Here is a 144,179-nt window from a genome sequence, read left to right as displayed (position 1 = left end):
CTCTGAGTGGGACTTGTTTAGAAACTCATAGGGCCCAGCAGTGCTTCCTGGCTTGGCAGAGAAGCTGAATTGAGCCCAGACCTTTGTATCCTTGGAATGTGAGAGTCCCTTTGCATAACCACTGTATTATCTCTCCCCAACCCTGCTTTATATCTTAGTCAGTAGTGAGTGATTAAGCTAAGAATCCTACTTATAGTTTGAAAACCCTCAGGCACCCATAGTCTACAGGGAAGAAAAAGAACAAAAGAGGTTTTAACAGCCACTGTACTCCATCTCAGAAACTGAAATAATATTGAAACAACTGTTAATTTCCACAACTGTGAACCCTTTAAGTACCTTACTTAGACACAAGTCAATCCAGGCAAGGGTGATCAGCAATTTGAAAAGTAGTGAGAGAGGGACCTCATAAAATACTATATAGAGGGAGTCCGGTGGTAGCACAGTGGGTTAAGCGCATGTGGCACAAAGTGCAAGCACCAGTTAGAATCCTGGTTTGAGCCCCGGGCTCCCCACCAGCAGAGGATTCGCTTCACAGGTAGTGAAGCAGGCCTGCAGGCATCTCTCTGTCTCTCTTCCTTTCTCTTCCCCTTCTCTCTCAATTTCACTCTGTCCCTATTCAATAATAAATTTAAAAAATTTAATAAAGACTATATAGTATCAGAAAGATAGGTAGTCTTTCAAACTGATTTAATAAAAATTAAGAAAAAATACTATATAGAATGGTTAAACTAACAAGAAGGAATATTTGAGAAATGAACAAGACAAGAGTCCAGCTAAAAGCCCCTCAAAGGTTGAAACACTAAATAATGCAGTCAACATCTAAACATTAATTAAGGAAATAATCACAAGAGTGAGTAAAGAGTTTGAAAGAATTGTCATCAGAAATGCAGAAACAACAAATGAGACTCTCAAAGAAAATACTAATTATCTCAGGGTTATCAGAGAGCTGAAATAGCTGAGCTAAGAACACAACTAGTTGAACAAGCTAAAACAGTATCAGAACAGGGTAACAAAATAGATGAACTCCAGAAAACAGTAGAGGGGAGAGATAATAGAATAAATGAGGCTGAAGACAAAATTAGCAAGATTGAGGATGAATTAGAGACAACTAATAAAAAAAGTAAGAGAGCTCAAAAAGAGATTAAGAGATACTGAAAACAACAGAGACCTATAAAAGAAATAATATATGCATTATTGGCTTACCAGAGGAAGAAAGAGAGGGAGGAAAAGAAATCATTCATCAGGAAGTAATAGTGAGAACTTCTCTAGTCTAGCAACATCAAAGATATAAAGATTCAGGAAGCCCAGAGGGTCCCAAATAGAATTAACAAGACTTAAAGACACCAAGAAACGTCCTATTTAGAATGGAAAGAAATAAGGATAAAGAAAGGATCCTGAAGGCTGCAAGAGAAAAACAAACAGTCAACTAGAGAGGAAAACCCATAAGATTAACAGCAGACATCTCCACACAAACACTACAGGCCAGAAGAGAATGGCAAAAGATCTATCGAACACTCAATGAGAAAGGCTTTCAACCAAGAATACTGTATCCTCCTAGACTGTCATTAAGACTAGATGGAAGCATAAAAACCTTCTCAGACAAGCAACAGTTGAAATAATCAACTATCACCAAGCCTGCCCTTAAAGAAGTTCTGAAAGTTCTCCTATACAGAATCAGACCAACATAAATATGCCATATATCAGAACACTCTAAAAGTCTACAATCATGGCATTAAAATATCTTCAATCTGGGAGTCAGGCAGTAGCGCAATGGGTTAAATGCATGTGGCACAACGCGCAAGGACTGGCATAAGGATCCAGGTTCGAGCCCTGGGCTCCCCACCTACACAGGAGTACTTCACAAGTGGTGAAGCAGGTCTGCAGGTGTCTATCTTTCTCTTCCCCTACTGTCTTACCCTCCTCTCTCCATTTCTCTCTGTCATATCCAACAACAGTGACAACAACAACAATAATAACTACAAAAAGGGCAACAAAAGAGAATGAATAAATAAATAAAATAAATTCAATCTTTGATATCAATAAATGTCAGTGGCCTTAATTCACCTATTAAAAGGCACAGAGTAGGAAGATGGATCAGAAAACACAACCCAACAATATGCTGTCTACAGGAAACCCACCTAACTCAACAAGACAAACACAGACTCAAAGAGAAAGGAAAACTGTCATACATGTTCCACAAATGAGGGCAAGAACAGCTATTCTCATATCTGACACGACAGACTTTAAAATAAATAAAATTTTAAAAGATAGGGATGGACATTACTTAATGCTCAGAGGATCATTCAGTGAAGAGGACTTAACAATTATTAACATTGATGCACCCAATGAGAGACCATCTAAATACATCAAACATCTAGTGAAAGAGCTACAGCAATATATTGACAGCAACACAATAATTGTAGGGGACTTCAACACCCCACTTTCTCAACTTGACAGATCATTCAGGCAAAAAATCAATAAAGAAAAGAGGGAGCTAAATGAGGAGACAGATAAACTAGAATTATTGGACATCTTCAGAATCGTTTGCCCCAAGAAAGTGCAATACACATTCTACTCAAGTCCACATGGGTCATTCTCAAGGACAGACCATCTGTTAGGCCACAAAGACATCATCAGTTAATTCATGAGCATTGAAATCTTCCCAAGCATCTTCTCAGATAAAAGTGAAAGTAAACTAACACTTAACAATCAACAAAAGATTAGTAGTAGTACACTACTTAACAACTACTGGGTCAAAGAGAAAATAAAGGAAAAAATCAAAATGTTTTGAGAGTTCAGTAAAAATGAAGAAAAAAGCTGTCAAATTATTTGGGACACAGCTAAGGCAGTACTGAAAGGGAAAATCATAGCCATACAAGCACACATTAGGAAACAAGAAAATGCACAGATCAACAACCTGATTGCTCATCTTAAAGACCTAGAAGAAGAAGAACAAAGAAACCCTAAAGGAACCAGAAGGACAGAAATAACTAAAGTTAGGGCAGAAATAAATAACATTTAAAATAAGAAAACCATACAAAAGATCAACGAAATTAAATGTTGGTTCTTTCAAAGAGTGAACAAAATTGATAAGCCTTTAGCCAGACTCACAAAACAAAAAAGGAAGAAGACCCAAATAAATCAGATTGTAAATGAAAGAGGAGATACCATAACAGACACCGCAGAAATTCAACGTATCATGTGAGGCTTCTATGAACAACTATATGCCACCAAGCTAGAGAACCTGGAAGAAATGGACAATTTCCTAGATACCTATGAATTTCCAAAATTAAATAAAGATGAACTAGATAATATAAACAGGCCTATCACAGCCAATGAAATTGAAATAGTTATCAAAAACCTTCCCAAGTATAAATGTCCTGGACCAGATGGTTTTAAAAATGAATTCTACAACACCTTAAATGAAGAGTTAATATCTCTACTTTTAAAAGTCTTACAGAATATTGAAGACACTGGAATACTCCCTTCCAGCTTCTATGAAGCCAGCATCACTCTGATACTAAAAGCAGAAAGGGACAAAACTGAAAAAGAAAACTACAGACCAATATCTCTGATGAACATAGATGCTAAAATAACAAGAGGTTTAGGGGGTTCCTCTTCTTCTAGCGTTTACCCTTCTTCCGTAGCCAGTCAACAGCATCAGGTTGAGCCTGATGTAAAGTTTCAAGACCTCCTTTGAATCTGGAGAGGTGGCAGTCGTTGACTATGTGGGTCATAGTCTGTCTGTAGCCGCAGGGGCAGTTCGGGTCGTCTCTGGCTCCCCAGCGGTGGAACATAGCGGCGCACCGGCCATGGCCTGTTCGATAGCAATTGAGGAGGGCCCAATCATAACGTGGTAGGTCAAAGCCGGGTTGACGCTTGCAGGGGTCTGTGAGGAGGTGTTTGTTCTTTACCTCAGCTGACTGCCAACTCTGTTTCCAAGAGACTGGAACAGAGAAGTTCAGTGTAGGCGTAGGGGACCAGATTGGGTGACGAGATGTCAAGCGTTGGACAGGGTGGGCAAAGATATCTGTGTATATTGGCAGGTCCAGTCGAGCATAGATGTGGGAAATGAACTTAGATGATGCTGCATCCTGACGAATATCTGGCGGGGTGATGTTGCTAAGAACTGGCAGCCATGGAACTGGGGTGGAACGGATGGTTCCAGAAATTATCCTCATGGAGGAATATAATTTGGAATCTACCAAGTGGACATGGGGGCTACGGAACCATACTGGGGCACAGTATTCTGCAGTGGAATAGCATAATGCCAGAGATGATGATCGTAGTGTGGAAGCGCTCGCATCCCATGAGGAGCTGGCCAGTCTTGCAATGATGTTATTCCTCGCACCCACCTTTGCTGCAGTTTTTATGGTGCGTGAAAGGATTCACAGTGGGGAGCTAGGAATTGGTTTAAACAATACAAGGTTTATTAGAGTGAAACAGGTAAAAGGCAAAATAAGCAATTATCATTAAGGGTTAAGAGTACACTAGGTCCATAAAGTCTGAGTATATTTATCAAAAGTTTAGTCCCATGATAAATAATTATCAGCTCTGGTAAAGTTTGCTCATGGTGTAGAGGGGTCTAAATGTCTACTGGCTACCAGAGTCACATGTGTTCATTTCCCTGGAGAAGTAGCCACAGCACACTTCAGCAGAGATGCTTCTGAGCAGGAGAAGAAGCAGCAACCAAACAGAGCAAAGTGCTAAAAGTTTCCTACTCTTATATATTCCCTTCTCTGAAGCACCTCCTCAGGATGATGTCATTTGTATGTTAATAGTACCAAACTTCTGTTGGAGTCACAATTCCCCACTTCTGATTATAGACATGGACAAGATGTATAGTCTGTATGAGCATAGGAGAAATAAGCAAATCTTCAGTGATTCTAGGATTAATCCTGCAAGCTATGCCTTCACCCCCCAGAGTGCAAGTGCAATAACTGGATATCAGATAAGGCCCTGTTAGCCTGAAGACCTGTGGTCTAGTATCTGTGTCTATCCCCAGAGACAGTCCATCAGTCAGAGAAGCTCAGAACAGAGACTTACAGAGATGTCCCCAAGGTCAAGTGGCTTCTGGGTAGCGATTGTGGTATATGCAGGGTGTTGGACTGCTGCAATCCATGCTACAGCTTGTGTTCTTATGAGGAGTTTGAAGATGAGAGGAACTTAAGTGCTCATCATGGGTCCAAACAGGACTAGTGAATGATGAACTAGAACAAACATACCCTATGCCTTAAGTTAGTAATTTTATTTCAATCACAAAGACTAGACAAATCAGGAGGCATCTGCTAGAGAAGGAATAGCTCTTTTGTGGAGTAAAGTAATGCTTAGCAGCTACCTAATTAGAATTATGCAGTACAAAATTTAAAATATATAAAGCTCCTTGAATTCTGTTCATGTCTGAGAAATAGCCCTTTAAGGGTACGTACGCATTCCACAATTACTCATCTAGTGGGGTAGTAAGGCATGCGAAAAGCATGTTTAGAAGAAATAAGCTTTAATCAAGAAACATATTTAGGGTCATAGGCAATCTAATAAGGAAAACCTCAGCAGCAAAGGCAGAGAAAGTGTTCACAAATATGGGTTGCTTTCTGTGTGACAGGTGGCATATATACAGCCTGTAACAGTGTCCTGAGATAGGAATAAATTTTTCAACTTAGCAAACTAAGGGATGTGTGAAACATCCACTTTTCAGAATCAACATTAAAAAAGTCTACTGAGATAAACACCTATAAAGGGAGGAGTCACACCAGTCTAGGCATAAAGAAACAATGGCTTGTGCTATATCAAAGAAATATCTAATCATTTAACTAGAATTTCACACTTTGGTAAGAAACAGACTGGGAATTAATAGCTGGTCAGTATATGTCCTGCATGGTTACTACCAATAATTCTAGAATGTGTTTGAACTAGAGAGGTTAAGTAGAGCACAGTAGCAAAACAACAGTAAAAGTTATGGGGAGAAGACACCAAAAAACTGGTGGATGCAGTTTCTATTCTTTCACTTGGTTAAAAGACACAAGTGCGTATAACAGCATACCATGACCAACAATGGCTTTACGATAAATTCAAGTCAATACATATCTCATATTCAAATAAATCACTTCTCCATAGAGAGACTAGAAGGTTAAAGACATAAGTTATACAGTTAAGCAATCTATTAAGATTCATGCCTGTAGTAAGTGACTATCTTTCAAAGTCATCCAACAGTCCTCATAGCTAGGTGGGCTGAAGAGCCAGGGCCCCTCTTATTGTTATCTGGCAGAAAATTATCTCCTGCACTTAGTTCTGGATGGACAGTGGATTGCCCAGTGAAAATCTCTTTTACAGAGTGGGCATTTAGTTAAGGGAGATTTAAAATATCTGTCATCTCTAGGTACCTTATAATCAAACTGTTAGTGATTAATTTTGCAATTCTTTCGTAATTGACTCTCATTATAACATTTAAAACAAACATTGTTTTGCATGGGCTGTACTGAGTCTACCACATATGTGACCTGATTAAATGCAGTCATAACATATACTTTATGGGTATGAGTCTGTACTTCAGTACATGCTTTAATCATCTGAGAAATATTTAAATCTAGATCCTTAAGTGGCCCAACAATTCCTTTACAATCTTGGTTTGCATTTTCATAGGCTAGTCACTTAATTAAAATTCTGGCTGCTTCTTTATTGTCTACTTGTCTACGGGTAGCTTCTTGTAACCTGTCCACAACTTCTCTGCTGGGCTAGCATCATGGATGGAAGAGAGACAACCAGGAACTCATGGCTGAGCGGGAACACAATATACCCTTGTTTATTAATCAGATACATCGTCTTTTATGTATCTCTTCACCATAAGTGGCAAGGAGAAAGGAAATGACTAGGAGAGGGGGCGGAGAAAAAAAAAGAGCACGAACAGAACATAGAATGCTTCCATCTAACCAGTGGGGGTTAAACCAATACCCTGCAGGCAGGGTGGGTCTCAGGCAAAACAGTGATTATGTAAATAGACCACAGCATTAAGCAATGCAGAGGAACAGAAGCAGAATTAGCCAAAGGAGAAATGATGACCAACATTCTCTGTAGGGTTCTGTGGCTTCCTAAATAACAGAGATGAAAGACTACATTAGTGCTAGATAACTTATCACTTATTCTGACTGCTGATTGCACAGCAAGGTGCTTGTCATTTTTTTTAATGTTCATATGTTCACTAGGAGAAGTAACAGCACTCTCACCCACTAACAGACTGGGTGAGATATCTCTGGGAACCTGACCTAGCCAAACTTTATATTCCATCTCAATTCCTTCTCCTGTTGGGAGCATGGGAAAAGCATCAAATTTAAGGCCTCCCTCAATAGGAATTTTTCTGTTTTGATCACAGATAGTAGGCAAACCTGGGTCTATTGTGGGTGAAGGTAAAGGAGGATGAGGAGTTAGTAAGGGGTTGAGTGAGTCACCTGGCACAATAGGAAGAGGTGGTAGTTGTAAGGAATCAGATGTGACATTAGAGGAAGGGGAGGAGCAAGGAGAAGAGAAAGGATTTCCATAAATTATAAGTGGCACCATGCTATTTCCCCCTTTTCTTTGTTAAAGCCATGGATAGCGAGGTATGGACAAGTCTGTAAGGTAGCTACAGGCCCAGCAGAAAAATGGGAGAACGTTTGAGTTTCAGGCACAACAGAAACAGTTTGTGTCTGGGGAGGAGAAAGGAGAAGTGGAATTGGAAGTTTGAGGAGAAGGATTTAGGGAAATGTCCTGCAAAGAAGTCTACAATTGATTTAGAGCAGAAAGGCAGAGCTTATAAGTCCAAAGTTGTTTTGTTGTGACTATACCAATATTTTTTTAATAAATAATCTCCAATTTGTGGCCATATCTCAATTGATATAACTATATTCTTGGGAAGAGGTCCAGAGACCACCTCTATTACATTTAACAACTTTCTTAACTGTTGGCTGGAACACTGAATTTTACATATCTTTAAAGTTTCTTTAAACTGTTTGAGGTGAAAACTATCTTTTTTAGAATGCAATATACCCATTGTGGCAGTTTAGAAAGGGTCAGAGTAAAAGAAAGCTTAAAATCAATTGTTGGTCACTTACGAAGAACTAGCATATGTTTGTTGGGTCCCTAATCAGCTTAAAGTAATGTTAAGTGGTAAAGGGCATGGGGGTAAAAAGAAAAAAATCAACACGTGTGGTAAATAAAAGTCAAGGAAAAACTGCTTTAAGTAGAAAAACAAATAAAAAGAAGAGGGGGTAATCATAGAAACTCATTGGAGCAGATTAAAGTCAGAGACACATGGAGGTGTGATTAAAACTTTGAAACACATTTGGGACCCTCAGCGGGAAAATCAAAGTGGACCATGCATAGTAACTCAACACTTGGGAGATACAGTTAAACCACATAGAGCAAAAAGTGGGTAGGGCGAAGTTAAAGTCAAACAACTAAAATAGGGGTGGGATAAATGAAATTGCAACACTTTGAGGTGCTGAACAAGATTCTAGCCAACCAGATGCAGCAGTATATTAAAAAAAATTGTTCTTCATGACCAAGTGGAGTTTATCTCCAGGGTGCAAGGTTGGTTTAATATATGTAAAACAATCAACGTGATCCACCACAACAATAAATGCAAAACCAAGACATGGTCATGTCAATAGATGAAGAGAAAGCCTTTGACAAAATCCAACATCCCTTTATGATCAAAACACTACAAAAAATAGGAATAGAAGGAAAATTCCTGAAGATAGTGGAGTCTATATATAGCAAACCTACAGCCATCATCATACTTAATGGTGACAAACTGGAAGCATTTCCCCTCAGATCAGGTACTAGAGAGGGCTTCCTACTATCACCATTACTATTCAACACAGTTTTGGAAGTTCTTGTCATAGCAATCAGGCAGGAGCAAGGAATTAAAGGGATACAGACTGGAAGAGAAGAAGTCAAACTCCTCTTTATTTGCAGATGACATGATAGTATACATAGAAAAACCTAAGGAATCCAGCAAGAAGCTTTTGGAAATCATCAGGCAGTACAGTAACAAGTCAGGCTACAAAATTAACATTCAAAAGTCAGTAGCATTCCTCTAGGCAAACACTAAGTTAGAAGAAGATGAAATCCATAAATCAATTCCTTTTACTATAGCAACAAAACAATAAAATATCTAGGAATAAACCTAACCAAAGAAGTGAAAGACTTGTATACTGAATATTATGAGTCACTACTCAAGGAGATTGAAAAAGGCACAAGGAAGTGGAAAGATATTCCATGTTCATGGGATAGAAGAATTAACAACATTAAATGAATATACTACCCAGAGCCCAATATAAATTTAATGCTATCCCAATCATGATCCCAACCACATTTTTTAAGAGAATAAAACAAATACTACAAATGTTTATCTGGAACCAGAAAAAAAAACTAGAATTTCCAAAACAATCTTGAGAAGAAAGAACAGAACTGGAAGCATCAAATTCCCAGATCTCAAATTGTATTATAGGGCCATTGTAATAAAAACTGCTTGGTACTGGAACATGAATAGACATAGTTACCAGTGGAATGGAATTGAGAGCCCAGAAGTAATCCCCCTTACTTATGGGCATCTAATCTTTGACAAAGATGCCCAGCAGAGTCTCTTCAACAAATGGTGTTGGAAAAAATGGATTGAAACATGCAGAAGAATGAAACTGAACCACTATATTCCCTACAGAAGAGATCCAAAGGGCCGAGGAACACATGAAAAAATGCTCCAAGTCTTTGTTAGAGAAATGCAAATAAAGACAACAGTGAGCTAGCACTTCACTCCTGTGAGAATGTCATACAACAGAAAAGGTAGTATCAACAAATGTTGGAGAGGTTGTGGGGTCAAAGGAACCCTCCTGCACTGCTGGTGGGAATGTAAATTGGTTCAGCCTCTGTGGAATTCAGTCTGGAGAAATCTCAGAAGGGTAGAAATGGACCTGCCCTATGGCCCAGCAATTCCTCTCCTGGGGATATATCCTAAGGAACCCAACACACCCATCCAAAAAGATTTGTGTATACCTATGTTCATAGCAGCATAGTTTGTAATAGCCAAAACCTGGAAGCAACCCAGGTGTCCCACAATAGATGAGTGGCTGAGCAAATTGTGGTATACATACACAATGGAATATTACCCAGTTATCAAAAATGGGACTTCACTGTTTTCAGTTGATCTTGGATGGAGCTTGATGAAATCATGTTAAGTGAAATAAGTCAGAAACAGAAGGATGAATATAGTATGATCTCACTCTCAGGCAGAAGTTGAAAAACAAGATCAGAAGAGAAAACAAAAGTAGAGCCTGAACTGGAGTTGATGTATTGCACCAAAGTAAAAGACTCGGGTGGTTGGGGGGAGAATACAGGTCCAAAAAGAATGACAGAGGGCCTAGTGGAGTTTGTATTATTTTTTTGAAAACTATGAAATGTTATGCATGTACAAACTATTGTATTTACTGTAGAATATAAAACATTAATCCCCCTATAAAAATTAAAATAAAAAGAAAAGAAAATGACATAATTATCTTAGAAAAAAGAATTTATATCAAAATGGGAAGAGAGACCATAAAGTCATAAGAAAATTGCATTCATAGAATTTAAGTTTATTTACACAGTTACAGTCATACTGGTTATTAAACAGGGAAATAATCCAACAGATTGTTAAACTATCAATGTTCCTGCTTTTTCTTCCAGACTTCAGACCTGCCCTAAATTCTATGGGCCACTAACTAAGATGCTAAAATTTTGTGCTGCATGTATCTTCCAGAACCATCATATTTCTGTCCATTGATATTGACAGATAAAGTATAAATTATCACATATTTATGCTATATTTTTAAAGTTTTATCTTTATGAGATAAAGAGGGACAGACACATACACACACATACACACACACACACACACAGAGAGAGAGAGAGAGAGAAAGAGGAGATCACTACTCCACTTGGGCAAATACACAACCAGGAACTGAACTCAGAACCTTACAAGTCAGACACCAATCACTGAGACATTCCTAAGCTACTTGAAGTGACTTCCTATTTGTTAAATGGGATTCTGTCTAATTCATGGAGTTTTCAAAAAACAAATCTTCAAAATTAACTTGTTTGTATTTTTATGATTTAACAATTGGAGCTAACAACTGTGCTCAGAGTTTTTGTGTCTTCAAAGAAAGAATTGAATTATACTGGTATTTGAACTCAAAGTGAATTTTCTGAGTCATTATTTCATTTGGTTATATATTAAAAGGAGATTATGACTTAACTGAAGCAGAGCATACCAAAGACAATAGTTTGAGCCATGAAGAGTCCAAGATTATACTCCACCTACAAGTTAAGCAAGTTTTCTGCCACACTTTTCTGGATACTTGCATCTGATATTGTATAGTGTATTTTTCATAGTAATACAAGCAACTAGAAAGTTATTGGTTCTCTTGGGTTGGTTCTCTGAGTTTCAGTTCCCAGTGGGTAATGTACAGATGGTCAGTTTAACCCTACACACTTGGGGGTTGCATTTCAACAGAGGAACATGACTGAGGAAACCTGAATTTTACAACTACAAGAGCTTGTTCTCTGCCTTGTAGGGAGACATTATCTTTATTGTACTGGAAAAATTTGCCTTTTGCTTCAGAATGAGACACTAATATTGAATGCTATCTACTAAGCAAATATCTTTGAAATGATTATCTGGAACAAAATCTATGAGTGCCTCTATTTTAAAGATAAGCAGATGTATCCTTAAGTTAGGGACAACTATAAGCCTCAAAGTAGAAGTGCCTAAAAGTCCACTAACATTAGGCTTAATAAGCTCAGCAAGCAAGTAGATATGCCAAAGACACCACAAACTGTCTAATAAAATACTTGTTTTTTAGTCTTAGACACCCTCCTATCATACCCCCTACTTCATTTTCCTCCATCCCTTTATCTGCTTAATTAACTCTACAAAAGAAAGTAAAAGGTATCTCCTAATCTCTTCTGACAACAATAGCATTTATGTTACCCCCTTGATACACTGTATACTGGCAAAAGTATATATATATATATATCAAAGGAGAATTATTGTTCCTATGACAACCTCTACCAGAATCACCAAATAAGTAAAATGCAGTAAAACTCAAATTAATTTAGATGACACTTAAACCATAGGTCATGGTGGTCATTTCCCATCCAGGGAAAGTTTTTTAAGATGATAGATAGATGTTATAGTTAGATAGGGATGTGGACTATATGAGTGTGTCATTTGTTAAAAACTCACACCATTTTACCCTAGATATGCAAATTATATGGCAGTTGAACAAAAAGCAGAGTTAACTCTCATTCAGAGGCTACAGGTAAACCAGATTTATTGTTTTGCAAGCTTATTATATTTCTCTATACCTTATGTACTTAATACCTACCTCTGCATCATATTGAATATATTAATATCTCTGCTGGAGAGATTGCAATGACTGCCAGAGAAGAATAAGCTCAAATTAGTTAAGTAAATAGCTTGTCAAAAAAAAAAAAAAAAAAAGCTGGCATCCAGCAGGTGCTCACTAAGTGTTTCCTGAAATGAATAACTTGAAAGTCAAGAGCTAAAATTGGTGGTTAAGGGTTTGAACACAGGATTACAACTATAGGTCAAGTGTGTTTGGATTCATTGGTACATTTACATTATCTGCTGCATTTCAAAGCCATTTGGTAGATAACACCAAATGCTCTAGATAAATGGATCTGAGCTTTCTATCTCATTTTCAATCAGGTGCAATATTGGTTCTAAATGCCAATGAGAGGCCTTTCTTCTTAAGTTTGATAGAACCTTTGCTCTAAATATAGAGGGTAGAAGAGCAAAGATGTAATTAACAAAGAATAGGACAATGGACTAAAAGTCAGGGTCACAGATACACAGACAAAGAAACATTTGTGAATCCCATGCCTGGGATAATGAAGTAAGCAACTACCACTGACTTCCTCCTTTTTGTTATCCTGTATTCATGGTCACAGCAAGTGCTCTATGTTAGATTTATTTCTAATATGGAAGTTGTAGGAGATATATATATACATATGTATATATATATATATGTATATATATATATATCACAAATATCTCTAGGATGTCAGCATTTCCAGGTTCAAAGTATGTTCAGTTTTGTTAAAAGAAAACCCTGACATGCTTTTTCTTTCTTTCTTTCTTTCTTTCTTTCTTTCTTTCTTTCTTTCTTTCTTTCTTTCTTTCTTTCTTTTTTTCTTTCTTCTTTCTTTCTTTCTTCCTTTCTTCCTTCCTTCCTTTCTTTCTTTCTTTCTTTTTTTTTTCAAGAAAGACAGACTGCCACATGCAGTGCCTCATTTGGATGGGTCTGGAGTCTTGGAAGCTTGACTATCCTACATTATCCTCCCAATGGACCTTGAGAGCTTGTTTGGAGGTTCTAACAGGGGAGCGCAGGTACTTATATACCCTCTACCAAAGAATGCTCTGTCTGTATTCGAAGAAGGCCATCCTCTTCCGACAGATTGAGCACACAGCTTCAGGAGGGACACACATTGGAGTGGTGAGGGAAGAAGGGGACATTCTCCTAGCCAGCCAGATCAAACAAATCAACCCTAGCCATCAATAGGGTGACAGATGTCGCAGCCAGATCACCCTCACATCCAAAACTCTGACATGCTTAAGCAAGAATATCTGCCCTTATGGGTTCTTACCTTGATTATTATATGGCCCTCTTGATTGTTATATAAAAGAGGTGAGAAACTCCCCCACAATCACCACCCTTTGAGATTCTTCGTGGGTTAATTAAACAAACAAGTTAGCATCAAACAGATTAGGAGGAAAAAATGAAATAAATTTAATTGCATACATGTAAAGAATTTACATGGCTGCAAAAATCTGGAGTAAATGATAGACTAAGGTTTTTTTGTTTGTTTTTCTTGTGTTTATGAATGGGATAGGGATTTGGAAAGTCAAAGAGTGAGGAAGGGAACTCACATGACAAAAGGAATGTCAATCATATGACATTACTCTGTATGCTTGCCCTGCCATAAGATAGGATTCTCTAATTAAAATGGTTAGTTTTGGATATGATTGTAAATTCAAGTTGACAGAACCTAAGAAAAATGATAGTGAAGGGAGTAATAACATTTACTCTTCAATTCCACAGAGTCTCAGTAGACCTTTTTTCTACATGACAAGGCGGCATATATTGGAGAAAGTCTGTTGTGGATCATTTGGGGAGATCTAGCTGCATAAGTTATGTAGGCCTAGGTACACATGTTACGGTAAGCAGAGCAGACAGACTGGTTCATAAAATTCTCCTGAGGAACCAGCCTATCTGCTCTGCTCACCTTTCACTCTATATAACTTTTCATCACCAAGCATCTTGCTGGGCTATTTCCAATCTCACCACACTGAGAAATCTCACTCACACTCACTCACCCATCATCAGAGGACTTGTGTCTCTGTCAAAGAATCAGTCTCCTCCCCTATTCATGGTTTCTGAGTCTGCTGCAATGTGGGGGTTTGATGGAAGTGTGGGCAGAAGAGGTTCCTTCCTATCTTTTGGTTGCTTCCAGATCTAAAATATTGAATCTTGCATGAAAATTGTTTCTTTGGTTTTGTTCCCCTCTCCTCAAATCTCCAAACTATTCCAAGTGCTTTGACAAAGAAGAAGTGTCATGCTTCTCTGTTGTTATCTTGCCCATAGGTTCATACAATTCCTCCTTTCTCATGTTGTCTCACCCTTTCCCATGAAGCCACTAGATAAAAACAGATTTCAAAGGCATCTTCAACTAGCCAATTCAACAAATAGCCAAAGGGGAAGAGAGAAATAAAGAAAGAAAGAAAGAAAGAAAGAAAGAAAGAAAGAAAGAAAGAGAAAAGAAGGGAAAAGAAAAGAGCAAGCAAGAAAAAAAAAAGTAAAATAACCTAGGTGAGTACAACTAGTAGGACCCCTGCTACACTTGGAGCTACTGGGTATTGATTAAAATCTTGGAAGAAGGTAATTGTCTGTTCTTATCTAAGAAAAGAGTTTCTTGACTGGCTTTGCTTAAAAGCAATGTAATAGAACTCAAAATTAGAGAAATGAGAGAGATCCATGATACCAGAAAAAAATTACTGCAGCCATTTTTTCCTTTTCCCTCTATTTTATTTAATAGGAGAGAATGGAAAAGAGGAGGGGGGAGAGGGAGAAAGAGAAGAAGATAGAGAGGGAGAGGAGAGGAGAGGAGAGGAGAGGAGAGGAGAGGAGAGGAGAGGAGAGGAGAGGAGAGGAGAGGAGGGGAAAGGAGAGGAGAGAGAGACTTACAGACCTAATCCAATACTTGTAAAGCATCCTCCCCATACCTGGAAAACTGGGGTTTGAACCTTAGTTCTTGCACATGCTAATGTGTGCTCAACTAGGTATGCCAGTGACAGGTCCCTTGATGCCAGAATATTATAACATTGCTTCTTTATGGGTGCCATCCTCAAGCATTTATATTTCATTTTACTGAAATTAAAAATACCTTGAAAATCAGCTGAGACTTAAGAGTTTCAAATGTTGGTGGTCCAGGAGGTGGTGCAATGGATAAAGTGTTGGACTCTCAAGCATGAGGTCCTGAGTTCAGTCCCCAGCAGCACATGTACCAGAGTGATAATCTGGTTCTTTCTCTCTCTCTTCCTATCCTTCTCACAAATAAATAAATATTTTAAAAAGAGTTTCAAATGTTGTTAAACATTTAAAAATAATAAAACAAGAACTCATAAGGACTCTTTATTTCTTCCAAGTATTGGTCTAGGTCTGTATATGAAATAGTTTCTCACTAGTTTCATTTTACAGACAGGTAACTGGAGTCCAAGGAGGTTGAATGAATAAATCAGTTCAACCAATTAGTAAGTGCAGAATCAGGTTTAAAAGCTAGGCCACCTGAAAGACAGACTAAGATGAGATTTTTTTTTTTTGTAGTCTACTGTTTTAAGCCATTTTACAGTCCTTTCTTATGAAAGAAACTAAGCTTCAAGGGAAAAGTGTGGGGGAAAGGGGCTTAAGTACATTATCATCAAAGGGTTTTCTGCATAAGTCCATTCACCCAAAAGAGAGAAGAACATCATATGTAAAAATTAAGTTCAAGCATTCCCTAGGACACTATGACATCAATACTCTGAGACAAATGAAATGGTTTAAGTCTGTCCAGCACAACATCTGACTGAAAGTATAGCAGACAACCAGACAAGCATGCTTAATTTGATTTAAAGCTTGTGTGGTTTTGGCTCTTTAAAGAGGTTGGAAGCAGAAGTGCTTTACTAAGACTCCTGGGAAGCTCTCTGCCCAGGGGATGGTGACTAAGCACACATAGCACAGCCCCTGTGCATGTATTTGCAGTGCAGAGACGCTTCCTCACCTCTTTCCACTCACCAAGTGAGTCATTTGTGACAAGGAGCAGAGAAAATGGACAGTGACAGGGGATCGGGCCTGAGCCAGCAGTTTCCAATGACTTGTATTTGTACTAGTACTATCTCTCCCAGTACACCAGTCAAAGGATGTTTATGAAAGTAATTTGTTCTCTTTTTTCTTTCCATGATACTTAGCTTAAAAAGGCAAAAAGGCATTTTCAGGAAGAGAGATTAACTCAGCCCCTGCAGAGGTGTGAAGGAAAAAATATAGAGTAATACCTTAGCTGAAGAATTATGGGGTGGGGCCTCTAGGAGGTTGATGGGGTTCATGCATGGATGTCCAGACAGAGAGACTAGGATCCTAAATTTATGTGTGAGTTCAAAATACATTAACCACTTTAGGTTAACCACTTCAGAAAAAAAATCTGAATACTGGGAGTCGGGCTGTAGCGCAGCGGGTTAAGCGCAGGTGGCGCAAAGCACAAGGACTGGCATAAGGATCCCGGTTCGAACCCCGGCTCCCCACCTGCAGGGGAGTTGCTTCACAAGCGGTGAAGCAGGTCTGCAGGTGTCTATCTTTCTCTCCCCCTCTCTGTCTTCCCCTCCTCTCTCCATTTCTCTCTGTCCTATCCAACAACAACGACATCATTCATAACTACAATAATAAAACAACAAGGGCAACAAAAGGGAATAAATAAATAAAATAAATATTTAAAAAAAAATCTGAATACTATCTTGATCAGATTAATGGTGTTCATGCAATAGAATCTTTTGCATCCAAATTTACATAATAGTCATAAGTACACTCCAATGTATACTTAATAAAATAAGAACACACAGGAATGCCACCTAGTGAAGACCTTTCCTGAGAAGGTTTTAGGTATTTATAAAGCTGAATTTGCCTCAAAGTTCTAAACGTCCTGGAGTGAAACAATTAAATTGGCCACTAACAAGTCAATCATATCAGTAGTCAAAACTACTAAGACATACTTTCATGAGCTAAGTATTTGTTGAAGTCTCTATATTCTGAAATAATCATTAAAGAAGTAGTTAAGTTATAAGGAAGTCAATAATGTGTGCCTAAATCTCTTATGAAAATATCCTCATATGAGAAAAAGATTTAAAAAAAGACAATGAGAGCTAGAAAACCAAATGAAGACACAAGGAGAAGATGGCCATCTATAAGGCAAAGTAAAGGCCTCAAAGGAAATCATCCGGAGCTATACCTTGATATCAAACTAGTTGTCTCCAGAACTAAGACAATAACTTTCTGTTGTTTAAGCCACTTAGTCTCTATTCTTTGTTATGGCAGCCCCAACAAACTACTACTGACAGGATTCCCCAACCATATATTAGGATCCCAAGAATCCATTCTCAGATGGGTTCTGCAATAGTAAGTCAACTTATTCACATACCAAAATGATTCTGTTTCCTGTCACTTGACATGACATATGAAAGTTGTGAGCTGTTCTTTTCTTATGGTCTTTAATTATATATATATATATATATATATATTTAAGAAGCTCTATAGAGACAACTAAAAAAGAAGTAAGAGATCTCAAAAAGAGATTAAGAGATACTGAAAACAACAACAGAGACCTATGGGATGACTCCAAAAGAAACAATATATGCATTATTGGCTTACCAGAGGAAAAAAGAGAGGGAGAGGAAGAAAGTATTCTTCAGGCCATAATAGCTGAAAACTTCTCTAGACAACATCAAAGACATAAAAGTTCAAGAAGCCCAGAGTGTCAGGCTGTGCCACGGAGAAGAGACAGAGGAGATCCGGAGCAAATGGGGTACACAAATCTTTATTACAGATCAAACAGGGTGGCTCAGGTCACGTGGAGTCTACCGAAAAAATGGCCGTCCCCAGCTACCTCACCACCGGGGGGAGAGAGAGAGAGTGTGGAAGTGGGAGGGCTTTATTGGGCAACAACCAGGAGTGACGTGTCGGGACAGAATTGGTTGAAAAGGGCACTGCGAGGATATTGCAGGGAGTGGCAAAACCTGAGGGCAAAGACTGCATCTGTATAATTCCTCAACATCTCCTCCTTTTCCTTTATATCTAAGTGGACACAGTAAGGAAATATAGAATGGAGCAGGCTTAAATGTTTTTAAGGAATGCCGTGCTCAGGTGGGAAGATGTAGGACGTTTCTGTGGGGGAGGGAAGGCTTAAATGGCCGCCAACCTTGTAAGATTTATGTGCTCAGCCCCTCTTTAGAGAGAGAGACTTACCTGGAGGGACTCATCTCATAGGTTAAGTTCTGCCTGCTCAACCATCTCCTCACAATATCTCTACATCTTTTTTTATCTTTCTATCTAGTCATTGCATAAGATGGTTCAATGTCTGTAAAAGACTATCTATGACAGAGGAATAGTAGTGTAGGGGTGAGCAGAAACCTTTAGGGCATAAACCTAAATGATATAACAAAACAGGAAAGGACAAGTTGGGGATCAGTAAAAGCAGTGTGATGCCAAGGAGAGGCTTGGTGTGCAAAGGGGCATTCTCTGTCTCTGAGGGCAGGGCCTACTAATGAGGTGGGGGGTTCTGCCTCTGGGGGCAGTATCTAGTAAGGTGGGGTTTCCTCACTCTGGGGGAAGGGCTTGTAGGCGGAAGGGTATGCCTGCCAAGCAAAGGGGCTGTCCGCAAAGCAACTGGCTGTAAACTCCATGAACTACTGCAGGTCAGTCTTTGAAAAACCAGCAGCATGAAGGGAAGGAAGCTGTTTTAAAATTGTGTTTTAAAAGTGTCCAAAGGGTATACCAGAAAGTCCAATAGAAGTCTCAGTCCAGTCTAGGGGAAGAAATGGCAGGGGATGAAACACTGCACTTCTATCTCCATGAGGAAGGTCAGCCACTGGAATTCCGCTTTTCTGTAGAGAGTGAGCTGGAACCACCAAAACGTGACAGGCAAAGCAGAAGCAGGAAAGGCAGACAGGCAGTAAAAAAGTTCTGTCCTTGGAGTCTGTGAATCAAGTTCTTCAGATCGTGTCAGGTGACATCTAGGGTTTTGGGGGGGGGGTGCCACTGTAGTCGTGCCATCTAGTGGGTGACGTCAGGGTGTGTAGGGGTTCAGATGGTTTTTCCTGGGATTCCTGTGAAAGAAACACAAACAATCTGCTTCTCGTGGTTAGCAGGGCATCTGATTTTATTTATTTATTTTTAATTTTTTTTAATAGAAAAAGAGGTTTGGTGTCTTAGCCAACTGAGTATTGGGGGACAAGATACATCAGTTAAGAGTAGAAGAATATGTGAATGTTGTTTATTCACATAAGTTGTATATGGAAGAACTTTTTATAGTTTAATATCTTACCATATGAACAGATGATTCTTCATATGAAGGCCTGATAGCTGTAATCACTTACTTGTGAAAAAAAGATAAACTTGTAACAAGTTAGAGGTTTACTATAGTTGATACCTCAATGATTATAATTGGTTTAAGTATCTTATAAACTTGGAAGGTCTTTCTCATTTCATTTTAAGGCTGCTTAACCAATTTAAGCTCAATAAAATGTGGTAAGGCAAAGAGCCATTGTTAGAGCCTCAGGCATGAGAATCATTAGCATAATCATTGTGCAATCTACTGTTCCTGATTGAGAAGGCATTTGAGAGGTTTACATATCAATACCATCTTTTTTAACCTTTTGTTACATCCATTCAAGATGGAGACACACCCTAGGTGTGCACAGGTTTTTTTTTTTAGACCAACTTAGTTAAAATATATTGATTTTTAACTAATTTTACCTCAGACTTTAAATGTAAGTTAATTTTACCTTTATGAGAACTATGTTGAAAACCTTTTTCATTTAATTTTGCCTGGTAAGAATGTAGCCTTAAAGTTACATTTTTAACCTTAAAGTTAATGTTTACCAAACTTTAAACACACACATACACATGGTCTTCAATACACAATACTTTTGTCTTCAATACACAATACACAATACACAATACACAATACTTTTGTTATGAAGACATGTCATTTTAAACATGAATTTAGATATGTACCATCTTAGTTGAACCATTTTTACTCACACGGTTTAAGACTACTGAAAGCAGAGAGGTTAGACAGAAGCAGGCTTAAGATATTTAGAGAGAGTGAGGGGGGGAGAAAGAAATGGTAGGGAAGTTTTGGTTTTGGGCTCTGTGAACTAATTTTTCAGATTCTGCTATTTTGTATCATGAGTCCCGGGAGGCATCCTGCCTCTGGCAAAAGTGGCAGAGGGAGGGGCCACAGAAGCTGTGGCAGCAGCCTAAGACATATCTGCCAAAATAGGAGTCTCTGGGCGACAGCCTCATGGTCAGCTAGACTAGGGCTGCTTCTCAGGCTAGAGTCAGTGCTCCTTAAAGGAGACATGGGAGGGGACCCTGCACATCTCCCAAGCACTGCGATCACTGTCAAGAGAATCCACAGTGCAGCCCCAAGTGAAATGCCTCTGAGATAGAAAGCCTGTCCCATGTCCACAGAGGGTCAAGTGGCTATATACTTATCTGACTCTGGGCAGGTCGAGCCCCACATTTGGGTGCCAGGTGTTGGGTTGCACCACGGAGAAGAGAGAGAGGAGATCCGGAGCAAATGGGGTACACAAATCTTTATTACAGATCAAACAGGGTGACTCAGACCATTTGGAGTCAGCCGAAAAAATGGCTGTCCCCCGCTACCTCACCACCAGGGGGAGAGAGAGAGAGAGAGAGAGCATGGAAGTGGGAGGGCTTTATTGGGCAACAACCAGGAGTAATGTGTCAGGACAGGATTGGTTGAAAAGAGCACTGCGAGGATATCGCAGGGAGTGGCAAAACCTGAGGGCAAAGACTGCATCTGTATAATTCCTCAACACCAGAGGGCCCCGAACAGAATTAACCCAGACTTAAAGACACCAAGTCACATCATATTTAGAACGGAAAGGAATAAGGATAACGAAAAGATTCTGAAAGCTGCAAGAGAAAAACGAAGAGTCACCTAAAGAGGAAAATCCATAAGATTAGCAGCAGACTTCTCCACACAAACACTAAAGGCCATAAGAGAATGACAAGACATCTATCGAGTCCTCAATGAGAAAGGCTTTCAACCAAGAATACTATATCCTGCTTGACTGTCATTCAGACTAGATGGAGGCATAAAAAACCTTCTCAGACAAGCAACAGTTGAAGGAATCAACTATCACCCAGCCTGCCCTTAAAGAAGTTCTGAAAGGTCTCCTATAAGCAGTCAGACCACCATAAATAGGGCATGTATCAGAACACTCTAAAACTCTACAAGAATGGCATTAAAATATCTTTAATCTTTGATATCAATAAATGTCCTGAATTCACCTATTAAAATTCACAGAGTAAGAAGATGGATCAGAAAACACAACCCAACAACATGCTGTCTACAGGAAACCCACCTAACTGAAGAAGACAAACACAGACTTAAAGTGAAAGGATGGAAAACTACCATACAGGCCAATAGCCCACAACAAAGGACAGGGACAGCTATTCTCATATCTGTCAAGACAGATTTTAAAATAGATAAGATTGAAAAAGATAGGAATGGACACTACTTAATGCCCAGAGGATCAGTCAATCAAGAGGACTCAACAACTATTAACATCTATGCACCCTATGAGAAGCCATCTAAAAACATCAAACGTCTACTGTAAGAGCTACAGCAATATATTAACAGCAATATAGTCATAGTAGGTGACTTCAACATCCCACTGCCAATGTGTGTCAAAGAAGAATTCCACAGGCCAGAACCAATTGTTTCCCAAACCCTTGGGTCTTGGATTTCTGAAATGATTTCCCTGGGAAGAGTACTAAGTAGACATACAACCCCAAAAGAAATCCAACAAGATAAATCACCTGGGTGGGCACCTCTTTGCTATGATAGGTTCAAAGCCCTGAATAACAAGGGAGTACTTACTATGTACTTCCCATACTTTGGTGTCTCTCCATCTGTCTCTATCTTTAATAAATTGACACAGAGTCATAAAGTTCAGCAATGACAACAAAAAAGAAGCCCTAGGAGAGTGCTTCTCAATCCCTACTAGCCATAATCCAGATGTGCTACCTTATAGAGTGACTTCACATAACAAGGTTCAATTTTTGTCTATAAAATCAGGATAACAATTGATAGCACTTCTGTCATCTGAATTCTTGAAATGATTAAAGAAGTTAGTAAACAAAAAGCCCTATTTCCCATGCCAGGTACACAGTAGGCTTAATGCATCCAAACTGCCTTTGCCTTCACCTTTTTTTTTTTTTCCTGCTTTCACCTTTATCTCACAAAGGAAAAGGTAGTGCTATATGTGGAACAAAACTAGTGAAGAGTGAACAATAGATTCCATCAGGCAGAGCTTGTGTTATGAATGGGTGGTTGTATTTCCTCCCAAGCATGATGTTCAGGCTTGGCACAATCCAACTCCTTTGTGAATCTCAAATAATCTCCCTTTGACCATGTGCATAGACCTGTTAGATCAAGAATGCCTTCAGAGTCCTCACAAAAAATAAAAGGTGTGGGCTTCTGTGCAGGTGTCTGCTGTCCGATAACTTGTCAGAAGAGGCTTTTCTGCCCCTGGCTCATCTGTTAGATGTACAGGTGTGCCTGGGCTCAGCTTACACAGTTGAGTCAGGGTCATGGTTGCCAGGATGAAGGAGTTTTCCCCCAGGAATGAAATCTTTTATCAACACAAATAACAGCTTGCTGCAGCCTGGAGCCTGTCGAAGTGGATGAATAGGTTTCTCAGTGCTCTGCATCTGAAAAACAGAGCCAGAGCGCTTGCATGGATTGCATTGCTGCACTCACTGGGGGGAGAGGTGGGAGAGGCTTTTGGTAAAACTTCAGGTCATATGACAAAAAGAACCAGGGAGGTAAACAGTAGCTACCCAGTAAGCCTCCATGTGACTAATTTAACAAAGCCTAGGTTCTGCCAGCATTGGGAATCCAATTTGGGGCATTTTTGTTTCCTTTCTCATACATGGATTTCCCGATTTCCAGAGAGAGAAGGGGGGGTGGTGGTGGAGGAAGAAATGAAGATGATAATCATATATGAGGATAATTTTAATATTTGAAATTTAAAAATCATTTAAATGGAAGAGGAAGTTTGCTTCTGCCATGGTCTGGAAAGCAAGAGCAGTGGAACATTCTCTCTAAGAGCTACAGAGGCAGAAACTCAGTGCCAACCAACTATATTCAGCTGGACTTAGAGAGGTCTTACTCTGGAAAACTTTGAAATTTACTTGATTCATACTTTTCCTTGCTTAATGAGGACAGACTTTTGGTGACCATTTGACAAAGTCAGTCTTACTTCAAAGAATAATACCTCTTGGGGGAAGTAAACGGTAAACTATATCAAATACATCAAAATCTGAAAGTGGAAAATGAAAGTGCTTATGTTCCTCAAGAAAGCAATGAAACTACCCTGAACCCAGCTGGCTGTCATTGAATAATTAAGAACCTCAATTTTGGAATTTATCCTGATTTCAAATCCCAGCTAGATTCTCAGCTGCATGAAAGCTGTGCCAGCAAGCTGACCTGTTCTGTGCCTTGTTTTCTACATCTGTCAAAATGGCACTTGTATAGTTCCCTGGGGGATGGTATAAGAAGTTACCACCAATGGAGTGACTGATGATTATAGAATTGTGTTTTCTCCTAATTCTGGAGGCTGGAAGTAGGGCCTTGCTCCTTCTGAAGGTTGTAGGTAAAGATTCTTCTTTGTCTCTTTCAGCTTCTCTTGTTTGTTCACAATGTTTGATGCATAGACACATTACTCCAGTCACTTCTGTCATTTCATGGATATCTCTCTGCGTTCTAATTTCTCCTTAAGAGGATACTTATCATGACTGGGAAGATAACATAATGGTTATGCAAAAGGATTTTATGCCTAAGGCTATGAAACCCCAGGTTCAGTCCCCACCACCACCATAAGTCAGAGCTGAGGAGTGCTCTCCTTAAAAAATATAAACAGTGGGGGTTGTATTGTTATATGGGAAACTGGGGAATGTTATGCATGTACAAACTATTGTATTTACTGTTGAATATAAAACATTAATTCCCCAATAAAGAAATAAAAAATAAAAATAAAAAAATAAAAAAATAAAAATAAGTAAGAGGATAATAACCAACATTGAGTTCACTTAATTATAGTATAACCTCATATTTACTAATTAAACCTGTAAAAAAAGAAATCTAAAACTATTTCCAAATAAGGTCACATTTTCACATTTACAGATTTACAGATTTCTGTGGTTAGGATTTTAACACATCATTTGGGGGAGACAATTCAACTGAACCCTATAACTTTGCTGGGAACATTAACTGAGAGCATATGAAAAGAAATTAGACTAGTGCCTGTTGCAAAGTATACAAACTATTTATTATTACTTCTAAACTCTATAGCAAGCTTACGAGGATGAATATGATTGGTCTTGATTAATGAAAGAGGAAACCTGTATTTGATATTAAGAAAATTGTTCAAAAGTCACCTGTGTTTTAGAGATGGATAGAGTTGATAACTTCAGATGTCTTATATCTTCCTTTTTAGTTCTCTACTCTCCTTCTAGGACACAAGTTTTCAATCATCGTCTAGTTCTTGTATAATGTTCTTGTAAAACATACTTTTCAAGTTTTGGATTGTTTTGCTTGACCCCCTCCAAGAGTATTCTCTACCGTAGAGCCCCAAATTAAAAATATTCAAGTTGAAGCATATTGACTCTTGTATCCCACACACAACTCTTAAGGGACTTGACTGTGCTAAATATCATGCTTGGTTTAGGGCATCAAAATAGACTCCAAAATTCCTTTACTTCAGGCGTGTGCAAATGAAACATGTCCAGATTTAGCCATTTGTAACTGAATTTACACCGTGCCTGGTTACTTTTCTAAAAGCCTAGACAAATTTAGCCAATGTGATCTAACAATTGTAAAGGTTATGTTAATCTAGCCCCATTTTGCAGACTAAAGCATGAAAGCACAGGGAGCCTAAATCATTGATCTGGTGTATATTAGAATTCCCAAACCTGGTACTTGATCTGAATAGTTTCCCTTTGACTATAGAATCTGTGCTGTGTCTTACATGGAAAGGATATATTTAAACCTCCCTAGATTATTTTTAATGTTTTAAAAAATATTTATTTATTCCTTTTTGTTGCCCTTGTTGTTTTATTGTTGTAGTTATTGTTGTTATTGATGTTGTTGTTGAATAGGACAGAGAGAAATGGAGAGAGAAGGGGAAGACAGAGAGGGGGAGAGAAAGATAGACACCTGCAGACCTGCTTCACCACCTGTGAAGCAACTCCCCTACAGGTGGGGAGCCTGGGGCTCCAACCAGGATCCTTAGGCAGGTCCTTGCGTTTAGCGCCACCTGCACTTAACCCCCTGAATTTCCACCCGACTCCCTTTTTTTAATGTTTTAACATTGGAGACAGTGTTACAGTAAACATCTTTCAGTTAAATCTTTGTATATATTTTGAATGACTTTTCTTGTAGGCGAGCAGCTGGTGTCAAAGAGCAGGAATGTTGCTAATGTGTTGGCACATATTATCAAATTGTAAGAATGAGGAAAAGGAGTTTTCAAGAAGCAAAAATCTGATCAGAAAAGGCATGACATGGAAGAGCATGGATGTATGTCTGGAAAAATGCAAACACTTCAATCTGAATGGAATGTACAGTGCTTGAAGATGAGAGATTGAAGAGCCGCCTCTAAAGTGGTCTGGAGCCAGCTTGTAGAAAGCTCTAAACACCATGCTGTGGAATTTAGACTTTGTTAAACAGCACTCAAAAGCCAGCATGAATTTGTGACATGAGGAGTGAAATGACCAAATTCTGTCTAAAATTATTTCAAGAAAAACTTCCTCTTGTCTTCTAAAATCTCAATTCATTCATCAGAATTACTTTAGTACAGATGGATTAGGGAAGGCTGTCGGGGGAAGTATGCATTTTCACTTATTTATTTAACATCATACATTATTTCTTTAAGTCAGAGCACTCAGGCAATGATTGAACCTGAAACCTCAGCCATGAAAGTCTGCTGCACAAACCATTGTGCTAACTCACCAGACCTAACAGTGCATTTAAAAAAAAAAATATCATCATTATTTATTAGAGAGAGACAGTCAGAAATCAGTCAGAAATCTAGAGGGAAGGGAGTGATAGAGAGAAAGAGAGCCAGAGAGACATCTGCAGCCTTGCTTCACCACTAGCAAAGCTTTACCCCCTGCAGGTGGGGACTGGAGGCTCAAAACATGTGAGCTCAACCAAGTATGCCATCACCCAGGCCCAATAGTGCATTCTTGATTGAAATAATCTATTTTGGTGTGCAGAGAATACTAGTATAATGCATTAAACTATAAAATAAATTATATTATGTCTGGTATTTTATATTTTATATAATTTATGCTAAGTACAATGTACAGTATATGATTTTATTTATAATTTTAATTGCTGACAGTGTTATAAAATAATGTTAACAGCAATCATCATATAAACAATATTAAAATGAACCTTTTCTCTCACCCTAGAATTTATCACTCCTATGCATTTTTTGGTTTATATTTGTGCTGTGCATATAAGTATAATGAATAATATATAAACACAATTTGTTGTATATATGTGTGCTGTTACTGTTTTATCATCACTGGAGCTTCACCATCCAAAATGACTATTCTTTCAGATATGCAGAAGAAGAGAGAGGGAGGCTGCACTATAATTTTTTCAGTGCTCAGAGTCTAGGCTCAAACCTGGGTAGTCCTCATGACAAACCAGGTACATATCCAGGTGAGCAATTTTGCCAGTCCATGCTGTGTGTTTTTAAATTCCACTGTGTGAGCTATATTGCATTTTAATTCTCCATTCACTATTATGTGTTCCTCACTTGCTCTATTTAGCACATACAATTCTAGGCCATCTATTGTTTTCCATTGCCAGATTATATCCCATTGCAGTAACATACCACGACTGGTTTGCTTTTTCCTTCCTGATAGGCATTTAGGTTGTATGAATTTTCTTTTCTACAGATAACCCTATCATGACATTATTTATGTTTTCTCAAGTACCTGATAACTGGGAAGACATTCTCAACCAGGGTTTAGCCTCTGAACCATAGAATACAAAATAATGGTTGAAGTGACTATTTTCTTAAGCAACCATGGATGATGTACTAATAGCATCATTCTAAATGCATAACTGGAAAATTAATTTCATACAATGATGACTTTGGACCTCAGGGCTTAATTCTCTATATAAATGGGTAAGATAGATATATCTCAGGAGCAGAATTACAGTTGATTTGTACAATTACAATTTTAATTGCAGTGGTACGTTGTTCTTTAAGGTAGTTGTATCAGTTTATAGCCATGCCAGAAAAGTCAGAGATCTACTCCTTCATGTCATTACCAGAAATAGTTCACTTGGCATTTTTAATTACTGTTTATCTTCTAAGTAAGTTTTTAGTGTTTTGAGCCTGTATTTCCATGATTACCTCTAAGATATGACTTTCTTTTTAGATATTTTCATGGGTTCTCCCATGTAAATTTCTTGCTCAGTCTATCTGTTCCTCAATTGAAAATTTTTGTCTTTTTTCTGTCAATTTTCAGACATGCTTTACATATTTAGATAGTAATCTTTTCTTATTGACATACACTATAACAAGTAATCATCCAACTAATGTATTATATGGAATTTTCAAAAGTTCTAAGTTCTGCTTTAAGACCAATGAAGGGAAAAAATATATATATATTTCAAAGGAAGCCCATAAGGTATACAGCAACACATGTGTTTACGGTTCATTCATTCAGTAGAAAAACACTGAATATATTCTGTGGATTAGAGTCTAGTAAGAAAGGTGTAAAGGTGTAGAAATAACTAAGGTGGGACCTCTGGCCCTAAGGAATTAAAATCAAAATGGAGAAGCACAAATAACCATTTAAGTGGTGTTACAATTCCATGAATATCACCATGACCTGCAAAATAACATTGTGTGTCTTACCATTGGGATGCAACTCTAAGGTCAAAAGATTTAAAAGTTCCTGCTGCTCATTACTGATGTGGTTGGTTGAAGAAGAACATTGGATCAGTTTCTTACCTGAGTGGCAGATGGCAATGACTTGTGATGACAATTTAGGAGTGTGGCCATATCTGACTTCCTCTAGTACTAACACACCTTGTAGAGCCACGGACCACCTTAAAATCACTTTCTCTGAAGTGTTTATGTGTTCTCTGACCTCTTATACCCCTCTAAACAAGACTTTTTACTCCTTTTTCTACCAAGCTGCTCCGTGCAACTGTGGAGATTGTCACAGCAGCACTTGTCAGACAAGCCATGACAGCTGGTGGCATGAGGAGTCCATGCATCTGCTTTCTCCCTCTGCCAGGCCTGCTTGAATAATGTGAGGTCTTGTGTACACAAGAACGATGCTATTGATCTGCCAACAGCAGGTCCCAAGCTCTGTGTTTTTTTTTTTAATAGCTGGGGGCTGCATTTACACTGACCCACTCATATGCTGCTACATAATGCTCCCTGGGATCCAGGGAACACATTTGCACTTAGTTATAATTGCCCTAGAGTCTTTATCAGGAAAACTGGTGTCTTGTGGCAGTCCTGTCACATACTACCTGGGTGGCCATGGGGAAGTTATTAGGCCTTTCTGAATTTCTTTTCTTATATGTAAAATAAGAAAATAATATCTTCCCTGTCTCTCTCAGTATGCACATATAAAATTACTCTGGAAATTGATTTGTGAACTATGCAGCATCAAGCACATATGAAGGATTGAAATCATGAAATTTGCAAAAATAAGGAAGCATCATGCTCAACTGTGGAAAGCACAGCTCTAAGTGGCCCATTAATTGCATTTTGTGGTTTCTGAGCCCACACATCTGTGGCTCTACACAAATGGTCACAAACCTCTTTCCTTGGACAGCTGGTGCACTCACTCAGCCCTAATGGGGGATCTATAGAAAACAACTGAGAAAGCTTCTCAAATACATAGAATGTGAAAAATTAGACTCAAAAGGACTTTGCCACCACCTTGTAAAGGACGAGGCTGTAACATCAGTATCATACAAACTTTTTGTTCACATGCTTCTTTCAGGAAATTGGTTTTCAGACTGCTATCCCTGTACATATATATATATATATATATATATATATATATATATATATATATATATATTCATCTGTGAACAATAAATGCTAGAGCATAATTTATAATGTACATTGAAAAAATATATGTAATTAAAAGAATCTAACACATAAAATATCTAACATTTCATTTTCCCCCCACTACATGGTATATCATTTTATTCACCCCTATGAGTGTGCACTCCCATAATTTTAGAGCCAACTGGGTAAATGAGGAAACCGAGTCCCAGAGAAATGAAGTGATTTGCTCATAGTCACTGAGCTTGATGATGGACCTGATACACTAGACTGGGATTGCTACTCATTGATTGATGATGTATGTGATCCTAGCGTTTACCCTACTTTGCACATTGCCTCAGTGGAATTATCATACTCCTCACATTTTATACTTAGTTTAACCCTTATGTATTAAAGTTTTTATTTCTCCTTAAAGCTCTTTTTCATCATCATCTTCTCCACCTCCTCCTCATCCTCCTCATCCTCCCTCTCCTCCTCTTCCTTCTTCGCCTTCTCCTTCCTCTTTCTTCTTCTCCTTCCTCTTTCTTCTTCTACTTCTTCTTCCTCTTCTCCTTCTTCCTCTTCTCCTTCTCCTTCTCCTTCTCCTTCTCCTTCTCCTTCTCCTTCTCCTTCTCCTTCTCCTTCTTCTTCTTCTTCTTCTTCTTCTTCTTCTTCTTCTTCTTCTACTTCTTCTTCTTCTTCCTCTTCTTCTTCTTCTTCCTCTTCTCCTCCTCCTCCTTCTTCTTCTGTAAATTTTAATTTCTGAGAACCGATCTGAGAAAGTGGTATGGATTTCCTTCACACAACAATGTAAGAAATAATGGAGTGGGATTGTATGTCACAGATGGAAATGCTACATTTATGCTTCATTGTAATCCATTCATTGCTTTATGGATCCAAAATCCCCCTGAGAGTGTCACAAATCCACAAAATGTTCCTGAGTGCCGGATTTGGCATTTGGATCTCTGATTTAGCTGTCAGATATGTAAAATCACATGTAGCCAGACATGTCCCCTAAGCCAGACAGTCCCCTAAGGACTCCACAGCTGTGAACACTGAAGAGTGCAAGTTATTCCAACAAGGTCGACATTAATTTACACACAGATACTGTTCCCCTTAAGCTACACTTTTGCTGCCCTATCTAATTTTAATTGTGGCTCAGATGGCTTGGGTAGAGTGACTTCAGTAAAATTTTCTTCTCAGATTTTTTTTTCCAAACTCAACAGAAGTTACAAGCCCTCAAGAAAAATAATAGTTATCCCACAGTGTCAAATATTCTGAGACCACTACATGGCTCTAGTCACTGCAAACACTGCTCTTTATCTTTGTTTCAGCTTCCTGATCTTCCTCTCTCCCCCACCTTTTCTCCACTCAAGAGACCTTGATTAAAGAACCCACACACAGGTTATTTAAATGGCTCTCCTTCAAGACCATGTAATATTAACTCAGTAGTCTCTCCTGTGTCCAGATTGGTTTTAATCAGCAGTTAACACAAAATCAAATGTATACTAAACATATTTGAAAAGGAAAACAAATGGGCAGGTAAGTTACCATTTCTTTAAACATGACAAATGCATCAAAAATAAATTAATTTACCAGGTGAAATTTGTAGTGAATTATGTCTCTATTCTCATTCCGATCCATAGTAGAGAGAATAAGGGACATTAAACCAGAAGATTTGAACGTAAAATTTCCCTCTGCTAGGTAGTAGCTGAAGGAAAACCTAGTACACAAAGACTTTAGAAATGTTGGTTAAATTGTGTGAACTATTTCATTTTTTTCTGCACTCAAATTTTATCAATGAAATGGAATGCAATAACAGCCTTACTAGAATGTTGCAAAGACTAATGCTTAATATTTATGTCCATAATCTGTACAATAAAACTTAGAAAGGAAGAAGAAATGTCTACATATTTTAACTCAGTAGTGCTTTGCCACCATTAATTGGAAAAATCTATGACTGAAATTTCCATGCAGCTTGGCATTATTTCCAAACATGACAAGTCCGAAAGTCAAGGCTTTCTTCTTAGATCACCCATGGGAAAAATGAGCTTAAGTACTGATTGACCTCAAGATAAGGGCATGGTCACTGAACCTGCTTGTCCACTGCTTCAAATCCTCTGACTTCTCTTAATCTAATCAATTATTCTATGACCCATCTCTGCAATATTCCTTCCAATGCAAACTCATCACAATTCACTGTAAACATGTACCTTGTGTCTTTTGCAACCATCATGAGCTTCTCTGACTCTAGGATGTTTAGAGTTCACTTTATATCCATAGGCACAATTTAGAAGTATAGAAGAGTTGAGAACTCCTGGGGAAAACTTTGTTCAATGGGAAATAAGAACTGTGATAATCAGATATCATTTGAGCAAGCAGATCTGAGACATATTCCATTAAGTTTATCAAACAGTCCTATGAAACAAATCTTCAGTTGCTCTAGTAGTGACCAATTTAATGATGCACCTTCATAAGGAATCTCAGAATCTCTTTACTTCCTGTGTAGTATCTGTCTCAATAATTCTTCCTTGGGTCTGTGGCAAAGTAAGCCATGGATTAGACACAACATATCTCCGGTCCTATTTTAGCAGTATCAAGGGCAAAGGAACTATAGTTGCTACTGTTGAGGTGGGCCTATGTGAATGTTGAAATATACTTGTACCATTTGATAGGCTTCCTTCCTTCCTTCCTTCCTTCTTTCCTTCCTTCCTTCCTTCTTTCCTTCCTTCCTTCCCCCCTTTCTTTCTTTCCTTCTTTCTCTCTCTCTCTCTCCTCTCCACCTCTCTCTCTCTCTTTCTTTCTTTCTTTCTTTCTTTCTTTCTTTCTTTCTATCTTTCTTTCCCTCCAGGGTTATCGTTGGGGCTCCGTGGCAGCACTATGAATCCACTGCTCCTGAAGGCTATTTTTTCCCTTTTGTTGCCTTTGTTGTTTATCATTGTTGTTATTATTGTTATTGGATAGGACAGTGAGAAATCGAGAGAGGAGGGAAAGACAGTGAAAGGGAGAGAAAGACAGACACCTGCAGACCTGCTTCACCGCCCTAGAAGCGAACCCCTGGATGTGGGGAACCCAGGGGGGGCTTGAACCCATATCGTTACACAATTTTTTTGTGCTTTGCACCATGTGCGTTTAACCCACTATACTACCACCATGCCCTCGACACTGTTTCTTTCTCTACCCTCAGTGCCCCTTCCCTCATAACCTATCTCGCCATGCCTCTCTCTTAACAGTTCTGAGTGTCTCCACAATCTATGTCATTTCCTCACTAGATGCAAGAAGCTTGAGGTACCTGCTTAAAGTGAGTCATAATGAGTTTGAGCTGGTAGGAAACCTACACAAATGCAGGAAACCTAAACATTGAGGAACTGGCTAGACTAAGAGGAGAGGCCAAAAGAATTTGAAGCGGTGGACAAGCAGATTCAGTGACCATGCTCCCCTCATCTTAAGGTCAATCAGTCTTTTTTTTTTTTTTGAGAGGATTAATGGTTTACAGTATAATCTTTAACACATATGCACAAGTTGTCTCTCATCTCCTCCTTGATTGGTGTCTAGGAAACACAACAAAATCCCAGTGCCTCTTCATACTGTCCCTCTCCTTTCTTCCCCAGAATGCTTTGCTTTGATGCAATGCACCAAACCCAGTTCTAGTTTTACCTTATGATTTTCTCTTATTGTTCTTTTTCTTCTCCTCTGTTCTTTTATTGGGAGGTTAATAGTTTATAGTGTAGTTGTTGGCACATGGGAACAATTTCTTTTCTCACTAAGATAGATATCTGCAAAACAGCCTCATGGGTAAGGAAGGAAATTTAGGTCCTGGTACACAATAATGGACCAATCAGTATTTTAGTTCATTATTCTCAGTTCATAGTCATGACTTCCAGGTTTGTAATGCTTGTAAATGGTTCAGTTTAAAGACCATCTGGACAGTAGGGACCTACTTTAAATCTACGGCTACTACCCCTTTGATTAGCTGGCATGTGTACCCTCCTGCTGAGTAAATATGTTTATGCCACCCCAAGGACAGGCACTGCAGTGTTTTTTTGTTTTCTTTTCTTTTGTTTATTTTTTGATAGCGGCAGAGAGAAATTGAGAGGAAATAGTGAGAGAGAGAGGTAGAAAGAGAGACACTTACAGCACTGCTTCATTGCTTGTGAAACCTCCCTCTGCAGGTGGGGACCCCAGGGTTGAACCTGGGTCCTTGTGCAAGGCAACACATATGTTCAACCGAGTGTGCTACTACCTGCCTCCTCTCCCAGCAGTGTTCTGTCTTGTACTTATGGTGAGAACTTTGAGCTTTTTCATTTTATCCTCAGATGAATGATTAGCTAAGGCTAACCTTATTATGAACACAGTTTACTTTAAATTGATCAAAACTACAGCATTTCTTCCTCTCTTTCCTTTAGAAATTCTGTTCTTTTCTTCCACTCTAAGACGCCATGTCCTCATACATGCTTCAAGTGAAATGGCTTCTGGGGCCAATAGTGTCATACATGACAGAAGGTATGCATTATCATATACAATGACCAGGGTTCAAGCCTGGACCTTCACCTGTGGTGGAAATGTTTTATTAGCAGTGTACCAATGCCACAACTTTCCCTCTTTCTCCCTCTTTATCTCCCCCATACCTCTCAAGTTCTGTCCCTATTAAAAAAAAAAAACAAAAGGAAAGAAGCACACACACACATACACACAAGGTGGGAGGAGGGAAATGATAGATAGATGGATATATAGATAGATAGATAGGGAGATGAAAAATAAAAAAATAGATCAATAGTTGTGGATTTGACACGCAAACACTAAGCCCTAGCAATAACCCTTGGTGACAATGAAAATAAGTGAAAGAATTAATAACTCTCCATATTCCTCCTTTGCCCTAAAGACTGAATGAACCTCAACTGTTATCATGTGACTGGGCTTACAACTAATCTGTTATTCTCACAAAGAATACAGTCAGGGTCCTGGCAGTGGCATAAGGAGTTAAGTACACATAGTATGAAGTGCAAGGATCCATACAATGATCCTGGGTCAAGTCCCCAGCTCCCCACCTGCAGGGGGGGCATCAATTCCAAAGTGGTGAAGCAGGTCTGCTGGTGTCTCCGTTTCTCTCTATCTATCTATCTTCCTCTCCCCTCTCAATTTCTTTCTGACCTATTCAATTAAAATGAAAAGTGGTCACCAGGAGCAGTGGATCAGTTGCATGGGCACTGAGCCCTAGCAATCACCCTGGAGGCAAGAAAGAACAAAAAGAAAAGAAAAGAATACAGGCTTGAAGAAATCACTTCTCCTTTCTGAACTCAGATTTTCATTTGTCAGTAAAGAATAATAGTACTTAATCCAGAGGACCTTCTGACACATGTGGATGAGGTCTATGATACACCTGTCACAGAGTAGGTATCCAGCATGTCACAAGCCTGTCTCATTCCTATATTCTACCTTTTGGTTCCTGTTTACTAAACATTTTCTCCTTTATATCTGCTTTATATCTTACTGACTGCCAGCCACCAAGTTTCAGATTCTACTATTATTCCATCTTGAACTCCTTGAGCAGATGACCTCACCAAATTGTCCCAGAACATCACCTCTACAGAGCCCTGCAGAACTAGGGGAAGATAGAGATAGGCTGGGAGTATGAATCAACTTGCTAATGTCCATGTCCAACAGAGAAGCAATTACAGAAGCCAGACCTTGCACCTTCTGCACCCCATAAAGAATTTTGTCCCATACTCCCAGAGGAATAAAAAATAAGGAAGTTTACATTGGAGGGGATGGGACATGGAACTCTGGTGGTGGGAACTGTGTGGAATTATACCCTGTTATCTTACAATGTTGTTGATCATTATTAAATCACTAATAAAAATTCAAATAAAAAAGAACTTATCAGTCTCTAGCCCCTCTACTCTAAAGGTCAAGGTAAGTAGAACTGAAATTTCTAACCCTCTAATCAGAGTTGGTTTCTTTATAATTAACCCAATACTCCAAAAGTTGACTCATTAACATAACAAAAGACACTCTGGCTACCTTCAACACTTAGGAAATTCCAAAGTCTAGACAACTCTGAACCAGGAAACCAAATGAAAGCCAAATATGTTATAGAAATATATTTTGTTCATATAAATGACCAAATAAATATTTTTCTTATATGTCACAATGCTTCAATCATTCTCATTCCTTTAGGGGCTGAATCTGATACTCAGGTCTTAATCACACTCCTGCCAAAGCTGTTCCTTTGGCCTGAGGCCCAGAAAGGACCAGCCCCTGCTCAAATTCTGCATTACTCAAGGTATTTGTCAATTACTGTCTTGAACTGTCTTTAACCTCTGGTGTCCCCAGGCCAATCTCAAGCATCAGAAAGTGCTTTAAGTGTATAGCCAAATGCTACCAGTAGTACTTCTCCATGCTAAGATTTTAGTTGTAAATGTTTCATGGAGATACATGTTTTATAATAATAAGAAGAATAAAAAGGTTTTCCTATTAAATGTTTCAACAGTGTTTTGAAATGTTTGTATCTCCAAGTCAAGGTTTATTGAAGCCCAGGAACTATTCTCTGTCCATTCCTTTCTATAACTAACACATTTTTATAGAATCAAAACAGTTCTTTAGTCTGATTGGTCACAGATTCCTAGAAGCCAGCTTCCCAGTGGATCTCATTACATTAGGACACCATGCTAATTTTTGTATTTACAACTGGGGACAGGATTTTTTTGTTTCAGGTTATTGTACAGGGCAGTGTTCTGCCTATTACTATCCTAAGATATGACCTTTAGTATGTTAATGAGACATAGAGACACAAAAACACAAAGGGAGGCATGACTCTCTCTCAGCATACTTCATAGTAGCGGAAGGGGAATACCCCCATCAACTCAGAAATGACTAGCATGTCAGGTACAAAGGCCAAGTTGCAAGTGGGTGGGAGAAGCAATAGCTATGGAGTGGTTCAGAGATATGAGTGCTGTTAAGGAAAATTTCACTCCTGTGATTGTTAATTACCAGACAGAGACTACGTTGCTATTGTACTATGTGTGCTTAACCCCAGCTACTGACTGCCCCCCACCCCCGTTGCTATTGCAGAGTCATTAATTGCCACAGCCCCTTCCCATCTCAAGCATAAATGTTAAATTTGAGTGTAACCTATGATCTTGTGAATGCCTGTGAACAATAAGCCTGAATTCTGCTTAGATATATTTCCCTTTTAGTATATTAATATAGTTATTATAATACTACTAGAAGTTTTTTTCTTTATATCTTAATTTTTATTTATAAAATGGAAATATTGACAAGACCATAGGATAAGAGGGGTACAATTCCACATAATTCCCACCACCAGAACTCTGTATCCCATCCCCTCCCTTGAAAGCTTTCCTAGTCTTTATTCCTCTGAGAATATGGACCCAGGATCATTATGGGATGCAGAAAGTGGAAGGTCTGGCTTCTGTAATTGCTTCTCCACTGGACATGGGTATTGGCAGGTCGATAACATACTCCCAGCCTGTTTCTGTCTTTCCCTAGTGAGGCAGGGCTCTGGAGAGGTGGGGTTCCAGGACACATTGGTGAGGTAATCTGCCCAGGGAAGTTAGGTTGGCACCATGACAGCATCTGCAACTTGATAGCAGAATAATGGAGCTGAAGGGTTGACATCCCATGCCTGGTGTCTCTGGACACGGCTAGCAGAGTCACATGTGTTCAGTTCCTGGGAGAAGTAGCCATGGTGGATACCTGGAAAACCTCTGTTGAGATGCATCTGACCAGGAGAAGAAGCAGCGGCCAAAGAGCAATACTAATAGAAGTCTTATTAAAAACTTGTCATCACCTCTCTATACCACAATTAATTGGATATATTCTATAATTCTCAGAGATACTAACAGTTTTCTTTTCTTTTTTTCTCATATTAACAATAATTTTTATCTTTTCCACCAGGGTTATCACTGGGACTTGTTCCTTATACAATGCTCTACTGCTCTTAGAGGCCATTCATTACTTCCATTTTTTCTTTTTCTTTCTCCTTTCTTTCATCTTTTTTTTTTCTGAAACAGAGAGAAATATAAAGGAAGTGGAGGGAGAAAGGAAGAAAGAAAGACACCTGTAGCTTTGCTCCATAGCTCATGAAGCTTCTTCCCTACAGATGGGGATATGGGGACTTGAGGCTCTTACCTTGGTCCTCATCTATGTGCACATTCGACTGGCTATACTGTTGTCCTGCCCCTTAATAATAGTTCTTACTGCAAAGTAATTATGCCTATACAAAAGAAGAAAAAAACAGCAAATTTCAGGATTGTGGCTCACTATATGGGAGAACCCAGATTCAAGCCCCCAGTCCTCACTTGCTAAGGGAACAGTATAGAACAGTGCTGCAAGTAACTGTTTGTCTCTTTCTCTATTTCTCTCTGCCTTTCAACCTCTAATAAAAATAGAGAAAATGGGAAAAATGGCCACTTAATAATGGTGAAGTTTTGTGGGTACAAGGCCCCCAATGATAACCCCAGTGGCAAAGAGAGAGAGGAGGAGAGAGAGGAGGAGAGAAAGAGGAGGAAAAATTAATTTATTCTAAGATCCTATTATCTGGACAGCCATTATTAACTTTTTAAATTTAAATTTGTGTTAAAGTGGTATTTCTTTATAATATTGTAGACATATGCCACATAATGATATTTTAGGCAATATCAGACCACATATATAACACTTAATTCTTTACATAATCTAAGTGGTTCTAAGTTATGCCATTTAGGTTGGTATAATCACACTCCATGATATTCACACAATGAAGAAACTGCTAGAAATGATAGACTTATCAAAATGTATTTATTGTTAAGAAACCCATAAGTATATACAGATTTCAGATGTAAAGCATTAAAACTTGACATCTATATATACTACATTATAATCATCACCAAAAATCAAATTCTTCTTCTTTAGATAAATATGTATAAAAAGAAGAACTGGATTATATCAACTTTCTGAGGTACCTTCATACTATTTTCCTTACCATAAGAGAGATTTGACACATAAAGGAGGGCTTCTAGGAGATTATTTGAAATCCAGATAGTTCTAGAAGACACTATGAAAAAGTCCTAGGGGTGCTAGAATGGAGCTAGGAGTGGTCCAGTGTTATGAGGCCACTCCAGAGGAAAATTGTGGACAGTGAAAGAGGTGTCCCAGATGGGGAGGAAACCATAATTTCTGAGTTCTGTTCTGGGACACTAAGCAGAAGAGAGTCCTTTTTGGTGAAATTAAAGTGTGTGCCCATTAAATGTCTCTATACCAACTTTAGGGTAACTTGACCCAGATCAATTATTAATAAATGGGCTTGGTAAAGTCTCAATAAAGTAGAGCTCTTTCCCTGACTGGAAATATTCAAATATCCCACAGACTAGGCAGATTAATAGAAATTCTGTCAAGACTCTTGTAGTAGAGCTTCCTGCATTACGTGACTAGGTGCCAACAGTATTTTTCATTACGTTAGAATTTGTCACTATTTGATCAGTCAATTCATCTCAATGATTAAATGAGAAAAAATAAAGTCAAACTGATAGTTTTACTTTTTTTCTAAGGAGTGATTGCTCAACTTGGACAAAAGTGTTGATCCCATTTTACATGTGGAGATAGACAATTTAGAAGAATTGTTCTTGCTGGCCTAAGCCCAGAGAGACAGAAATTAAATCTGACACTGCAAGCTGAGTCTGGCATGCCAGAAAAGGTGAATAAATCACTAAAATCCTTAGAGTTTTCCCTTCTGTTTTCTTGAAGTTTTACAACCTAGTGACTGTGACAGAGTGTTGTTAATTATTGATGATTCAATACACATGAAACAAATATTTATAATTGTTGGTAACTGAATGGTTCGGTCATTAAATGATTTTCTCTGACTGAAAAGTTGTTAGAGGTATTACATAATGTGATGGCTACAAAAAGAAACCTGAGTATAAGGTCTACCAAAGTGAAAGACTGGCATTACTAGCTGTGGGCTCAGCCTTGCTAAAAAAAAGTGGAAACCAGCAAGAACTATCCTTACACTGCATGAGAAATGTTAGCAAGGAGAAATATTCACTGCAGATGCACACAGCAGAGTCAGGTAAAGGGCATAAGAAATATCTCTTTATATCCTACATATCAGGGGATCTTTGTGATCCTTGGGCTATCAGGGTTAAAATGCATGGCTCATGACAAAGAAGACAGTGCAGCCATACTACAGAGCACTTGGATGTATAAGATCTCAGACTGGATTCCAGGCACCAGCAATAGCCAGAGCTCAGTGGTGCTCTGATAAGGAAAAAAAAAAAAAGTCTGCAAATAGTGCAACCAAAACACATGTACACACATTAGGACTTGTGTTATGTACTTTCTAGGAAACACATGAGTACGTTCACTTTAGTACTTTGAACTGCTAAGACAAAGGATCAGACAAGAAGTCACTACACTGGCACTAGTGATTGACCTTGATCAACAGAAGAAAACAGAATTGTCATTACACAATGGAAACAGAATGGAAGGGTTGTGAATCCAAGCAATCTGTCAGAGAATCCAACAGGGTATCTGAGAATTCAACCCAAATCTGCACCATAATCCAGAAACTACGGATTCACTCTCCCTAAGACCACATTATACTTGAAATACCAGCTTCAAGATTTAGGACTTACTAGTGCTTACCAATTGATGACAAATTAGAAATTCCCAAGACCTCCTCTTCAGGTTCAATTAATTTGCTAGATTGGCACATAGAACTTTTACTCTCTAGATCACTGAGTTATAATAAATGATTCAGAAACAGCCATATAAAGCAGATACATAGGGCAAAAACATTAATAGAAATGGCAGAGATCTTCCTTTGCCTCACTAAATGTATCATTCTCCCCCAAAAGTTTACATATTCACCAAACTAAAAGTCCTTTGAAAGCCCTTCCTTTTGGCCTTTTATGGAGGCTTAATAGCACAGCATAAATTATTGATTCTTTAACTATTGACAATTGAACACAATATTGAGCCCTTTTATTTTCCAAGGTGTCAGGATGGGATGAAAAATTCCAGATCTTTTTGTTTGTTTGTTTATTTTTCCCAGAGCATTACTTAGCAATAGTTTATGATGGTATGGGGGATCGAACCTGGGACTTTAGAGCCTCAGGCATAACAATCTCTTTGTGTAACCGTTATGCTATCAACCACAGAAAATTCCAGTTATTATTATTTTTAACCACATAGTTGGTGACAATTAACCTCCATCCATACATGCTTTCCAAAGAGTCATTTTATTAACTTAACAAGAAATACCTTATTATCCTCTAAAAGAGGACTACACAGTTCTGGCTCTGGCTTATGGTAGTGGTGGGGATGGTGAGTTATGTGATTAACTAGAGATCTTCAATACATAGAAGTCTGTTGCATAAAACTGCTGTGTTACCTACCCAATGCAAAATATACCTTTCTTGCTCTCATCTCAAATTCTAAGACTTTGCAGAGCTGTGAACCAGGAATGGGGGATACAGAATACATATGAGAAATATACTTTGTCTTCTGAATGTCCAAGTATATTTATTTCCTAAGGTGCACAAATATCATACTCACCTATTTATACAATTTCTTCCAAAGCAATCACTGATACACTATTGAAGTCAAGAAAGGTACATGAAGTTCCATTGCACTAGTTTATTTGGAGTATTTTATTTGCTTGCTTTTCCCTTAATTTTCACAATAAAATTGTTTTTTTAAGGAAAGAATTAAAAGGCAAAAAAAGAATATTTCTAACAATAAGCACAGATGAGGGGATATGAAAATGTACAGACAGATCTGTAAAATTAATTGCTGAGAAAATTAGAAAACAGACAGAAAAAATAAGTAAGAGCAACTCTCTGGCAATTTTTTAATAGAAAACAGTTGAGCTGAGGTGACAGAAAAAAATATTACAATGTTAGAAGTATTATTGTATGCCAGTCAGCAGAACATGAGTGGCAAATAAATTGGAGATAATTTGAAAGAAATTTCTACAAAATAGGACAGTAAATATGACTTTATTTCACTAAACCTGGGATAGAAGAGAGAAAATTGAAATATGTTGACCGGAATATATCCTTTATTCAAGACAAATAGGCCTGCCAGAAGAAGACTATGAACTAGAATGCTATGTAAAAAAGACAGACATCTATGGAGCAATCTCTGAACCTGTAGATATATGCATGCTGCTGAGGAAAAAAACAAACTAATAAGGAATATGTGTGTAATACGTTATTGTTGAACTGCAGATCTTAAATTCAGCTGAATTATTAAAAAAAAGTAGGGGGTTTAAATACAATTCCTTTCTCTCTCTCTCTCTCTCTCTCTTTTCATACTTAATTGGGAGGCTAATTGTTTACAGTAGAGTTGTGACACTTAAGTACCACCCTCATATCCCTGTGATAAGTGTCTGTCTGGAAGACACTCCACCAATTCTTCCCCGATCTTACACCAGGACCTCAGAGCCCCTTCATCCCACCCTTTCCCCATAGTCCTTTGCCTTAGTGCTATACAACCCGTTTCTACACTATTAAAAAAAAATGGAAAAAGGCAAAATGATTGTGTGTTCTTTTGAGTGACACTGCAACATTTTCTAATAGGTCCAATAAAAGAATCATCTGATTACCTAGAGTAGCTTTGTTTTGATTTTAGAGTATTTAGATTTTTTTTTCTTTTACTGATTTCTTTCTTCCTTTCCCTCTCTCCTTTTTTCTTCTTCTTCTTACTAGAACATTGCTCAATTCTGGTTTATGGTGGTATGAGGGGAGTGGGGGGTGAGGAGTATGGGAGTAGAATTAAATGTATGAAAGTCTTTTGCATATAAACTGCAATTTCTTTGGTGCATACATAACCATAAACTGTTGACCTTGGGTTCTAAAACTTGCAATTTTTATAATTCCCCAAGTAATTCTTAGAACTATTTAGGTTTATGAATCCCTCATCGAAAGACTGGGTTGCTGGGGTAGATGAACAACAAGTTCATTAGTTTCCTAATACATTTTTTATAATGTCATATAGGAATGATGTTGGCAATGGTAGGGAATTTCAACTTTACATATTCTTTTTTTTTATTTGTAAAAAGGAAACATTGACAAAACCATAGGATAAGAGGGGTTTCCATTTTGGAAAAACCTACTAGGTCTATTTTAGGTATATTCCAAGTGGTCCATGACTTTACTAATTTTTGCTTGAGTCCTACAGCTAACATGCAGGTGGACTAAAGGTATTGTCTGGGGAGACAGTATCTAGAAAGCTGGATCAGGGAAAAGAGTGGCTCCCTGCTGGGAAATAGTGCAGATGCAGTCATAGTTGTCCTCTTAGATTATTGCCAGTTCCCATGAGAGTTAATACAATATTCTTGGAGTGCCTTTCCCAACCAATCCTGTCCTGACTCGTCACTCCTGGTTTTTGCCCTATGAAGCCTTCCTACCTCCGCCTCTCTCTCTCAGCCCACTTTTCACCTCAGTGATTAGATGCAAGGAAGGGTGCTGCATGAGGCGGCCATTTTTACTAGCTCCACATGGCCTGAACCACTGCACTCTCACCCAACTCTGAGGTACCCATGCAAATAAAGATTTGTGTTCCCTATTTGCTCCTGATCTCCTCTATCTCTCCTCCACAGAGCATCCCAACAGCTCCCAAATTTGGGAAAACTGTATAAATACTATTAACTGTAAAAATTCCACTGATTTGATCTGGGGCCTATATTCAATGCAGGAGCCTGTGTAACCTCTGCATCCCTGTAGGTCTGAGCTCACATTCTGTGGTCACAGTTAGGAACATTCTAGGCTGTACTCATTGCTGGACCTATCTTCCTCCAATGGTAGAGTATGTTGGCACAACCTCCTTTTAGAGAATGGGGCAGTCCCTACCACTGTTGATCCATATTGAGGCCAAGGTCTTGTAGGGGCCCACAAAGGGCCCACAAAGGGGTCCATTATGTCGTTCCTGATGGAGATGACCAGTAACAATGGAAAGAGGGATTTGTTAGAGGTCTAGGCCCATCATTTTGGTGTGGGAATCCCAGGACTCCCTGACTAGGCTCTGGGGTGATGGGGTGGCCTGGTAGTAACCAAAAGTGCCATTACTAAAGTAAGCTGGTCACTTATGTAATGTTTTCTTACAAACAATTTCTGGGCAGTGACTATACTTAGTGAAGTAAATAAGACAGTGAAGGATAACTACAAGGTAACTTTACTCGGGAGTCAGGTGATAGCACAATAGGTTAAGTGCAGGTGGCACAAAGCACAAGGACCAGCATAAAGATCCCAGTTTGAGCCCCTGGCTCCCCACCTGCAGGGGAGTTGCTTCACAGGCGGTGAAGCAGGTCTGCAGGTGTATATCTTTCTCTTCCTCTCTCTGTCTTCCCCATCTCTCTCCATTTCTCTCTGTCCTATCCAACAATGATGACATCTTCTTCTAGCATTTGCCCTTCTTCCATAGCCAGTCAACAGAGTCAGGTTGAGCCTGATGTAAAGTTTCGAGACCTCCTTTGAATCTGGAGAGGTGGCAGTCGTTGACTATGTGGGTCATAGTCTGTCTGTAGCCACAGGGGCAGTTCGGGTCGTCTCTGGCTCCCCAGCGACGGAACATAGCGGCGCACCGGCCATGGCCTGTTCGATAGCGATTGAGGAGGGCCCAATCATAACGTGGTAGGTCAAAGCCGGGTTGACGCTTGCAGGGGTCTGTGATGAGGTGTTTGTTCTTTACCTCAGCTGACTGCCAACTCTGTTTCCAAGAGTCTGGAACAGAGAAGTTCAGTGTAGGCATAGGGGACCAGATTGGGTGATGAGACGTCAAGCGTTGGACAGGGTGGGCGAAGACATCCGCGTATATTGGCAGGTCCGGTCGAGCGCTTCCACACTATGATCATCATCTCTGGCATTATGCTAATGTACTCCCTATTACTTAATAATCTTGGAAGTCACTATTAAATTAATATATATATATATATATATATATATATATATATCCCCATAGATTTATATTTGCCTTAGTCTTCTTTGTAATTGGATTCATTTCATTTCATTAAAGATGTCTTTAAAATTTATGCGGAAAAGAGTTTTGCCAATATTTTCCTCTAAGTATCTGATAGTTTCTGGTATAACACCGAAGTCTTTGATTAAGTGAATCTTTATAGTAAGGGCAAGGAACTGCTCTTTCAGGTTTCAAAGTTTTTCTGTTTGTTTTTTCCCTGAGCCTGAATCTGATATGCAGGTGCAAAGTTATTGTCTGGAAGATACATTAGTACATTAGTGGTAATTAGTGGTAATTAGTGGTACAGTAGATGGGTACCACTCCCATCACAAAAGTTCTATGCCCCTACCTTCTCCAGCAGTAACAACTATAATTCTTCCAAGGACATAGATATAGGTTGACTTTTTTTTTTTCTTCTTTCAAGTTCATGTGTTTCAATTTTCTATATTCTACTTATGAGTAAAGTTATATTTTTAATTTTTTAAAATATTTATTTATTCCCTTTTGTTGCCCTTATTGTTTTATTGTTGTAGTTATTATTGTTGTTGATGTCATCATTGTCTCTGATATCTGATTACTGTAAAAAATGGTGACTAATCCCTAGCACTGCAAAAACGGTATCATCTGTTTTCCATCTACACCATGCCTCGGCCTCGCGTGAGCTTAATGTGCAGCTTGGCGATACGAGAATCTGGCATGAAGCCCAGCCAGTCTATCTTGGTGTTACTCTCGATCGCACTCTGTCATTTCACGAACATCTCATAAAAACTGCAGCAAAGGTGGGTTCGAGGAATAACATCGTTGCAAGACTGGCCAGCTCCTCATGGGGCGCGAGCGTAGATGTGGGAAATGAACTTAGATGATGCCGCATCCCGACGAATATCTGGCGGGGCGATGTTGCTAAGAACTGGCAGCCATGGAACCGGGGTGGAACGGATGGTTCCAGAAATTATCCTCATGATGTCATGGCTGGGAAAAGGTCCAGAAAGCTGGAGCAGGGAATAGAGTAGCTCCCAAATATGGAAAAGGTATATAAGTGTTGTAGACTGTAAGCCCCATCGATTTCATGTGATCTGGGACCATATTCGTCTTAGGCACATAGTTGACCACTGCATTCCTGTAGATACGAACTCACATTCTGTGGTCATGAGTAGGAATGTTCCAAGCTGCCCCAATATCAGGAGCCATCTTCCTCAGATGGAACATAGAGTATGTTGTCTAGCCTCCCTTCTCAGCATAGAACATTCTCTACTGTTGTTGATCCAAGTTGGGGGCAAAGTCCTATGGGGGCCCACAAAGTGGTTATTGTGTTGTTCTTGATAGAGATGACTGGTAACATTGGAGAGAGGAATTTATTTGAGTTCTAGGCCCATAATGTCTATTTGGGAATCTGAGGACTCCCTGACTAGGGCCACAGCTGAGAGGGTAGCCTGATAGTGACTAAAGACTCATCATTAAAGTATACCAGTCTCTCACCCTTATTCAGCTTTTGCAGTCCTTGCTTTCATAGAGTGAGCTTTGGAGTGATTGAGGTAAGTGTAACAGAAAGTAGGTGAGGAAAGTGTCTAAGTCTAAGTAGACATTATTTCATTAAGAACTTTATACTGACTCACTGCAGACTATTGTGTACTTTTGCTTTCAGGTAAATATTTTGCCCTAATTCATAGTTACAAGTGAACATATGCTCTATCTCACGGGAACTGGTCCATATCTAGGTTGTGGGACTTTGATAGGAAGTGATACACTTACAGTGGAATTAGAGAATCCTATGAAAGGAAAGGTCTCATCTGAGTAGTGAGGCTGAAGGCTTGAAATTCCATGCCTGACATCTCTGAACACAGTCTAAAGTGAAGCATGCTGAGGTGGTACTTGTTGAATTGATTAGGTTGGGATTGGCAGATGCAATATTATTTCGTATGAATTGATAGAAACATGCAGGAAAGTGAGCCCCACCTCAGTGAGCCCCAGAGGTTCCAGGACTGGGGGAAATAAAGGGTCTATAGAGGAAATGGGAAGTTCCTACTGTCTTAGGGTTTAAGAAAGCAATAGATAGTTATTGCTATAATCATATTATTTGGCAATTGGGTTAACTTTGAAATATCCCTTTGTTAGTATTTGCTGTATCATACACAACATCAGCATAATCTATGTCTTTTGACATTATTTGTATAGAGCTGTGCCACCAGTTGCTTCTGTTCTCCCTAGTCCAAGCTTTTAAGAGCATCAACATATCAAAGACTCAGCCTATGGTCTGTGCATTAAAAAGATTCAATCAGTTTTTCCCCTCTCATATTAATTAAATAGTGATTTATATGACTATAACTTAATAGGAGTGTACATAAACAACATTCCCATCACCAAAAGACTGTCCCAATTCATCCACCCCCCCCCAACCCTTTAGTGAAATCAAACTTCCTCCCTCAGCCTCAACCAAGAGACTTTTACTTTTGTATCTTACTCCAAATTCAGTCAAATCCTGCTTTGAGTTTACCTTTCTGTTCTTCTTTCTCAACTTCTGTTTATGAGTGTGATCATCCTATAGTCCTCTTTGTCTTTCTTACATAGGTCACTTAACATAATTCCTTCTAGCCCCTTCCATGATGGGTCAGAGAAGGTAGGTTCATTGTTCTTAATAGCCACATAGTATTCCATTGTGTATATATACCACAGCTTTCTCAGCCACTAATCTGTTATTGGGCACCTGGGTTGCTTCCAGGTTTTAGCTATTATGAATTGTGCTGCTATGAACATAGACGTACACATATCTTTTTGGTTGCATGTTATGGAGTCCTGGGAGTATATCCCTAGGAGAGGAATTACTGGGTCATATGGAAGGTCCATGTCTAGCCTTGTGAGAGTACTCCAGACTGCTCTCCACAGAGGCTGGACCAAATTACATTCCCACTAGCAGTGCAGAAGGCTTCCTATGTCCCCACAGCCTCTCCAGCATTTGTCTGAAGTGAAGCATGCTGAGGTGGTACTCGTGTTGAGTAGGTTGGGATTGGCAGATGCAATATCTGCTGTCCTTTTTGATTTATGCCATTCTCACAGGGATGAGGTGGTATCTCAATATTGTCTTTATTTGAATTTCTCTGACAGTCAGAGACCTGGAGCAATTTTTCAAGTGTTTGCTAGCTTTTGGATCTCTTCTGTAGTGAATGTTCTGTTTATATCCTCTGTTCATTTTTTGATGGGGTCATTTTCTTTTTTATTGCTAAGTTTGCTGAGCTATTTGTATATTTTGGTTATCAGTTTCTTGTCTGATGTATGGCATGTGAAAAGCTTCTCTCATTCTATGGGGGGTCTCTTTGTTTGTGTGATGGTTTCTTGGGTTGTGCAGAAGCTTTTCAATTTGATGTAGTCCCATTGCTTTCTTTCTGTTTTAGTCTTCATTGCACTTGGGTTTGTATCATCAGTGATGTCCTTGAGGTTTAGGTGAGAAAGTGCTCCACCAATGTTTTCCTCTAAGTATTTGATAGTTTCTGGTCTAACATCTAGGTACTTGATCCATTGTGAGTTGAGTTTTATTTCTGGTGAGATAAAGTGGTTCGGTTTCATTCTTCTGCATGCTTCAACCCAATTTCCCTGCACCATTTATTGAAGAGAGCTTCCTTTCTCCATTCTTCCTTTCTTTTCTTTCTTTGGGCCCCCTTATCAAAGATTCTATGTCCATGGATGTGGAGGTGTCCTTTCTGTTGTTTATGTCTGGGAAGTTTTATTTTATTATTTCCTCTAGAATGTTCACTTCCCCTTCTTCTCTTTCTTCTTCTGGCAGGACAATTATATGAATGTTACTTCTTTTGAGATAATCCTATATGTCTCTGTTATTGTTTTCAGTCTCTCTCAATCTCTTTTTGAGCTCTTTTGTCTCTTTCTTTGTTTTCTCTAGCTCATCCTCTGTCTGACTAATTCTGTTTTCTGCTTCTGTTAGCCTGCTTTCACTTCCCTTGGCTTCTTTCTACAGTTCAGTTATAGTATTATCTTGTTCTGCTAATTGATCTTTTAGTTCAGCTATTTCAACTTTCAGTTCTCTAATTACCTTGAGGTAGCTAGTATTTTCTTTGATGGTTTCATCTGTTGTTTCCCTAATTCTGACAGCCCTTTCCTCCATAGTTGTCTTCATTTCTGTGATTATTAGGTTTACTATTGCTTGTACTTTTCTTATCTATGGTTACTTCTGACTGATTTGGAATTTATTCTGGGCTCCTGTCCTGAGTCAATGTGGTAGAAGTTTTATTTGACCTTGATTTAGCCATTTTTTTAAATTGATGTGGTTTGTATTCTTTTGTTCTGTCATTCTTCAGTTGTTGTGTTTTGAGTATAAGCCAAGCTATACTACAGACATTTCACAAATGCAGTCACAAAAATCAGAAATTACAACAATAGTAACTGAAGCAAGGATTGATACAGTTCAACCAATACCAGTTAGCCAAACATCACCTCTAGTCCAAGAAAAAATAGCAACCAAATCCAAAGGAAAAAGAAAGACATAGGAAAAAAGGGAAAGCAAGAATAGACAATTATGCAAATATACTGTCAACTATAAATTCTAGGGGTAGCAAGAGGAGAAAAAAAGTAGAAAATAGGGATACACACACACACACACACACACACACACACACACACACACTAGAGTTTACTCCAAGACAGATTTTTTCCACAAAATAATTCACAAATGAGTGTCAGTGAATTTAGAAAGCAAAAGAAGGGAGAAAAGAAGAAGAAGAAGAAAAAAAAGAGCAGTGAAAGGAAAGAGTTTATTTATTTTGTTGGGATGTTGTACAGATGTGGTTGAGTTAGGCAGGACCCACAAACTACCATATTTCTATGCAAGTATTTTTATTTACATATGAATCTTCTGCCTTGTTTTAAAGTGACTCCTCCACCACCATGTTATCCCCTCAGGTTACTGCTACAGTTGCTAGGATGCTTCCATCTTCCCTGCATGCCTTTTGCCTCTCTCCACCCCCTTTCCTGGCCAATCCTGTTCTGACTTGCCACTTCCAGAATTTCTCCCATAAAAGCCCTCCTGCTTCTGCCTTTCTCTCTCTTGCTTTTTCCCATCTTCGGAGACCCAGAGAAGGGTTGCTGCACATAATGAGGTGGCCATTTTGCTAGCTCCACTTGGCCCAAACCGTTGTGCTCTCACCCAACTCTGAGGCACCCACATGGATAAATATCTGCATTCCCAAACCACCACAAATTCCTAGTCTATTCTCTCTCCCCCATGATGCAATCCGACATTATTTTATTTATATTTTTTAGTTAGCTAGGAGGAGAGGAAAAGGAGGGTGGAGGGAATAGGGACAGAGAAACAAGTTCCTCTCACAGTCACCTATCAGTGTAAAAAGCAACAGCAGTTGATTTTGGTCAACCTGAAGAAGAGGGAAAAGGGAAACACATATATAATAATAGTAATAATAAAATAAAATTAAATAAAAAACTGTAACAGTCAGTCTGAAACTTGGACCACTCCAGATTTGCTGTGCAACTTTACATATTCTACAAGAAGCCTTATTTGGTTTAAAGGTAAACAGCAAAAACATTTGCCTCTCTTAATGTCTAACAAGATCAAGAAGACAACTAGAAAAATAACTATCATAGAGTTAATTCTGACTTAGTAGGATAAAGTAATGTTTGGTAAAGAGGATGAAAAGGAAGTTTTAGGGAAAAGATCACTGAGTTCACCTAGAGGGACCCTGGAGACACACAGATAGCATGATTCAGAGATATAGTTAAGTACAGAAAGTATAATTCTACACAGTGAGAAGGTAGGTTCACTATACTTGACCTATTTAAGACATTTAAATCTCACAATACAGATGAGGGTGATAGAGCCCTAGTCAGGGAATCTTTGGATTGTCCCATACATAGAGTGGGTCTAGACCTCTAATAGTTCCCTCTCTCCACCATCACTAGTCCTTCCATCAGAAATGTCATCATCAATAACTTAGATTCACCTGCATATCAGATGTCAGGCTTGGGCAAAAACTAATAAAGTAATGGGCCCTTTGGAATATACCTAAAATAGACCTACTAGCTATTTCCAAAACAGAGACCCCAAATCTTCTTCTGCAATATTCCATCCTTTAGGTTCATAATTAATCAACAATTTGTTTGGCTTTATATGTTAACCCTTTATCAGCCACCAGGTTCCAGATGTTACTATGATGTCAACTGGACTTCCCTGGGCAGATGACCCCACCAATGTGTCCTGGAGCTCTGCTTCCTCAGAGCCCTGCCCCACCAGGGAAAGAGAGAGACAGGCTGGGAGCATGGATTGACCTGTCAACACCCATGTTCAGCTGGAAAGCAATTACAGAAGCCAGACTTTCCACCTTCTGCACCCCATAATGACACTGGCTCCATAATCCCAGAGGGATAAAGAATAGGAAAGCTGTCAGGGGAGGGGATGGGATATGGAGTTCTGGTGGTATGAATTTTACCTCTCATATCCTATGGTATTGTCAGTGTTTCCATTTTATAAATAGTTAAATTAAAACAAAATAAATGTCATCATAAGCCCTTTTGTGGACCTCTCTAGGACTTTGCCTTCACTGGTAAGGACTGCCCCACTCTCCAAGAGGAGGCTGGGTCAGCCTATTTTGCCACCTGAGAAAGACTGGTCCTGAAATAAGTGCAGTCTAGAATGTTCCCAGGTGTCACCAAGGACTACAAACTCATATTGACAGAGAGAGGCACTTGTGTAAATATGAATATATATGGATCTTTGTTCAGATCAGTGTGTCTAACTAATTGTTAGTCTAACTAACTGTTAGACTAATCAGTGTGTCTAGTTAATTGTTCTTACATGTTTTCTTCAAGTTTAGGAGCTACTCCCTACACTGATACAGCTTTCTAATCCTAGTCTCAACTCTAGTACCATCTTCCAAGATAATATTTTTACTCTACCTTCGTGTTAGCTATCAAGATCAAGAAGAAATTACTAAAGTAATGGCCCCTAGGAACGTACCTAAAATAGATTTCCTAGCTAGTTTCTATCCCAAGATCCCTATTCCCATCTGCTCTAATCCTACTTTTAAGTTCCTGTTTATTAAACATTTTGTCTTGCTTTATATCTTACTGTCTGTCAGCCACTAAGTTTCAGACGCTACCATGATTCCATTTTGAACTTCCTCAGCAGAGGACCTCAGCAATATGTCCCAGAACCTCACCTCTTCAGAGACCTACCAGCTAGTGAAGATAAAAGCAGACTGGGGTAATGGATCAAACTGCCGATTCCTATGTCCAGAGGAGAAGCAATTACAGAAACCAGAACTCCTACCTTCTGCACCCCATAAACATTTTTGGTCCTTAATCCTAGAGGGGGAGAACTGTTAGGAAAGATGACTAGAGGACTCTGAACCCCAATTCCATCAGGATCCAGAGAGAGAAGAGGAAAGAAAAGAAGGACAGGTAGTAAGAAAGGTAGTAAGGTAGTAAGATGTGGGGCCAGATGGCGGCTCACTTGGCTCAGGACACATTACAGTGAGTAAGGACCTGGATTCAAGCCCCTGCTCCCCACCTGCAGGAGGAAAGGTTTACAAGTGGTGAAGCAAGACTGCAGTTATCTCTCTGTCTCCCTCCCTCTCTATCTCCTCCTTCCTTCTTGATTTCTGGCTGTCTCTATCCAATAAACAAATAAAGATAATTTTTTTTTAAAAAGTAGTAAGATGTGTAGGTGTGACTTAGAAAGGAAAAGAAAGCAGAACCATATAAAAATGGGGATATATATATATATATATATATATATATATATATATATATATATATTCAACCCATATCTGTGATTCTGGGAGAGCTACTACAGTTTCCAGTGGAGGGAATGGTGATACAGAACTCTGGTTGTTGGAAATTATAACCCTCTTGTCTTATAATTTTGTAAATCAATATTAAATCACTAATAAAAAAGATGCAGGTGAGGCCAATGATAAAGAGAAAGAAATCTAAAATGAATTGTAAAGTCTAGGAAAAAAAAAGCAGAAACTAACAAAACTAATGTATCAGCACATTATAGTTTCAAATTTGTCTGTCCATTGAGTGATCTAAAAAATTATAGATGCTTCCATCACTCCTTGAAGTTTTGATTCAATTTGTCTAGGATGAGAAACCAGCATAAGTAATTTTTAAAATCTCCCCAGGTGATCTCATTATTCAATTATAGTCACCAACCATTGCTCTGAAAGCTGATTTGAAAGAACAGGATGGGAAGGATACAAACCAAAGACATGTAAGAAAAGGACAAGAATGCAAACAAAATTTTATCAAAAAAACCTACAGACTGGTGAGCAAACACAAAGTCAAAAACAAAATATCTTTTAGCTATACTTGGAGTTAGTCGGAGATCAGAGACAGGATAGGCATGCTGTTTGGAAAGAAGTCAAGAGACCTTAAAAGGCTGGAAATGAGTAAATATCTTTCCAATTTTCTAAAGTGGATAGAAAATGGATTCTGTAAACTACGGATGATTGAATTCGATATGGATCTCCGACAAGATTCCAGAATGTATTACTAAGGCAATGTTATAATAGGCACCCAAATGACAAAGAAGTGATTATAGGACCCAGCATGGGTTCACAAGAACTGGTCCTGTTAGTCCAGCCCATTTCCATTCCTCAGTGGGGGGCTGGCGGATAAAGATAATGTACACACATTTCCATTCAGACATCTGGACTTTGGCAAAACAATCAGAAATGTCTCTAATGATACACTTGTGAATAAGTTAAATAAAAATGGGTCAATTGCTAGAATGTTTTAGTAGGTTATTAACTGTTCAGAAGTCATACTCAGAGAATACTCATTAGTGGACCAATGTCAAACCTGGTAAGGGCTTCCTGGTGCCTTGGTGTTCTGCCAGAGAAATAGTTCACAGCTCTGTGCATGCCTTGTACTTTTATCAGTGATTTAAGTGAACATTCAAAAGATATGTTCATCATTTCTACAGGAACTATAGATTGATGTGACAAAGTAGATGTTTCATTTTTTTTAAAGCCTAAAAAAGATTTTTGATGCATTGGAATGATAAAGAAAAGTTAAAATAAAAATTAAGTTTAGTGAAGTTAAGAGTATAGAAGTGAGTCCTAAAATCTGAAATACAATTATTTTAAAAGCCTGAGAGTTTTAGTCAACAGTAACCTAATATTAGTAAAAAATAGTATTGATGAGTGGAGGTAGATAGCATAATAGTCATGCAAAGAAACTTTTATGCTTGAGGCTCCAATGTCCTAGGCAAAATCCCCAGCACCACCATAAGCCAGAGCTGAGCAATACATTGGTTAAGTAAAAAAAAAAAGTTTTGATGTGAAAAGTGGGAAGTGACCAATTATGAGCTGAAAAAAAAACTAGGGAATCTATAATAAAGCAATGACACTCTATGCTGCTTAGATTTTACCCATAATTTTGCACTCACTTCTAAATTTTTCATTAAAAAAAAAAAAGATAAAGTATGCAGTACAGAATATATTTCTGGGAAAAGTCCAGGCTATGCAAAGAACAAAAGAAGACCTGTTATACTTATTTAAAAAATGCAGAGGATAATATGCCTGTCTTCAAATAACTAAAAGACTGTTTCATTTAAGAAAATAAATTAATATTATATTGCGTGTCCCATAGTGATTAAACTAGAACAAACGTGGAAATTTGGGGAGACTAACCAGATGTTGGACATGAACATCTGAAAATAGAAACTTTCCCAGGAATTTGAGTTCTCCACACCGCTTGTGTTTGGGTTGGATATTTAGTACAAGAGATGGCATACTGGAAAATATGGCATCAGATAAAACCTGTGACCCTGGGAGTCAGGCGGTAGCGCAGTGGGTTAAACACACGTGGCACAAAGTGCAAGGACCGGCGGAAGGATCCTGGTTCGAGCCCTGAGCTCCCCACCTGCAGGGGAGTCGCTTCACAGGCGGTGAAGCAGGTCTGCAGGTGTCTATCTTTCTCTCCCCTCTCTGTATTCCTTTCCTCTCTCCATTTCCCTCTATCCTATCCAACAACAATGACATCAATAATCAATACAACTATAAAAAACAACAAGGGCAACAGAAGGGGAATAAATAAATAAAATAAATATAAAAAACCCTGTGACCTTGGTAAACATTTATGTTCTGATATCCTAAGATTATAAAAATAATGCATATATTTTTTTACAAATACTGCACTTACATTGCATGTTAAGCACATTTCTGTTCCTGGAGAATGGTTGGAAGTATTTCTATCTACAATAAGGGTGAAGGGACAGGTAGGAATTCATAATAGAATCTGAACCATCTCTTTGGATGGGTGATTGATCATCTATGTTGTATTCCTGTTTGGTCAGTAGCTCGGTATAGAATAGTCCATTGCCTAACAGGTCCTTTTGATGTAGGGGACAGCTCATTCTCATTTGCACCATGCCAGTGGGACCTAGAAGAAAATAAGATTGAATTTCAATGGAAATTTAAACTAATCTTTGACCAAAAAGTTCAAGTATGTATCCCAGAATTGGGAACTGAGTATAGATGAGAACTTTCCTATACTACACAGTGGAAAAACTCATTCTCTAGGTCAAGTTATAATGCTCATTATGGGGAATTTCAGAGGCATGGCTATGGAGTAGCAGCAAACTCCTTTCGTTCTTCCTGATAAACTAGGAAAAACAACAAAAATCACCTGAAAACTCAACAAAATATGACTTCCTTTCGTTTTATTTATTTATTTATTTATTATTTAATAATGCAGAGAAATTGAGAGGGGGTGAAGGAGACAGAAATTGAGAGAGGAAGAGACCCATAACCCTGCTTTACTACTTGTGAAGTTTTCTCCCTGCTCCCTGGGGGCTTGAACAGAAGTCCTTGTGTATAGAAAGGTGTACTTACCCTGGTGTACTAGCCTCCAGTTCCTCTACACTGTATTTTTTTTTGCAGCCCTCTTTCCTGGTGTTTCTTCACCTTTGGACTAGCATATTAATAGAATCCAGTTTCTTCTTGTGAGTAGAAATTCAGCTGCAGGGCTGGGTGGTGGTGCAACTGGTTGAGCGCACATGTTACAATGCACAAGGACCTGGGTTTGAACGCTAACCCCAACCTGCAGGGGGAAAGCTTTGCAAGTGGTGAAGCAGGGTTGCAGGTATTTCTGTCTCTCTCCCTCTCTATCTCCTCCTTCCCTTTCAATTTCTCAATATCTCTATCCAATAAATAAATAAAAGAAGAAAAAAAAAAGAAAATTCAGCTGCTGTAAGACCCATCTGAATATCAGGAGAATCTGTCATTGAGAATTTAGGTGTCTGCTGACCTTATGATAGATTAGAAACAGTTAAGGAATGAAATAGAAGCTCGTAGGGGGCACAAGGTAAAGGGACGAAGAGTTGGCTGGACCAACTCTCCACCAACAAAATGATGGAAAATTTTCCTACAAAATATTTTTACAAAATTGGTAAGTAATTTTTTTTCACTGCACAAATAAAGTATTTTCCAAGACCATATACCAGGATCTAACAGTACACTTTTCGTATGTTCTATGTATGTTCAATTCTTTGCAAACTAACAGTGCTAGTCTTATTATTCTGAATTATTATCCATTTGCCTTTTTCCTGGCAAGTTTTTATCAGCCATCACTGAGTCAAGAGGGTGACTTAGATAGAGGACACCCTTTGCATGAGTAAGATCCTGCATTTGACCCATGGTACTTCATATAGTAGAGAGCTGTTCTAGCCTCTCTGTCATAAAAAAGCAAGTACATAAATATTTTTAAATACTTAATTGAAATCAGCTTTTAAAAACCAACAACAACCATTATCTCTTATTGTATTTACCATGTTTTTATTTCCTGTGTTATGATGCTTGGACTCTGGGGCCATGATGTTTGCTCCTTGGACAAGTCAGTTTCTAGAGGTAATGAATAATGCAGGTAATGAATAATACACAGTTTATATGGTCAGCCAATCAATCCAGAACCCAGATCCATAATTAGTCTATGGTTCTTGCACTCTAGTCCATTATCTCGTATCCCAGACTCATCGCCAAAGGGCCTAATCCCAAATATCTAAGGCAGTATTTCTGTGTCACAGCCCCCAAAATTATTCAAGTTAGACAACCCTAAATCTATGTACCTGACCCATTTCTTCATGCATAAAACATATTTAAGGCTATGTCCATGCTTTGCCCAATCTTTCCCTTTTTTTCTTACCTTGATGCATCTCCATGAAGCTCTGTATGGCACACTGTCTCTTGTTTCTAGAGAATTGTGAGTATGAGGGCGAGGCAGTGAAACACCTGGTTGAACACACACATTACCATGTGCAAGGACCTGGATTTGAGCATAGCTCCCCACCCTCAGTGGGAACACTTCATGGGTATAAAGCATGTCTGCAAGTGTCTAATCTTTCTCTTCCTCCCCCAATTTCCCTCCCTCTCTTAATTTCTCTCTGTCTTATCAAATAAAATAGAAAGAAAAAAAAAACTGGAAAAAGTGGCTGCCAGGATTGGTGAATTCACTGTGCTGGCACTAAACCCCAGTGATTAACCTGGTGGCAATAAAATAAACAACAACAAGAAGAAGTCTGTGAAGATTAACTTCTTCCTTTAAGGAGGCTTTGCCTGTGTTTTAAAGCAAATCCTACTTAACTTAAGTTAGCTTTAACTAACCAATTAATTTACCTACCTGATTCTGCTTTGTCCTTTTCTAGTCTTAGTCTCTACATAGTAAAGGGTGTGTCCAGGAAATATATATATATATATATATATATATATATTTTATTTTTTCTCTAAACCTTCAATCATGAGCCAGCAAAATAGTTCACTTGCATAGTGTGCTGCTTTGCCATATGTGTGACTCAGGTTGGAGCCTGACCTTCACTACATTGAAGGAAGATTGGATGCTGTGGTCTCCTTTACTCTTTGCTTCTCTGCCTTCTCTATTTCCATATACAGAAACTAAAACTAAACTTTCAGTCATACTTAACATAAAAGTCCACTCTGTCCCATGTCCACAGGCTGTGCCTGTGACTATGCCTGTGCCTGTTTTGGACCTTGCCTATTACTGTAGCCCCTCTGGAATCCTGGAGGAAACTTCTGTTCTCCTCATAGTCTCTTCTCATTCACATATATTTTTATTTTTATGTTTGAATAAATCCATGTGACTGGGGAAATGACAAAATGCTTTTCTTCCTTTTATAAATTCCTTTTTTATTTTTTTATTATCTTTATTTATTTATTGGGTAGAGATAATCAGAAATCAAGAGGGAAGGGAGGGATAGAGAGAGAGGGTGAGAGACAGATACCTGCAACACTGCTTCACCACTTGTGAAGCTTTCCCCCTGCAGGTGGAAACTGGGGGCTCGAACCAGGGTTCTTGTGCATTGTAACCTGTGAGCTCAACCAGGTGCACCACCACCGAGCCCCACTGCTTTTGTTCTGTTAGTAGAGCAGACCATACATAAATATAGGAATGAATGAATTAATGAAAAACTTAATTAATTTATTTATTTTTAAAAGGAGACATTAAAAAAACCATAGGATAGGAGGGGTAATACTCCACACAATTTCCACCACCAGTTCTCTATATCCCACCCCCTCCCCTGATAGCTTTCCTATTATTTATCCCTCTGGGAGTATGGACCCAAGGTCATTGTGGGTTGCAGAAGGTGGAAGGTCTGGTTTCTGTAATTGCTTTCCTGATGAACATGGGTATTGACTGGTCGACCCATACTCCCAGTCTGCCTCTCTCTTTCCCTAGTAGGGTGGGTCTCTGGGGAAGCGGAGATCCAGGACACACTGGTGGGGTCATCTGTCCAGGGAAGTCTGGTCTTCATCCTGTTAGCATCTGGAACCTGGTGGCTGAAAAGAGAGTTAACATACAAAGTCAACAAATTGTTGAACAATTATGGACCTAAAGGCTGAAATAGTGCAGATGAAGTGTTGTGGGGTACTCACTGCAGACTATTGTGTACTTTTGCTTTCAGGTATATATTTTGCCCTAGTTTATGGATACGTGTGAACATATGCTCTATCTCAGAAAACCTGGTCTATATCTAGGTTTTGGGCCTTTGTCAGGAAGTGAACCACCTGGAATGGAATTAGAGAATACTATGAAAGGAAAGGTCTCACCCGAGTAATGAGGCTGAAGGGTTGACATTCCATACCTGAAGTCTCTGGACACAGTCTGAAGTGAAGCATGCTGAGGTGGCACTCATTTCATTGATTAGCTTGTGATCTGTGGATGCAATATTATTTGATATGAATTGAGAGAAGCATGCAGGAAAGTGGGCCCCACCCTAAGGTTCCAGGACTGGGGGAAATATAGGCTCTATAGTGGAGATGTGAGGTTCCTGCTGTCTTAAGGTTCAAGAAGACAATGGATATTTATTGTTATCATCACATTATTTGGTAACTGGGTTAACTCTGAAAAATCCCTTTGTTAGGATTTGCTGTACAATACCCAGTATCTTGTATATAGCTGTGCCACCAGTTGCTTCTGTTCTCCCTGTTCTAGGCTTTTTAAGTAGTAAGAGGCACATGAAAGCTGAAGAAGATACAGTCGAGTAAAGAAATAGAGGGCAAACAGAGGTAGCTAGTTGAGGGTATCTATTTTAGATTTTAGGATTACTCCCAAGGAAAGGGGTCCATATAGCTATTAAGATAAGAGACTGTTGATGGGCTTCCAGCCCTATGCCTTCTGCATGTGTTTGGGTCAGACCTATGGGTAGAAATGAAAGCATGAGGCAGATTGGCAATTACTCTCAAAGACTTTGGCTCCAGGAAATATGAGCTTTTTGTACAATTCCCTTCTTTTAGCTCCATGCCTCTATGTCTCTAGCTGGTCTACTCTCCTAGTAGCCCTTAGTAGTCTCCTGAGAAGATATTTCACCATTGTCCTTTAACCTTCCACTGGACTTTGTCACACTCTCTAGTCATCTGAGGGGATAAGTAAACTAGGTGATAGCTACAGTGTACCAGTGCTAAGTCCAGTCCTGTCACTTTAACTAAGACATTCACACTAGGCCTTCTTCACCAGCACATGAATTCTAAGGAGTCCTTTAGTTCTGTGCCTACAATGGCACTGGGGAAATTGATCTGGGCTAAGAATATTGGAAAATGGGGCTGACTGATGGAACACCTGTTTGAGCAGACATGTTACAATGAGCAAGGACCTGGGTTTGAGTGCCCATTCCCCACCTGCTGGGGGAAAGCTTTTCTAGTGGTAAAGCAGTGCTACAGATTTCTCTATCCCTCTCTATATACCCCTTTACTCTTGATTTCTGGCTATCTATATCCAATAAATAAAGAAAGACAAAATTTTTAAAGTAAAAAGACTTAAAAAAAAGACACTGGAAAGTGCATGAATGCAGGAAAGTATATGTCCCTACATTTACATATTAAACACTGCCATTACATTACCACAGAAATAGGAAATGGAGTTTTTTTTTTTACAAGATAAAGAAGGTGGGAATGTTGGGGGGGGGTAATATTGCCCTTTGAGTGACCCAGGGGTCTCCAGGAGAATAAAAATGTTGAAGTTTAATTGCAACTGGAAGGATCAACAGATTTCATATGGCATGTAGCATCTGAATAGGGTTTTGAAGGACACGTAAGACTTTAATCAGTAGTGAAGAGCCATCCCTCCAGAGTCAAGGAGCAATGTGAGCAGCATCAAGGAGGTAGGTTCGTGGGTGGTGCATATGGTGTTTATATTATCCCTGGCAAGGACAGGCAGTAGGCAAGTGCTAAAATATTGAGCATTGCTTGTAGGATGTGTATAATAATAGCAATCTCTCCTTTCATGCCAGGGACTGCTATGTGCCTTGTATATTTTAAAAGTTTGTCAGATCAATTACTGACAATAGAATACAGCTATAATTCCCATTTTGCAGATGATAAAACTGAGCCTAAAGAGATTTGCTACATCAGCGAAGCTGGACTCAAGTACAAGTCTCACTATAATTATAATTGATTCCAGGAGTAGAGAATTAAGCAGGGCTGGGAAGAATGAAAGCACAAAGGTGCCCACTGGGACTTTGGAGAGAGAATCAGCAGATGTGAAGAAAGACTAGGTCTGTGTATGATGTGACCAGAGAAGTCTGGAGTTGACTGACTTTGGTGGTTTAGTACCTCTTTGAGTGAGAATGTTCATAATGAAAGTTCTGCTTGACAGATGATAATGGCTCTGGAGGGAATCATGAGGAAAGACAAGTGTGTATTCTGCATTATACTAAATGCAGTTACCAGCAAGAACAGAATGGTGCAAGGCTTGTCACTCTGTCCCTTGGGGAAGCAGCCTATGGTATGTGCAGTAGTAAGCTGACAGGTCACATACACACACATACACACACATATCATGATTTGTAACATATGCTAATTTTATAGTGTAAATAGAAACTCCTGCCATGGCTCATTTCAAGGCACCAACTTGATTTCACAGAACACAGACTTGGAAAGTGATGCATACAATCACCTTACTATCTGAGCAGGTAGGTATCAGACCAACACTCAGTATGTTTCTGGGAATGGATGTTTGGTCTGAGAAGAGATGCCAGAAGAAAGGTGAGGTCTTCAGTGTACTTTCTGACTTCACTCATATATCTTCCTAACTTATGGGATAGATCTCTTTTATTCTGTGGAGAAGATTTCTATGGTCCTAAAAGAAGAGGAGCTGCAAAACTGAAAACAGGGGAACCATTTTTTAAAAATTACATATGTGGTACCAGGTGGTGGTGCACTTAGTTAAATGTCCACATTACAATGTGCAAGGACCCAGGTTCAAGTCACTAGTCCCCAACTGCAGGGGATAATAGGGTGGCAGGCGTCTCCCTATCTCTTTCTCTCTCAATCTCTCCCTCACTTCTCAATTTCTGTGTCAATCTAATAAACAAATAAAAAAATTTTAAAATAAACTGCATGAAGTTGAAAAACAAGATCAGAAAAGAAAACACAAGTAGAACCTGAAATGGAATTGGTGTATTGCACCAAAGTAAAAGACTCTGGGGTGGGTGGGTGGGGAGAATACAGGTCCATGAAGGATGATAAATGACATAGTGGGGGTTGTATTGTTAAATGGGAAACTGGGGAATGTTATGCATGTATAAACTATTGTATTTACTGTTGAATGTAAAACATTAATTCCCCAATAAAGAAATAAATTTAAAAAATAAAAAATAAAATAAACTGCATGTGTAAGTTCTAAATATAAATCTTGGTATATATGGAAGAATGAAAGTGTAATTCTTCTTCTGAGAGGTCAGCTGTTCCCTCAAAGAATAGTTGTGTCCAATCCCTTGTTTCCAAAGGTTACCGATGTTTTCCCTGTATGTGAAAGTGGCAGAAATCACTAGTGGCTGAGAGTACAGTTCTGGAGGGAAACTGCCTGGGTCTAGAGAAAAGATTTATCTCTTATTAGCTGTTTGCCTATAGACCAAATGACTCAATCATTCTCTACCTCAATTTCCTCTACTATAAAAAGGGATATTTAAAGTACCTATTTCACAGGGCCAACTTATTTGTACAGTTCTTAGAGTAATGCCAGATACTCTAGAAAGTGTCAAATGAGTGTCATTATCATCACCCTTATCATTATCTTATTATTTCTATATGCCATTTTTCTCATTTCTTGTAAATGGAAGATACCATTGATATATACAAGATGCGATATGTTTTCAACAATACCTTGGGTTGGATTGCAAGATAATTTGCTTGGTCTTCATGCATGCCACCCAGATTTGAATCTAGCCCCCACTGCACTAGATGAGGTTTTGGTGTTATGGTCTGATTCTTCATCTCTCTCTTCCCTCTCTCTCTCTCTCTCTTTCTCTCTCTCTCCCCTCACCCCCCACTCCTCATGTGTGTGGTGTTGTGTGTGTTTCTTTATTTCAATTTGAAAAAGTTAGCCGAGAGTGGTAAGGCCTGAGTGGGTTGCAATTATACTTTGGCTTCTTTGCTTTCCTGAATACCACAGGGTCACTCAATTGGCAATATAACCTTCCCCTTCCCATCCTCTTCATCTTATGATAGGCTGGTATAGTAAGGCAGTGTTTAACATGTAAATAAAATGGAAGGGATATATACTTTCCTGCATTCATGTACTTGCCATTTTCTCCAGTGTCATTGTGGATTCACAGAGCTAAAGGACTTCTTTTTTATTTTTTTTATATTTATTTTTATTTATTTATTCCCTTTTGTTGCCCTTGTTGTTTTATTGTTGTAGTTATTATTGTTGTCATTGTTGTTGGATAGGACAGAGAGAAATGGAGAGGGGAGGGGGAAGACAGAGAGAGGGAGAGAAAGATAGACACCTGCAGACCTGTTTCACTGCTTGTGAAGCGACACCCCTGCAGGTGGGGAGCCAGGGCTTGAACCAGGATCCTTATGCGGGTCCTTGTGCTTAGCGCCACCTGCACTTAACCCGCTGCACTACAGCCCGACTCCCGAGCTAAAGGACTTCTTAAGAGATCAAGTGCTGATTCACACATTTCACAGATGAAGAAGGCCTAGAGTGAGTGACACAGCTGTACTTAGCACTGGTTCTCTGTAAATACCACCTTGTTTGCCTGTCCCCTCAGAATACCAGAAAGAAATTGTTCACATGTCAGTGGCAGTAAAACAGTGTGGGATGGAGTGGGAAGGTAGATGGTTATCATTGCATACTGCCTCAACCTCTAGTCAGCATTTGAAACTTGAGTTTACTTGTAAAACAAGATATTCACTGCAGACCCAACTGCAGGTGCTGAGAATAGTGATGAATGACAGTCCCTGGCAGGAGGTCACATTCTAAAGGGAAACCATAAAGAGGTAACATACATACAATTTCAGATGGCAGATCGAGAAAGGAAAATAAAGCAGAACAAAGAACCAAGAAAAATGGATATGAGAAAGTGGATGCGGTGGGGGAATGGAGGCAGAGAGAAGATCTGTAGCCTGGACAGTGAGACATATTGATAGTGAGGAAGCAAGTCACATGACGACCTGGAAGAGCATATGCAGATGCCCTGTGGGCAAAGGAGCTAGGCAAGCTAAAGAAAAAGCAAGTATGTGTCTCATGGCAAAGTATACCACACTTGCTCAGAACAAAATTAAAAAAAAGAAAAAGAAAAAAAAGAAAGAAATATTGAAATGCAGATTTTCAAAATGTTCTTATAAAAAAGAAAAGGGTTCACTGTAGAAAACTGAAAGTTCTAAGTATAGTAGTTTCTCATTTTCTGGGCTATAGGATTCTTTCATTGACTGAGTCATTACTGAGCTGGAAGGGACCTACTTCTTCCTCCCCTGGTGCATAAAGGCAGCATCATTTTGCCTCCAGATGAAAAGTATGTCTTGTCTACCTGGATTTTGAAATGTGTGCTCAGTGTGTACCTGTGAGAGTTCTCTTCTAGCATCTCAGCTTCATTTTAACAAGTTTTCTTCATATTTTTCACAAGAGTTAGAGACATCTTTTCCTTGCATGTATGAAATATTCAATAAACATTGGTTGAGAACTGAAAGACTGCATAATGTTTATGCAAGCAGAATTTCATGTCTGAGTTTTCAACATACCACATTCAAACCCTTCACACCAAAAGCCAGAGATGAGCAGTGCTTTGATAAAATAAATAATTTAATTAAATTGAAACAAACAAATAAATATTGATTAATGTTTAAAAACATCAACAAATGGTGTTACTATTAATAGCCATGTATCTTATTAATAGCTACCTATTAGTAACATAGTAATTATTAATTTTATATTAATAGCTATTTTTCCCTCTTAGTTTTTTAAATGATTATTTTAGTATGTATTTATTTATTTCTTTTTTTGTTGCCCTTGTTGTTTTATTGTTGTTGTAGATGTCGTTAGTTGTGGGATAGGACAGAGAAAAATCAAGAGAGGAGGGGAAGACAGAGGGGGAGAGAAAGATAGACAACTGCACATCTGTCCCCCGCCTGTGAAGGGACTCCCCTGAAGGTGGGGCAGGCGACTTCCCTGCAGGTGGGGAGCCAGAGGCTCTAGCCAGTATCCTTCCACTGGTCCTTGCACTTTATGCCACATGTGCTTAACTTGCTGCACTACCGCCAGACTCCCTCCCTTTTAGTTTTTGGGTACTCATCCTACTGTCTTTTTCCTTACTTCTTTAGTTTGATGCCTAGTTCATTGATTTCATCTCTTCCTACTCTCTTATTTTTAACATTTTATATGAGAGAGAGAAATAGAGAAAGAGAGAGAGCTAGACCAGAGCACTGGTCAGCTCTGGCTTATTGAACCTAGGATCTCAGGCATGAGGTCATTATGTTATCTCCCCAGCCCCCTCCTTACTTTTTTTTTCTTTTTTTTATTTAAGAAAGGATTAATTAACAAAACCATAAGGTAGGAGGGGTACAACTCCACACAATTCCCACCACCCAATCTCCATAACCCACCCCCTCCCTTGATAGCTTTCCCATTCTCTATCCCTCTGGGAGCATGGACCCATGGTCATTGAGGGTTGCAGAAGGTAGAAGGTCTGGCTTCTGTAATTGCTTCCCCGCTGAACATGGGCGTTGACTGGTCGGTCCATACTCCCAGTCTGCCTCTCTCTTTCCCTAGTAGGGTGGGTCTCTGGGAAGCTGAGCTCTAGGACACATTGGTGGGGTCTTCAATCCAGGGAAGCCTGGTCGGCATCCTGGTGGCATCTGGAACCTAGTGATTGAAAAGAGAGTTAACATACGAGGCCAGACAAATTGTTGAGCAATCATGGGCCCAAAGCTTGGAATAGTGGAGAGGAAGTGTTAGGGAGGTACTCACTGCAAACTCTAGTGTACTTCTGCTTTCAGGTATATATTTTGCAGTAGTTTATGGATACGTGTGAACATAAGCTCTCTCTCACAGAAACTGGTGGATATCTAGGTTATGGGACTTCCTTAGAAAGTGAACCACCTGAGATGAAATTAGAGTGTACTATAAAAGGAAAGGTCTCACCCGAGTAATGAAGCTGAAGGGTTGTCATTCCACACGTGAAGTCTCTGGACACAGTCTGAGGTGAAGCATGTTGAGGTGGCAATCATTGTATTGGTTAGGTTGTGATCAGTGGATGCAATATTATTTGGTATGGATTGGGAGAGGCATACGGGAAAGTGGGCCCTATCCAAGGGTTCCAGGACTGGGGGAAGTAGGGGCTCTATAGTGGAGATGTGAGGTTCCTGCTGTCTTAGGGTTCAAAAAGACAATCGATAGTTAATGTTATCATCACATTATTTGGTAATTGGGTTAACTTTGAAAAGTCCTTTTGTTATGGTTTGCTGTACAGTATCCAGTATCTTGTATATAGCTGTGCTATTGGATGCTTCTAATCTACTTGGTCTAGGCTTTTGAGAGAGTCCACATATCAAATACACAGCCTACATATTAAAAAGATTCAGTTTGTGTTTTGAAAAACTTTGAGACATACAATTGATTTTCCCCCTCTCATATTAATTAACTACTGATTTATATGTCTACGTTTTGCTAGGAGTGTACATAAACACCATTCCCACCACCAAAAGACTGTGACCCATCCCTCCCACCCATTCCCACCCCCCACTGGCCCAGGAAGCTGCATGTCTACCCCTCACCACAGGGTTTTTACTTTGGTGCCCTACTTACAATTTGATCAGGTCCTGCTTTTAGTTTCCCTTTTAGATCTTCTTACTCAACTTCTGTTGATGAGTGGGATCATCCCATACTCATCTTTATCTTTCTGACTTAGTTCACTTAACATAATTCCTTCTAGCTCTGTCCAAGATGGGTCAGAGAAGGTGGGTTCATTGTTCTTGATAGCTGCATAGTATTCCATTGTGTATATATACCACAGCTTTCTCAGCCACTCATCTGTTGTTGGGCACCTGGGTTGCTTCCAGGTTTTAGCTATTATGAATTGTGCTGCTATGAACATAGGAGTACACACCTCTTTTTGGTTGGGTGTTATGGAGTCCTTGGGGTATAACCCCAGGAGAGGAATTACTGGATCATATGGAAGGTACATGTCTAGCCTTCTGAGAGTTTTCCAGACTGCTCTCCACAGAGGCTGTACCAATTTACATTCCCACCAGCAATGTAAAAGGGTTCCTCTGTCCCCACATCCTCTCCAGCATTTGTTGCTGCTGTCCTTTTTGATGTATGCCATTCTTCCAGGAGTGAGGTAGTATCTTAGTGTTGTCTTAATTTGCATTTCTCTGACAATCAGTGACCTAGAGCAGTTTTTCATATGTTTGTTAGCCTTTGGATCTCCTCTGTAGTGAATGTTTTGTTCATATCCTCTGTCCATTTTTGGATGGGGTCATTTGCTTTTTTGTTGCTAAGTTTGCTGAGCTCTTTATATATTTTGGTGATTAGTTTCTTGTCTGATGTCTGGCATGTGAAGATCTTCTCCCATTCTGTGAGGGGTCTCTGTTTGTTTAATAGTTTCTTTGGATGTGCAGAAGCTTTTCAATTTGATGTAGTCCCATTGGTTTGTTTCTGCTTTAGTCTTCCTTGCAATTGGGTTTGATTCATCAAAGATGTCCTTGAGGTGTAGGTGGGAAAGTGTTTTACCAATGTTTTCCTCTAAGTATTTGATTGTTTCTGGTCTGACATCTAGGTCTTTGATCCATTTGGAGTTGATTTTCGTTTCTGGTGAGATGAAGTGGTTCAATTTCATTCTTCTGCATGTTACAACCCAGTTTTCCCAGCACCATTTATTGAAGAGAGCCTCCTTTTTCCATTTAATCCTTTGGGCCCCCTTATCAAAGATTAGATGCCCATAAATGTTGGGATTTATTTCTGGGCTTTCAATTCTGTTCCACTGGTCTGTGTGCCTATTTTTGTTCCAGTACCATGCTGTTTTGATGATGCTGGCTTTATAATATAGTTTAAGGTCTGGGAGTGTGATGCCTCCGTTTCTGTTTCTTTTCCTCAAGATGGTTTTGGCAATTCTAGGTGTTTCCAGTTTCCAGATAAATGATTGTAGTATTTGTTCTATTCTCTTAAAGAAGCTTGGTGGAACTTTGATGGGTATTGCATTAAATTTGTATATGGCTCTGGGGAGAATATTCATTTTGATGATATTTATTCTTCCAGTCCATGAGCATGGGATATCTTTCCAATTCTTGGTATCAGTTTCTATTTCCTTGAGTAGCAACTCATAGTTTTCAGCATACAAGTCTTTCACTTCTTTGGTCAACTTTATTCCTAGGTATTTGATTGATTTTGCTGAAACAGTAAATGGGAGTGATTTCTGGATGTCTTCTTCTTCAGATTTAGTGTTTGCATAAAGAAATGCCACTGATTTTTGTACATTGATTTTGTAGCCTGATACCTTGCTATATTGCCTAATAACTTCCAGTAATTTTCTGCTGGATTCTTTAGGTCTTTCTATGTATATTATCATATCATCTGCAAATAGTGAGAGCTTGACTTCTTCCCTTCCAATCTGTATTCCTTTGATTTCTTTCTCTTGCCTGATTGCTATGGCAAGAACTTTCAATACTATGTGGAAGAGTAACGGTGACAGTGGACAGCCCTGTCTAGTCCCCGATCTGAGGGGGAATGCTTTCACCTTCTGTCCATTGAGTATGATGTTGGCTGTAGGTTTGCTATATATAGACTCCACTATCTTGAGGAATTTCCCATCTATTCCCATTTTTTTGTAGAGTTTTGAGCATGAATGGGTGTTGGATTTTGTCAAAGGCGTTCTCTGCATCTATTGAGATAATCATGTGGTTTTTTGGCTTTGCTTTTATTGATGTGGTGAATGACATTGATTGACTTACGGATGTTGAACCAGCCTTTCATTCCTGGGATGAATCCCACTTGGTCATGATGAACAATCTTTTTGATATGTTGCTGTATCCGGTTGGCCAAGATCTTGTTTAATATTTTGGCATCTTTGTTCATCAGAGATATTAGTCTGTAGTTTTCCTTTTTTGTTCTGTCCCTATCAGCTTTTGGTATCAGGGTGATGTTGGCTTCATAGAAGGTGGAAGGGAGTATTCCTGTTTCTTCAATCTTATGGAATAGCTTAAGAAGTATGGGTTTTAACTGTTTCCTGAAAGTTTTGTAGAATTTGTTTGTGAAGCCATCTGGTCCAGGACTTTTGTTGTTGGGGAGATTCTTAATAACGGTTTCAATTTCTTTGTCTGTGATTGGTGCATTTAGATTTTGTAGTTCTTCTTGTTTCAGTTTTGGAAGGGCATATGTTTCTAGGAATTGTTCCATTTCTTCCAGATTGTCTAGCTTGGTGGCATATAGTTCTTTATAGAAGTTTCGCAGGATTCTCTGGATTTCTGTGGTGTCAGTTGTGATATCTCCTCCATCGTTTACAATTCTATTAATTTGAGTCTTCTCTCTTTTTTGTTTGGTAAGTCTGGCTAGGGGGTTGTCAATTTTGTTTAATCTTTCAAAGAACCAACATTTGGCTTCATTGATCTTTTGTATGGTTCTTTTATTTTCGATGTTGTTTATTTCTGCTCTAACTTTAGTGATTTCTGTCCTTCTGGTTGCTTTAGGGTTCCTTTGTTCCTCTTGCTCTAAGTCCTTGAGGTGTGCAGTAAGGTCGTTCATTTGAGCTTCTTCTTGGTGTTTAATATGTCTTACTTTTTTTTAAATGGAAGATTAACTTTATAAGAACTGACTGGATATGGTATATATGTTTAACAGAATGCTACTATACATTAAAAATAATAATAATATTGTAGCATTCAGGGGGCTGGCAGGCAGTGCAGCGGGTTAAGCACATATGGTACAAAGCACAAGGACAGGCATAAGGATCCCAGTTCCAGGCCCCGCTCCCCACTTGCAGGGGGCTCGCTTCACAGGCGGTGAAGCAGGTATGCAGGTGTCTATCTTACTCTCCCCCTCTCTGTCTTCCTCTCATCTCTTGATTTCTCTCTGTCCTATCCAACAACTATGACAGCAACAACAACAGCAATAATAACAACAACGATAAAGAACAAAAGGGAAAAAATAGCCTCTAGGAGCAGTGGATTCATAGTGCAGGCACCAAGTCCCAGCAATAACTCTGGAGAAAAAAAATATATATATATACATATACATATATATTATTATTAAAAATACACTAGATGAAACTAGAGGTGATTATTCTAAAAGAAATAAGTGAAAGGCAATGACTAAATGGTATGGAATATGGATAACTAAAGCAAACAAAACTGCCATGAAGAAATATTTAAATAAATAAACAACTAACTCAGATAGCTTATAGAAACTATGGTAGTTATTGGGGGGGAGAGGAGTACAAGGGAATATTGATGGTAGGTGCTTCAGGTAGTACACACACATGCACATATATGTTTATGAAACTATAACCCTGATTTTATTTAATTCTGAAACCAATGGTAAATTACTACTACGATGACTATTAATACTACTAATAATAATAACTTCCTAAATAACTACATTCCCAAGTTTTGATATACAGTATGCTAATAGCTCAGTTCTAGGTATTTAAATTTACTTTGTGTGTGTGTGTCATGTTTGATATTTCACATGAAGAGCTTTTCTACATTTTATTTAATGTGTTATTTATCCTTTAATATATTTGTGGTCTAAGATAATCATATGGGTGAGTGTAATCATTGGAAATCTACTTTACAGTTTAGCCCTTGAGAAATCTATATTAATATTATATGTGTTTTGAAATAAATCACTTTTTTCCTTCAACTGGGTGCCCTGGTTTAAATAGGTCCACTTGATCAATGTAATTTATAGTGCTGTTAAAGCTACAGCCTTTATTCTGTAGTTCTTGTTCTACCTTTTTATATAAGACAAGAGACTTCTCTCTTTACATCTAACTCATATATATATATTTCCCCATTTGTTGCCCTTGCTTTTTTAATGTTGTTGTAGTCATTATTGTTGTTGTTATTGATGTTGTCATGGTTATATAGGATAGAGAGAAATGGAGAGAGGAGGGGAAGACAGAGAGTGAGAGAGAAAGATAGACACCTGCAGACCTGCTTCACCTTCTGTGAAGTGACTCCCCTGCAGGTGGGGAACTGAGGCATCAAACCAGGATCCTTATGGTGGCCTTTGGGCTTATCACCATGTGTGCTTAACCTGCTACATACCGCCCAACTCATAGAAACTCTTTTTTTAAAAAATCTCACATATTATTGTTCTGTAATGTTTTAACTTCTTTATCCTAGTTTTTCTCACAAATGAGACAATATTAGCATAGTTTTAAACAGTCCTCATTTAGATTTATTTGCATCTTTGTTCTTTACTTCTATTTGTATCTTACTTGGAGTAATTTTCCTTCTGCCTAAAATAATTTTCTGAATTTCCTTTGGTGCTATATTTCCATGTCAAACTCTGTGAACTAGTGTATATACATATGCATAATCACTCATGCACAAACCCAAAGTCTGATACATGCATTCTACTGCTGAGCCACCTGCCTAACCCAATTATTTTTACTAAGAAAGTGAGACAGGAGGAGAGAAAGACTTCTCTTTCACAGAGTTCTATTCATTCTTTTCTTTTTTCTTATATGTAGTGACAGGAACTGAAGCTAGAGCCGTACACCAAGCCCGGTATCATATGACTGAACCATCTCCTCAACTCATGTATGTAATTGTATTTATTTTCCTTCTTAAGAGATATTTTCTCAGGATAAAGTATTGTGAATTGATAAGTCTTCTTTGAAGATAACACTCCACTATATGTGATTTCTGTTAAGCACCCACTGGATTCATCACCATTCATCTTTGGATCATCTGGTCTTTCTCGTGGACTATATTTTGAAAACCATATTTTTTCCTACTTGACAGTTTGAAATTTTCCCATGGTGGACAATAGTATATATTTTTTCTTATTTGTTTTGTTTAGGTTTGGGAAGTTTCTTTTTTAGAATTTTCTTTCTTTTTTAATTTTTTGGTCTATTTTATTAGTTAGGATATAGAGAAACTAAAAAGGGAGTGGGAGATAGAGAGGGATTAAAATAGACACCTGCAGACCTACTTCACTGCTAGTGAAATGTCCCCACTGCAAATGAAGAGGCTGGTCTCAAACCCTGGTCCTTTTGCATGGTATTATGTGTGCTTAACCAGTTGAGCTACCTCCTGGCCCTGGAAGTTTCTTAGAATAAATCACATCCTTATAGTTTGCTAGAAACAAAAGCCCTATCGAGAAAGAATAGATGATAATTTAATAACCAAATAAAACTATTTTTATCATTTTCTTGGAGGGTTGATGGTTTATAGTACATTTGTTGACACGTGTGAAATTTCTCCTTTCCTTGAGATAGGTGTTTACAGAGTACTTTCACCTCCAACTTAGGTTGTTTTTCACCATTATGAACCTGGACTCCAATGTAAATAGAATTTTATGGAATCAAAATAGGTTCTATTCAAGATATCAGGACCCAGAGATAAAGGGACACAACTGGTAGAACACAAATGGTAGCAGTGATAAAAATAAATTAAAAAAAAGATCAAATCACATTTACTCAGAAAAAAATTATTCAGTTAAACATGTCACATGTATATGAAAGTAGCATAAGCAAAATATCAGTAATTTCCCTTAATAGAAATGGTATATGGGTAGGTGTCCCCAAAACCCCATTTTTATAGTGGAGTCCACATCCCCAGTATCTCAGAAAGCAACCTTTTAGTGATAGTGTTTTCACAACAGTAATAAAATGAAGTGATTTGTCACTGCTATTCATACAAAAGGAGAAATCTGGACACAGACACCACATAAGGTGTATATACACTACATAGGGTGTATCAAGAAGCCAAGGAACATCAACATCAGTGATGGTCAAAAAACTACCAGAAACTTAAAGAGAAGTGTTGGGAATACCCATCATGACTGCAAATTGTCAGAGCTATAAGCAAAAAGGAAGGCAGGGCCATGTGAATGTGATTAGCAGATATTTCAGCAGATATAGTTCTCTCTTGGGATCCACACTCTTGATATCCTGATTGCTGGGATGCATGGGCTTGGAAACTTATGGCTAGAGAATAGACTTATGACTGGAGATGATGCACTCACATGTCTGTTGTTAGACTTGTGCTCTTCCACCTATTTCCAGTGTAATGTAATTATTGGCCTTAAGACCTAAACATCATGCTGCTAAGGTGACTTTCAGGGCCCTAATAAAGCCACTGTTTTTACCTATGCAAACAGCCAAATTTGTTTTTATAATAAATAAATATGGAACAAATTTATTTCTTAGGACCCTTAGACAAAATCAACCCTGTTAAGGCCATGGTTTCAGATTTCCAGCCATGAGAATTATGAGAGAACTGAGTTGTTATTTAAACCACCAACTTCTTAAAGTAGTTTGTTTTGCTAGTCCCAGGAAATTAGGCAATTGTTCCCCGAAATGACTTAATGTCACAATATGAGAGGTACTCTGGATCTGCTGAGTGGAGCTAGTTTAGATCATATATCCTTTAGTTGAAGTAATGACGATAGTAAGGTGGAGGTAGGATAGAAAGCCCATGATCCAAAGTACATATTTGCCCACTGCAGTGTTCCCAAAAGTGGACAATGTCCTCTTCTATTGATATTTCAGTTTCACAAAGAGGTCCTGGAATGCAATCAATTATTCTCCTTCAAAGTGCTCTCTACCTGAAAAAGCACAATGTTCTCATTGACAATGCACTTAAAAATATTCTGAAGTAAATCTACAGAGCACTCTGGCTATTTAGATCCGGAAATTGGTTAACCAATAAGGATATAAAGAGGGATGCTTGGCAAAGTCACACAGCAAATTGTACCAAGATTGGAATAGAATCAATGTTCCTTTGGAAAGCTTGGTCAAGGGCTCAGGTGACTTCTAGTACCTAATCTTTTTCATCCCAGAGGTATGTGTGTATGTGTGTCTTGGGGGGAGGGGGTATGTGAGAGAAAGTGACTGTCCACTAAAATCATGCAACTTTCCAAGACTTAACACAAGAAACTGCTTGAAACTCTTGTACTGAAGCTGTGGAATAAGGAGGCCACTTGGTATGTATCAATATTCTAGTCTTAAAGTGCAGCTTGTCCCAGTAAATGTGCTGTAAGTGCTGTAAGTGTAAAATATGTCGAAATTTAAAGATATAACTGAATCAAACATATCATTTTATATCAATTACATGTTGAAATGACATAATCCAGTTATATAAAACTCATCCCACAGAAGTCAGTGTCTTTTAGAACCTAATCTTGAAGCTGACTCATCCCTTTTATCACATATACTCTTTTTAAAAATTTTCTCATTATTTATTTAAAAAAGGAGACATTAACAAAACATAAGGTAAGAGGGATACAACTCCACAGAATTCCCACCAACAGCTCTCCATATCCCATCCCCTCCCCTGATAGCTTTCTTATTCTTTATCCCTCTGGGGGTATGGACCCAAGGTCATTGTGGGATGCAGAAGGTGGAAGGTCTGGCTTCTGTAATTGCTTCTCCACTGGACATGGACATTGACTGGCTGATCCATACTCCCAGCCTGCCTCTCTCTTTCCCTAGTAGGATGCCATACAGATCACAACTCACCCAATGTGAACATGAGGGAAATTACCTCATATAGGTCTCCTTGGGGTCATTTTGAGGGCTCATAAGGTATGGAATACACATCATTTCTAGACCATAGTAACCCCTGGTTTTATCCTCAATAGCACAGTAAGTCATTTGCCATAGATTCTGTGAAACTAACAAAAGCAAGTCCTTAATATTTTCTCTAGACACTCATATTCCCATCATACTAATACTACAACTCAGTATCAGCTGTTTGGTCATTTTTTGCCTTCCTTAGTGTGACTTAAATCTGTGACTCAACAAACCAGCCTCAAGTCAGTCAAGTCAGCCATCTCAAAGAATAATGCACCTTGACATGGAAAGATACAATTCAGTTTACTGTATATATTACATTCCATAGTCAAGCATGTTTTCTAATAGGGTATAATCTTATAACCACACACAGTATTATTGTCTACAGACATGTAGGAACCTATTGGAAAACAGGTTTGACCAGGGATTGTAACATTTGTGTATGTATGTAAAACATGTACACACAAAAATTTTAAGTTTGAGGTAAAAAAAATCCAATTTATTTCCAAACAACTTGTGAAATTCATTTTGGAGACTGTTGCATAAAGAGAATTATTCTCTACTTATTCGTTTGGACTTGCCAGTGGGACATAGAAACTGGAGGCAGGACATAGGGAGTAGGGGAACATAATTCTCCCTCTATCTATTCCCACATCCACATGGAAATGCCAATGAGCTCCATAGAGGAAAAACTACATTGAGCTTTATTATCCGTTGAGTTTCTAAAATGGAAGAATATCTGGTGAATAGCAGCAGTCCCCAAAGAAGTTTGAATAGAAAGAAAATTTTGGAGAGTGAACTCACAATAAAAGGCTGGAGTGTTTGAAGAAAGATAAATATTGGGGTGTAGGCATAAGTATGAGCTAGTAGAACCAGATGGTATTCGGTGTAGGCAGTTCTATTGCGCTAAAATAATATAAATAAAATAAAGATCTGAGGAAGGGAGCAATCAATCTCTCTCTCTCTCTTAATGTGGAAACTGGATGGATTAATAAGGATCTACTGAAAGCAGGAAGGGATCATTAGAGTTCTGCTCTTATAGGTTAGGATTTGATTTGGAAAATTATAGCTAAGACCCCACTAGCAACAGAAGTAAGCTATAATACAGCAAGATCTGAAAACCTCGAGCTTCACATGCTCCAACATCAGAATTTATTTCTTACCTCCCAAGATAGTTGGTGCTGGGGCAAGATAAGATGCCCCAGTTTTTTGCCATTTTGAAAAGGAGAGCTTGTATTTATGAACAGTGGGAGAAATGCAGTAAGTACCAATTGATACCTTAGTGGGATTTCCAGACTAAGGCTATTCTGGTGTGGCCATCAATAATTGGACAGCAATTAATTCATAAATGGCTAGAACTAATTTTTGGACACATGTGAAAATGCCTAGGGTTTCTCAGGAAAAAAAAAGAAACTGAGAAAATTAACCTGGAAGTAATTTAATTTTCTGCAGCCAAGAAGATACTCTTATAAATATGGTTTCACTTGTATGAGCAGAGGAGGGACTGAGATGTTCCTGTTAAGTACCCTTGATTGCCATGCTAGAAAGAAGTCTGACAATAATGCCAGACTTATAGAGCTCACCTCACCAGATATCCTACCACTTACTAAAATAAATCATGGGATGGCAAGTAGGGCAACAGATCTCATTTTAGAATATTATGAAAAACATCTGTAGGTTAAATAAACAGTCTCATGTTTTGGCAGAAGAGTTGGACTAAGTAAGTGTGGAAACGGTTGTAATCAGTTGTAAGCACGGAGGTATTGACACACTCATTCTTCCCTTCTCCCTGTTGAAACCTGACTAAAATGCAGGCAAGGAATCAGAAGAGATTTAAAGTCATATTGCCAAAGAATATTCAAAAGTGTCATCCACACAATTTATGACAGCACAAAACTGATGTCAACAAAGACTGAGAGCTAGAAGGTACATTTCAGATGACAGAACAAACCAGAGAAAGTTTAAACTTGAGCCTAAAGAGGGAAAGTCACACACAAAAAAATAAATAAATAATAAATTTAAAAAATCTACCCAGAAAAATTCTAGAAATACGAGGTGTTTTAGATCTCTAAGAAGGCAAGTAAAACAAGAAAAACTCCAGTCTGTAGTCTTGTCAATATTTCCATTTTATAAATAAAAATTTTAAGAAAGATAACTTTGTAGGAGGGGCTTAGCCTATGGTACACCTGGTTAAGCTCACTCAATATGAAGTGCAAAGGACCTGCACAAGAATCCTGGTTCGAGCTTCTGGTTCCCCACGTGCAGGGGTATCATTTTACAAGTGGTGAAGCAGGTCTACAAGTGTCTCTCTCCCTCTCCCTTCCCAACTTCTCTATGACCTATCCAATAAAAATAAATAATGGCTGCCAGGAGCAGTAGATTTGTAGTGTTGCCACTGAGCCCCAGAGATAACACTTGAGGCAAGAGAAAAAAGAAAAGAAGAGAAGAGGAAAGGAAAGGGAAGGGAAGGGAAGGGAAGGGAAGGGAAGGGAAGGGAAGGGAAGGGAAGGGAAGGGAAGGGAAGGGAAGGGAAGGGAAGGGAAGGGAAGGGAAGGGAAGGGAAGGAAAGGGAGGGGAGGGAGGGGAGGGGAGGGGAGGGGAGGGAGAGGAGAGGAGAGGAGAGGAGAGGAGAGGAGAGGAGAGGAGAGGAGAGGAGAGGAGAGGAGAGGAGAGGAGAGGAGAGGAGAGGAGAGGAGAGGAGAGGAGAGGAGAGGAGAGGAAAGGAAAGGAAAGGAAAGGAAAGGAAAGGAAAGGAAAGGAAAGGAAAGGAAAGGAAAGAAAGAAAACTTTATAGGACAGAGGAAGCAGAATAATGGTCAAGAAAAATCCTTTATGCCTGAGGCTCTGCAGTGCCAGGTCCAATACCCAGCATCATTCTAAGCCAGAACTGAGAACTGCTGTGATATATCTCTTTGTGTCTCTGTCTCCACCTTTCTTTGTATCTCTTTCATCAAGTTAAAATAAATAAATAATAATAATTTAAAAAACACTTTATAAGTAGCATCTAGACCCCAATTTCTGCATGTTTTCCAACGTCTCAGAAGACAGAAGTTCAGAGAAGTTGAGAAAATGAACAACTTTGGCAGCCAAACAACTGAAGCATGAGAGGATTATTGCAAAAGTTAAATTTAGGTTAAAGTCTGCACCTGGAATAGTGAGACCCTCAACTTTTTCTTCGGAGGTTTACAGACTAGGCAATCAACATAAATGCCTAGAGTTGAGCTATACAATATGTTAGCCACAATCCAACCTTAAGTTGTTAAATTAATTTACTTTAAGGAAAGCTAAATAAAATAAAAAAGTAACACCCTCAGTCATGCCTGTTCACATTTCTAGTACTCCACTATCAGATTTAACCACTGGCTACAATATTAAGCAGTGCTAGTCCTGAATAACTGTGTAATAATCAAAGTTTCTATTGGACAATAATTGACTAAACAATCCTTTTCTGAAACTAATCAGGCTAAAGGAAAACACCTAAAAAGACTGAAATATATCAATAATTTAGAATGAAACCCCAAACTTAAGGAGCCCCATTCACACAGACAGAACATTCTATTAGAAATTTGGTATCTTATTTTATTATTATTATTATTATTGGGTTTTGTTGTTATTATTTTAATCAGAGTACTGCTTAGCTCTGGTTTATGGTGATATGTAGGGTTAAATCTGGGATCTTGGAGCCTCAGGCATGAGAGTCTATTTGCATAACCATTATGCTATCTACCCTCACCAAGTATCATATTCTTAAATATAAAATAACACATCAAGATGACCAAATAGTTGAGGGAAGTTCTTACCATGAAAGACAAAAGAAGTTTATATAAAGCATGCTGAATCCATAAAAGTAAAATATGAGAATATAAAATATATGACAGACAGGACAAGCAAGATACCTTACCCAGATGGTGAGCCTGCTTTGTCAAGTTCATGACTCAGGTTTGAAGTCAGTACTCAACACATTGAGAAATGTTTTAGTGTTGTAGTGTTGTTCCCTCTTCTCTGTTCCTCCCCTATATATATATATATATATATATATATATATATATATATATATATATATATGATGTTGATTAATCTGTGTTGACTGGGAGCAGTGAAACCCTAGTAATAACAAAAATTAAGAAATATAAGAGGCAAACAACAAAAAGAGGTAATAGAGTCTACTGGAAAGCAATAAATAAATAGTTAAGTACAAGAAAGAAAATAGCATGTCTATCCATGAAGTTAGTCTTTCAACTAAGAAAATTTCCAAGGTAAAAGAGGACTGAAAAAGGAGGGTGGAGGAAAAAGAAACTATAAAGAAATTAAAGTCCTCCTCTGGAAGGTCTCCCAAAGCTTTCTAACTTGAAATGAGCCACTGAGCATAAAGCAATATGTGGAAAGTAAATGTTTGATGTCCAGGAATAAAGAGGAAACTCCCATATCTTGCTGGGAGCAGAACCAAATCACATACTAAAGATCAGCTATCAGGATCACACTAGTGACATCAAAAGTGATACTGAAAGCTGAGAGACAGAACATCTCCAAATTGCCAAGGAAAAATGACTGTCAACTTAAAGTTGAGAGAAGGATAGAGGTGTTTTCTGATGAGCACTGAATCAGGACTTCGCTTCTTATTATAATCTGAGTAGGAAACAGATGGCTTTCTTAAATTGAAGAAAGCTAATTTACAAATGTAAGATTGGCTTAAAAAATTTTAACCAGGAAGAGGAAATGCTCTGAGGCTGGCAGAAGGAAAGAGCAGTTAAATGTTAAGTGCTGATGGCACGGAAGTGAAAGGGCAACTAGACTTCTCCAGGATGTCTAAGGCCTACTTTTTCAAAGATTTGTCCTTCTGAAATGTAGATAGTTTCCTGCCATGTTGAATTAAAACTTGGTTTCAACAGAAATGTACCTACATGGAAGAAGCATATCTAGATGGTAGACATCTAGTTATAGAAAATCTAGTTTTATCACAAATCACCTTCTCTGTGTCATGTGAGACCCCTCTCTTCTTGAAGCTCCATGTCTCTATTCCATTTGTTAGCTCAAGGATAAAACTGTTGATCTCTTTTATATGCTTAGGACTCATTTCTGTCTTTTGGATGTTAGAATTATAAGATGAAACATTTGTGTTAGTGGGTTGGGTGGCACACTTAGTTAAGTACATATAGTCCAATGTGCAAGTACTTGGGTTCAAATTTTGGTCCCTTCCTGCAAGGGAAAGCTTGATAAGCAGTGAAGCAGTGCTGCAGGTCTCTCTCTCTCTCTCTCTCATTCTCCCTTTCCCTCTCAATTTATCTCTGTTTCTGTTCAATAAATAATACATAAAATTTAAAACACAAAGAAAAAAATTATTTACTTATTTTCCCTTTTGTTATCCTTGTTCCTTTTTATTGTTGTTGTAGTTATTATTGTTGTCATTGATGTTACTGTTGTTGGATAGGATAGAGAGAAATGGAGAGAGGAGGAAAAGACAGAGAGGGGGAGAGAAAGACAGACATCTACAGACCACCTATGAAGCTACTTCCCTGCAGGTAGAGAGCCCAGGGCTAGAACTTGGGTCCTTACAGTGGTCCTTGCATTTCTCCCCACATGTTCTTAACCCACTGTGCTACAGTCTGACTTCTAACAAAGAAAACTTTTAAACTTGGAAAAAATAAGATGTGTGCCAAAAGGATTATCAAATATGTTTAATAAATTATGTTTATTTAAGTCACTAAGTCCATGTTTATTTGCTGCAGTGGCGATACAAAACTGATAAAAATAAACATAGAATTACAATATTATTTAATTAAAAATTGGGAAGAATTTGGGGTTTTGAATTATGTACACAAATTATTTGGCATTACCTTTTCCAAAAGGCTTAATTTTCTTCCCTTTTGTTATTTACATCTAATGCATATAAGATACTGGAAGAAATGTGGTGTGACTTTGAGATTAAGAGACAAGGTTTATTAGAACTTCAGCTCACACTTTGTTGAATCAGTCATTCTTGAGAAAGCCTCTTGTCATGTCATAGTCTAGATTACAAATTGAGTTCGATCTAAGAACAGTCCTGGAAAATTATCTCCTCTCTTTCCTTTCTAGGTATGTGTGTATATGTGTATAATTACAAAAACTTACTGGTCATCTTATGTAACTAATGCTGAATCTACAAAGTGGCTCTTATTGTGTTTCTTTTTTTAAAAAACATTTATTATTATTATTGCTGGGCTAGCTTCGCGGGCGGGAGTCAGACGACCAGAGACTCATGGCTGAGCTGTACGCAGTATCTCTTTATTCATGCAGAACGCAGCACAATCTAAGCCAAGCTAAGCTAAACTAAACTAAACTAAAACTAACAATCCTGTCCTTATATATACTTGCCAAGTAGGGTGTAAACAGGATGTGATGTAGATAGGGTGGAGCAAAAAGAGATTGGTGAAAATCAGGGTGTGACCAGGAGAGGGGGTGGAGCAGGCGAGAATTCTACCACTGAACCACCAATGCCCTGGAGAGAGGGTGGTGCTTAGTTAACAGGTTTATGTAAATAGACAGCAGCTTTGAGTGGGATCAAACCAATGCCATGCAGGCATGCCAGTGCTTAGTTAACAGTGATTATGTAAATAAAATACAGTGTTAAGCAGGGGGGATTAAACCAAATGAAACAGAAGGGGTTTTTAGAAGCAGAATTAGAAGCATACCAACATACTATTATTATTATTTTACCAGAGTACAGTTTAACTCTGTCTTATGGTAGTGCTGCAGGGGCTTGAACCTGAGACTTTGGAGCCTCAGGCAGGAGAGTCTGTTTGTATAACTATTATGCTATCTATCCTCTTACCATAGTATTGCATTTCTGCAGTATCTTCTATATTATATTATGTAGCAATATATGATGTTAGTGAATTCTTTGACAAAGGCCCTTCTGCTGAGCACATTACTATATGAAATTTACATTCAGGCTACATGTAATCTGAATATTTAATATTTGCTGTGCTCTTAAATGCTGCTTTATAGTGAGTATGGTTTTTAAATTGTTGAAATTAAAGTTATGGGATTGGCTGCCAAATGCCCAGAAGCAATGTCTTCTGAATTAGTACCAGATTCCCATAAAATGAATCATCAGTTCTATAAGATTTGGGTGTCTGATTTGTGTGATCTTCTGTAACTGCCAAGATGATTCCTTAAATATTCTATCTCTTCAGAACAGCTTTTCTCATGAGAAACTCATCCTGATCTGCTGGAAAAGGCTATTATACTTTCTCTCCCATATCATGAAGGAGTTGTTTAGTAGGAAAAAGAGGAACAATATAAAAATTTTTGGACCTGTTGATTCTGTTGGGTGGCCTCATCATTTTTAACTGTCTGAAGAAGTGTAGACAAGAGAAGAGGAAAAGGCCACCCAGAGTGAAGAAAAAGCAAATTTGGGGGTTGATATTCCTTATTTGCTTCACACAGCTCTTGGCTTTCACTTGACATGCTTTCAGTACCAGGTCATACTTTAGTTCATTTCTACCTCCATCATACCTCATTAAATCCTATCTTTGCATTGTGATGTTTGGTCTGTAAACATGCGTTTCAGATATTGCAGCCCCTCCCCCAAATCTTTTGACCTTTATTTCTTGGATTTTGTCTGTTTTCTGCCCCCCCTCCAAGCTATAGTTCTATTCTCACCTGGCATCAAATCATCAAGTACACTGAGCTATATAAAAATAATTAGAACATTTGAATCTTCCTGCACTTCTACTTCCATTCCAAGTCTCCTGTGACTTGAGGAATTCCTTTATTTCACTGCATAAGACAGTATATCATAGTAGGTTATTTTCAAGCAGAAACTTGCTCCAGTCAAATGTTCTTAGCCCACTCACCTAATTCTATATTTGTTAATATCTACTAGATATATATTTTTAAATATAGAAGGTCATCTTCCATCAACATCTAAAAAGCTCATATAGCACAACAAAAAGAAAAAGAACAACCCAATAAAAAAGTGGGTTAAAGGGAGTCGGGCTGTAGCGCAGCGGGTTAAGCGCAGGTGGCGCAAAGCACAAGGACTGGCATAAGGATCCCGGTTCGAACCCTGGCTCCCCACCTGCAGGGGAGTCGCTTCACAGGTGGTGAAGCAGGTCTGCAGGTGTCTATCTTTCTCTCCTCCTCTCTGTCTTCCCCTCCTCTCTCCATTTCTCTCTGTCCTATCCAACAACGACAACAACAATAATAACTACAACAATAAAACAAGGGCAACAAAAGGGAATAAATAAATAAAATAAATATTTTTAAAAAGTGGGTTAAAGATATGAATAGACAGTTCTCAACAGAAGAGATACATATGGCCCACAGGCATATGTAGAAGTGCTCCAATTCACTGATGATTAGAGAAATTCAAATTAAAACCACATTGTAATTCCACCTCACACCTGTGAGAATGGTCTTCACCAACAAAACTGGAGAAGACAAGTGTTGGAGAGGAAGTGAAGAGACAGGAGTTCTGTTACACTGCTGATGGAAATGCAAACTGATGCAACCACTATAGAAAACAGTATGGAAAATCTTTAAACAAATACAAATGGAAATACTTTATGATTCAGCAATTCCACTCCTAGGCATTTATCCAAAAGATATAATGGCACTAATTCGAAGGGATATATGCACTCTCATGTTCATAGCAGCTTTATTCACAATAGCCAAAATTTGATTAAAAAAAAAAAGTGGGAGCTGGGCAGTAGCGCAGCGGGGTAAGCACATGTGGTGCAAAGCATAAGGACTGGCTCCCTACCTGCGGGGTGGGGGGTCATTTCACAAGTGGTGAAGTAGGTCTGCAGGTGTCTATCTTTCTCTCCCTCTCTCTGTCTCCCCTCCTCTCTCAATTTCTCTTTCTGTCCTATCCAACAACAACAACATCAGTGGCAAAAATAACAATAAGGACAACAACAAGGGCAACAAAATGGAAAAAAGAAATGGCCTCCAGGAGCAGTGGATTCATAGTGCAGGCATGGAGCCCCAGCAATAACCTTGGAGGGAAAAAAAAATTAATGGGACATACACTCAAGGTAGTACTAGCCATCAATAAAAAGTTAATACTGTGTCCTTTGGGATAAAATAAATGGCATTGGAGGAGAATATGTTAGTAAACTAAGAAGGTGAAGAACAACTATAGAATGGTTTCACTCATATATGGAATATAGAGAATCGAGCACATGAATGTGAAAACAAGCAAAAAAAAAAAAAAAAAAAGGCAATCCATATCCAAGACCATGGGAAAACTATAGTGGTTACCTAAGGGGATGGGGGATGGGGGATGGGAAACACAGATCTTTGGTGGTGGGAACAGTTTGAAACTATACTCCTATTAACTTATAATATTATAAATCTTTATTAATTCAATATGTCAAGGGGAAAATAGATTTAAAATACTTCAGGGTTTCTACCTGCCTAGAGTTTAGTTTTGATTATATGTATTTTCTTTAGCTTAAGTATTTAATATTTCTGATTTGTAAGATGATCAAATCTTGTCACTGAGCTTAATCTGTTTAAACAGCTCTAAATATATATGTGTACACACACACACACACACACACACACTCACACATATATAACTATGTTGCCTACAACCTTAGGCCAGATAGATTAAAAAAAAAAAAAAAACCATTTGGCATTGTCAGCATCTAAATTACCATTGTTAGCAGATATTCTTAAATGGCATGAAGCATAGTGATGTCAAGTATATTATGGTAAATTCTAACCATTGGATTTTCAAAGAAAAACAAGCTCCCAACTAGCTTGGTTATAATAATAATTAACTTGATATTTTAAACTCTAAGACTATAAGGAAATTTCCCGTTCTATTTAAAGTCTGTATTTTTCCTAGTCCTGGAACATCTTGAATTTTGCTTGTATTTCTTGATATTTCTTCTCTCTGATCCTTTAACCTGTTACACTGCCTCTATTGACCTCAGCTTAATTAACACAACCAGCACCACCATGCCACATGACTTGTTATTATGGATTGTCTCCAGAGATGCCAAGCCTCAGATGTCAACCTCCCAACTCCTTTAATCTGGTGAGATTCTTTCTAATACATGAGACTATCTAGTTCCATTTCAGATGGCATCTCATCTAACAAAGTAATGAATACTAGATATAGGTTAGATCTTAGGGTACTGGGTACAGGTATACATGTATATATAAGTAGGGGGCAATTATATACCTCAAAGTAAAAGATATTAATAGCCCTCTGTGATTGAACTTACACCTAATAAGCCAGGAAATCTAGTAGAAGATGCTAAAGAAGGCCTATAATAAGGCCTCACTTAATGTTAGAGTACTATTATTATTAGATAACTGCAGACCATCTAAGCTAGAGAAGGACAAGTTTGACTGCAGCAGACATTTTAGCATAGCCCAGACTCTGCTATTGACCTCTGGTGCTCACCTTAGTAACTTTTGCTATGGTCAGCATCTCCTCCTTGTGTTAGCCTTTCCCATTCTATAGGAGCTATAGCTGAAGGCTGCCTAAGATGACTTAAACAAGCAAGGATAATAAGGAAAAACATATGGTGAAACTCAGACTTCATGTGGTGTATTGCACCAAAGCAAAGGGCTCTAAGGAAGAAGGCCAAGGAACAAGACTGAGGAGTGCTGAAGTCCTGGGGCATGATGGTGGAAAAGGTTGGGGGAGAGTGTCTTGCAAACACTTATCATGGGAAGATGAGAGGTGTCAATAACTATGCTGTAGACCATTAGTCCCACCCCCTAAGAAAATGGAAACAAATTTTAAAAAGAAAAAATAATCTTCCTAATGTGCTTGGATCGTGATAAAAATAAAGAGCAAATTCCTAACAGAGGAGTCTTTCAATGATAAAGTTCCATTCAAGTCATACACTCTCTCTGCATATAGGAACAAGCTCTGTACAATAAACCCATCAGAAAATAGGAAAAGAAGGTTATTCTTCTGTTGGGAGGGAGTGGTTATGTGAGAATAGGAGAAGACAATTAAATCAGGTAGAGTATATTACTCTAGAGTTCTTCAGAAAATTCAAGTATCTACTAGAAATCAAGACAAAGACCAAATTATATTCCTCCATGAGGATAATTTCTGGAACCATCCGTTCCACCCCAGTTCCATGGCTGCCAGTTCTTAGCAACATCGCCCCACCAGATATTCGTCGGGATGCGGCATCATCTAAGTTCATTTCCCACGTCTACTCTCTACCAGACTGCCAATATACGCGGATATCTTCGCCCACCCTGTCCAACGCTTGACGTCTCGTCACCCAATCTGGTCCCCTACGCCTACACTGAACTTCTCTGTTCCAGACTCTTGGAAACAGAGCTGGCAGCCAGCTGAGGTAAAGAACAAATACCTCATCACAGACCCCTGCAAGCGTCAACCCGGCTTTGACCTAGCACGTTATGACTGGGCTCTCCTCAATCGCTATCGAATAGGCCATGGCCGGTGCGCCGCTATGTTCCATCGCTGGGGAGCCAGAGACGACCCAAACTGCCCCTGCAGCTACAGAGAGACTATGACCCACATAGTCAACGACTGCCACCTCTCCAGATTCAAAGGAGGTCTTGAAACTTTACATCAGGCTCAACCTGATGCTGTTGACTGGCTACGGAAGAAGGGCAAACGCTAGAAGAAGAAGAAGAAGAAGACAAAGACCTATGCTTAAGATGAACATGGATCACATGAAAATGCTAGTCCCTATGATATCTTCATAAGAAAAACAGAAGATAGTGAGAAGATCCACTGAGCTTTGTTTTCAAAAGACAAAATAGCTGTGAGTCTTCCATTCATAATCTCAGAAGAGAAATTCAATAATATGTACAAGAATTCATAACATTAAGGACTTCGTAAGATGCTAAACTGTTTACTTTTTCTCCATCTTTGTTGTTTTAAAAACTAAATGGCTTTTTGTAGTTGTAGAGTAGAAAGAAAAACAAACTTCTTTTTTAATATATTTCTATTTTTATTTATTTATTCCCTTTTGTTGCCTTTGTTATTTTATTGTTGTAGTTATTATTGATATCATTGTTGTTGTATAAAACAGAGAGAAATGGAGAGACAAGGGGAAGAGAGAGATGGGGAGAGAAAGATAGATGCCTGCAGACCTGCTTCACTGCCTGTGAAACAACTCCCCTGCAGGTGGGGAGCCAGAGATTAGAGCCATATGCTGGTCCTTGTGCTTTGTGCCACCTGTGCTTCGCCTGCTGTACTACCAACTGACTCCTGAAAGACAAAGTTCTGACTGAGAAAGAAGTGGACTGAGTTAATGGATCTTGTTTCAGAAAGAGAAAGGAGATTATGGGGAGGCTGAGACTGAGATTTTAGGAGAATCCCTGGAACTGAAATAAAATATACACTGGGGAATCTTACCAAAATTAGCAACAGAACACATGGTTCTACAATTGTCTCTCACACTACAACATGATGAATACCACTTTCCCTTGGGTTTTGCTGATCATCTGGCAAGAAATGCCATTGGTGGATTATCTGAAGTCCGCTGATGGCATAAAATGGCCACAAGGACCACAGTATCTCACTTCTCTCATTTATTGACTAGTAAACTGGAATAAAAAGAAATATCAAACTGTTTTTTAAATCTAAGGCATATGTGATCTGTCTATCCCCAGAACAAATTTCTCATCTTCTTCTACACAAAAACCCAGTAAGTATATCGAGTATTAAGTTTCCACAACAAATTTAACACTATGAAAGGGTCTCTACATGTAAATATAGGCTATATTAAGCTAGAGATGTGACAGAGCAGTTACAGAGAGTAAAGGGTAGGATCACTTGCTATTTACTGACTCTGTGATGGTTCATAAGTTACATAAATTTCTTTTTTATTTCTTTATTGGGGAATTAATGTTTTACATTTGACAGTAAATACAACAGTTTGTACATGCATAACATTTTTCAGTTTTCCATATAACAATACAACCCAAAATAGGTACTCTGGAGGACCTGTATTCTCTCCATCCCCTCACCCCCCTTCTCACCTACCCCAGAGTCTTTTACTTTGGTGCAATACACCAATTCCAGTTCAGGTTCTACTTGTGTTTTCTCTTCTGATCTTGTTTTTCAAATTCTGCCAAGAGTGAGATTATCCCATATTCATTCTTCTGTTTCTGATTTATTTCACTTAGCATGATTTCTTCAAGCTCCATCCAAGATGGGCTGAAAATGGTGAAATCACCATTTTTAATAGTTGAGTAGTATTCCATTGTATGTATATAACACTACTTGCTCAGCCACTCATCTGTTGTTGGACACCTGGGATGCTTCCAGGTTTTGGCTATTACAAATTGTGCTGCTATGAAAATAGGTATACAAAAATATTTTTGGATGGCTGTGTTGGATTCCTTAGGAAATATCCTCAGGAGAAGAATTTCAGGCTCACAGGGTAGGTCCACTTCTAGCCTTCTGAGAGTTCTCTAGACTGTTCTCCACAGAGGCTGGACCAATTTACATTCCCACCAACAGTGCAGGAGGGTTCCTTTGACCCCACAACCTCTCCAGCATTTGTTGATACTACCTTTTCTGTTGTATGACATTCTCACAGGAGTGAAGTGGTATTTCATTGTTGTCTTTATTTGCATTTCTCTGACAATCAAATACTTGGATAGTTTTTTCATGTGTTTCTCAGCCTTTTGGATCTCTTCTGTGGTGAATATTCTGTCCATGACCTCTCCCCATTTTTGGATGGGGTTATTTGTTTTCTTGTTGTTGAATTTGGCAAGCTCTTTATATATTTTGGTTATTAAACTCTTGTCTGATGTATGACATGTAAAGATATTCTCCCATTCTGTGAGGGGTCTCTTGGTTTGGGTAGTGGTTTCTTTTGCTGTGCAGAAGCTTTTTAATTTGATGTAGTCCCATAGGTTTATACTTGCCTGAACCTTCTTTGTAATTGGATTCATTTCATTAAAGATATCTTTAAAATTTATGTGGAAACAGTTCCAATATTTTCTTCTGAGTATCTGATAGTTTCTGGCCTAACATCCATGTCCTTGATCCACTTGAAATTTCCTTTTGAGTTTGGTGAAATAAAGTGGTTCAGTTTCATTCTTCTGCAAGTTTCAACCCATTTTTTCCAACACCATTTGTTGAAGAGACTCATCTTTCCCCATTTAATAGTCTGGGCACTTTTGCCAAAGATTAGATGTACATGAATTATATAAACTTGTTGGCCAGTATCTCCTCATACATACAGTAGAGACTAGTACCTTTCTCATTGGGTACTAGTGCACCTTAATTGAAGCTAGAAGTAGCATAGAACACAAGCATAAAAAATAAGAACGATGGGTACTCCAAACAAAGGGCCCAGTTGGTGGCACAGTTAAGTCTGGTGTTTGAGATCCTCAGTGTTCATCACAAGATAAGACTATGAAAACTGTACATGTGCCTCTGAGAATGCTGGATTTAAAGGCTATGTCTACCCAGGGCTCAGTGTGGATTACAAAGAAAATATGGAAATCCTTATGCAGAAGAATAATGAGTATCGTTGTCTTCTCAGCCTTACATTCTTTCACCAAATGCTTACTGAATATCATTGGGATTTGGCAGAGTGTAGAACAGTTTAGAGGGTCAATCCTTCTCATCCAAAGATTTTATTTCATTCCTCCTACCACCATCTCAGTTTCCTTAGAAATCTTTGTAATGGCACTGTAATATTTTATGGGCTCAGTGTCCAAAGGTATCCAGTTATTTGCAGCTCTTTGAACAAAATCTGCTATCTCTCACTGCTTGCCTTGATAAATGCTATAGTGGACCTGGATTTGAAAATAGATCCATTTGATAATACAGACTGAGTTCTCACACACTATATCAATATGCACATTACAAGTGGCTAAAATATGCACATGGCCTACCAGAGCTACTTCCAGAAATTTGGGCACATGTCTCATAGACATACATATCTCAAATATACAAGAGCAATTTGCAAAGCAGTTTTCCAAAGGACCAGAAACTGCCCCCAACATCTCAAGGAGAAGCTGAATAATAATGCACAGAACTTCCTGCACTTGTACGAATGCATGCGTACACACACATATTATTTGGTAAATTTCAACCTCATAGGTATAATCCAGGTGTGTAAATTAGAGAAATTGGCATACAGAGAAGTACTCAAATTCTGAGTCAGTTATAGACTAGGTTCACTATCATAACTAGCTCCAGTGGGTATGTCTGCCATTCAATAACAAAGTATGATAATTTGGTCTCATTCCTTCGTTTGTACAACCACCCCACCAGCTCCCCTTTTATAAGATGAGCCAGTCACATCTTGCTAAACTGTCTTCCTCATCTCCAGCCCACCTTTTAAAATGAAAAGCCCAGATGTGGGTGACCCATCTGTAGTGTGTGTCACGTTTTTAGCATCATCTTTATTTAGAGCTGGGAGAAAAGAACTCATTAGAGAGAGGAAGTCCACAATGAAATTAGGAAACATTTGATCAGGCCATTGTCTCAGAACAATATGTGCAATGAAGGAAATGCTCATGTTGGCTCCAAACCTTTAAATGTGTTGCAGTCTCAATGGCTTGCTCATCACCAAACTCCCCTAGTGCTGACTGGCAATGGAAGCCTGAGGACTCCTGAGGTGGAATCTACGCTTTAAGAAGGGGTCTGTGCCATTAAGGTAGGAAAATCCCCCCCCCCCTCTCTCAATCTCTCTCCCTCAATTTTATTTCTTTTAAAAAATATTTTAGTTTATTTATTATTGAATAAAAGCAGAGAGAAATTGAGAGGGGAGGGGAGAAATAGAGAGGGATAGAGTCAGAGAGACACCTACAGTTCTGCTTCACCACTTGTGAAGCTTTCCCCCTGCAGGTGGGGACCAGGGGCTTGAACCTGGGTCCTTATGCATTCTAATGTGTTTTTAACCACTGCCTGGTTGCTTGCCTCTATGTATTTCTATATCTCTGTCTCCCTTTCTCTCTATTTCCCCTCTCCTCCCACCTCCCCTTTGTCTCCTCTTTAAGATTATTTATCTATTCATTTATTTTTATTGATTTAATAATGATCTACAAGATTGTAGGATAAGAGGGATATAATTCCACACAATTACCACCACCAGAGTACCATATCCCATCCTCTCCATTGGAAGCTTTCCTATTCTTTATCCCTCTGGGAGCATGGAACCAGGGTCATTATGAGGTGCAGAAAGTGGGAGGTCTTGCTTCTGTAATTGCTTCTCCACTGCATATGGACATTAAAAAGCTGATCCATATTTCCAGCTTGTTTCTATCTTTCTCTAGTGGGGCTGGTCTCTGGAGAGGTGGGGTTCCAAGGTATATTGGTGAGGTCAACTGCCCAAGGAAAGTCAGGTTGGCATCATGTTAGCATCAGCAACTTGGTGACTAAAAAAGCACTAAAACATTAAGCAGAATAAATTGTTTAATAATCAGAAATCTAAAAGTAAGAGTATAGCAGATGAGATGTGGGATCTCCATTTTGGAAAAAGATGGTAGGTCTATTTTAGGTAATTTCCAAAGGGCCCATGAATTTACTAATTTTTGCCCGAGCCTAACAGCTAACATGCAGGTGGGCTAAAGGCATTGTGTGGGGAGATGGTGTCAGAATTTGAAATAGGACTAGAAAACTGGGTCACAGAAAAGAGTAGCTCCCGAATATGGGAAAAGTATATAAATATTGTTAACTGTAAGCCCACTAATTTGGCCCATATTCATCATAGGAGACTGTGTAGCCTCTGCATACCTGTCAGTCTGAGCACACATTCCATGGTCATTATCTTGGTGCTCAAACCCTCAGCTTCCCATATGGAAGTGCCAATTGAAAGTACCTCCCACCTGTGGACAGGAAGCTTCATGAGCAGTAAAGCAAGTCTGTCTGTCTGTCTGTCTATCTATCTATCTACCATCTATCTATCTCCCTCCTTCCTTCCCTACCTTCTGAAATTCTCTGTGCTATCCATTAAAAGGCAAACGAATGCTCAAGTTTACGACCTGTAGGACTGAGACATAAAAGACTTGGTGACTTCTTCCCTTTATCTTAGGTCACCTTCTGGGAGAAGCCAGATGCCATGTCACAAGGATAGTCAAGAAGTCAGTCCTACAAAACTTTGCACATTGGAAATGGAGTCCTCCATCAACAGCCAGTGAGAAACTGAGGCTTAGAGCTAAGAGTCATGTTAAAGTGATCTGAGCTAGCTTAGAAGCAGAAGCACCTACTCCAGTCCGGCCTCTCCCTTCCTCTTCCCCTCCATCTTCCCCTCTCCCTCTCTCTCTTAGAAAGTTGATGCAGAACTGGGAAGCACTGGTGAAAACAATAAGAGAAAGACTTTCTGCAGGTAGGAAAGTAGAAGAGTTCTTTAGAGAGGAGCACTTTAAGAAGAGAGACAAAGGGAGTGGCTGTGTGGAGTAAGGAAAACAGGGAATTTGTGTATTTGTTTCTCCTCTAACTTCATTGAGACATGTGACGAATCAACAAAGTATATTTTTATTATGTTTTTGGTGGCTTAATGGTGCTTTTTCAATACATCAACTCAAAACACATGGGTTTTAAAGTGGTACATATGAGAACACTCATATTCAGAGAGTATAAATGACCTCCCCAAGAATCTAGATCTCCTAATTAAATCAAGTGATTTTTTTTTTCAACTTATTTGACTGCCTTGTTCAGTCATTCGTGTAACAAATAGCAACTCACTACATAATAGACCTGAAGTACTATCTGTCTTAGAATATGAGGAAGTACCTTGGCTGGAAGCTGCAGAAACAGTCATTTTGAAACTCAGCCTAGGAGTTATAGATACCGGAATTCAGTCACTTTTGAGTCTGATTGCTCCTGAGTAAGGAAAAAACAACCTGGGTGTACTCTTTACCCAAAAGCAAAGCAAATAACTTTCCATTATTCAGAACTAAAGCTGTGAAATGACAGTAATACCATGTTTTAGAAGAACAAAAGCCTCTTCTAATTGCAAAATTTTACCTATAGTTTTACCTGAGCCCACAATTTTGTTGACCCACTCTTCATTTGTAATTTTTCTGTTTTTTTTTTTTTTTAGAGAGATTGAGTGGCAGGAACATGCCTTCCTTCTATATGGATGTGGAGTACCCTGTTCCAGGAAATCTTTGCTTCTTTTGAGGAGAGAAGTGTATTTAGGCAAGATCCTAATGTCAGGATAAAAGACGGAGAACTGTGAAAAGGGCTCTTTGTAGTCTGGTTGTACTAATATGTGGGTGTCCTCCTGCTCACTGTGTTATTTAAGACCAAATAAAGCATATCTTGGGAAATTCACCAATGTTGGAAAACTGTGTGCCAACTTGCTAGCCCTACTGGGGCTATTCCAGCTGCTCTGGAATGCAAAATAAAAACTTGAGAAGAAGCCCTAAGCTAGATTGAAGAGGAAAATAGTGAACACTTTTCTGTCTTTGTTTTAGCTCTCCACCTTCCAACTGGCTTTGTCCTCTATCTTGAAATTATCTCCACTCCATGGCTCTAAAATACCATTTTCTTTGGGCTCTCTTGTGTCACTAGATATCCTAGTTCAAACTTCTTTCTGGTCCTAGTCTTCCACCCACATGGATTCATGTAAGGATTTGATTACAGGTTTTTCTTCTATAGCTGCATTCCCTTCCTCTGCTATCTCATCTACCATCTATAATGTGCTGACTCCTAGATTCATATAGTTATGTGTATTCCTATGTCCAATGCGGTGTTATTTGCAATAGTCAAGACATAAAAATAAGCTAAATGGGACTGGAGAAATAGCTCTACCATGTACTTGACCCAGGTTTGAGCCCAACCCTCACCATATTGAAGTAAGTTTTGGTGCTGTGGTTCCTCTCCCCCTCTAGCTCCCCTTCCTCACTCCCCTGCCCTCTCCCTCTTCTTTCCCTACTGAGAGACAAAAGGAAAAGAAACTAAATGTTCATTATTGGACAAAAATAAAGAAAGGTAAAGAAAATTTTACAAAGGTAAAGAAAATGTGGTAAAAGTGCTCAGTGAACTACTACTCAGCTGCATATATATCTTTGAGAAAAAAATAGATGAACTCTTACCCTTTGAGGGGGAACCTTAAGAGGACTATGATAAACAAATTAAATCAGGAAGAGAAAGATTAAAACCAAAGTGTTTAACTCACATGCGGAATTAAAGAATCAAAGCAAACAAGCTAACACAGTGCTTAGATTCTGTCAGCAGAATGATGGTTACAGAGGAGAAAGGAGTAACAGGTAGATAGGATCAATCAGTTAGTGCTGAATAGTACTAGAACTTTGGTGTTGTGAGGATACAAACTTATTGAGGCATGAAATGGTTTTAATTACTGCCTAATTAATTAGTTAAATAACTAATTGAAATCACTACCTTTTACCTTCTCCTTGAATTCAAAAGCATCTCTACTTTGATATCAATAGACACCTCAAATTAAGCATCAATAAAACTTGGTCCCTAAACCTTGTCCTCTACTAATATATGAATTCTAAAGAAATTGTGCCTTTATTCACTCATTTGCTCAACTGCAAACTGGGAATAAAACTAAGTTCCTCCCCTTTTTTCTGCACTTAGTGTTGTCCAGAAAATCACATTGGTTCATCCCCCATTGGTGTTTCCTTCTATCACCTTTGCAAAGGTGATTGCAGTGACTTCCTACTATTGTCTGTGCTTACTTAACATATTGATGACCCACATCACTAGTTTTTCAGCAAAATATCCTCTTTAATATCTCCTGAATCATTATGAGTACAAACCTCCTTACCAGGTGTGCACATTTCTGTATCATCTAGTTCCCAAATTCATCTCCATTGTATACCACTCTCCTTTTAAAATACTTCCATGATGACCTCTTTCTTAGGGGAAGGAAAGTCACATTACAGTATCTCATGCCAGAACAGTGGTAGTAGCATATGCCAGGGAGAATGAGTGGCCATGAAGCTACTTGGGGAAAAAAAGAGCAGAAATTCAGTGCATGAAGGGGAGGCAAAGGAAACATGACAGACTCAGCCCAGTGGGGCACCATGAAAATGAACTACCACACTATGCTGTGAGAGCACTGGAGAGGGCAGAAGACTTTGGAGGATGGAGTCAGGCTGCTACCAATGAGACCAGGCTCCCATCCACTGTACTCTATAGTATTAATATAAAGGTGACCTCACCACTTGGTGACAAGTTCCTAAAGACATTTAGTTTTTGCACCAGTAAATCAGATAGTCTCTCCCCTCAAGGACTTTTCATCCTAGTAAGAGAGACAGACAGATAAACAAATAATTGAGACACAGTGTGATAAGGACACTCACAGGAGTAGAATTGAGTAAGGCTGATGGCACAGAGGTAGCAGCGGGTAATACTCGCTCCAGGGTGACACTAAGCAGTCTGGCTATCAGGGGATTATTCCGCTGTGACCAGATTATGGCCCCTTTGGGCTTCTCCAGAGAAAATCCAAATGATCATATTATAGATTTCAATGTTTTCAGAAAAAGAGTAATAATATACTTAGAGAAACAAAGAAGACCATCTTTACTGATGGTGATCTAGGTTTAAAAGTGCCACTGAAAACACAAACCTGCAATTTTTACAAAGACAGGAAAATTCACATAAACTATCTTTATTTGACCATATGTTTTAGTGCTGTGAAAAAAAAAACTGTTAATGGTATTACCTCTGGTTGGTTTCACTACAACTCTTGAAAAATTGGAAACCACCAAAGGCAGGAGTGGTGTTTATTTAAGTACTATAACATAAAGTTCATCATTTTGAAAATGGCAGAAAGGAGACATACATTAACTGACAACTGTTCCAGAAGCCAAGAAATACCAACAAAGACTTTTTCCCCCCGCCCCTTCCACCTATGGTCTTAAGGACACATTCACATTTGTTTCTGATTCTAACTTTCCTTTTCTAGAAAAAAATTAAAAAGACAACTCCAACTTGAGTATTGTGTCTTTGTCTTTTGAAAACTAAAACAGAGGGGAAAAAAAAATCATGATGTGTTTCCTAACACAGGACAACAGTTTCTAAACTTGCCACTCTGCCCCTCCTACCCTTTCCAAATCGGTCATAACAGAGTCAACTTCCTGATATATAGAGTATCATCATTCTAATATACTGAGCATTTGCTAATGATAAGGATTGCAATTATATTGGTTTTCTGGAGGCAGGAATCAATATCCTGGTGTACGTGAACCCATATTAGCTATTGTTAATTAGAACTCTCAGACATTAATTAAATACCAGGCATGGGGCTAATCAACCTATGTGGGCTTCAAACAAAATCTATAGTTTCCCCTTGAATTCTCCAATGGCAAACGCTAGAAGAAGAAGAATTCTCCAATCTAGTTCACCTTGAAATCAGATCTGTAGGAAGAATCCTTGCAGCATGCCTCTGTTAGACTGAGAGGCTATGCTCTTTCAGGGGTTCCTAAATCTTCTGGAATGTGAGACTAAAGTGAATCATCAAACTCCTTCTCAAATGCAGTCTCCTTCCTGTGGTCATGACAACACTTCTCACATTCAGTTATGTGGCAGTTATGAATGTGTGCCAGCTGCTGGCTGGACCTGGAGAAGCAAACCAATATTCCCAGGCCTAAATGATAAAAGCAGAACAAAACAAACAAACAGCAATAACAACAACAAAACTCAAATGCTCACTAATACATTATTCATGAAATATCCCAGTTGCTCATCAATGCTACAAACTTGTGTTTATATAATCATTTCTGTGTTTAAATAATGTTAAGTTTGTTTTTATTAATGTAATAATAAATGTTGTTTGTGTTTACTGACTCAAATTGCTAATTAAGCCATATTTGAATCAAACAGTGCTTTATCTAAACCCTTTGAAAAACTTCACTAGATCAACTTGACTAACTCAATAAAAAAAATAATATCTATAGTGCTAATTCAAAGGTTACGATTAAGTAATTTGATGAATATCTGTTGGATAATCTGGGATTGGATAAAGAATCTACTGATACTGTTGTAGAGATCCAAATATGACTTAAGGTTTGTGGAATATATTGAAATTATTCCCTACACCTATGTCTTTACTTCTTCCTTCTTTAATAATATCAGATGTTACTTTGTATTGTCCAAGATATCATTTTCAATTTCACCTTAACCTCCCTTAAAAAGATGTTTTTTCCAAGTAGACCAGAGGCAACCAGTGGCACAGCTATTTACAAGATACTGGGTACTATACAGCAAACCCTAACAAAAGAACTTTTCAAAGTTAACCCAATTACCAAATAATGTGATGATAACATTAACTATCGATTGTCTTTTTGAACCCTAAGACAGCAGGAGCCTCACATCTCCACTATAGAGCCTATATTTCTCCCAGTCCTGGAACCTCAGGATAGGGCCCACTTTCCCACATGCCTCTCCCATCCATGTCAAATAATATTGCATCAGCTGATCGCAATCTAATCAACACAACGATTGCCACTTCAACATGCTTCAGCTCAGACTGTGTCTAGAAACTTCAGGTGTGGAATGACAACCCATCAGCTTCATTATTCGGGTGAGACCTTTCCTTTTATAGCATTCTCTAATTCCATCCCACGTGGATCACTTTCAACAAAGTCCCAAAACCTAGATATACACCAGGTTCTGTGAGAGAGAGCATATGTTCACACGTATCCATAAACAAGTGCAAAATATATGCCTGAAAGCAGAAGTACACTAGAGTTTGCAGTGAGTACCCCCCAACACTTCATCTCCACTATTCCAACCTTTGGGTCCATGATTGCTCAACAATTTGTTTGGCTTCTTATGTTAACTCTCTTTTCAGCCACCAGGTTCCAGATGCCATCAGGATGCCGGCCAGGCTTCCCTGGACTGAAGACCCCACCAACGTGTCCTGGAGCTCTGCTTTCCCGGAGACCCACCCTACTAGGGAAAGAGAGAGGCAGACTGGGAGTATGGACCGACCAGTCAACGCCCATGTTCAGTGGGGAAGCAATTACAGAAGCCAGACCTTCCACCTTCTACAACCCATGACCCTAGATCCATGCTCCCAGAGGGATAGAGAATGGGAAAGCTATCAGGGGAGAGGGTGGGATATGGAGACTGGGTAGTGGGAATTGTGTGGAATTGCATCCCTCCTAACCTATGGTTTTGTTAATTTATCCTTTCTTAAATAAAAAATAAATAAAAGGGGAGTCAGGCTGTAGTGCAGCGGGTTAAGCGCAGGTGGCGCAAAGCACAAGGACCAGCATAAGGATCCCGGTTCGAGCCCCGGCTCCCCACCTGCAAGGGAGTCACTTCACAGGCGGTGAAGCAGGTCTACAGGTGTCTGTCTTTCTCTCCTCCTCTCTGTCTTCCCCTCCTCTCTCCATTTCTCTCTGTTCTATCCAACAACAACGACGACAACAATAATAACTACAACAATAAAACAAGGGCAACAAAAGGGAATTAAATAAATAAATAAATAAATAAAAGAAAAAAAAAACCAAAAACAAAAAAGATGTTTTTTTTTCCTAAAAATTGACAGTACATGTGTATGCTACCACTGTTTTTTTTTCCCTTTAGTAGAAACATTAGTTTTACACTATCTTAAATCCTAAAAGGTCTGTGTGAGATTTGAAATTTATAACCTATAAGAATGGATAATTTTTAGGCACCAAAAAAACATTTTTAATCATTCTTATCATCATCAGCTTTAGATTTAAGCAATGAGAAAAAATAGAATTCTTAGGTTAATTATAGGACATCACTGGGGAATAGAACAATGTAAAATAGCAAGAATAAGCAAGGAATCAAATCTTGCTTGAAACCTAATTCACAACATATTATTTCTGTGGTCTGAATAAGTATTTCATACTACTAGATCTCTAAATTCAGGGTAGTAATGTTCACAGTCTCACTGTGATTCTGAAGAAAATATGAAGTAACACATATGAGTGGGTAAGATAATGTCTCCTTATAATTAGACTATAAATGCTAGTTCTCTTAGACTCTTACCTTAATTCTGGTTTTGTAGAGCAGAATTACAGTTACAGAATCCAGAAAATTCTTTAGAAAGCAGGAACTGCACCTGTATCTTCAGGGCCTGGTACTGCATGGTATATTAATTTATCAAATCAATCTTTATTACCCTAACAGAACTACCAGAAACAATCCCAAAAGGACATTTCAGGGAAAAAGTGAATGAATGCTTTATTACCTTCAACACTGGACAGAATCTCCAAGGCAGTAATTTCCAGAAATCAAAGGGAAAAGTAAAAAAAAAAAAAAAAGAAGAAGAAGAAGAAGAAGAAGAAGGAGAAGGAGAAGGAGAAGGAGAAGGAGAAGGAGAAGGAGAAGGAGAAGGAGAAGGAGAAGGAGAAGAAGAAGAAGAAGAAGAAGAAGAAGAAGAAGAAGAAGAAGAAGAAGAAGAAGAAGAAGAAGAAAGAAAGTCACTCCTATATGTGTTGGTGGTCCATTGAGAGACCAGAGGCCTTGAAATAATGTGGCCTCAGGTTTGATCCCTAGCACCACACACACCAGAACTGAGTGTTGTTTTGATCTCTCTTTATCTCTCATTCCTTGCTCTCATATAAATAAATAAGTTAATATTTAAATCTAAACAAATCACTCCAGTTACTCCTAACTTTGAAATTTCTGGTTATTGAAAAAGGGATTCATTTTCTGACATCTTCCCCTTGTAATCTGAGAAATATTCTTGCATGGTCAGTTAGAACACAAATATGGAGATCCAAAATATTTATTTTACAACCTATAAATCTCTGGGTAAATTGTAAGGAAAAACACAACGATAAAGTACACAGATAAAGGAAATAGTGTATAAAAGGTGAAGCCTAAATGAGGATCACCCATTACTACCTGATGCTATCTTCAAGATAAAACATATGAGACAGGAAATACTGAAGTTATTTCCCTGAGCTCGGATGAAGGACTTACCATGGACTTCCAATCAGTTCAAGTGAAGATAGATAGCATATTGCTTCTCTATAATATATGTTAGCCATCAGGGAAAAGATAATATATATGAGGCTAGTGTTAGCAGTTAAACATCAGACACTGATAGGACTCTTCTCAGAGGAAGGGCACAAAATAAAACTAAGATCATGCCTTTCTAATTTAAAATATTATATTCATTTCTTTAGGTAAGAAAATCCAATGCAAAATAGCTTTTTAAAGTATATCATATACATTTATCTTGCCCACTGTGTTAGGAAGGCATTCATTACAATTCAAAAAACTTTACAAAAGTTAGAAATGTGCTAATATTTAACATATTATTTAGCATTTTCTCACATCCAACTAAACCCCACTGTGACACATTTTTACAGGCAAATTGGGAACAAAGATAGCCCACTAAACACAAATTTCCTGCCAAGTTCTACATTACTGTTGGTCTCAGATGAACTGTCATTTTTTTTCACAATGATTAATTTAGTAAATCATAAGTCTTTATTTACAACCTAGGAATATGTCAACTGAATAGTTGACATCATTCCTTTTATGTTCTTAGAAATTAAATATTTGTCATTCAGAATCAAGTTCTCAATTCCAAAAATAGTGGGAGTTCCTAGTTAAGCCAAAGTCTTCCCCCTGGACTCTAGAAAGTGGTAAATATTCAACCAAGCCTCACAGAAAAGCATCTGGTAGGTAAGCCTCTGCTACAGTGGTTGTCTTTATTCAAATGGATATGGGTTCTGTGAGTCAGTTTGAGTTCTAGAAGAAAACAACAGATGCCAGTGCATAAGAAGAAGAAAGGGCTTATTTTTCCCCCTTAAAAACAATGTCTCTGAATCTATGGTTATATCTCAAAGCCCCTTCTCCACTACCACCCCAGTTAGAACTCTATTCATTAGACTTCATCATCCCAAGTCAACTCAAATACACTGTCCAAATTTCCTGCTGACACACAAACACTATACAGCTGTGTTAATTCTCAACTTACTGTATTCAGCTGGCATAATTTTAAATATTAAACAACCTTCCCCGCCTCTGGTTATTGTCATTCACTACAGTAGACATATGTCATATTATCTGCCCCACTTTGTTTCTTCCTTTCTGACAAGTGCACTCCCCCTTTTTTTTTCTTTAAGGTAATTATCCTGTGGATCCATTCAGTGCTAAAGGAACTGGGGAAATAATAGTTTTCCAAGTAAAGTCATCAGTGACCTTCACTAGACACTTGAGAGAAGACTTTTTTTTTAATGTATTCCCTTTTGTTGCCCTTGTTGTTTTATTGTTGTAGTTATTATTGTTGTTGTTATTGAGGCCATTGTTGTTGGATAGGACAGACAAAAATGGAGACAGAGAGGGGAAACAACCACCCTGCAGTTGGGGAGCCAGGGGCTTGTGAAGTGACTCCCCTGAAGTTGGGGAGCCAGGTGCTCGAACCGTGATCCTGATGCCTGTTTGCTTTGCCCCACCTGAGCAGAACACTAAATCGTTTCTTCTCCAAAACAGAAGATTCTGGGTGACAAGTCTAGCAGATGGAGACTTGTCTCAAATGGCCTCCCCCAGGGCTCTGTTCTGGCTCCTACACTATTTAATATTTACATCAATGACCTCCCAGAAACTTCTTCAAGGAAGTTCATCTATGCTGATGACATTGCTGTGCAACTCAGGCATCCAAGTTTGACATCCTCGAGGAAACACTCACGAAAGACATGTCTCTGATATCTGAGTACTGTAAAAAATGGCGACTAATCCCTAGCACTGCAAAAACGGTATCATCTGTTTTCCATGTACACCATGCCTCGGCCTCGCGTGAGCTTAATGTGCAGCTTGGCGATACGAGAATCTGGCATGAAGCCCAGCCAGTCTATCTTGGCGTTACTCTCAATTGCACTCTGTCATTTCACGAACATCTCATAAAAACTGCAGCAAAGGTGGGCGCAAGGAATAACATCATTGCAAGACTGGCCAGCTCCTCATGGGGCGCGAGCGCTTCCACACTACGATCATCATCTCTGGCATTATGCTATTCCACTGCAGAATACTGTGCCCAGTATGGTTCCGTAGCCCCCATGTCCACCTGGTCGATTCCAAATTATATTTCTCCATGAGGATAATTTCTGGAACCATCCGTTCCACCCCGGTTCCATGGCTGCCAGTTCTTAGCAACATCGCCCTGCCAGATATTCGTCGGGATGCAGCATCATCTAAGTTCATTTCCCATGTCTACGCTCGACCGGACCTGCCAACATACGCGGATATCTTCGCCCACCCTGTCCAACGCTTGACGTCTCATCACCCAATCTGGTCCCCTATGCCTACACTGAACTTCTCTGTTCCAGACTCTTGGAAACAGAGTTGGCAGTCAGCTGAGGTAAAGAACAAACACCTCATCACAGACCCCTGCAAGCGTCAACCCGGCTTTGACCTAGCACATTATGATTGGGCCCTCCTCAATCGCTATCGAACAGGCCATGGCTGGTGCACCGCTATGTTCCATCGCTGGGGAGCCAGAGACGACCCGAACTGCCCCTGCGGCTACAGACAGACTATGACCCACATAGTCAACGACTGCCACCTCTCCAGATTCAAAGGAGGTCTCGAAACTTTACATCAGGCTCAACCTGATGCTGTTGACTGGCTACGGAAGAAGGGCAAACACTAGAAGAAGAAGAAGCAGAACCCGCTGAGCTACCGCCCGATCCCCCCCCCCCTTTTTTTAAAGTGCTGCTATGACTTTGTAAAGCGCGATACTCTTTGCAGATTTGTCCATCCTACACCCAGTCCTTGTCTAATTAAGCCAAAAAGGATAAGTAAACTTGATGACATCTAAATCACTGGACCCAATCATACCTGATACCAGCACAGCTTCTGGATTTCAAAACAACATAGGTTTTGGTGCTTAGCACCTTTTCTACTACACAAGCATGTATAGTCCACAAATCCTTTTTATAGTCTTAATTTAGTATTCCACACCTTTACCCACAAGAGTGGGTTGAAAGATTTCCATACTCACTTAAATACAGAATACTGGTCTTTTCTTCTCTTAGTTACAAATCCAAGAAATTTTTATTCCATGATCAAAAATGCTTTATTAATTTCACAACTATTCTCAAATAACTGTATCCTTGGAAAGTTCTAGTGAAACTCTTCTCATGGTTTCTTGCTTTGATTCTTTCATAAAACTGTCTCTAATTACACTTTCTAGATTTTTCCCTCTTATTCATTCCTTATGCTGCTGTTCTTTCTTCCTCCTTTATTTTTTTTAATTCTTCTATACTGTTGGGTGGATTAACAAAGTCCACAGAGTTATGGATTTTTTAAAGTCTCTTAAAATTATATTCAAGTTTACATGAATATATATTTGTATTGGCTATAACAAATATATATATTTGAATTGTACATATATATGAATATATATTTGTATTGTACATAACAAATCCTATAATTTAGCAGCCTAAACAATAAGCATTTATTACTTCACAGCTTTTGCCAAGCAGAAATTCAGACAAGGCTTAGTTGGAGGTCTCTGTCTATGAGTAATTGAGGTGTTGGTCAGGGACATTTGTCTCGACTGAGGACTCTAATAAAGGAAAATACATTTTGAAGTTCATGTACATGACCATAGTCAAATTCAAATTCTTTACTTTCATCTGTTGTTTGTTTTGTTTTTATTTTTCATTTTTTAGCATTTTATGGGAGGAAATAATTGTTTCTAGGACAGTTGCTGGCATGTGGGTACAATTTCTCAACTCCCCATGATAGCTATGATCTCTCTCACTCTTTTTCTCTCTCTGCCTCTCCAGCTCTATAAAAAATACTAAAATTTTAATTTTCTCTTCAAAGTTTAGATTTGTCACTGATTTCAGATAATACCAGTTATTTTCTTTAAAGAATTACAATTGTTCATTAAAAAAAAATCTGCCATATTCCAATATCTTGATCACCATAATTTGTCAGTTGTCCCTTTAAACAGTAATGGAGTCCAAAGAAAAAAAAATAAAAAGGTCAACTGAAAGAGAGTGCTTTTACTGAAGACAATCAAACTACTTTGGTTCAGACCAAGATGATTGATTCATACAACCCATTTCATCATACAGAAAGGTGCAAAGATGTAATGTGTTGGGATTTAATGAAATCAATAATTTTTGCTTCTTTGCCAAGGTCACTTCTGAGTGACACTGACTTCTATTCTGCTAGTGTGGTGGTGACTGCAATCACCACTAATGCAGTAGTCTGGTGCCATGCCTAGAACCATCTTAAAATGGTAATATTTTATCCATCATAGTTTTTGCATTACCATAGTAAAAAAAATCTCTTGGCATTATTGTGGAAATGGTTTTGAAATTACATAGAAAGTGTGTTGAGGACCCCCCCTGCCCCAGAAATCAACAGACTACATCTTTAAAAAATCTTTTTAGAATTATGCATATGTGTGCATTTAATTAGAACGTTCATTATTATACTGAGGGAACAGGATGCTCTGATAGAAGAAGAGTGTCATCTATAAATTACTGTTTTTACTTATTGAGCACAAATCATTCAATATTTCTTAAATGTTTCTTATCAAACTGAAAATGAATGCATCTTTCTACAAACTTAAAAATATATTAATTCCATTAAGTAGTTAGTAGTTCAACCTTTTAAACAAATTTTTCATTGGGTGTATGCTCTAAAACTGTTCCAAATACCGCCACTGAGAACTTGCTTCTAGAAAGACTGCAGTACTCCCTCAGGACCTTTGAAAGTCTTTACTTTGCCAAATTCCATTCCAAATTTATATCTATCTTTCTCTTAGGTTCTCAAATCTACAGATTGCGAGCCACTGCTGCTGGAGATAATTAGAAAATAGAATAAAAAGAACCGGAGGTAAAGCAGATGGCAATGAAGAAATAGAAATTTAGGCATGAAATTCTGGGAGAGATAAAGGAAGAGAAGAAGCTGGAGTCCCTGCACCGTTCTCCTGGGTCTGGTGAAGCTTGAAGATGTGGTAATGTAGACAATAAGCAAAATGTTCTTTAGTTCAGGCTCTGGCATTAGAATAAAAAAATTAATTAAAAGCCTACTCATCTGTGTTAAAGAAAGGTTATTGTAAAAAGAAAAAAATACTGGTTCAAGTCCCCGTCTCCCCACCTGCAGGGAAGTCGCTTCACAAGCAGTGAAGCATGTCTGCAGGTGTCTATCTTTCTCTCCCCTTCTCTGTCTTCCCCATCTCTCTCCATTTCTCCCTGTTCTATCCAACAATGATGACATCAATAACAACAACAATAATGACTACAACAATAAAAAAAACAAGGGCAACAAAAGGGAATAAATAAATAATAAAAATCTGTTTGAAATATTCATACATTTGTGTCTGAGACCAAGGCAACATCCAAGACATAGTAAGAACCAAATCTACATTATAAAGTCAGAAAAGCATTAAGTATTTGGATGAAAGGAGTTTGCAAATTTCCATGCATTCATTTCTCTGAGTATGCATTTTCTGCAATAAATAAAAATGAGTTTAAAAGATCTCACAACTGTGGGGAGAAGAGATTATCCATTATCAATAATGGTATTTACTGTAAACTAGTAATTCCCCTAATAAAATGAACAAACAAAAAATATAGTTAAAAATTATGTCAAGGAGACCACTGGATAATATCAGATATAAAGCCCTCAGTTCATGCCACATAAACAATTTTATAATAAAATTTATAAGAAGTGTTTAATACTTAAAAAAAAAAAAAAGAATGCCTGTCTAAAAGATACTCAGTGGTACTACCTTACACAGATTGTCCTCCTCCATTTTGTTCCTCTAAAGCACTATTTGTTCTTAAAGGGGGTTTGGGGGGGACTCTATTTAACACACATCTGAAATGGAAATTAGCACTACAATATCCACCATAACCCATTCAAGTTAAGAACTTGACTTTCATATTCTTGGTTCTCATATTTATTGTTTCATGTTTTCAATAATTTTACTGAGTATTTGTGAGAACAATTACTAGTTAAACTTGTTTCTTAAAAAGTACCTTTGCCATAAGGCACTGTTTTAAGATTCAGCAGAATTAATAAGAGTCATGGTTAGAAAAAGGTCTGAGTTCCTCAAGCTTCCTTTTATGAAGACTTTTCTGTTTTAGCCTACTGTCTATGTTAGTCTTCTCCCAAAGATTTCACCTGAAAAAATTTACCAGTGTTATAAAAGAATTTTCCTTCCTCCCTTTTTCTTTTTCAATAAAAAGTCAAGTTCTTAAAGTCTAAAGTCCAGCAACAGGAATTATCCTTTCAATTAAAAAAAAAAGTTACATGTCAAAATCATATACAAAATAACAGAAACAAGAAAACAAACATCACAGAAGATATCCAAAGAGGGAAAAGGTGTTTTCCTCCAGTAGACATCTTATAAATGCAAATTGAAACTACAAAAATGATGTTATTTTACAGCCAGCCAGTAAGACTAGGTTATTTAGAAAAAAAAAAATGGGAAAACTGAAACTTTAATTCAATGCTGGTGGCTGTGAAAATTCGTATAACTAAATGGAATACTAGCAGTAGCCATTGAAGCTGAAAATACACAGGTCTTCAACCTTATATGTACTAAATGTGTGAAAACCAGAAAGCATTCAAGAATGTTCTTAATAGCAATGTTTGTTTTGTTTTGTTTTTACCTTAACAATAATAGCACTATTTTAATGGGAAAAAAAACTATAAACACAATCAACAATGGAGTAGGCAATTAAATACAGTCACTTAACAAGAGGAATATGTTTTGAGAAATGTATCATTAGACAATATCACTCCTGTGCAAACCTCATGATGTGTATCAAGACTTTATGGTATAACTTATTAGTGCCACCAGCATATATGTAATTTATCACTTACCAGAATATCCTTAAATAATCTCCAACTGTAATAGTGCAATCTTACAATGAAGAACAATAAGGCAATGAAAAGAAATAACCTACTGCTAAAAAGGCTAATATAAGGGGGAAAAAAAGGCAATAGATCATGTACTTTGATTTATATAATGCCAAAGAGAGGTAAAGCTAATCTATTAATAATAAAAAGTCAGAATAAGTGTGATCTTTGCAGGGAAAGGAACTGGAAGTTGCAGAAGAAAGGCTTCTTTTGGTCTACTGGCAGAGCTGTATTTCTTTTAGTAGAACTTGACACCAGAATTTGTACCCTTTGTGAAAATTCATCAATATCTATACATGTGATTGGTGTACACTAAGTTATATTTCAAAAAGTTTACTTAAGAAAAATAATAATATGTAATTTTTATTTTTATTTTCTAAATAATTAATTACATGCATTAATAATGTTGGAGTCAAGTGGTGACAAGACGGTAGAGTGTCTGCTTTGCATGCATAAGGTTCTGAGTCTGATTCACAGCACCACACAAAAAGAGGGGGAAAACAAAACAGGTAGAAAGAACATCATGGGTAGTGAAGCAGTGCTTTGTTCTCTCTTAATCACAACAAGAAGACAAAATTTAAAAATTGGGATGTGGAGATGCTACAGTAGAAGGCAGCATGCATGAGACCCTGAGTTCAATCACAAGCAAGAAATATAATTAAGAATTGTAGGCTTATATGGTATACCATCATTTCTGTTAAGACTCTTCCCTTTGCTGAGTATTACTTTCTAAAATCAGGACAGATAAAAGCTATGTTCACTACTTTTCTAAAATTTTCAAATTTCCATTACAATGAATTGCTACTCTAAAAGTAGAAGAGTTTACTCTCATTATCCTTAGATATACCCTAGGAGTATATTAATAGCTTGGCAGAATAGCATAATAGTTGTGTAGAAGACCTTCCTGTGCAAGACCAAAGTTCCAGGTTTAATGTCCCATACCATCATAAACTAGAGCTAAGCAGTGCTCTGGCAAAATACACAAACTAATTCAATGTGAGTGTTTTCAGTATTTATATGAACCAGACTGGGCTCTGGAAATGCACTGTCATACTAACAATTTGGCCTCAGAAAATTTGTTATCTAAGCAGGGATATCCATAGTTAAAGGCATTTGCTATCTAAGGGGGAAATCTATAGTTAAAGGCATTTATCACAGTGCTTTAAATGCAGTGGCGATCAGAGATCAAGGTGCTGGGGAGCATGCATCAAGTGCATGTCTCTCTTCACATTTCACAGACCAGGTTTCGAAAACTAGTTCTTCTTAACAGTTGGCACCACAGAGCACAAAGCATGAGGACTCCTGGTATCTTTTTCCTGATGATGATCTGTCACTGAATTGAGCACAGAAATTTAGTCAGTATCTCCTGCTGGTATTAATTCTGGACAAACATTTGGCCCTTTAAAAATAAGATACTAAGTAAAGAGGAACATTCATAATGAAAGAGCATTTTAGTGAAGAGGAAGAGGTGGGTGAAAGATGAGTCTCTCTGTTACAGGAAGTGAGCAGCCATAGAGTGGTGGCCTCACAAAGCTTGGGTCACTAGGTACCTATTTTAAAAAAAAAAGTTCTTTAAAATGCATTTACCTATCCCCACACCTATGGACATCTAAATTTGATAAAGGGGCCCAAAGGATTAAATGGAAGAAGGAGGCTCTCTTCAATAAATGGTGCTGGGGAAACTGGGTTGTAACATGCAGAAGAATGAAATTGAACCACTTTATCTCACCAGAAACAAAAATCAACTCCAAATGGATCAAAGACCTAGATGTCAGACCAGAAACAATCAAATACTTAGAGGAAAACATTGGTAAAACACTTTCCCACCTACACCTCAAGGACATCTTTGATGAATCAAACCCCATTGCAAGGAAGACTAAAGCAGAAACAAACCAATGGGACTACATCAAATTGAAAAGCTTCTGCACATCCAAAGAAACTATTAAACAAACAAAGAGACCCCTCACAGAATGGGAGAAGATCTTCACATGCCATATATCAGACAAGAAACTAATCACCAAAATATATAAAGAGCTCAGCAAACTTAGCACCAAAAAAGCAAATGACCCCATCCAAAAATGGGCAGAGGATATGAACAAAACATTCACTACAGAGAAGATCCAAAAGGCTAACAAACTTCTCTAGGTCACTGATTGTCAGAGAAATGCAAATTAAGACAACACTAAGATACCACCTCACTCCTGTAATAATGGCATACATCAAAAAGGACAGCAGCAACAAATGCTGGAGAGGATGTGGGGACAGAGGAACCCTTTTACATTGCTGGTGGGAATGTAAATTGGTACAGCCTCTGTGGAGAGCAGTCTGAAACACTCTCAGAAGGCTAGACATGGACCTTCCATATGATCCAGTAATTCTTCTCCTGGGGTTATACCCCAAGGACTCCATAACACCTAACCAAAAAGAGGTGTGTACTCCTATGTTCATAGCAGCACAATTCATAGTAGCTAAAACCTGGAAGCAACCCAGGTGCCCAACAACAGATGAGTGGCTGAGAAAGCTGTGGTATATATACACAATGGAATACTATGCAGCTATCAAGAACAATGAACCCACCTTCTCTGACCCATCTTGGACAGAGCTAGAAGGAATTATGTTAAGTGAGCTAAGTCAGAAAGATAAAGATGAGTATGGGATGATCCCACTCATCAACAGAAGTTGACTAAGAAGATCTGAAAGGGAAACTAAAAGCAGGACCTGATCAAATTGTAAGTAGGGCCCCAAAGTAATAACCCTGAGGTAAGGGGTAGACATGCAGCTTCCTGGGCCAGTGGGGGGTTGGAGTGGGTGGGAGGGATGGGTCACAGTCTTTTGGTGGTGGGGATGGTGTTTATGTACACTCCTAGTAAAATGTAGTCATATACATCACTAGTTAATTAATACGAGAGGGGGAAAATTAATTGTATGTCTCGAAGTTTTTCAAAACACAAACTGAATCTTTTCTCAATATATGCAGTGTAATTGATATGCAGACTCTCTCAAAAGCCTAGACCAAGTAGATCAGAAGCAACCAATAGCACAGCTATATACAAGATACTGGGTACTGTACAGCAAACCCTAACAAAAGGACTTTTCAAAGTTAACCCAATTACCAAATAATGTGATCATATCATTAACTATCCATTGTCTTTTTGAACCCTAAGACAGCAGGAACCTCACATCTCCACTATAGACCCTCTACTTCCCCCAGTCCTGGAACCATTGGATAGGGCCCACTTTGCCGTATGCCTCTCCCAATCCATATCAAATAATGTTGCATCTGCCGATCACAACCTAACCAACGCAACGATTGCCACCTCAACATGCTTCACTTCAGACTATGTCCAGAGACTTCACATGTGGAATGACAACCCTTCAGCTTCATTACTCGGGTGAGACCTTTCCTTTCATAGTATACTCTAATTCCATCTCAGGTGGTTCACTTTCTAACAAAGTCCCAAAACCTAGATATACACCAGTTTCTGTGAGAGACAGCATATGTTCACACATATCCATAAACTACTGCAAAATATATACCTGAAAGCAGAAGTACACTAGAGTTTGCAGTGAGTATCCCCCTAACACTTCCTCTCCACTATTCCAAGCTTTGGGCCCATGATTGCTCAACAACTTGTTTGGCTTCGTATGTTAACTCTCTTTTCAGTCACCAGGTTCCAGATGTCATCAGGATGCCGGCCAGGCTTCCCTGGACTGAAGACCCCACCAATGTGTCCTGGAGCTCCACTTCCCCAGAGACCCACCCTACTAGGGAAAGAGAGAGGCAGACTGGGAGTATGGACCGACCAGTCAACGCCCATGTTCAGCGGGGAAGCAATTACAGAAGCCAGACCTTCTACCTTCTGCAACCCACAATGACCCTGGGTCCATGCTCCCAGAGAGATAGAGAATGGGAAAGCTATCAGGGGAGGGGGTGGGATATGGAGAATGGGTGGTGGGAATTGTGTGGAATTGTACCCCTCCTACCCTATGGTTTTGTTAATTAATACTTTCTTAAATAAAAAAATATATATATAAAATAAAATACAATGCATTTACCTGGTTAATTGAAACATTGGGGGGGAGCATACTGGTTTAGGGAGTCCGGCGGTCTTGCAGAGGGTTAATTAAGTGCGCGTGGTGTGAAGCACAATGACCAGCATAAGGATCCTAGTTCCCTGGCTCCCCAACTGCAGGGAAGTCGCTTCACAAGCAGTGAAGCAGGTCTGCAGGTGTCCATCATTCTATCGTTCTCTCCCCCTCTCTGTCATCCCCTCCTCTCCATTTCTCTCTGTCCTATCCAACAACGACAACATCAATAACAACAACAATAGTAACGACAGTAATAAAATAATAAGGGTAACAAAAGGGAATAAATAAATGTAAAAATATTTTTAAAATACTGTTTTAACTTCTCTGCTACAGAAATCAGGATATGTTTGAAGATAAAAAGGAATCACTCTAATATTAGGAACTTTGTCAAGTCATCTGTTTCTTACACCTTAGAAATTCTTGTGTTGGGGTATTTAAGAGAAATGGCACAGGGCTCACCTGAGAAAATACATGTAAGAAATCTGCACAATGGCAGGATTCCCATCAGCAAAACATTAAAAGCTTAGACTCCAGGCGAGATAAAAATGGGGCTGTGAAAATAAGGAGGGGAAGAGGAAAGAAGAGCAGGTAGGGGAGATAGCAATTATTTGCCACAGCCAGAAGGCATCTGAATGATGAGAAATAAAGGGAAGGGAAAGGTAGTGAAAGGCCAAAAGTAACGCTGCCTTCATTTATTAAATTGCCAGGGAATGAGCCTAATGACAATATTCCATCTGGTATGCTGACTAGAACACTCTGTAGCCAGCAGGGTCCCCATCAAGCTAGGATTATTGTGGTCATTTTTATTTTGTTTTGATATCCTAATATTCAAATTGTGCAATCATTTCCTTTAAATGTCACATTCTAAATAAATGCTGTGCAGAGCACCATTTCCCCTTACCAAAGTTAATCAACTAATTGTAATTATCTAACTTCCCAAGTACACCACCCTTGTTACCATCATGTTCAAAGCAACTAAATAAATAAACAGTTGAAAAATGGCTTATAGGGTGTTTGTTTGTTTGTATTCCAGGGCCTAGCACATGCATGACTTCCCTGTACCTCACCAACTTTCTTAGACAAAGGGAGAGACCTCACAGCACTGAAGCTTCTCCTGGTACATTGTGTGCTGCGCCAGGGGCTTGAACTTGGACTGTCCATATGGCAAGGTAGACACCCCACAGGGAGAGTGATGTCATCACTTCAGGCATCATTTCCTCCATATATCATTAATGTCAAAGAAAGCTATGCTCCTCCGTAGATTCACCTGCCTTTCCACTGATTCTTTTTTGGGACCAGCATAAATGCTGGTCCCTTAGTAACCATTAACACATCACTCTGGACAGAGTCCTGTGTTGCACATTAACTCCACTCTTAACAGCTCCGGAACCTGCAGCCTCAAAGACCCTTTGCTCATTCCAGGCGTTCATGACTCTGTCAGCTTCCTATTGCAGGATGTGTATTTATAATTCATACTTCTCTGGTTTCCTTTCCAGGTCTCTCTGGGCTAGTGCTTAAACAAAATCTCTACCCATATTAAGCATGTACTAGTGCTTCCTCAATTAAAAATTAATAGAAATGATGATAATCATGAGGACATCATCAGAGGATTTATCTTTTGTCTTTCATCTGAAGACCACTTCTCTCATTGCTTCAAGTGGTACAGTTGAGGCACACAATCACTCATATATCAGCAAACATCCCTGACTGAGTTTTAGACTGCCATGAACAAAAACAATAAAGCAAAACCTAAACCCAAAGTGTGTTGTTTTGTTGTCATAATACACTATGCTCTTCATATGACAGCAAATTTGCATTTGGCTTTGAGGAATCCTCTACCCTATTCCTTACCTTAACTCAGAGCTCTTGTCCTCAGACTAAAAGGATATAGCCTATCAACTAAATGAACTAAATGAAATAAGTCAACTAAATGAGCCATTTCATAATACACTATGCTCTTCATATGACAGCAAATTTGCATTTGGCTTTGAGGAATCCTCTACCCTATTCCTTACCTCAACTCAGAGCTCTTGTCCTCAGACTAAAAGGATATAGCCTATCAACTAAATGAACTCAGCAAGCCTAATCTGTATCTTTGCCATTTAAGGTATGGTAGGGCCTTAGAGCAGCAGCGGCAACATCATCTAGAGCTCATGAAAAACGTAGGCACTCAGTTCCCGCCTTCTGAGTCGATATATGCCTTTTAACAAAATTCCAAGATGGTTCATGTGTACATTGAAGTTTTAGGGGCAGGCACCAGTACCCCCTTCACTGTAATTGTTCCATAGACAAAAAATTTGGTCAATCAGGACCAAGAAGATCTAATTCTCAAGCTTTTATATTATTGGTTGGGGAAGTAGATTCTCACAGTCAGTGAATTTGAATCTGGAAGTATATTATGTTTTTCCCAGTGTCTGGCAACCTTACAATCAAAGGAAGAGAGTAGATATGCAGATCAATTCCTAAAAGAAGAAGACAGATATCAATTATACCCTCAGTTGCTTCACTGAGCCCCAGTACTTATCTTTGCCTAAAGATCCATCTATAGTGAGACTTCTGATACCAAAGGCACATAAACTTTGTAATTTGGGAAATACAAATATGGCTTTCTGTCACTTGCAATCAAGAAATTTTCCCATTTAATGGACAGGATAGGAAGCTTTTCTTTCTTTCTTTCTTTTTTTTTTTTTTTTTATCATTCTATGGGAAAGTCTAGGCTAGCTTTTTTTCAACCTATTTTTTTCAAAACATATTCTAGGTTAGGCTTTTAAGATGTGTTTCCACCTCAGTGGGGGGAGGAGGGGGAACCTACAGGTTAAAGGATAGCAAATTGCTTAAAGGTTTCCTTCCTGTATTTAATATATCAGATGTGACCCTTGCTTCCTCTTCTTCTTCTAAAGATGAAAGCCCTCTTGGAAATGCCAGGCATGCTGCTGTCATTTGGAAATGACAGCTAGCCTAGAGAAGGTTAATATTCTCATCAAAAATGCCTATCTTCTAAGTTGGTTAAATGGATCTTTCTGGTTTGCCTGACTGCTACTTTCCCAGATAGCCCAGTATCTCAATGAAGTGTACTTGCAATTTAGCTAACCTTGCCCAAGTGCAGGGAGCAGTCAGGGTTTTCAGTGTGTATCCGATTTAACAAAACTTAAGTACAAGTCAAAGGAAGCAAATTAAGAGAGTCTCTGGGGTTATCTTCTACATCGGCAGGAATAAAGAGAAAGGGACACTGGAATGACTGTTGGGGAGAATTTGTTCCAAAAAAGCAAAGGTCCCAACTGCTTGCCTCTGCTTCATTGACTTACCAATCTTGCAAATGTTTCTCTGAGTAGCCCACATACCACATGTCTCAGAATTGCCTGGGGTGTACATTACAATTGTGGGTCTCTGAGTCCCATTACTCCTCCTCCTGACTCTCTGAGCCCCAACTTAATTATTTCACTGCAGTTGCAATTGATGTGCTTAATAAAGGTCTTTCCTAACTCTAAAATTCAATGATGCTGTCAAGAAAGAAGGATACTGTCACTTCTGAGAGGCACATGTAAAAAGGACCTGGTTCAAATGATGAGAAAGCTTGTCAGAATGGCCAGAGAGGAAAGCAGTCGTGATTCAACTGCACGGATTAATTGATTTAGCTCTTGAAATGAATGAAAGCCATTTCATATAGCAGTTTTATAAGCTATTGTGGATAGTGGGGTTATAAAACAAACAAATTATAAATGGAAGAAAAGAGTAATGCTGTGACATCTCTTGAGCTGAAATACTCCAGAAAATTCCTAGTACTCTCCTGGGCAAGTCTAGGATGCATGGGCCTCTTCAGATGAAAGTGACTCTGAACCCACTAAGAAGATTCTGCAAAACATTTGGAGGCATTTGGGGAGATGCTCCTCATGTTTCTAGTTTAAGATTAGATCTATTTTGGAACCAGGGAGATTGCTCAGCGGTAGATTATAGAACATGCACATGGAAAGGTCTAGCTGCAATCTCTAGTGCTTCGTATGCTGGAGTCTAATGTTGTTCTCACAACCTCCTTCATAAAAAGAAATAAATCCTTTCAAATAATTAGATTTGTCCCTAAAATATGTGTTAGAAGCTTAACCTTTTATCTGGGCCATCATGAGCAGATCAATGCAGGAATGCTGATTTATTCTATCAGAAGAGTCACTGTCTACTCAATTCTATTAGTCTCAGAAGAATAATAAAAGACTCGCAAAGTAGATCACTTAGGTAGTGTACTGATTTGCCATCTGTATAACCTAGATTTAAGACCAACCCCTACTGTACTTTGCTGCTATAGTCCTGCTACTGCCCCCACTCCTTTCTGCCTCTGCCCATATCTAGAAGGAGGGTGAGGAGGAATAAAAAAGGAAGAAGACAAAGAAGAAGAGAAAAGGAAAGAAGAAGAGCACAATAATAATACAGGTTGGAAGCATGCATTCCTCACCTTAGGAGCACACACTACATAAGGCAGACAGTATTGGCATAGCAGTCAGAAGAGTGCCAATGAGTCCCTCACTCATCAGCAAATCTGCCAAGAACAATTTTTTTTTTCCTCCAGGATTATTGCTGGGGCTCAGTGCCTGCACTATAAACCCACTGCTCCTTGAGGCTATTTTTCCCCTTTAGTTGCCTTTGTTTATCACTATTGTTGTTGTTATTGTTGTTCTTATTACTGTCATTATTGTTGGATAGGATAGAGAAATCGAGAGAGGAGAGGAAGACAGAGAGTGGCAGACAAAGATAGACACCTGCAAATCTGCTTCACTGCTTGTGAAGTGACCCCCCTGCAGGTGGGGAGCTGGGGGCTCGAACCGGGATCCTTCTGCTGTCCTTGTGCTTTGAGCCATGTGCACTTCACCCACTGTGCTATGGCCTGGTCCCTGAACAACAACAACAACAAAAAATTACTGTTTTTGTTATAACAAACTGCCACAAACTTGAAACAACAGAAATGCATTTTTTTAGAATTACGGGTGGTCAGAAACCTGAAAGGAATCATGTGCAACCAAAATCAAGGTTTTATCAGAGCTATACATTTCTGGAGACTTCAGGAAAGAATTTGTTCTTGACCTTCCAGCTTGTTTGGTTTCCAACATTGTTCTGTTTGTGCCTCCTTCTCCAAATTGCTACAACCATCATTATGTGACTACCTTTCCTCTATTTTCTTTTTTTAAGAGCACGTGGAATTATTTCAAAGATCAGTCAGGCAACCCAAGATAAACTTCTCATCTCAAAATTCTAAATACAATTACATATTCAAAATTTAGTTTGTTATACGAGTTAACATTCATAGGTTCTGTGATGCTAAATCATGGATGCCTTTGGTTCAGTCTACCATTCCTAGGTTTAAGATATTTGATAGCTGAAGGATGGACTTGCAAGACCTGGAGCAAATACAATGACAGTTGCTCCCAGGCAGCAGCCAACAATCTGATTCCAGCCTCTCTGCCATCTGGAGAAGCACATTCAGGCAGCTACATCAACTCCTTCTCACCTCCCAGAGAAGAAAACCTTCTAACCCTCTGAGTCACATGACTGAAGATAATGATGGTTGCAGTTTCATGACAAGAAGTGGAGTCAGGAAAGACTTTCCCCTGTTCCAATTTCTTCATTCACTCCTACAGGCTATGCTACAGGGCTAGTTTGTTCTGCATATAACTGGAATGAGTGAAAGAGAGGGAGAGGCAACTAGGCTACAACTTGGTAGAGGATATCTCTGAAGTAAAAAAAAAAAAAAAAAAAAAAAGCTTTTCTTCCGAGACAGAGTCTAGTTTGACATGGTACCAGAGAAGGTTAAAGGGAGAAAATCTACTTAACAAGATTTCAGTGGATGCTGAGAGATGCTTTTCTCCAAGTGCATGAAAGAGATGGTTTAAGACAGTTTGACTTTGTAGCCAAAACAGACATTTAATTATGGGGTTTTACATCTTTTTATGTTCGCCTGGGAGAAAAGTCTTTGTGAATCAATGACATTAGAGCCATGTGGAAAAATTACTGAGTCTTTGAACTCAGTTCCCACAAAGTAAAATAGAGTCTAGTCTAAACACATTTCCTAAAGTTCTGACATCATTTTATGACTACACCACGTTGAAAACTTCAGCTGGCATTCAAGCAGTTAGTTCACTTCTTGCTGCCTCATTGCTTCAAAACCACAGGTCAACATTTGAGCTTAAACAGTTTAAGAAGTCTGCTAGGATACAGTTCCCTGAGAATCAACATTTTCCAGTTCCCACGTCATTGCTGCCACTTCCTCTGGCTCTGGAATGCACTGGGTCCCAAATACTGTACCCCAGGGGATTTTTCTGCAAAATATGATAGGTTATCCTGACTAATCACATTGTTATCATTTTCTTTACTACTTCTGCCTAGACTTCTCTGCAGTTTCTTCTTTGTTCTCAACACATTCTCTTCTTTTCCTCTGGATTTCAGAACGTTAAAATTTGCTTCAATTTCTCTGCCTTTCATTCTAGGTTATTCTCTCTCACCAAAAACTTCTGGGCCTAGGATATTCACTAGTTCAACCACATATCACATAGTTTTGCTTGGTTGCAGAATCTAACCTGGTGAAATCTCCATTGATTTCTCTTTCTTTTTTTTTTTTATCTTTTATTTTGGGTGATGGGGAGGGAGGTGGGGCACCTTAGGACATTCAAATATTGGGCAGTTAGGAAAAGGGAAAAAAATCTAGAGTTAAAATAATAAATCTGATATATTGACGAAGAGGGGGGGGAGAGAGAAATTTGGCTTATAGGAGTGATTACTTTCTAGAAAGACTAGTTTCTTGCAAGAATTTATACTACATTTAAGGACAGCACGAAGACAGTGAATTGGAGGGAAAAAAATTCACCCTTAAAACTCCTTGACCTTAAACATGAAATCTCTAGAGAATGGCACTGGTAGTCTGAAAAGAAAACAGCATGGCTATTTTTAAGCCTATAAATATGTTTTACCTGCCAGCAGAACTGTGAGAATTTAATAGGCTCATGCTAATGCTTTAGTGTTTTGAAATAACTTTTATAAAGAGTGTCTTCAAAACTGACTTTTCCCTAACCCAAAGCAAAGGAAATCAAAAGAAAAACAAGAAATTAACCACATGGATTTGACTACAAATAATGTAGGTTACAAGGTTCTGAGTTGCTGCGGCCATAATTTAATGTAACTTGATCGCCTCAAACCCTCTGACTCTTAAAAAAGACATACCTTATTCAGACCTCCATGTGTCCCCTCCATGGGACACCATCCAGTGAAGACCTGGGGATCTTGAGGGGACATGATTGCCTCATTACCTTGTTCCCCCCATTTATAGGCATACCAATAATGGAGGTACCTGACTCTCAGCTTCACTCAAATTATGACTTTGAGATCAACAATTAATGCTCACAACATTGTGTGCTGTTACTACTGCTAGCACCATTATTATTATTACTACTATTATTATTAATTCACATTTTGTAGACAAGGAACTTCAAACACTTGCCTAATCACTGCTAGAAAGTTGTGTGTGAGCTGTGGACCTTCTACTCAAAAGAAACCATTAAGTAATAGCCCATTGCAAATATCTGAAGGCAGTTGTATTGTGCAACACTAAGAAGGCAGCCACCTCTTTCTCTCTAATTCTTTTAATTTGTAAAGAATTTCTAATTCATTTTGGTTTAATTATATTTTCTACTTCCAGAATTTGTCTTTCCTATTCCATTTATGTGCTACAAATCATATTACCTCTATCAACTCTTTTTTTTCTCTCCCCCACCCCCATTTCTCTTTCACTCTAGTTCCCTCCCTCCCCTTCTCATTGGAGACTATCCTGTCTTCAGACAGTTAGGTGAAGTAATTTTCATAAAGAAATGGCTATTCTACAACTGTTTCATTAAAAATTTCAGTTTTTCAATTGTTTGTTCAAAATTTTGTAGAAGTGACTGGAACTGAGGTCTATAAGACTCCAGCCATATCTCATGGAGAAAGGCTTATAGTCTTAATGTCCTAATCAATGTTCAGAGATAGAATAAAGACTCCAGTAACTTTGTTTCATTTTTCCCTCTTATGTGTTCTCTTTGCATCCAATGTCTCTTTTCTGTCTCCCAATAACTCCATAAGGTAGGACTACTACTATTATTTCATTCTACGGACTGAAATTCTAGGACATTTCATCATCTGTTTAAGGTTGCATTAATGACACTTAATGACAGAGGCAGGATGTAAACCTTGATCAGAGTGACTTTGCCACTTATCTTCCTCTGCCTTTATGGTCCATCAAAGAAGAGAGCTAGACGAGCATCTCACAGATCCAACAGACTTTATGCCATTCTTATATGGAGTGCTCATGCCTGGGATCCTCTGACCCAGTTGCTAGGTGCCATAATTCATTAGTTCACCCATCTCTGCAGGGGTTTCCAGAGCACTTGGCTAACCTCTACCCAGTAGGTCTAGAAGTTCAGAAACAGCTCCCCTTCTCCGTATTAAGTGAGTTCTCCAGTTAATCAACAATGGACATTCAGAGGCTTTGGATACACATTCTGATCAGAAAGTCTGGGCATCTTCTGATAGACCAGTCACATCCGCTACACTCTGTGGCTCAGCTGTCTGGGGTCAAGGAAGAACACTTGCCTCACAGATGGAAGAGTGTCTTCAGACACCAAATGTTTCCCTCAGCTTCTTCAGCTCACAGAAACCCAAAGTGTGTTCCACTGGACCAACTGTCATAGGACTGCATAGTCTTAGAGTCCAAAGATCTATAAGATGCACTTTGTCATCATGTTCAAGCGAACACATGAGACTAGACATATATTGGAAAAAAACAGATGTGGCTAAACAACTTATAATGTATATCTCTTTACAAGGTCACACTGCTTTGATATATAAAAAAATGAGTGTTTTAATAAATTATGTGACAATTCTGTTTACAATTCAACTCCATGTCATTGTTATTTTGTGATCAGAGGATTCAGGTATTATCAGAAACCAGCAAGCATTTTCTGTAAAGACGAGTTAAAAAACATTTTTGGTTTTGTGAGCACACAGAGCCAGTATGACATAATTTTTTTATGACCCTTTTAAAATGTAAAACCCATTCTTAGCTGTCAGGCTGTTCAAAAACAGACTTCAGGATACATTTGACCTACAAGCAATTGTTTGCCAGCCCCCTAAATTCAAACATATAAAGTATATTACAACTAGTTTATTATAGCTTCAATGTTTTAGTGACTGCTTAAAAAAAGTCATAGAAGTGGTTAGAGTTGAGATTTAACAGGCTCCAGCCAGATCCCATGGGAAAAGACCTCTGATGTATTCACAGTGTCCTAATCAATGTCAGCTTTATACTCCAAGGAACAGTAAAGTGATCCACAGGAGAAAGGTTTAAGAACGTACACAATTAAACTATAGACTTTGTTACTACATTTGGAAGAATCTCTGGAAAGCATTCACCTTTACACTTAGGTTTTTCCCATTTGTACAGTGGACATAACAACACTAGCAGAGACCCTGGGCAGTGACCAATGGGTTACTAGTCTTCTGTGGTCTGGCACATATTGCTCAGAAACTACACGTTTTCAGGTCAAGTCCAAATCTGTGGCTTTTCAGTGGAAGCATTTACTATTTCCTTTGGCAAGAGCAGGAAATTGTTGATGGATGTGAGGAAGCCTAGATCAGCAAAATACATTAGTGTTTGAGCACCGGCATAAGTTCCCTTGCCTGTTGGATGTTCTGGGCTCATTATGTAGTGATCGAGAGTGACCCTGGATGACTCTCAATGACCACTCACTCCACTGCACTAGTCCCTATTTTCTGCACAGATGAAAGGCACTGGAATCAACAATTGAATTCAACCCAAGGTCATATGTGCCAGAGGACCTTGCCCATTCTACCACACCCCTTTCAATCTCCCAGGCAGTTGCAAGTGAGGGAGCAGCCTCAGGGCTGTAGCAAGCTACTTGAAGAACAGTGACTTCTGACCTGGGAGCCAACAGTTCTGGGGTTGTGTCAACATTCCATCACCCACTGGCATACTATCTTCTGAAATTTCTCAATCCTTCTGGGTTTCACTAGAGAAAAAAAGGAAGACTTTGAAATAAATGAATCTCTAAGAAATGTTAGCCTTAACTATAACTTTTTTTTTTTTTTGTCTCCAGGGTTATTGCTGGGGCACTGTGCCAGCACTACAAATCCATCACTCCCAGTGGGCCATTTTTTCCCCTTTCTCTCTAATTTATAATAAATAGAGCAGAGAGATATTGAGAGCAGATGGGGAGATAGAAATAGGGAAAGAAAGATAGACACCTGAAGAACTGCTTCACCACTCATGAAGTGGATCCCCTGGAGGTGGGGGGCATGTGCTCGAACCCTAGTCCTTGTGTCTGGTAATATGTGTGCTTAACTGGGTATGCCACAGTCCATCCCCCTACAACTTTCTAAATCAACATACCCCACACCACACCCAGAGGATACCCTTAATTCCTACTCTCCAGAGAACGCAAAGAACGGGAATGTGGACCTTGACTTCATGCTCTGCTCTCTCATTCTCTAAATGGTCAACATCCTAATTCATGTTTCTCTCCTAGTTTTATATAAAGTACAATAAAATCCTTCATTCTGCCCCATTCTGTACCATCTTTCCCAAGATCATAGCTCTATGAGTAATGTTCTTCTGCTTCTCCATTCTCCCTATCTGTCTTCTTTCCTAAGCCAGGGAAATGAAGTCCAGTGGCCCCATTCTGAAGCCACCCCCATGAAGTACCCTGTCTGGGTCCTGCCACCACTCCTACCTGATAGCCAAGTGTCTTGAGGTTCTGGCAGGTGGTCCTGGAATACTGAGTTCCTGAAGTCCATAGAGGTTTCCTCCCATGTTAGGGAACACAATCCTTGGAGGTAGAGTCCCTAAAAAGTCTGATTTCCAATCGAGCTCCTCCCAGCTCCCCAACCCTCAGCCTATGCTGAAAATACAACTGCAGGGACTTATGTTCTTGAGCTCTGCTTCAAACCCTGTCACAATGCTTGGCACATAGCCTTGTTATCACATGTACTGAGCCCTAGGAACACACTATTGCCAAGGAAAAAAGGAGAAAAGTCACATTCTCTCGATACTAGGAAAAGTTAGTCCATGCAAAAAAAAAAAAAAAAAAAACCCTGTTATTTTTCTCCCCGTGCCACCACTACCCTTCCCCAGCACTAGGTTTCCTCATGTGAATCCATTAGAAATCCTGATTGCCAGTCTAGTAGATGAGGCCAGAAGATAGAAAGATTTAAATAGTTCTTCTCTTTCCTGGCCATACTTTCCTTTTCTCTTAATACACACACACACACACACACACACACATACACACACACACACACACACACACACACACACACACACACATCAAAGGTGGAGGCAATTGAAAAGCTGAGATTTAAATTTCCCTAGAGGTCAAATAAATTGCATTTTTGCTACAAAGAGGGGGAGGAGGAAGGGAGGGGCAGTTGGCAAATCGGCTGAGGGGACCCTTCCCCATGACGTCTTTCTCTGGGCCCCCAGCTGGCACAACTGCCTCAGCATGAGAGGCAGCCCTCCAGTGGGCAGATCCAATGGCAAATAGAGAAACAAGGCATGCCAGCAGGAGCCTCATCGGCTGGGAAATTATTTCCTAATAAAACTACAAAGAGAGGGACGATAACTGGTCACTGCTGACAAGTATTGTTGTCTTGTATCAAAATCTCTTTATAAACCTATTTGAAGAACAGGGCTGGTTTCTCTTTGAAGTCTCAGTTCAAAGCCATTGACTTGCAGGGTTCCCAGCTAGGGTGGGGGTGGCTGAGAGAGAGAGAAGTCAGAAGGAATTTAGCAGCTCTCTGTGCAAACAAATACATCTGTACTCTAGGACTATCTGGGGCTTTGACTTCCTGGGGAGCTCCTAATTATGACTAAGGCTCGACTCCACTGAGTACTCCCTCTGTGCCAGGCACTTTCTCGTTTAACTCTAGCAATTCTTAGTCACCCTTATGCAAGGATGAAGAAATAAGAGTTAATCCCCAACTCTCAGCCTGACTCTAAATCAGACTTCTCCTCCGGTGTATGACAGTCTGGCCTTCCATCATGGAGCATGAGTTGAGTTGCCACATGTACTCCAACAGTCAGTTTTGTTGAAGTTAGTGGCTGAGATGGGGGGAAAAAAAAGTAAGAAGTTCTTACTCCCAGCAAGCTCCAAGTTTAGCCTATATAAAGTTTGTGTGCACCTATACAGGTCCAGTGGATGCGGTGGGGGGCATTTATTTTCAGGGTAAAGAATATTCTGCCACAGTTTTACCATACCCAGGTGAGAATCAGGCCACTAAGGGCACAGACCGTAACTCACCTCAGAAAAAAAAAAAATCTATTAGTAGGGATTGAATTGTATTCCTTTGAAGGAGTTCAAAGCCTTATCCCCTAGGACCTATGAAAGCAGCCTTGTTTGGAGCTTTGCAGGTAGTCAAGTTAAGATGTGTCAGTAAGGGAAGTCCTAATCCAATATAACTAGTGTTCTTGTGAAAATGGAGCAATTTAGATACTGAAATAGACATGCATAGAGAGAGACAATGTGAAGACACAGGACAATGTCTTCTGCAAACCAAGGAATGCCTAAGGTCTCCAGAAGTATGAGAGAGAAATATGGGGTAGAGGGAAACATTTCCTTACCCCTTTGGTTTCTTCTTTGGCTGGATGAAGAAATAAATTAATACCAGAAAGACTGTAGGAGTAAAATATTGTACATGTATGCAGATTTTACTTGGCACTTGCATTCTATGGAAAAACTAGGGGGGCTATATTCAGTGATGAATAATAGACGAGGGGTCTGGGTGTCCAAGAGCGTGGAGAGACTCTTGTATAATAAGAAGATGGCCTTATACTATAAAACCCTGCATCTAGATATATGTCCAGTCTTAAGGCAGACGTCTCTGATCAAAAGACTGTTTCTGGAAATGGTCCTATTAAAATCTAGATAATGTGCATTCTTTAAATTTATGTTAACAGCTTCTTTCGAGGCCTACAAAGTCTGTATTAACTATAGATCTACATGCCAAGATGATATATGCTGAAAAAGTCAGTTTTGACTTCTCAGAAAAAGCTCACATACAAATTTTGGAGCATACCAAAAGGCATGAATAGTCTGCCTTATCACCCTCAGAAGGAACCAGACATGCTGACAGTGTGATCCCAAATTCCCAAACTGAGAAAGAATAAGTAGTTTTAAGCCTCTCATATGGTGGTACTTTCTTATAACAGTCATGGGAAAAGAAATATGGCTAACCCTAGAAATACTTGCAAAGTGAAGAAGGAAAAGCTTCTTGGAGAGTGGACAGTGTATCCCTGCAGGTGCTGCTCCAGGAGGTGGGAGTCCATATGCTGCATGGGGAGACCTGAGATAACCCTTATGTTACCAGCTTTCAATCACAACAGTGTCTCTGAGAGTCAGTTGTGACTCTGAGTCTAGAGTCTGAGTCTAACTTGTTTATATGTGTCATTCTTGATTTGTCCAACTTCTACTCCTTTTCACTTTACCTACCACCTCTATCTAGTACCTCTATTCAAAAGCAGATTCTGGGGGCCTGGTAGTGGCACACCTGGTTGAATGCATGTTACAATGCAAAAGGACCTGGGTTTGAGCCCACAGTCCCCACCTGCAGGGGGAAAGCATTGCAAGTGGTGAACCAATGTTGCAGATGTCTCTCTCTCTCTTTATCACCCCCTTCCCTCTTGATTTCTGTCTGTCTCTATCCAGTAAATAAAGATAATTAAAAATAATAATTAATAAGTAGAGTCTGATCTTATTTCTCCAGTAGTCTCCCCCCCAGCCAGCAGCATCAGTATCAATGACATCTACTAAAATGCAAAATCCTTTACCATGAAATTCTGATGTCTGTTCATCATTCTTTTTTTTTGGTCTCCAGGGTTATTGCTGGAGCTTGGTGCCTGCACCACAAATCCACTGCTCCTGGATGTTATTTTTTTTCCTTTTTGTTGCCCTTGTTGTTTTATCATTGTTCTGGTTATTATTGTTGTTGTTACTGACATCATTGTCGTTGGATAGGGCAGAGAGAAATGGAGAGAAGACAGGAAAATATAGAGAGGGAGAGAAAGATAGACACCTGCAGACCTGCTTCACTGCTTGTGAAGTGACCCCCCTGCAGGTGAGGAGCCAGAGGCTCAAACCAGGCTATTTGTGCCAGTCCTTGCACATGTGCACATAACCCACTCTGCTACTGCCTGACCCATTGTTCATCACTCTTTAACAAATAGTGACATAATAATTGTATCCAATGAGATTAAAGTAAAAATAAATTAGAATCAGGAAGCAGTTGCTTATATAGACATCAATGGTTCATCATAATTCAGCTTTCCAGATTAAAAAAGACTGATAGATGTCAAGATACATATAAAGAAATAATGGGGGCAGGGCTACAGAGCAGCAGCAGCTGTGTTTCTGTCCTTTCCTCTCCTGGGTCAACTAGGAATGCTAAGGAAGACCATCTGGGACTGCAAAAAGACTGGATTAGAATGACTTCAGGAACCCACCAAATTACCGGTAAGTGCAAACACTTGTGGCTTATAGACAGAGAGGAGCCTAGGGAGAGATTAAGTGGCTGATAACAGCCCATCAGTTTACCAGTTGAGACACCACATCCAGTCTGTTTCACCAAAAAAAGTTGAAAGGAGGAGAGGACTTCCCTGAGACTCACCAAATGCAACTGTGAGGCTCCATTGCTATTGCCCTCAGAATGTGGAGCAGCAGCAGGGAGGACCTGTGCAGACACCAGAGGACAGAGAACTAACTAGGAAACTCAGGATAAGATCTATACCTTGGTGACCTAGTGGTAGGGGTGAGAAGTCTCTTTGTATAACTACTGGATTATCTCTGCCCCACCCTGCTTTATTTCTTGGTCAGGAGTCAGTGATTAAGCTAAGAACCCTACTTATAGTTTTAAAGCCCTTTTTGTTTTTTTTTCTTACTGGGAAGAAAAAAAAACAAAAGAGGCTTTTAAACCATAGAGATCCAACTCAGGGAATAAAATACTATTGAAACAACTGTCAATTTCCACAACTGTGAACTCTTTAATTAACATACTTAGACACAAGTCAGTCTGGCAAGAGTGATCAGTAATTTGAAAAGTACTGAGAGAGGGACCTCATAACATACTATCTAAAATGGTTAAACCAACAAGAAGAAGTACTGGAGAAATGAACTAAGACAAGAGTCAAGCTAAGAAACCCCTGAAGGTTAAAACACAAAATAATGAGGTCAATATCCAAGGTCAGTATCCTTAATAATATCCTATATTATTAAGGAAATAATCACAGGAGTGAGTAAAGAGTTTGAAATAATTGTCATCAGAAATGCAGAAACAATATTTATCTCAAGGTTATTAGAGAGCTGAAAGCTGAAATAGCTGAGCTAAGAATACAACTAGCTGAGCAAACTAAAACAGTATCAGAACAGGGTAACAAAATAGATGAACTCCAGAAAACAGTAGAGGTGAGAGAGAATAGAATAAATGAGGCTGAATACAGGATTAGCAAGATCGAGGACAGATTTGAGACAACTAAAAAGGAAACAATATATCTCAAAAATAGATTTAGAGATTCTGAAAACAACAACAGAAACCAATGGGATGACTTCAAAAGAAGCAATATATGCATTATTGGCTTACCAGAGGAAGAAAGAGAGGGAGGGGGAAAAAGCATTCTTCAGGACATAATAGCTGAGAACTTTATTCTAGTCAAGACAACATAAAATATATAAAGGTTCAAGAACCCCAGGGGTCCCCAAACAGAAATAACACAGACTTAAAGACACATCATATTTAGAATGGAAAGTAATAAGGGTAAAGAAAGGATCCTGAAGGCTGCAGGAGAAAAACAGAATCACCTACAGAGGAAAACCCATAAGATTAGCAGCAGACTTCTCCACACAAACACTACAGGTCAGAAGAGAATGGCAAGCTATCTAGGAGTGCTCAATAAGAAAGACTTTCAACCAAGACTACTGTATCCTACTAGACTGTTATTCAGACTAGATGGAGGCATCAAAACCTTCTCAGACAAGCAACAGTTGAAAGAATCAACTATCACCAAGCCTGCCCTGAAAGAAGTACTGAAATATCTCATATAAACAGTCAGACCACCATAAATATGCCATATGTCAGAATACTCTAAAAATCTACAAGAATGGCATTAAAATATCTTCAATCTTTGATAATAGTAAATGTGAATGGCCTGAATTCACCTATTAAAAGGCACAGAATAGGAAGATGGATCAGAAAACACAACCCAACAATATGTTGTCTACAGGAAACCCACCTAACTCAACAAGACAAACACAGATTCAAAGTGAAAGGATGGAAAACCATCATACAAGCTAATGGCCCACAACAAAGGGCAGAAACAGATATTCTCATATCTGACATGATAGATTTTAAAATAAATAAAATTTAAAAAGATAGGGATGGACACTACTTAATTCTCAGTGGATCAGTCAATCAGGAGGACTTAACAAGAAGAACCACAAATAAACAACCTGATTGCATATCTTAAAGACCTAGAAGAAGAAGAACAAAGTTGATTGCATATCTTAAAGACTTAGAAGAAGAAGAACAAAGGAACCCTAAAACAACAATAAGGACAGAAATCACTAAAATTAGGGCAGAAATAAATAACATTTAAAACAAGAAAACCATAAAAAAGGTCAATGAAAGTAAATATTGATTATTCGAAAGAGTGAACAGAATCGACACACCTTTAGCCAGACGCACAGAACAAAAAAGGGAGAAGACCCAAATAAATCAGATCATAGATGAAAAAGGAGATATCACAACAGACACCGCAGAAATTCAACATATCATGTGAGGCTTCTATAAACAACTCTGTGCCACCAAGCTAGAGAACCTGGAAGAAATGGATGATTACCTAGATACCTACAAACTCCCAAAATTAAATAAAGAGGAACTAGATAATATGAACAGGACCATAACAGCTAAAGAAATTGACACAGTTATCAAAAACCTTCCCAAGAATAAAAGTCCTGGACCAGATGGTTTTACAAATGAATTCTACAAAACCTTCAAAGAAGAACTAATACCTCTACTTTTAAAAGTCTTCCAGAAGATTGAAGACACAGGACTATTCCCTTCCAGCTTCTATGAAGCCAACATCACTCTGATACCAAAAGCAGACAGGGACACAACCAAAAACAGAAAACTACAGACCAATACCTCTGATGAACATAGATGCTAAAATATTGAACAAAATTCTAGACAACTGGATACAGCAGTATATTAAAAGGATTGTTCATCATGACCAAGTGGGGTTTATCCCAGGGATGCAAGGTTGGTTTACTATATATAAAACAATCAGTGTGATCCACCACATTAACAAAAGCAAGACCAAAACCACATGGACATATCAACAGATGCAGAGAAAGCCTTTGAAAAAATCCAACATGCCTTTATGATCAAAACAATACAAAAAATGGAAATGGATGGAAAATTCCTGAAGATAGTGGAGTCTATATATATCAAACCTACAGCTAACATCATACTCAATGGTGAAAAACTGGAAGCATTTCCCCACAGACCAGGTACTAGAGAGGGCTACCGACTCTCACCATTACAATTCAACACAGTGTTGGAAGTTCTTGCCATAGCAATCAGGCAGGAGCAAGGAATTAAATGGATGCAGACTGGAAGAGAAGTCAAACTATTCCTATTTGCAGATGACATGATAGTATACATAGAAAAACCTAAGGTATCCAGCAAGATGCTTGTGGAAATCATCAGGCAATATAGTAAGGTGCCAAGCTATAAAATTAACATTCAAAAGTCAGTGGCATTCCTCTATGCAAACACTAAGGTAGAAAAAGTTGAAATCCAGAAATCAATTCCTCTTACTATAGCAACAACAATGACAACAAAAAGAATATCTAGGAGTAAACCTAACCAAAGTAGTGAAAAAGTTGTATACTGAAAATTATGAGTCACTGCTCAGGGAAATTGAAAAAGGCACAAAAAAAGTAGAAAGTTATTCCATGTTCATGAGTTGGGAGAATTAACATTATCAAAATGAATATACTACCCAGAGGTATATACAAATCGAATGCTATCCCCATCAAGAACCCAACCACATTTTTAGCAGAATAGAAAAAATGCTACAAATGTTTATCTGGAACCAGAAAAGACCTAGAATTGCCAAACAAACTTGAGAAGAAAGAATAGAACTGGAGGCATCACACTCCCAGATCTCAAATTGTATTATAGGGCCATTGTCATCAAAACTGCTTGGTACTGGAACATTAATAGATACACTGACCAGTGGAATAGAATTGAGAACCCAGAAGTAATCCCCACACCTATGGACATCTAATCTTTGACAAAGGGGCCCATACTATTAAATGAGGAAAGATGAGTCTCTTCAATAAATGGTGTTGGAGAAAATGGGTTGAAACATGCAGAGGAATGAAACTGAACCACTATATTTCACCAAATACAAAAGTAAATTCCAAGTGGATCAAGGACTTGGATGTTAGACCACAAACTATCAGATACTTAGAGGAAAATATTGGCAGACCTTTTTTCCGCATAAATTTTAAAGACATCTTCAATGAAACAAACACAATTACAAAGAAGACTAAGGCAAGCACAGATCTATGGGACTACATCAAATTAAAAAGCTTCTGCATAGCAAAATAAACCACTACCCAAACCAAGAGACCCCTCACAGAATGGGAGAATAACTTTACATGCAGACAGGAGTTTAATAATCACTGTATATAAAGAGCTTGCCAAATTCAATAACAAGAAAACAAATAATCCCATCCAAAAATGGTGGGAGGACATAGACAGAATATTCATCACAGAAGAGATCCAAAAGGCTGAGAAACATATGAAAAAAGGCTCCAAGTATTTGATTGTCAGAGAAATGCAAATAAAGACAACAATGAGATACCACTACACTCCTGTGAGAATGCCATACAGCATAAATGGTAGCAGTAACAAATGCTGGAGAGGTTTTGGGGTCAAAAGAATCCCCCTGCACTGCTGGTGGGAATGTAAATTGGTCCAGCCTCTCTGGAGAACTCTCAGAAGGCTAGAAATGGGCCCACACTATGATCCTTCAATTCCTCTCCTAGGGATATATCCTACGGAACCCAACACACCCATCCAAAAAGATCTGTGTACACATATGTTCCCAGCAGCACAATTTGTAATAGCCAAAACAATCCAGGTTTCCAACAACAGATGAGTGGCTGAGCAAGTTGTGGTATATATATATATATATAACTTAGCTATTAAAAATGGTGATTTCACCGTTTTCAGCCGATCTTGGATGGACCTTGAAAAAGTCATGTTAAGTGAAATAAGTCAGAAACATAAGTATGAATATGGGATGATCTCACACTCAGGCAGAAGTTGAAAAACAAGATCAGAAGAGAAAACACAAGTAGAAGCTGAACTGGAATTGGTGTATTGCACCAAAGTAAAAGTCTCTGGGGTGTGTGGGTGTGGGAGAATACAGGTCCAAGACGGATGACAGAGGATCTAATGGGGGTTGAATTGTTATATGGAAAACTGAGAAATGTTATGCATGTACAAACTATTGTATTTACTGTCAAATGAAAAAATATTTCCCCATAAAGAAATTAAAAAATAATTAATAAATAATTATTAAATAAACATATTTTTAAGAAACAAAGGCAACAAAATAGTTGAGTGAGTGGAGTCTTTGATGTCTCCAAAGTTTTTGTTTTCCAAGTTAACTAGAAATAACTAGTTTCCATTTTTAAGAAGCCAAGACAAAGCTTACTTCTTGTTTCAGCTAGTGGACACACTGTGAGACACACTTTAAGTCAAGGAAATTCATGTAGAAAATGAAAGAGATGGGACATCCATCCATCCATCCACCCATCCATCTGCACATGCATTTACTTATCCTCCCATGTGTTCATTTCTTCATTCTTCTATATTTTCAAATGAATTTGTAATTCATACATTCATTCATTTATTTCAGATACTCTGAATATTTGCAGGTATTATAGTAAGTAATATTTTATGCTTCTCCTCCTTCTTAAATACATATTCTAAAGAGTGAAGCAAATATGCATAGAAATGACTTTAACAATATGAGAAATCTTAGTTAAGGAACAATTTAAATGGTATCAGGATACAACAGAAGCATGTCAGTGCCTAAAGCTGACCAAGATTTTGACATGAGCAAGAACCATCCAATTCTTAAAAAGCAAAGAGACATTTATCAGTCTGGGCATAAATTAACTTGACTCACATTTGCCACCTTTATTTGTAATTGTCATGTCAGCTTGTCAAGAGCAAGATTTGTGTACTCAGTTTCTTTTTATAATAAGATCCTGGCCCACTGCCCAATCTATGGTATCCACTTACTGTATTTTATCTCAGTAAGTGCACAGTCTAGAAATTACAGGTATTGGGGTCTCTGCTTTGGAAAAAGCTAGTAAGTCTGTTTTAGGTATATTCCAGAGGGCCTATGACTTTACTAGTTTTTGCCTGAGCTTCTCTCAGATCATACCAATTGATAATGCATCTGCTGATCTCAGCCTAAATCAATGCAACCAGTGCCACCTTGACATGCTTCACTTCAGATTGTGTCCAGAGACATCAGACATGGAATGTCAACCCTCCAGATTCACTACATTGGTAAAACCTTTCCTAGCTCATAGGACTCCATAATTCTATTTTGGGTGGTACATTTCCTAACAAAACCTCAGTGTCTAGATGTAGAACAGGGTCCATGAGATAGGGAATATGTACATTTATATTCATAACTTAGGGGAAATAAAAACTTTAAAGCAAAACCACACAATAGTTTATAGTGGCATAATAAGTGCATCAAACAAGTATAATGACATAAATAAGACACTAAAAAGTACCTCATCAAATAGTTTCTACTTAGACCTAGACACCTTCCTCATCTACTTCCTATTTTACTTCCCTCAATCACTTCAGGGCTAACTTTGTCAGACAAGGTAAGGACTACAAAAGCTGGATAAGGGCAAGAGATTAGCATACATTTTTATTTATTTTTTTATTTATAAAGAGAAAACATTGATAAAACCATAGGATAAGAGAGTACAACTCCACAAAATTCCCACCACCAGATCTCCTTATCTCATTCCCTCCTCCGATAACTTTCCTATTCTTTAACCCTCTGGGAGTATGGACCCAAGGTCATTGTGGGATGCAGAAAGTGGAAGGTCTGGTTTCTGTAATAGCTTCCCCACTGAACATGGGCATTGACTGGTCCATCCATACCCCCAGTCTGCCTCTCTCTTTCCCTAGTAGGGTGGGGCTCTGGGGAAGCTGAGCTCCAGGACACATTGGTGGGGTTGTCTGTCCAGGGAAGTCTGGTCGACATCATGCTAGCATCTTGAACCTGGTGGCTGAAAAGAGAGTTAACATACAAAGCCAAACAAATTGTTAAACAGTCATGAACCTAAAGGCTGCAATAATGTAGATGAAGAGTTGGGTGGTCTTCCATTTTGTAGATAGCTAGTAGGAATATTTTAGTTATATTCCAAAGGGCCTGTGACTAAAGTATTTTTTTTTCTCCTGAGCCTAAAATCTGATATGCAGGTGGATCCAAGTTATTGTCTGGGGAGATGATGTCAAGACTGGAAAAGGAACAAAAAGCTGGATCAGGGAAGAGAGTAGTTCCCTAATAATGGAAAGGGGTATAAATATTGTTGACTGTAAACCCCATTGATTTGATTTGGTCTGGGGCCCATATTCAGCTTAGGAGCCTATGTTACCTCTGCATTTCTCTATATATGAGCTCACATTCTGTGGTCATGGAGACAAGCATATTTTAATGATGGCTCTTTTGGTTACCACCATGCCACCCCATCACCTGTAGCTCTAGCCAGGGAATCCTGGGATTCCCATACAGACATGATGGGCTTGTAACTCTAAAAGATCCCTGTCTGGGAGTCAGGCGGTAGCGTAGTGGGTTAAGCTCATGTGGTGTGAACCACAAGGACCAGTGCAAGGATCCCGGTTCGAGCCCTCAGCTCTCCACCTGCAGGGAAGTCACTTCACAGGTGGTAAATCAGGTAAATCAGGTCTGCACGTGTCTATCTTTCTCTCCTCCTTTATGTCTCCCCTTCTCTTTTGATTTATCTTTGTCCTATCCAACAACAGCAACAACAGTGACAATAATAATAACCACAACAGTGATAAAACAACAAGGGCAACAAAAGGGGAAAACATGGTCTCCAGGAGCAGAGCATTCATGGTGCAGGCACCGAGCCCCAGTGATAACCCTGAAGGCAAAATAAATAACTAACTAAATAAAATAAAATAATAAATCCCTGTCTAGGCTGAAAGTATGGATCTATCTGCCAATGTCCAAGTTTAGCGGGGAAGCAATTACAGAAGCCAGACCTTCCACCTTCTGTACCCCATAATGATCCTGGGTCCATACTCCCAGAGGGATAAAGAATAAGGAAACTATCAAGGGAAAGGATTGCGTACAGAGCCTGGTGGTGGGAACTGTGTAGAATTGTACCCCTCCTATCCTATAGTTGTGTCAATATTTCCATTTTATAAATATATATATGTATGTATATCCCTGTCTCCACTGTCACTGGTCACCTCTATCAGGAACAACATAATGGACCCCTTTGTGGGCCCTTATAGGATCTTGCCCTTTATGAGGATCAACAATGGTAGGGACAGTTCCATTCTCTGAAAGGAGGTACAGCCAACACTACCACTAGAGGAAGATGTGTCTTGAAATTAATCCAGCCTAGAATGTTCCTAGCCATGACCACAGAATATGAGCTCAGGCCTACAGGGATGCAGAGGTTACACAGCCTCCTGCAACAAATATGAGCCCCAGATCAAATTGATAGGGATTACTGTTAACATATTTTTATACTTTCCCCATATTTAGGAGCTACTCTCTTCCTTGATCCAACTTTTTAGTCCTATACCCAACTCTGACACCATCTCCCCAGACAATCCTTTTGGTCCACTTGCATGTTAACTGCTGGGCTCAGGCAAAAATTAGTAAAGTAATGAGGCCCTTGGAATATACGTAAAATAGACCTACTAGCATTTTCCAAAATGGAGACCCCAAATCTCATCTGTTATATTCTTGCCTTTAGGTTCCTGATTATTTAACAATTTATTCTGCTTTATATCTTAATCCTTTCTTATCCACCAAGTTCTAGATGCTACTTTGATGCCAACCTGACTTCCCTGGGCAGACAACCTCATCACTGTGTCCTGGAACACCACCACTCCAGAGTTCTGCCCAACTAGGGAAAGAGAGAGACAGGCTAGGAATATGGGTAGACCTGCCAATGTACATGTCAAGCGGAGATGCAATTACAGAAACCAGACTTTCCACCTTCTGCACCTCATAATAATCCTAGGTCCGTGTTCCCAGAGGGATAAAGAATAGAAAAGCTTTCAGGAGGGTTGGAATACAGAGATCTGGTGGTGGGAATTGTGTGGAATTGTACCCCTCTTATCCTATGATCTTGTCAATATTTCCATTTTGTATATAAATTTAAAAAAAAGAAAATAATGTTTTCCAAGATCCTGTGCCTGTTTATTTGCAGTCTGCATATTATTCTAAACATCTCCACATTTAGAAAAATCCCTGAAGTTCGTATTGTTTCCACAATTAAATGGTAATATCATATAGTTAAATTGGAAACATTTACTCCAGTCAGCTATGTCACTCATTCTAGAGTCTGCCTTTCCTGCAAACAGAGGGGAATCTAGATACCTTATTTCAGATAAGCAGAGATCAACTTTTTCAGTCATTAGCTGATAACTATTGTGGTACGGTTAAATTTAGACATAAAATGTACATATGTACTTAGAGTTAAATATATGTTGATCAATTTGATTCAGATTAAACTGTGAATTACTAATATTATGCCCTGTCTTAACATGGCATAAATAACAGTGAGGGAATAAGTAAGACAGGGAAAGTGATGAGAAGTAAAAGGCTAAGAAGTAAAAGGATAAGAAAATGGAAAAAGAGAATAGTGTTCCCAGGGATAACTTTTGCTTTTACTTATTGCTTTTCCCCTAAGGTTAGACATAGATTAGTTGTTTAAGATCCTATTTCACAGAACGTCATACTCTCCTTGTTTTACAATCAAGGCTAATTTCTAAGACCAGAACACCACTTCTGAAGAAATCAGCTAAAGCTTCCAGAGGAAAACCAGGATCTTGAAGGATTTTATGAAACTACAATGATTTCATTCTTTTTAAAACCATGGATTTTTCTTGAAAATGATATGAATATTCTTACTGTAGAACATTTAGATATTACAAAAATATAAAGAGGATGATTTCCAGAGGCATGGCTACAGAGCAACAGCAGACTTACCTTTCTCTCCCCATCAACTCAGAAAAGCAATAAGAATCACCTGAGAACTCAACAAGACACAATAAGAACTTCTTAATAAAGTCACCAAGCCATAGGTAAGTATACACACGTGTTACTCGTGCACAGAAAAAAAGGTGAGGGAGTGATTCTCAGAACTCAAAAGGTTATCTTCAATGATGGCTGACACCAAATTTACAGTTTCCCAGCAGAGCTCCTGTGAATGGCAGGGATATAGATCTGGATTATTAACCTATGAACTCAGGAAACAGTGTATTGAGCCACCCATAAGAACCTACTAGTGTTTAAGGGGGGAAAAAAGCATATAATTAAAATCTTCTAACTAATTCAGGCCTCCACAGCTAGCTAGGAAAATAAAACCCAATCAACTTCTGGTGGCACAGCTAGGGATTAACTGTCGAGGCATGGTCTCCAGGGGAATGAATTAAAGCAACAACTGTTAAAAAATAATAATAACACAAAACGGGAGCTGGGTAGTAGCAGAGCAGGTTAAGTGAACATGGTGCAAATCACAAGGTTGGGATCAAGGATCCTGGTTCAAGCCCCCAGGTCCCCACCTGAAAAGGGTCGCTTCAAAAGCAGTGAAGCAGATCTGCACGTGTCTATCTTTTTCTCCTCTTCTCTGTCTTCCCCTTCTCTCTCAATCTCTTTCTGTCCTTTCCAACAACAGCTATGACAACAATAACAACTACAATAAGCACAACAACAAGGGCAACAAAATGAGAAAAATGGCCTCCAGGAGCAGTGGATTTGCAGTGCAGGCACCAAACCCCAGTTCTTCTTCTTCTAGCGTTTGCCCTTCTTCCATAGCCAGTCAACAGCGTCAGGTTGAAAGCTGTCAGGAGCTGCTTGTTGCTGGCTTTGAAAGTGACTGGGATCCATGTGGATTCAGTCAGCTAGGAAGGATCGTCAGTTTTTCCCAATGAATGGGTACTCACGGCATGCACCATGAGAAGGTCGATCCAATGCATCCCAGTGATAAGCATGGAGGCAATAAATAAATAAATAACAACTAAATTTTGCCAGTTTACTACTGTGACTTCTTAAGTATCTCACTTAGCCACAAGTAAGTACAGGCAACCTTGGTTAAGAGCGAGTTAGAATAATTTGAAACTTAAGAAGTGATACCAGACACCATTTTTGTAGTTACAAATCAGAGCACATGGTCTGAGGAAAGAATTTGGGGGGCTGTAAATATTGCTTTCTTTTCCTCAAACACAAAGGAGAAATTCTCTAAGGTCATTACTTCTCCTCCCCCCCGGGGTGAGAACAATAGCAAGGAAACTTAAATTGAAGATACTAAACAGACTAGTTACACAGAATAATATCTCCCCTTCCCCACCAAGGCATATTAAAAGGGAAATATAACACCCTAGCCACAATGCCTATTACTGCCACAACAATGAAAGCCACACTAAATGTGGAAACTGGGAAATACACAGACAACAATGACAGAAACCCCAGCTGACCAGACAGGCCACAGAATTAGAAAAAAATTACAGCAATAGTGTTAGGGAAACTCATTATGAAATCAATGAAATAAATTAAACTTAAGATTCAAGAACTCAGTGATTACTTTACAAAAAAAAAAAAATTGCAAAGTACAGAAGGAAAAAAAAATCCAAACAGAACAACTGGGCCTAATAGATATTTGAATTCAGTTCAGGTTGAGGTAAGAGCCCTCAGAAGTAGACTTAATCAGGTAGAAGAAAGAATAACAACATTGGAAGACACAACCACCACACTTAATGAAATTAAAACTCTTAGAGAGGAAAGATTTTGGCAAAGTGAAGCACTTCTCTAAGAAATACCAGGCTCCATTAGAAAGATGAGCATTGATGTTATTCTAGTCCCTGAGGAAAAAGAGAGGGAGATAGGAATAGAGAACATATTCAAAGAAATTATAGCAGAAAATTTTCCATACTTGAGCAATGCCAAAAATATTGAAATCAAAGTAAGTGAATGTACTCCTAAATTATTTAATCCAAGATGACACACCAATGCCATCACTGTAAAACTGTCCAAAGCCAAGGTCAAGGAAAATAATACTATGGGCTGCAAGGGAAAGAAAGAAAGACACATACAGAAGCAGAACCATCAGGCTTTCATCAGATTTCTCATCACAAAACCTAGAGGGAAAAAGGAAGTGGAATGACATAGTCAAAGTATTAAAAGATAATAATTGCCAGGCATAAATACTATATTCTACTAATTATCCTTGAAATATAAGGGAGAAGTAAAAGATGTTTTCAAGCATTCAGAAACTGAGGGAATTTGCCGCTACTAATCCTGCCTTGTAAGACTTACAGAGAGGAGTCCCATATGAACAGAAGAACAAAAGGAATATCAATTATTTTTTATTTTCATTTAATTTTATTTATAAAAAGGAAACACTGACAGAACCATAGGGTAGGAGGGGTACAACTCCACACAGTTCCCACCACCAGATCTCCTTATCCCCTCCCCTCCCCTGATAGTTTTCCTATTCTTTATCCCCCTGGGAGTATGAACCCAAGGTCACTGTGGGATGCAGAAGGTGGAAGGTCTGGCTTCTGTAATGGCTTCCCCTCTGAACATGGGCATTGGCAGGTCAATCCATAACCCCAGCCTGCCTCTCTCTTTCCCTAGTGGGGCAGTGTTCTGGGGAATTGGAGCTCCAGGATACATTGGTGGGGTTGTCTGTCCAGGGAAGTCTGGTTGGCGTCATGCTAGAATCTGGAACCTGGTGGCTGAAAAGAGAGTTAACATATAAAGCCAAACAATCATGAACCTAAAGACTGTAATAGTGCAGATGAAGAGTTGGGGGGAGGGTCTCCATTTTGTAGATAGCTAGTAGGCATATTTTAATTATATTCCAAAGGGCCTGTGGCTATACTAGTTTTTGTTTTTTTCCCTGTGCCTGAAATCTGATATGCAGGTGGATCTAAGTTATTGTCTGGGGAGATGATGTCACAGCTGGAAAAGGAGCAGAAAGCTGGACCAGGGAAGAAAGTAGCTCCCAAATATGGAAAAAAGTGTATAAATATTATTGACTGTAAACCTCACCGATTTGATCTGATCTGGGGCCCATGTTCAGCTTAGGAGCCTACATGACCCCTGCATCCCTGTAGATCTGAGATCATATTCTTTGGTCAAGAGTAGGAACATTCCAAGCTGCCCCAATATCAGGACCCATCTTCCTCAAGTGTAATATAGAGTGTGTTTTTCAGCCTCCCTTTAGAGGATGGAACATTCTCTACCATTGTTGATGCAAGTTGAGGGCAAGGTCTTATGGGGGTCCACAAAGGGCTCTATTGTGTTTTTACTGATAAAAATGACCAGTAACAATAGAGAGAGGGATTTATTTGAGGTCTAGGCCCATCATGTCTGTTTGGGAATCTCAGGACTTCCTGATTGGGACACCAGCTGATGGGGTGGCCTGATAGTGACTAAAGAGCCATCGTTAAAGTATGCCAGTCTCATGTTCAGCAGGGAAGCAATTACAGAAGCCTGACATTCCACTTTCTGCAACCCACAATGACAATGGGTCCATACTCCCAGAGAGATAGAGAATGGGAAAGCTATCAAGGGAGGGAACGGGATATGGAGATCGGGTGGTGGAAACTCTGTGGAGTTGTACCCCTCCAATTCTACAGTTTTGTTAATGTCTCCTTTCTTAAGTAAGTAAATAAATAAAGTATGTCAGTCTCTTGCCTTTATTCAGATTTTGCAGTCCTTACATTGATAAGGTTAGCTTTGGAGTGAGTGAGAGAACTATAATAGGAAGTAGGTGAGGAGGGTATCTAAGTCTAAGTAGACACTATTTCATTATGAACTTTATACTGACTCACTACAGACTATTGTGTACTTTTGCTTTTAGGTATATATTTCGCCCTAATTTATGGATACATGTGAACACATGCTCTATCTCATGGGACCTGGTCTATATCTAGGTTTTGGGACTTTGTTAGGAAGTGAACTACCTGGAATGGAATTAGAGAATCCTAAGAAAGGAAAGGTTTCACCCGAGTAATGAGGCTGAACGGTTGACATTCCATGCCTGACACAGTCTGTAGTGAAGCACGCTGAGGTGGTACTCATTGAGTGGATTAGGCTGGGATTGATGGATGCAATATTATTTGTTATGAATTGAGAAAAGCATGCAGGGAAATGAGCCCTACCCTAGAGGGTCCAGGACTGGGAATATATAGGCTCTATAGAGGAAACAGGAAGTTCCTGCTGTCTTAGTGTTTAAGAAGGCAATAGACAGTTATTGCTATAATCATATTATTTGGCAGTTGGATTAACTTTGAAAAATCCCTTTGTTAGGATTTGCTGTATCATACACAACATCAGCATAATTTATGTCCTTTGAAATTATTTGTATATAGCTGTGCCACCAGTTGCTTCTGTTCTCCCTGGTCTAAGCTTTTAAGAGAGTCAACATATCAAAGACTCAGCCTATGGTTTGTCCACTAAAAAGTTTGAGACACTCAATTCATTTTTCCCCTCTCATATTAATTGTAGTGATTTATATGACTAAAAATTAATAGGAGTGTACATAAACACCATTCCCATCACCAAAAGACTGTGTCCCATCCTATCTTCTCCCCTCTTCCCCTCCTTCCTACCCCATGAAGCTGAACATACACCCCCACCTTCAACCCAAGGTTTTTACTTTGGTACCCTAGGAATTTCTATTTTTAATGATATAATCAGTATTAGGATAGAATAAGGAACACAACAACAGCAAAAAAAAAAAAAAATAGACACAGGAAAGGAAAAAGCAAAATTGAATGACAAAGTCCAATGTTGGTGAACCAAGGCCAACTTAGAAGACTGCTGTAGATACGCATGACACACAGAAACATGAAAAAAATGCTTCTTTTTAGATAAATACAAATTAAAACTACACAGATCTACTGTCTCACACCTGAGATAATAGCTTCCATCAATAAACCAGGAAATGAGAGGTCTTATAGAGATTGTGGAGGAAAGGGAACTCCCCTTCACTACTGGTAGGAATGCAAACTCTTTGGAAGACTGTATGTAGAGATATTAAACAAAGAACTATGATTTATGAGATATCTATGACCCTACAATACCACTCTTAGGCATTTATCCAAAGTATACTCAAACATTAATCCGAAGGGATATATGTATATTTATGTTCATAGTTGCATTGTTCACAATAGCGAAAGAGTAGATGCAGCCTAAATGCCCATCAACAGATAACTGGCTAAAGATATTATTGGGTTTAGATTCCATAGAATATGACTCTACAATCATAAAAGGTGATATTGTCTACTTTGGGACAAAATGGATGGAACTGGAGGTGATTGTGCTTAGAGAAACAAGTAGAGAGATGTAAGACAATTACCAGATTGTTTCACTCATATCTGGAACCTAGAGATCTGATTTACATGAACTTTCAAAAACAAACAGACAAACAAAAACTCAAAAGAAAAACCTAGTTCATAATACTTGAAAAACTGTGGTGGTTATCTTTGGAATAACCCTAAAGAAGTTTAGAGATATAGAACTTTTGTGGTGGGTGTGGTGTGGAACTCTATATACATTGTAATTTTACAATCTTGTAGTATGCTATTAATAACAACTAAAATATTATTTAAAAAGTCATCCTACCACTATTAACATCATGCTGTTTTCTTTCTTTTTCTTTACCCTTAAAGGGAGTTTCTAAGCCAGTATCAAAGCAGTTTGACTGAAGGTAGTACAAATACAGTACAGCAGAAACAGAACTGGAACTTGGGTCACTACTGAGCAGAATATAGGAACATTGTTCTGAGTGTATCCAGTGATATATATCAGGCATAGGGCATTACATGTTCACTCACCCTTGATTTTTCCATATTACTATCCTGGAAAGTAGGTCACCTGAAAAGCCCATTGACTTTATCCCAATTGGGTTTTTAAGTAGGTGAAGACTGGGGTCTCCTAGCTCACCTGATAGAGCACAAGAGTTGCTGTGTATGAAGACCTAGGTTCAAGTCCCTGGTCCTCATCTGCAGTGGAGAAGTACTGGTGAGTGGTGTAGCAGTACTGCAACTATCTCTTCTTTCTATCCCTCACCCTCTACTGAGTGAAAGGGGGGAGAAAGAAAGAAGAAAGAAAGAAAGAAAGAAAGAAAGAAAGAAAGAAGAAAGAAAGAAGGAAGAAAGAAAGAGAAAGAAAGAAAGAAAGAAAGAAAGAAAGAAAGAAAGAAAGAAAAAAAGAAAGAAAGGGAGGGAGGGAGGGAGGAAGGAAGAGCAGAAAAGCAAAAGACCACCAGGAATAGTGGAATCATACAGGTACTGAACCTCAGTGATAACTCTGATAGCTAAATAAATGAATAAATAAGGTAAAGACTGTGAATGATACAGATCAGAGAAACTCTGTGCATGGTGTGTGACCTTGTACCTTTGGGTTGTGTAAAGCCTGTTGGCTGTGTGCATGCTTATTTCCATTTTTACCACTTGCAAACGAAGCCTTTTTTCAAAACCAAAGTCAAGTTGCACAGAAAACATTTAGGAGAATTCAGAAGGAGTTTTTCCTCACTATATGTTCAGCCCCAGAACAACCAGATTACAATTGGCTATATTCACCAAGATTTAGGTGAGGCCCCATTTGGGGGGCATTTTTCAGAAAAGGACTCCAGAGATAATAACTATCATTATTTGGCACAGAGTCCTGGGGCTATGCTGACCACAGGAGTTGCAGTCCCCAGGACACTAGAACTGTTCACAAAGCAGGCATTTATGAAGTGGTTGGCTTTGCATTAATTAATTCCCTAGCCATTCACCAACAGTAACAATCCCCTCAATTAGAGTCCAGGCCAGGGAAAGCCCTAGTGTTTATTGGAAGTGACATCTGTATAGCAAAGTGTGACTGTGTTAATATGGAATAGCACAAAGGGACCCAAAGCCTCTCTCTTGCCTGGTGTCTTCCTTCTCATATAGCTTTTAGAGAGAGAGAGAGAGAGAGAGAGAGAGAGAGAATGAGAATTGGGGATTTTAGGAGTGTTGAATTTGTGATTCTTTCCCCTTTGTTGGATAGTGGAACTTTTCTCCTCCGTGCTCCAAGGGTAGGCTAGTTTTGATGTGTGAATTTTATCCCAGGTCCCTAGAGTATTGAGGAGTCTCAAAGTTTCAAATAGCCCTGGGTCTTGGCAATTTGGGAGAGGCTTGTAGTCTGGTGCTGAAATACACAAAAAAGTGACAGGAACCTGCAGGGAGATGACATATCTTGGCAAATTCTTTCATAGTAAAGATAAAAAAATGGGAGCCAACAAGTGAACTGGAGTTTCCTGGGTCTCAGCTATAAAAGCTGAAGAGGTATAAACAAGTGCAAAATGAAGCAGTAAATTCTAGAAGCCAGGGAGTAGCATCTATGAAAAGCTCTAAATAAAGCTTTGGGTAACAAGATATAGCTCACCTAGTAGAATGTGTGATTTATCCTGCACAAGGCCCTTGGTTCCAGCCCCTATATCCCATAGGGTCTCCATGGATGCTGGTATATGATGTTTCTCCTCCATCTCTCTCTCTCTCTCTCTCTCTGTCTGTCTTTCTTTTTTACTCTCTAAAAATAAGTGTAGAAAATTTACCGTGGAGGTTGCAGTGATGATGCTTATAGGCAAAGTGCTAGGTCCAGCCCCTGATGAATAAGAAAGAAAGAGAGGAGGAGAGAAAGAGGAGAGAAAGAAAGTAGAAGAAAAAGAGAGAAAGAAAGAAGGAAGGAAAAAATAGGAAAAGAAAGAAGGAAAAAAGTAAAAATGAAGAAAGGAAATAAAGCAAAGAAATGGTGGAAAAATTGTTTACCTGGTAGGATGCTTGCTTTGCTATGTGTATACCACATGGGAAATATACAGCTCTAGGTTCTGTGGTGTCTCTCCCTCCATTTCTCTGTATCTCTCTTCTCTTTCTGAAAAAGTTGGTCCCAAGTGGTGAAATCATGCATAGGCAAAGCCCACAGTGATGATGGTGGAGGATTTTGTAGACTAATAAGAGACTTACCATTTTACTCCTCCAGTCTGTTTATCTGCCAGATTGTTCAGTTAGTTGGTCTCTTTGTTGTCCATTTTACTCAGTGTCTTGCCAATACAAACAGACCTCATGTGTGCCAGGTGGACAGGTCCCCTGGAAGTGCAGAAGCCTAGTCAAGTGCAAATTGCATGGAGTTACTAAAGGTTTTGCTATATATTTACACATCTCAGCAATTAATAATTGGTACTATCATCATTGATAGCTTTCATAGTTTCAAATGATAATTTTCTGTCTCTTTAGATTTTGTTTTTGTCTGTATTTTTTAAAAAGTCAGTTTCTCAAATGCTTCACTCTTTTCTGGATATACACTTACACTAGATGCCAAAATTATGAAGGGTTTCCCTTTACCACCAGAGAAGAGGATTAAATGTGTGTTCACAAATAACTGTAAGGCAGGATTAAGACAGGCTGATGTTGAAAGAGACATAAATAAGGGTGATGGGGCTTCTGAGGAAAGGCCATCACAACTGCCCAATCAATCAACAAGGACTTCCTTTGGTATTTGCAATCAGTCTTAAAAGATGGTCAGGCTTTGGCAATGTGAAGGAAGGTGTCATTGGCTAGGGGAGATAGAAATTATCTAAAGGTGTAAATTGGGATTTGAGGACTCTGCTTTAGAGGAAAGCAAGGATTTGGACTGGAGAAACTAGGCACCAGTAACTGATGATACTGTTTGCTATCATGAGACGTCTGTGGTTATACCTGTGGACAAGAGAGCAATCTGATGAGTTTGTATTCTGGGAGACGCAGAGGAGGGTTGTTGGGACCAGGGTGAAACAAGTGTAACACACAGGATCCGGATTTAGGGAGGATGTTTTGTCTTTACTTTTAGCATCTGAGAGTGAGCCTCCTTCCTGTCAGCCCTAGAGGTGAGAGGGGAGTAGGCAGGCAGCAGTTTTATTGTCAGAATAGCATGTTGAAAAGATTGCTCTGGGGGCCGAGCAGTGGTGCACCCAAGTAAAGCATGCATGTTCCAGTGCATAAGGACTTGTGTTCAAGCCCCTAGTCCCTACCTGCAGGGGAAGCTTCTCAAGTCTTGAAGCTGTGTTGTATCTCTCTCTCTCTCTCCTCTGTGTGTGTGTGTCGCTCTCTCCCTCTCTCTCTCTCTCTCTCTCTCTCTCTCTCAATTTCTTTCTGTCTCTGACTTAAACAGATAAAACAAATAAACAAAAAAGATTACTCTGAAAACTCAGAGAATAGACTGGTGAAATGGGTAGTGGTGGTGAAATTGTAGTAATATATTATGAAAGTGACATTATAGGGCAGATATGGAAGGGGGGGGGGCTTGTATAAACATTCCTACATAGAGTCGATGTGGATTGAAAGGAGCAGTTCAGAACTCTATTATGACCATAGTTGTTGACAGTGAATGCACCCCAACAAGGAAGAGCTTCAAATGCACCATAGTTATCAATTAATTCAATGGTGATGGGAAAAACCACTGGCTGGGAGTCCAGAGAGCTAGATTCTTTTTTTAAAAATATTTTTTAAATATTTATTTATTTATTTATTCCCTTTTGTTGTCCTTATAGTTTTATTGTTGTAGTTATTATTGTTGTTGTCATTGTTGGATATGACAGAAAGAAATGGAGAGAGGAGGGGAAAACAGAGAGGGGGAGAGAAAAATAGACACCTGCAGACCTGCTTCACTGCCTGTGAAACCACTCCCCTGCAGGTGGGGAGCGGGGGCTCCAACCGAGATCCTTACACTGGTCCTTGCACTTTGTGCCACCTGCGCTTAACCTACTGCTCTATCACCGACTCCTGAGAGTTAGATTTTTGACTAATTCTGCACTAAATTGTTGCCTGAGCCTCTTTTACGTCAATTCTGATGTATAATGCCTGAGTTACATTAAACAACGCCAAAGATCCACTGGAACTTGGAATTCTATATAAATCCTGACATTTGTTCATATCAGCCTAGAGAAAGATCCCAAGCCTAGGGGACCCTAATCTGGGATTACTGATGATTGTTTAGGTCAGATGTCCAGAGTAGTAAATCTCTCTGC

The 144,179-nt window shown here is 38.8% G+C and overlaps 3 long non-coding RNA genes across 3 annotated transcripts; all 3 read right to left on the bottom strand.

Annotated features, from left to right (window-relative positions):
• Positions 1-36,697: 36,697 nt before the first annotated feature.
• LOC132538277 (uncharacterized) lies at positions 36,698-57,044 on the bottom strand. Its single transcript, XR_009549679.1, has 4 exons — positions 56,585-57,044; positions 56,211-56,283; positions 37,613-37,697; positions 36,698-37,485 (listed from the first exon to the last, which is right to left on the bottom strand). It is a non-coding gene; the product is annotated as an uncharacterized LOC132538277 (long non-coding RNA).
• Positions 57,045-57,859: 815 nt separating this feature from the next.
• Positions 57,860-58,586, bottom strand: LOC132538276 (uncharacterized). The gene is made up of 2 exons (XR_009549678.1): positions 58,504-58,586; positions 57,860-58,233 (listed from the first exon to the last, which is right to left on the bottom strand). It is a non-coding gene; the product is annotated as an uncharacterized LOC132538276 (long non-coding RNA).
• A 4,275-nt stretch (positions 58,587-62,861) lies between these two features.
• Positions 62,862-121,020, bottom strand: LOC132538278 (uncharacterized). Its single transcript, XR_009549680.1, has 3 exons — positions 120,513-121,020; positions 119,697-119,792; positions 62,862-62,876 (listed from the first exon to the last, which is right to left on the bottom strand). It is a non-coding gene; the product is annotated as an uncharacterized LOC132538278 (long non-coding RNA).
• Between the last annotated feature and the right edge of the window lie 23,159 nt (positions 121,021-144,179).

This window comes from Erinaceus europaeus, chromosome 4 (genome assembly GCF_950295315.1).
Source record: "Erinaceus europaeus chromosome 4, mEriEur2.1, whole genome shotgun sequence".
Taxonomy (NCBI): Eukaryota; Metazoa; Chordata; class Mammalia; order Eulipotyphla; family Erinaceidae; genus Erinaceus; species Erinaceus europaeus.
This window is presented reverse-complemented; position numbering and strand designations above follow the sequence as displayed.